We start from the raw sequence: 144,179 nt of genomic DNA, 5'->3' as shown, positions 1-144,179 counted from the left end.
AGGCATGAGGACAGTGTCATTACATGGTAAGTGGTGTCTGCGAAGTTTCTGCTGGAGGTATCAGCCAATCCTCAGCTTTTCACAGGGGAAATAAAAGACAAGACATTGTAAAAAAAACAAAACAAAAAAGCAGTCCAGGAGCACTTTAAAGACTAACAAAATAATTTATTAGGTGATGAGCTTTCATGGGACAGACCCACTTCTTCAGACCACAAAATCCAACTTAGCTTCCCTCATTAAAGCTCCCTTTCCCAGAAGCCTTTGGGTCTTTCTACATAAAATCCTCTGGAGAGTCTATTTGAAGACTCTCTAGAATCAAGAACTCGAGAAAGGAACTAAAATCCTCTCCCTGATGGCCAGGCTGGAAAATCCTGCTGATGCAACTGTGACTATGCAACTGATTTTCTAGTATCTCAGGTGTAAAGGAGCAAGTAGTGGCATCTCTGATCAGTGGAAATGGCGGCACAATGAGAGTTAACTTTCGCCTCTTGGTGCCTCTGCAGAGCCTGATAGGATAAATTCATGTGATTCTCCAGGGAAATGGTGCTGGGAGATAGTCCAGCAAATTTGCTGCCTAGAGATTTAATTGCAGATTGAGCATTTATTACGGCATGTTGCTTTAGTGGTTTAACTTCATTTATTAAATCTCATTTAAGGCTTCAGAGCTGTAATGCCAAGAAATAAAAGTGGTGATTAGTAGCAGTAACTCATTTCCCAGGAGCTAATTACTGGCCAAACATGGTGAACTCCCATGCTGTGATGTTTATCCATCATTTTAATCTCTCTTCTCCAGTAAAGCACAGAATGTACAGCATGGGAAGTTGGTTGAGAAGGGGAGAAAAAAAAAACAATCACCCAGGGACAGCTTATATGTACTATGGGTGGCATTTTCTGGAAACAAACAGCACCACAGGAATGTAATGTGTTGGAGGACACCTAAAGAACAAGTATAACTGCTTGGAAAACATCCTCTGGGAGCCATCAGAACCCAGCTCATGCTTAGCTGCTGAGTAAGCCTGTACCAATGAAGAAAACTATAGAGTCTGGAAACACTGCAAACTCTATCTAGCTAAGGGGAATGGACTTTTACCAGTTTCAGGCTCTATTTATTTATTTGCTAGTAGTAAATTTAACTGGCATTGCCCAGGTCCTTAGCTCAATCAGTTTCTTTTTAATTAAAGGAAAATGTACATGCTTTATTTAAACTATTCTGGTTTTCAAAAATACAGTGTTATTTTTATGTAGTTAATTTTTATTTTAGATTTCTTAGAGTGGATTGTTAAAATTTGTCTGTTTAATGTTTTTAATGGGAATTCCATCACATTTTTTTTACTTCATCCCTATAAATGCTTATCATTTGTGATATTTAACACAAAAGAACTATAGTCACTTTGGTTTCCAGTAACGTTTTCTTCTAGTTTTCAAACCTTAAGCATTGATTTTGCTGCATTAAAAACAGAGCACTATCCCAAATTTCTCCATTTTATCTCTTTTCTGTAAGGTTTATTGGGAAGCAGTCCTAGCCCAGTTCATCCTATTTTTGTTACTCATCTAGGTTCAGTTGGTGTCTTCATTTGCTCAGTTTTGTCAGTTTAGAGGAATGTACTTGACTGGTGATTCTGTCTCTTTTCTGTTTGATTTTATGAAAAAGCAATCCCATTCCAGGCACATCCTATTTTTCTGGCACACACAAACCTTTACATCACTTTAAGTTATGTATACTGTATACTAATGTAGCTGTATACTAAATTTGGTAGCCCAAACTTTAACCATTTAGGAGGAGTTCTTGATCAAACAAACTCTGTATAATACATAGTAGATATAGGTTACTGTGGTTTTGTTTTTCACTGATGTGAAACTCCTAATCATGGCGACATCCTGTTCTGTCACGTCTCAAACCCTCAGGGTATTGTCAGCTGTGTACATTTTTACAACAGAGCAATTATATAAGAAACTACAGCTATAAATAAATGGTTGTGAGCTGAAAGTTTCCACTTTTTCAGGTTCTCTGCAGGCTGAGATATCTCGCCTCAATGAGCTCTTTGTATGTAAACACAGTCCTGGGCCCTGAGTACAGCGTACAATATCTATTTCCTTGGTTAGCCAATTTTTAAGCATACTGAATATACAAGGTTAATTCTTCCAATTTTCAGTGAGAACAGGAAAAGCAGCAGCTCCACACCCAGAAGTTATACAAGCTACAGCATAAGTGAGGGAAGAAATTAAAATGATATTCAGGCATAGGTGATTCAAACAGTGCATGTGCTTTCTATAAAAATAACCAGAAACAAAACAGAAGTGCAAGAGCAGACTTAGCATGACAGCATCAGCAGGTAATGATGCCAGCAGGAGTTACCTCAGCACAAGTGAATAGAGGGAGGTGTCACCAGGCTAATCTTGGGAAGTGGATTGAAACCAGGCATCTGTTATCATGTAGCATGTGCAAACTCTCCCCGCAAAAACAAAAAACACACCCACCTTCTGCACAGTTAAATTGTTAACATCAGGCATTGCCCTGCTTTCTGTACCCAAGCCAAACTCTTGGAGAAGTAGAAGAAGAGAGGTCACTTAATGAAGCACTCATACAAGTCATGTTAAATCATTTATACTATTCTTTGGAATGACGGTGCAACTTATATTTTACCATTATGTTTTACATAATTATTATATTCTTAAATATTCAGCATAGTGTCTGGTAAGCTCTTGCACATACTAAATTTCCATGGACTTTGATGGACTATGAGGTTTGCAAATATCTTGAGCAAGTGCTGTCTATAGGCCAGTCCAGTTGACCAGTATCAGGACTGCTGGTTTCTGTTTCTAGCTCTGCTAAACTCCTATTGAGCCTTCCAACATAAATCAATATGCCTTCTTGTGCCTCAGTTTACTAAGCTATAAAATAGGAACAGCATCTTCCTTACAGAAGTGTTGTCAGAATTAATTGATATTTGCAAACTATTTTAAGATTCTCAAACGTACTATGTAATTGTAAATACACAGGAACAAGTTCAATATAGGATCTCCACATACATCCTTTCTGTTTTATATCTTGATGCTCATGAGTTTCAAATGAGTTCTTAAGGCTGTGTCTGCACTAGGAACTAACTTCGAAGTTAACTTTGAAGTTAGGTACTACTTCGAAATAACCAACAGAGAGTGTACACACATTTTCCCTTTCTTCAAAGTAGGGGGCCCAACTTTGAAGTCCTTACTGCATTCGCAGGAATGAAGTAGTACCCTACTTCAAAGTAGGGTGTATGTAGAAGCTCAACTTTGAAATTGCTTACTTGTTGTACTTCAAAGTAAGCAACTTGAAAGTTATTTTTGTAGCGTAGACACAGCCTAAGAGTTCAAATAACCACTCCATTTCATTTAGGTATTCTACTAGTCTACATGGAAATTAAATTACAGTCTAATATACACTGCATTAAACTGGAATCTGCACTCTGCAGGGGCAGTGATGTGAGAGGAATGAGCAGAATTGTTTCCACCATGGACCCCTGCCCTCCCTCCTTCCTCTTCTCTCCCTCATCCCCTCTCCAACTACAAAGGCACTTAGAAGTATTAATACAAATATCTTCTTTCCTTTGCAGAACTAGATAAGTATAGCACAAAGTTTCTGACAAATATTCATCATAATTATTAAACAAATTCACTAAGTGTTCATGCCCTTTCTGTAGTAATATTCCATAAATACTCTAATAGTTTCCTGGTAGGAATGTTCACAGAAACAGCATATTTCACATTCACAAACTGTTGCAACAGAAATTTTATTCTGAAAGTTACGATCATCTACTCAGGAAACAAAAACATACAATGTAAATTATCAAAACAAAAATATGTCAATTCAAAACAACTCATATCTTGAATACTGAAATACTGCTTGCAAAGAAATTAAAGGCAAAGAAACATTCACCAAAATTACTGGGTAATTTCAAAAACAGAATTTAAAAAAAAAATCCCAAACCAAACAGAAATACTCTGATCTGCTCTCAGACCATGTCAACAATGAAGCAAAATTTGTCAGATAAATTGAAATGTGTAATTTATTTAATGTAGTTTACACTTTACAGTTCTAATTCATATGTGATCCTGCACCAAATCCACAAAAACAGAAAGCTGGCTCAGAAACGAACCCATGAAAATCTTGCCATCGCTTTTCCTCTTACAAAAAAACAAACAAACAAAAATACCCAAACCAAAGCAAAACAAAACCAAAATCGGGAACACAGCGTATGAAAATATCCTTGGTCTCAGACCCCTGGGAGGAGAGGGAACTGGCATGGGGAGCAGCAGTTGTTGGGCCCCCCTGCACTTACTGCGAAGGCAAGAGCTGCTGGGAGGGGGAGTGAGAGTGTTCGCTGAGTGCACTCCACTTCTTCATAGCTCCCACTACCATGGTGAATGTGGGGGGAGGGCAAGGAGAAGGGGAGCCCAACTCCTGTTGCTGCCCTGCACCAGGACCCACTTCCCATTAATCCCTGCGGCTATGTGCCTCAGGGTATGGGGAGCACTTGGAGGAACAGGGCAGAGCGGTGGCAGGAAAGGGCAGGTTTTAGGGTACAGGGATGGCCACACATTCTCTGGGCCACCAGGACTCCCAGGCTGGACTGGGAAAATACTCTGGCCATGGATGGCCTGTGGGCCATTAGTTTGAGATCTCTAATTTAAATCAATCCACTCTAACAAGTTATGTTGCCTATCTCTACTACTCCTATTTGTAACACCGACAGACCCAGGGGGCCAGCACAATGGATTGAACCTGCAATCAGAGGGTCTAAAGCCCTGTGCTCTACCATAGCTGCGTCTACACGTGCATGCTACTTCGAAGTAGCGGCACCAACTTCGAAATAGCGCCCGTCGCGTCTACACGCGTCGGGCGCTATTTCGAAGTTAACTTCGACGTTAGGCGGTGAGACGTCGAAGTCGCTAACCTCATGAGGAGATAGGAATAGCGCCCTACTTCGACGTTCAACGTTGAAGTAGGGACCGTGTAGACGATCCGCGTCCCGCAACGTCGAAATTGCTGGGTCCTCCATGGCGGCCATCAGCTGGGGGGTTGAGAGATGCTCTCTCTCCAGCCCCTGCGGGGCTCTATGGTCACCGTGGGCAGCAGCCCTTAGCCCAGGGCTTCTGGCTGCTGCTGCGGCAGCTGGGGATCTATGCTGCAGGCACAGGGTCTGCAACCAGTTGTCAGCTCTGTGTATCTTGTGTTGTTTAGTGCAACTGTGTCTGGGAGGGGCCCTTTAAGGGAGCGGCTGGCTGTTGAGTCCGCCCTGTGACCCTGTCTGCAGCTGTGCCTGGCATCCCTATTTCGATGTGTGCTACTTTGACGTGTAGACGTTCCCTCGCTGCGCCTATTTCGATGTTGGGCTGAGCAACGTCGAAGTTGAACATCGACGTTGCCGGCCCTGGAGGACGTGTAGACGTTATTCATCGAAATAGACTATTTCGATGTCGCAACATCGAAATAAGCTATTTCGATGTTGGCTGCACGTGTAGACGTAGCCCAAATGAGCTACAGGCCAGCTGGCTCTCAGCCCAGCCAAGGCTGTAGAGCAGAGACTTTATTCACCCTAGCATGAGGTCTCAGTGCCTATGGGTACTACATATTGAAAGGCTGTCTGAGACCCTTGCTCTTCTAACTGCTAGAAATCTTCTAATTTCCAGCCTAAATTTATTCATGGTCAGTTTATACCCACCTGTTCTTGTGCTAACATTGTCCTTTAGTTTAAACAGTAATTCTCCATCCCTGGTGTTTACACTTCTCCACAAGGTATTCAGAGAGAACAGATTCCCCTTCTGCCTTTATTTTGCTAAGCTAAACAAACCAAGCTCTTTAAGTCACCTCTTCCAAGGCAGACTTTCCATTCCCCTGGTCATTCTAACAGTTCTTTTCTAAACCTGTTCCAGTTTTAACCTTTCTTGAACATGTGTGATCAGAATGGTGCAAGTATGCTAACCAGTGCCTTCTACAATGACATTAATACTTCCTTATCTATGCTAGAAATACCTTCCCTGATTCATCCTAAGATTGTAGTTATCATTTACACAACTGCATTACATTGGTGGCTCACAGACATTCTGTAATTGACTAACACACCCAGGACTTACATGCAATTACGTACTTCGAAGTGTTATCATTTCAGGGCTAATGATGGGCATAGTCCCTCCAGAGGAGAATTACAGGAGAAAATTTTATTAGAAACACAAGGATAAATATATTAGTGTAGCGTTATGGGACAAAAAAATCTCAAAGCGTGTCAGTTAGAAGGCACCTTCAAATTACAGTACACTTTCTATTAACCCACTTTCAATCTACCAGAACTCTCAAACAACTGGCATGAGGTGCCATCCCAGCACCTAGGCCTCCTCCTCCAGGGAGCTGCTCCACTCGCAGCTGCCTCCCCATCCCACTCTTCTCTCACCCATTGCTTATAGGGGGAGCAGAATCCAGCTACTGCCAAGGGAACGGTATGAGCCCAGTGGCCCCTGGCAATAGGGTGCCCCTGAGTTAGCTGGGCTAGATGTACTGCTCTTGCTGGTGCAGGGCCCCAGATGTCTCCATGAAAGACCCCAGTCTCACAGCTGCACCGAAGACAGAGGCAGACAGAGACCAGTGTGCTGACCTCAGTTGAAGGGAACAGCCCCAACATTCAGAGTAGGCACAACAGCAGCTGGAGTGGCACGGCAAGGCCCCATGAATGGGATAGGCAGCCCAGTGGTGCAGCTGACAGCAGGAGGAGCTGCTGCAATGGCCGACCCGTGAACATGAGGGATCTGCCAACTCCATGAGGCAGAGACGAAGGAGCCAAACAGGTACTCACAGCCATCTTTAAATCTGCTTTTGTGTCACTCCAGCAGCACAAAGCAGGACTAAAACTTTTCTGAGTGGACAGCTGAGGATTCTATTTTTATATGAGACTCTTTTCAGCAGTTTACTTGTCCCTGCACCCACTTCCCCTAGCTCCAGAAGAGGGGGTTGGAGGGTAGCCAAGCGGAGTTGAAGAGTAGCAGGAGAGTCCCATACAGGCAGGCATGGGGCCATGTAAGAGACCAGGGAAAGACACTGGTTCATCATCTGGCACATTTGAATATCCGGGAAGCTTCTGGTCCCAGGGGTGCCGGATATCAAAGAGTTTACTGTACACTAATGAAAACAGAGCTGAAGATGGGCTTCATGTCACTTGAAAGCTTGTTACTTTCACCAACAGAAGTAGGTCCAACAGAATATATATTACTTCACACACCTTTTCTCCTTAATGAAACACAACTTGCTGGTATTATCATCATCTTGTTCTCTCCATTCCTAATAACAATCTTTTACCACTACCATGTCATTTATTAATATACAGAAATATATTTAATCTCTCTAAAGTGCCACCAATACATTCCACCACTGACAAAATAGTTTGGAAGTTGATCTTCTTCAGAAAATATAGTGCTGCAATTCCACTAGCATTCAAGCCACTTTACAGAGTTCGAAATTTTGTAAAAGGCTCATCAAAATGCTTGTTTGTGTTCAAGTCTGCCATAAGGAATTCCATTGGAGCAGTGGGAGGCAACCTGCAAGCTGTGGTCCGTACACTGCCCATCAAGGTTCTATGTGTGATGTGCAAGATATTTTGTTCGTCATTGCCCACAGGGCTGCCAGATTCTCCTGGTTTTTGTCAACGTAGTTTTTTTCCTACTGGTATTACTAAAGTGACATGCACCTAAAGCAAGGGCACATGAAGTGAGGTGTGTCCTGATTGCACACAGTAGTAAGTGTGACAACTATGCACTCCCTCTACATTCAATCAAAGCACTGCTATAGTTCTATCAGGACATTTCATAAATTCTAGCTATGCAAGTGCAATTAGCAAAACTACCTTATTCTGGGAGATTATCTTGGTTATGACAATGCTACGACCCACTTATTAGCTACGGCACCTGATCACTGCATTGGAATGTTGTCCGGACTTGTTGCTTTCCATTTTTTAACTGATTTACTGGCTTTGCTTTTTTACTCTAGTAATGAGTCTAGTTTTAGCACTAGACCTCCTCCTTTCTTTGTTTCCGGACCCTGAGCTTCCATTCAGTGGTTGAGTGACATACTTCCTGTATGTATTTAATTGTTTGGATGACGTCATTGTTAAATGACACTCATTGTCTTGGACAGGTCAGCTGTGTTTGTTCTTTGTGACATCTATCCAATGAGATTATGCAGTGTCTTCATGTCATTTTGTGCAGTAGTGAGCTGTGCAACTGTTGACTTTTTGTTTATAAAATCTCATTTGTTTTTTCAGGCGCTCTTTTTAAAACTCTCTGCCTCGAGAGTGAAGTGGGCAGAGGGCTAAGAGGGCAGCAGCTGCAAGGGGGAGATGCTGTGGAAGAGACCAAGACAGAGAGAATTCTGGCAAAGTGTCTGAGCTGAGTGAAATTTATCAAAACTTGCAAAGAAACGATAAAGTAGAACCTGGGCATGAAGGCATTTGTTGTTTTAACTTGCTCCTGTGAATGGTAGGTAACTTTAGATGATTGAATGGATGAATGAATGAATGAATACTTCATTTTGTTTGATGAAGCTGTTTTGACTGTATTTAATCAATCAGTCATATACTTCCATACTTTCATGGGTGGTAAATACAAAGGGTGTTTAGGACCATGTGGTTCCACCCAGAGAAAATTAAGGTATCAAAACTTGCCATCAGAGGAGCACACTGGAGAGGGACTAAAAGAGGTTGAAAGTGTAGCATTCCTTATAACTATGACAGACACATGCTGAAAGCAAGAAAGGAGGTCACCTATGTCACGCACTGAATCTTAGCTGTAACATTCATGGAACAAATAATATTCTAAATTACCTAAACACAGACACCATCCAAAATTCAGTCTCTTCCTAAAAGGTTTTAGAGTATATCATCTACCAAGGGATCACAGAATAAATTAACAGCCTCCACTATGGAAGATTCAGTTTGGGGCTTGGATTTTATTGTTAGCAATACTCACCTGGATCCTAGCACTTATCTAATCAAATCTGAGTTAGGACATAACACCCAAGGCAACTGCTGCCAGAGATTTCAAGTCTGCTAGTTTGCCAACAAAGAAAAATGCAGATTTGGCTTAGGTTAGTGTTCCACTATATACACAATTCCAGGAGCTAAGAGAGACAACTAAAAAACAAAGGGTTTGAATTCTAGACCTTTGGAAAGCATTCAAGCCCCATAATCCTCAAAATTACACCTCATTCAATACACCTGTAATTTCCAGGGCTAGGAAAATCAGGAAAAACATGTGAATATGTTTAAAATGGCTCAGACTACAACTCCAGAACTCTAATACTAGGACAACATAGTCTGGAGCTAGAAAACAGGATTCAGAGTGTTAAAAGGTAGCTGGGGTAGGGAATAAGTAGCCCACAGGAAGGACACAGTGTGCCAGAGTTATCCACAGCAGGCCAGCAGACACTTTATTAACCTGTGCGTTCACAGGTACAGACACTTCCAGCTCTCGTTGGCTGCAGTTTGCTATTCCCGGCCAATGGGAGTTGCTGGAAGAGGTGGCTGCTTATTGTCCACCCCTACTTTATATCAAAGGCAGCGATCACCTTTTGCTTAGGGTTTAATAAATGACATATTTGCAATAATTCTTGTAACACAGATTGTGGTGTTTAATTTTTATGAATTTCCATCAAATTTCACATAATCAAGTGACTTATTAATCAGAATGTCAGCTCTCAGAACTCAGAATGTATGTTTTGAAGCTCTCTGACATAGACACACCATGAGAGCATTTCTTTGCCAGCATGGGAACAAGTAATCTGTAAAGAAAGAAATCTTGAAAAGGTCAAATTACACTTGCTTAAAAATATCTCTTTGCCTTTAAAATATTTGAACTATAATTAGAGTGCTGATGCCCTGTTAGAATGGAAAACTAGAGAGAAATAGCATCACAAGGAGAGAGAATGCAGCATTTCTGTACAATAGGTTATTACACACAAACCCAAAGGAAAAGATTGACAGATGAGCAAGCTTCTGCATTCTCACTAACATCAGCACAGTTTCCAAATCTTGGATTATTGCATCAGTAAAAAGTGAGCCCTTACAATTAACATGCTGATGGATTTTTTCCCCTAAACAAGAAAATTAACATGCTACCATTTTAACTGTCTCTGCTGTCTCCCTTTAAATTTTCAATAGGACAGTGCTTTTGGAGCTGCCAGTTCTGTGACCTTGCTGGAAGTTACCAAGCAGCACATCAATTAGTGATTGCAGAATAGAGAAGTAGTGTTGACTGCATTCTGTGCATCCCAAGGGAAGAGCAGCTGTGCTTCAGGGTACAAGCAATGTAAGTCTGGAAGCCTGTTATCCTCTGAGAGTGCTGATATGCAGGTTGGCACTGACTGCAAGATGCAAAAATGCAGCAGAGCTGAAATAAAATGAGAAACATCTTTTGTTTTCTCCCTTCCTCAACTGAAATTTTATAGTTGTTTAGACTTTCATTTTGCACAGTATAAAACTCCAGTTCCATATGAGTACTTCCATACTCATTCTTCCATCCCAACTATGAAATCCCTAATCAGCTCTCCACACAAAAGAAAATTCTCAGTAGAAAATTAGCCTTTGAACATGCTGCTTGCTCTATACAAATCGTATTTCATTGTTTACTGTACTGAGGGAGAAAATTATTCAAGCGAAGGTTAAATGTGAATTTACGAACAGAGATGAAAAAGAATCTATGCTGAATCTCAATAAAAATTTCCTGGATTTTTATTAGAAAAAAGGATGACACACCTCATCAGTCCCACATGGGTGCTATCAAAACAGCAGGCATTTCAAACAAGTAAACATTCTTGCTTGAAAGGGAAAATATACTAAAAAGGAAAGCGGATCTTAAACAAAAAGCAAAAAACAACCAGACAAAAACAACCAAACAAAAAACAGGTTTGACACAGAGTATGCTTGCTCCAACAGTCCTAAAATCTTGAAGCTATATAAACATGCTATTGCTCCTTGCCTGTGAAAATTTTGACTGTTTTAGCAGCCCTTAGTCAGAGAGGTTTTACAAACTCTAATTAAGTAAGCCTCCCAAATCCTCTGTGAGATCAGTGTTATTATTCCCTTTTTATGAACAGAGTGAATTGAGAAACAGAAGAGAAGATGACTTAACCAAGGTGACGCACCAAAAATAAATGATAGACCTGACACTGGAATCTGATAATCTGGTTGCCTGTTTTAATCACCACAGACACTAATACGTGACTTCCCTGAAACTTCCTCAGAAGATATATTTTCCCCATATTGCATGTAATTGTTACTGATTCATCAAAAACAGACCCTTCACATACACAACTATTTCTCATCTTCTCCTCTCTCCGGAAGACTCAGACTCTGCTAATAATAAACAGTCCTGTAGCACCTTAAAGACTAACAAATTTATTTATTAGGTAATGAGCTTTTCTCATCAGAATCTGAGGAAATCGGTCTTATCCACAATAGTTCACTACTTAATAAATAAATTTGTCTTTAAGATGCTACACGACTGTTTGTTAGTTGTGAAGCTACAGATTAACTCTGCCACCCCTCTGAGTCTCTGAAAACCTACTATAGACCTAATTTAAGGAAGCACGAATAACAAAATTCAGAATACTCCATCTCTTGACCTTATTAGGACAGATAGTTACCTGAAGTTGTCTGTTTTGTACATCTTTCTCTTTCTGACACACACACGCATACACACAGAGAGAACAGAAAAAGATAGCAAAAGTAAACAAAAAAAAAGGGGAGGGGAATAGTTGTGTATATGGGTGTGTGTGCCACACAGTCAAAATATAGGGAGGGAAAGGAGCTTTCTGGAGGTCTGCTGACACAGATGACTCATTCTTTTGTATATGATTTTGGAAAGACAAGAGCTCAAAATTATTAGGGCTAAATGCTTCTCTCATAAACTCTGGAGTATGGATTACTTTGATCTGAAAGTAGCGTCTTGAATAATAAAGAACCTAGTCAAGAACTTCAAGTTGTAAATTCATTTGTGTCCCTGCTCAGCATGGTCAAAACAGAACTTGATGCCTGCACTCTGAATCTCTAAAAACAAACCCAGTCTCCACATAAATGTGATTCAGTCAGCCGGTAAGTTTCCACCTTCTCATCCTTTTGTCTCTTTCATTGCTCCCTGGAACAGGCCTATCAACAACTCACCTCTGGCCCTGAGAAAAGATTCAGATAATAAGCTTTGGCTCCTCTGTGGGTTTATGGACATACTTTAATACTCCGCTTGAGTAAAACTGCTCTCAGAAGCATTTCACTGACACTTGCCAAGGTCCACAGAGGAGTTCTTTACATAGATTTCACCCCCCCTCATCAAAACTAAAATGGTATTCTCTTGGGACATGAGCATCTACACCACAGCCGGAAGCATCATTTCAAGCTTAAGTAGATGTACAAGCCTTAGTTTTGATCAAGCTAGTTCACTAAGAATAGTGTAACTGCAGAAGCACAGGCTAGCTACCTAAGGACAATCTGATCTGAAACCCTAGATAAGTACTTCTGGGGGATGCCACTGCTGCTGCTGCTGTGCCTATACTGTTATTTTTAGCATAATGGCTTGATCAAAACTAGTGTGCCTGTGTCCATTTGAGCTGAAATTTACATAGTCAGTTTCAATGTAGATAAACCCATAGAGAAGTGCTATGCATAGATGCTGAGTGAAGCCCTAGAAAAATTATTATGAATGATTTTTATTAACTCTACCCAGGGTACAGCTCAAGGGTCAGCAAAACATTTGGACTTTTATATCAGACTTTGATAGCCACAACATGTGCAGTTATCCCAAAAGAGTGGGAAGCATCTTTGCCCCACTTTTAAGACATTCACTGCTTAAGCCCCAAATTCTACAAATACCTATGAAAATATTTAACTTTTTCAGATGAATAATCCCACTGACTTCAACAGAACTACTCATCTTATTCCAAGTAATCAGCACTCCAAATAAGGGGTGCAAGAATCAGGCACTAGGACTTGGAACCTCAGTGCTTTGTACAGGACACTATCCTACTGTAGAACATTTTAGGGCGATTATCTGGGGAAGTTCCAGGTCTAAAATGCAGCTGCTGTATTTTCATTCCTGAGTGGATAACAGCTCTTTAGGATGTAAATCAGTACATAAATATTTCACGTGGAACTTGGGTTAAAATAAGCTTTCTGCCTGGTTATTGTAATGCTCCAGCATTCTGTCTGCTTGCCTTAATTTGCAGGCAGCTATAATGCTATTTGTGTGACACAGAATTCTGCAAGGCTTCCCCGCAGAAACCTGAGGAATCAATAGGTTTTAAATAAATAATTAGAGGAGCTGAAAACATTTAGGTCATCAAATAGTAAGCGGGACAAATAAAAATCATACCTTTCTCATCATCTGTATTTAATATACTTTTTACATGTATTTGGTAAGTTAAAGCTGCACATCAAGAGATACCAGAGGGCACAGGAGGCGGAACTGACGAGAGTCAGCTATGATTATTATACAAGCAAGAACTTATGACAATGCAGTTGAATTGGAATTATTCTACTGGTTGATAAAAACTTCCTGCACACCTAAGGAGGAAAGGGAATTCTAGCAGCCTGAAAAGCACATAGCAAAAGCAAACAGAGCAAGGCATTAATATGTACACATACATTACATTACATAGATGGCAAAATATGCATAAAAATGCATGCATTATAAAAATTGCATGACAATTACATTTTCTGTTTAGAACTTTGAGGTTTCATATGAAGGTTTGCCTTCAAAATCTGAATAATCTGAATAGATCATAAAAAGAGCTAAAAATTTAAGGACAAATCCTGCAAGATTCAAGGTGGTTTTTTTGTTTGTTTGTTTTTAATGCCATCTCTCCCTGCCATCTCTCAACTTTCTGCTGATGAAAACAGATGTGAGCAAAAGGGCTCTGACTAAAATGCCAACTAGCTCCACTGCACATGTGTCTAGGATTCTACGTTTCAGAGTCACTGATGAACACTTACCTCTTGCTTCCATCAAAAAAGGAGCAAACTGGTACAAACTGAAATGGACATGGAGTGGAGGAAAGGGACATGAGTCTTAAAAATTTTTTAAAAAATAGTGACAATAAAAACTTTTTGTGCCAGAAACAGATTGAAAACAGAAAAAAAATAACATTTAGAGATGAAAAAGCCCACTAATTGTTGATGTTTAATTCAACGCCCGCAGGGAGGAAAGCTGGGTTTATTTTAGAAAACAGCATAAACATTAAAGATGAGCCAAATCATTTAGAAAAACATGGGTGTAGTACAGAGGCTCATGTTAAAGGGGGCATTTTGCTTTCTGCCTGGAAATCTCCTCCTATTCTAGGGCCTCTTTTGAAAAGAGGCCTTATCCTGTTAAGTTATGCCAGAGGTTAGCAATAATGAGACCACCCAAGTTGCTTTCCCTTTGAAATTATGACAGCATTTCAACTCTAAACTTCAAAGTGAAGGAGAAGGGCTATTGGACCACTCCACTGTCTGACCTTGATGAACCTTCAGTATCCTCTGCTCTTCCTTCTTTTCCCTACTCACATCTCTTCTCAGAAAAACAGCCCCTTGAAGATACAATCAGTCCTTTAATAAGGGCAAATAATCCCCAAGTTATTTGCCTACTTGCCATATGCACAATCTTCCTCATATTTACATATGTTATATTCCTGTCCTGTGATACAAAGAATGGACAGATTTTCGGTTTAATTCATTCTCTCTCTTCTCTTGTTAGTTCACTAAACACTGACTATTTTGATTTACACCATTGTTGAGATAAAGTGGTTAACTGCTGACCACAAATGTAAATTATTCAGGGCTCCCATGATTAAAACAGTGAAACCATCTACTTAAAACTGTGCATTACAATTTAATATACTTACAGAGGCCCAAGACATAGCTCATAAACAATCCAAATGCTAATCCATACAATTTAGCTCTTTTCTCGTCATTTACAGGAGAGCAATAAAGTACTTATTTCTCCCATGTCCCACTGAGTAAAGAGCTCAAATGAGCAAAAGAAAATGGTGGATGAGGGTCAGTCACAAGAAGCTTAATGCCATTATTCAGTGAAGGGAACCCTAACTACCTAAAGCAGGGGTCTGCAACCTTTGGCTCCTGAGCCACATGTAGCTCTTTATGGACTTTTTTGTGGCTCCTGAGGCTATAACTGCAAAGTAAAAAATAAAACAAAACAAAAAAACCTCTTGATTATTTTCAATAAATGGTGAACATCTAGAAGTCCAACAATGAACAACTCATATCTAAATAGCAAACAATATGTGAGCTACAAATATTGGATAACTCCCCCTTTAATATGTGCAGTGCACTGTGGAATATATCATCTCTGTGTTTTGATAGTTTTGCTAATAAAGTCTTGTTCACATGCATTGTGGCTCTTGAATTATTGAGGGTTTGTTTTTGTTTTTGTTTTTTTACCAAATTTGAAGAAAATGGCTCTTCTTGCTGTCTTGGTTGCTGACCCCTAACCTAAAAGAAGGACCTACACAACACTGTTGAGGCACCTGAAGCCTCAGGCTTGGCAGATCCACATGACAATACAAAATCTTCTTGCTAATGACCATCCCTGTACTGAGTAGTAGGGAGGCCCTACAACTCCAAACTAACATGCCAAGTTTTCTTCGGATGCCATAGGTAAAGAGAAAACTTTACAAAATTCCCTCAACAAAGACAGAGGAACAGGAAAGGTCAGCTGGTACATCAGGGCCCTGCTTTTCCAAATTTAAACTTAGGAACTTTGAGGCTTTAGAGACTCCAGGTGGCCCATCAGTACAATCTCATTTTTAATTTCAACTGGATTCTCATTGAAGATAAGGAGTTTGACAGTATCTTCAGTTTTCAACACTTTCCACTTTGGAAACACTTAGCTGTTTCTTCTAACTATGCCAATTGTAAGAGCACCCTTGACAGACATGGATGTGGATTAACAGAGAGGATTGCAAAGAGATTGCTTGGCATATCTACCAATGGGGAATAGGTAATATTTGCTACTATCTTCTGAGTGACCTATGGACTTTTCATGACTAGTACTTTTGACTTCGGCAAGGAGAGATTGAAAAGTAGTATCAAGAATCAGTATAATCAGTCTTTGAGAGAATGATGGCTCATAATACATGGCACCTTCATTAAGAGAGTCCTTAGCGATCATTTTTATAGCTGAGTAGGCACCTGCGAGTCATGAGTCTGCCCTTGTAAGAACAATGTGGCACACAATAGGATATCCATATTTTTAAAAAATCTAGTCCCACAATACAAAAGAAGAATCCTCAAGATACACAGACTTGAAAAAAATCAGGCATCTGATAAAACAAATATTCAGCACAACATTTCTCCCCTACTTGCTGAGCACACCACATTTATTTTTGAAAGTGGCAAACAGGTGGTAGAGTGGGATGAAACTAGGTTATAACAAAGACAAGCCTGGCAGCACTAATATAGCTCAGCTGTAGATTCTCCATGCTAATTCCAGATTGCTTTTTGGGGATGGAAAGAAGAGTTTATAATGTCTACATTTTATCTTTTGCACTTATTCAATAGAGCACGCAGGGGGTTACATTTTTGGTGCTGTATAAATAATAACTAAAAAACAAACTAACATGACAATCACCCACACAAGCAAAAATCCTGAGAGAACCAGTGGGTTTAGTACCAAGCCCTGAGGTTCAGACTGTTTGAGCAACTGGGAAATGGAATTCCAGATTTACAGTTTCTCTGCATTGCAAACACCCTGCTGCAAGCATTCAGTCCTTCAGAATCAGGGACAAAGTAGTACACGAGCACTTCATCTGAACACATCATGCCAGAAAAAAATTACATTGATGTAGTTGTGTGGCTCAGGAGTATGAAAAATCCACATTCCGTCACAACACAGCATGCCAACCCAACTTCCAATGTGAATTTTTACTACCTCCACCTAAATTTTATGGGTAGATCAGGCATTAATTTGTCCATATTTAGAAAAGTGAGAATAAGATGGCAATACTCTACGTGATCAAAAGCAAAACACTTCAGACTTTGAGAAGTATCCATTTGCAGGATATTTCATCCAGCAAGACATGTCCATGTGGAAAATATAAGTGGATGGGGATAGAATCCCCAGGATTAGTGGCACTTGTGAGTTTGTCTGATAATTGAGATTTGTTCATAGAAAGGTTCTTTCATTTCTCAGGAACAACTACAACTATGACAGCCACTTCTGTGATGCCCAAGCAGTACACCAGTGGGGCACTAGCATTGTGAACATTAGTAGTGTATAATTCAAGTTTTTCTGCATTTCCTATTGTTTGTTACTACTCTCTCTATGCCCTGTAGGGGAAAAAAAAACCACCTACTTATATGAAGAGAAAGTTTAACTCAACTTTAGTTGCCGAATCCTCACTCTCTCCCACTGACTTCAATGATAGAGTACTTCATTTTATTTTTTCCCTTTTCTTCTCCCTCCTCTTCTCTTTCCTCTTCTTTTAAATATAGTTTTGCAATTGTATTTTCAATCCCTTTGATTTCTGCTGCACTATGGGGTGACTGTTCATCTGATTTTTTTAATATTCTCTCTTCCTGAATGCAGCTTTCATCCACCCTCCACCTACTTTTCTGCCCTCTGACTGCTTATATTACAACCCTTTCTTTTAAATTTTGTGCTTAGAAACTTTTCACCTCCTACTCTTTATGGGTTTTTTCCTATATAAAACCAGGTGACATCTCACTCATGTACCTTCTATATTCTTTTTCTGTCCCCGTTTGCTTTCTTCCTCCCCTATGTTTTTTTAGGCCCAGTCTATACTGTGGTGTAAGGTTGACCTATGAGGTATTAGGTCAAATATATTATATTATTCATTATATTATAATGTGTATGTCCTTACTACTGAGCCCTTTCTGTTGACCTAAAGGGCTTGTAAAATTGACTCCTATACTCCATTTCTATGAGAGGCATAGCACTTGGAGTTGACATTCACATGTTGACATAGGGATAGTGTAGACACAAAGCAGATGTTCCCGAGTGGTCCCCAGTGACTACTCTGAAGAGCACTTTTAACTCCACTGCCTTTCAGCCAGGTAAACAATTCCTCCTGCCTCCCCCTCCTACACCCCATAAGCTTCAGAGTTTTTATTTCCTGTTTGATCTGCTTGGAGAACTCACGAGCAGAACTAACTATGTATGCCAAGTAACAGAGGGGAAGCCGTGCTAGTCTATACACTATCAAAACAAAAAGCAGTCAAGCAGCACTTTAAAGACTAGCAAAATAGTTTATTAGGTGAGCTTTCATGGGACAGACCCACTTCTTCAGACCATAGCCAGACCAGAACAGACTCAATATTTAAGGCACAGAGAACCAAAAACAGTAAGCAAGGAGGACAAATCAGAAAAAGATAATCAAGGTGAGCAAATCAGAGAGTGGAGGGGTGGGGGGGAAGGTCAAGAATTAGACTGAGCCAAGTATGCAGACGAGCCCCTATAGTGACTTGCACCTACAACAATGTAGGCACTGTCAATGATACCCCTATGCTTTCTATTCTTGCAGCTGTAACCTTGTCTGGGGTACATCCTACACACCACCACACAGAAGGTGGAAAAAGAAGACACAGGAGGACATGTTCACTGAGTTTATGCATTCCTCAGACTGACAATACCCAGCTTCGTGAAAGGAGGCTAGCATTTTTGGAGAGCATGCACAATGAGCAAGAGGACACAAGAGCATATAGGGAAAATGATCCTGTGGAGTTGTAAAGAGCTACAGTTATGAGAAATTGACAAAATTTCACAGCACATTTGGACAGTTCTCATGCCAGACTTGGACAGTTCTCATGGCATCCCAGTGTGCCACGGCACACTGGTTGTAAACCGCTGACTTAGATCATAGCAACCCACTTGGTAGATTTACCCACTCTGAATTGATTCCCAACTGACTGATAGCAGTCTGGCATTGCAAGCCTCCAAGAGGGCTATTGCTACTTGCTTCTCAGCCACCAGGGCAGGTCTTGTTCTAGGTTTGCTGCACTTCAGGGCTGGGGAAAGCCCTTGACACACTTCCATAAAAGTTCCATTGTACATGCAAAAGTTCTGCAGCCACTTCTCCTCATCCTATAGCCTCATAACTATGCAGTCCACCAGTCAATGCTTGTTTTGCAGGCCCAAAAGCAGTATTCCCCCATATCAACATATGTTACTGGTGCCAACATCTACAGATTGATTTAGTTCATGGCTTCCAGCATGTCTGTTTGCATGGCATCACATTGTTCCATACGGCGGATCCTGCCTAAACTCTCCAAATACCACAGGATAATGTGTGAAGTATATTGGTGCCTGGAGTACTTGCTTGCCATGCTATGGCACCATCATCGGTAACCCAGGCTTAGGAAATAAAGTATGAAAATGATTGTTTGCCTTTTATTGCAGAGAGGAATGGAAGGAGGGAGGGAGGGAGGCAAGTGCATGATGGGAGGCTGATGACACATACCCATTGTGATGACTTTAATAAAATCAACTAGATTTTGTAGTGTAGACACATTCTGAATGATTTCTTCCTCCAAACCTATCTTGTTCTACTTTTCTATAAATTAAAAGAGCTATAAGTTGGAAAAGTTCCTTGGACAATATTTTCTAGAGTGTTGTTCTTCCAAGCAATTTTTGTTGGTTGTATCATTGAAGAGTTCTTCTGCATCAGACAGTGACAGATTGCATTGGCTACCTCAATCACTGCAGCCCCACTGTAGACATGCCCACCTGAAATTGATTTGCCACTGCCCAATAGCTGTCAGGTGCTGCAAATTTCCACAGAGCAATTCCTACTCGCTTGTGAACTGTCAAAACAGGTCTCATTTTGGTATCACAGAGCTTGTGGGCCGGGGCCAACAAATTGCAAACTTCCATGAAAGTGGCCTTGCATATGCTGAAGTTCTGTAGCCACTGCTGGTCATCCCAAACCTTCAAAACAATGGGTCCCACCAACATGTGCTGGTTTCACTTCTCCAGAACTGGTGCTCCACTGCATGGAATGCATCCAGGTGAGCCAGCAGCTCTGCATTCCTGGTCTCCAGTCCTTCAATATCATCCGAATAATCTGTAACCCTCTCATCCTCCCACTGGCTCTGTCTAATAAAATAATGCACAACACTTCAGGAAGTGGCCATAACACACTGTGCAATGGCTCTAAGCTGATCAGGATCCATGACAGCACTGTGCAGTGCAGCAGCGCACAAGTGGGGTGTTGCACTCTGGGATGATGACATCAGACACTTACAAGCACTTGCTGCACATTTCTCATAACACACTGGGAAAAAAACATAATGCAAAGGGTCTGCAGGCACTGTGAGACAGGTATCCACAATGCATTGCTGGCACAGTCTAACCTAGGCAAGGCAATGGTGACACATTATGTTGACTTTCTGGATGTTTGTGGACACTCATCTTTGACTTCATAAAATCTAATGGTAAAAAGTCAACTTCAATAAATATGACTTTATTTCATAGTGTAGACAGCCTCATCTGGAAGTGTGCTTTCAGCACATTATCTCAATCTCTGGACCAAACTCAATCCTCATACACTATACACCTCCTTAGTAGTTTCAATGGGAATTGCATACAAGAGTCTGAAAGCATAACTTGGAATCTGTGAAGAACTGGGTCACTGGACAAGGAGTCTCATAAAGAGAGTTTGGTATTTTTTATAAAGATGAATATACAGTAAATTCTTTCATATCTGGCATTCTATCAACCGGAGCTCTCAAATAAGTGCATTTTATTACGTTTTCCATGAATACAGTATAGTGAAAGTAAATAAATACAGCAAATACAGTATGAATTGACAGTGTAAAATATTACTGTTGTTGGTAAATAAAGTACTCTGCATACATTTTTGTTTCTTAATATTTAATCTTGTAGATAAACACCAACAAATCCTTAAAATTGATGGATTACATATTATAGTTGATCACTTAGGATTTCCCTGATGTTCTTCATTACAGATAATAGTAATTTAGTCTTCACAATAGTATTTGTAGCTGATGTTATATCATCCACTATATGCTGAGTCTAGGGGCTGCCTCATTGCAGATTTCACTATCTCATTCATTGCCTCCAAACATAAAATCAGTGACAAGCAGCAAATCTCTGTTAACCCTTTTCTAGCCTCTGCCTTTTTGTTATTTCCTAATTCTCATGAAAATAATTTCATATATTGGTCATAAATAGCAGCTGCTGCCCTATCTCTATCTTTTGCTTAATATTGGTAGTTGAATTTCTGCATCAGATATACAGTGTATGGAAGATTTTCTTCTGCATTAGGCTAATCAAAACAACTCACAAGGCTGTTTCACTTACTCACACAAGTAGTCCATTGAATTCAACAAATTCAACATTAGGTCTAATTTTTTCAATGGGACTACTCACGAGTAAGATTTTGGCATAGTTTGATGCATTTTGTTATGCTAGTGAGCTAAGGAAATAAAAGTAGGAGACTCCTAAGTAAATTAGAATGTCACCTGTCTGGAAAAAGACGTATGTATCTATTTTTTCTACTAGACCCTGCTTTGTGTCAGACCCTGCTTTTTTTCCTGTAATTAGTAGGCCCCCCCATAACTTGTCTAATGTAATCCAAACTAATAGAAATGTCGCTTATGTTCATATTAAAAAAAAAACCTTTTGGCACATGTTAAAAAATAAGTGTGTAGAATGCATAAACTATTCATTGGTATATAAATGTAAATACACATACATACAAACAGTAACATATTTCAATATTTTTAATGGGATGGATAAGCCTGAGACCCAGCAACTGATCATGCTGTGCCCCCCTCCTTACAACATTTCACATCCCCCACAAAAGTTCCCTCCCCACTTTGTGCACCCTCTCTGTATAGCACTGTACTGGAACTATTATTATTTGATCATTTCCTAATATATCATTCATCTGCATTTCTGAGTTTTACATCTAAAAAAATTCACATGTATTTATACTTTCAATTTACCTCTTCTGGTTCTTACCATCCCTTTTGTTCTTAAGTTTCTAATATTTACCTCTGCATACACCCCAAATAACAGCAGGTTCCAATCAACTTCTGTTAACTTTTGTAGAAGCGTTTTTTAAATAAAATTACCACTTCTGAAACATTATATTTAAACATGTGCCAAGGATTACTTCAAATCTGATCTGGTCCCTAGATATCTTAATTAATGTAGTTTTTGTTTACGATATCTGTCTCATTTCCTATGACTTCTAAAGTATTCTTTGAGCTTGATGACTCCTAAAAATCATGTAGTGAGATCTCCCTGTGCAGCTGTAACTTCAGACACATACACTTATTCAGAATACATCTGAGGTAAGCATCTGAAATTTCCAGAGACTACTTCTTTGGTCCTCTCCATATATTAGCATCTCAGAAGTGTGTGTTACTCGTAGTTATAATTGGTTTGATTCAAATTACATACTTTTTCCAGTATAACACCTAAAAATAATCTAAAAAAAATGCAGTCCCTTCCTTATGGATCTATCCAAGAGATAGAAAGACAGAACAAGGCACAACTACATACTCAAAAGTTAATTGGATTTTCTCTGCTCTTCCTGTAGAATGTTTACATTTCCACAAACATATTAATTTGGGAAATCCCATTATAATTTTCAATTCAAATCCATATTCAAAACTAAACCCATATGCTCTTATTTCTTCAGAGTAACACCTACCCTTCAGATTTGGTTGTGTTTGTGGCTCAGTATTTCTTCACACAACATACAGGCAACCTATGGAACTCTCAGCCAGAGGATGTTGTAGAGGCCAGTACTTTAACAAGATTCAAAAAAGAGAGAACTAAATTCATGGAGGCCGTCTATCAATGGATATTAGGAAGGACGGATAGGAATAACATCCCCTACCTCTGCTTGTCAGAGGCTGGAAATGGGTGACAGGGATGGATCACTTGATGTTTACCTGTTCTGCACATCCCTTTGGGGCAGCTGGCATTGACCACTGTCAGAAGACGCGATATTAGATTAGATGGACATTTGGTCTGATCCAGTTCAGCTGCTCTTATAAATATTTCAATCTTTATATTTAGAGAAGTTTCAGTTATCTAATGATATCACAGTTCTCATTCCATCTATATTACTGACATCCCATCCTTATATGCAGTCTAATATTATGAGCAGAATTGAGAGCCTATCCTTAGCTATACTATTTATTATGGGTGTGGTCTTGAGCAAAAAAAAAATCACCTTTCTGTCTCAGTTTCCACATCTGTACAATGGCAGTAATAACACCTCACCAGTGTATTGGTAGGATTAATTATCTAAACGATGCTTTGAACATTGAAAGCATTATAGAAGTACTATTATTGGGCAACCAACATTTCCACTGAAGTCCCTGCTTTTTGAGTACACAATAAATGCAGGATCAGACCCTATATGATATTGTTGGGACAAATTGTGCATTTGGCTTTGACTATAGCCACTCATATATGAGAAAAATCTCTATTATAACAATCCACTACCCCAAAAAAGAGTTAAGTTTACACCTTTCAACCTGTATCAAGATGATAATCTCTCATTAATGCCAATACTCCTTGCAGTGTAATTCAAATCCTCACCACTGGAGTGTCTTTACACCCGTAAATGCAACTTTCTTCTTTCTTTCTTCCCACAGAGCCCAAAAGAAAGATGTTAAATGGCTTCTTTCAAAGCTCAGATGTTCTTTCTCTTGTCAAATTTATACCCTTGTACTGTAGCACCAAAGCTCTTGCAATCCCATGTATTCTAAAATAATCCATCAATCCCCTCTCCTCAATGCTTTTGCCCTTGGCAAAGTATTAGCCCAAGGGAGAACAACTCAACAGAAAAATGTGAGATTTTATAAAACATATAACTCAGACTCTAGCTGAAAATCTTTTCCCACCTCTGCAAAAGCTCTGTTTTCTAAAACACATTGACCGTCTCCTGCAGATTTTTTTCTTTGCTACCTTTTTTGCTCCTGTATGCAGTCTTTCCACCCTATTTTTGCTGTTCTTTCTGTTCCATTATCTCTTCTACCATCCTTTTCCTGGTCTCAGTTTCTGCTGCATCTTCATCTGCAATCATCAGTTTCAAATAAAACTACTATCTCTTCACAGCAAATCTTTGGACTAGTACTTGATTTTCTAGCAGCAATTTTCTTTTTTTTTTTCAAAACAGAATTAGAAACAGCAGAACTTGGGATTTTTAAAGCAATAAAGGTCTTTAGCTAGACATTTTTCATCAGTTTGAAAATTTTACCGATTGAGATTTTTTAAAAAATTCATTTTCTTCTAAATCACAAACATTATTCTGTTATCACCAATTTTCAGGGCCATAACTTGAGCAGACTTACAGAAGTATAATTATAAAGCTCTGGTGATGGTTTACATCTCTTTCTGCACAAGACTTACACCCACGGATAACTTTACATACAGTGACTACTGCCACTATTGGCATCATTGGACCAGTCACAATGCATATAAGAACTTAAAAGTTAGTGGTGTCACTTCTCAATGACTGATGTTCCTACCTCTTCAGAAAAATCTTAGGTTCCAAATTATGAATTTACGCTCTTAACTTTAGATACTCATTTGAAAATGTTGTCTAGGGTTTCCTGGGGTTTTAGAAGTAAATCTATAGTAACCTCACTAAAACAAATATCTAAGCTTTTCATCAGACTCCTACAGTAACCCACACTTTCAGTTTTTGCAAAACTTTAAGGACACATCAGTGTTATTTGATTGAGATTGGTCCATATATGAAATGGTCCATGTCTGAAATGGTCATGGTAACCCAATTGTTAATTTTGTACATGAAGTTCTAGAATGGACAGATGACCTAGGTTATGGAAAAGTATGCATGAAAATTAGAGGTTGACTTGAACAAGAGAACACTGGGGTTTGGCTTAGATTCCAGTGAACAAACTGGAGATCAATAAATGCTATGTCTTATAAAGCCCTTTAATGGTCAATATAGCTGGAGGCAACTTGTTCTGGAAATCTGTATATGTACAATTGCTGAAGGATTTATGTGCACGTGTTGTCTCTCGCCTGAATTTACATACATTTCTTACTCAATATTGATTTATCTATTGGATATATATCATAGAAAAACTGCATGTTGTTGGAGCAGAGGGATAGGAATTGTATTCTTCACTCTGCCATTGATTCTGTAACTGTCCAGAAAATATTGTTGGTACAGAGTACATGGTCAACTGTGTGCTAGGGGTGGTGCATAATCATGTGACTTTGTATTGTGTAGGTTGCTGTGGTTACTGTAGGTCTGGTGATTTGTTTTTTTTCCCCTTAAAGCTGCAGCTCCAGTAGTCAAGTGATTAAACATGAATCTCAGCTTTAATTAAAAAAGATTTAAAAAAATTGTGGGGAAAAAGCTGGAAAGTGCTGTTAACTTTTTCATATTTGGCAGCCCTGGGACTGGGAGGTTGCTGGACATTCAAATAGTCTGGATAATAGAGAGGTATACCTACCAATTCATAACACTAAAGAAAAACAATATTAGATATTAAGAAACAAACAAGTGTGCATGCAGAGTACTTTATTTACCAACAACTGTAGTACTGTGCACTGTAGACTTATAGTGTGTTTATTTGTATTTACTCTCAATATACTGTATTTATGGAAAACCTAACTAAAGTTTAATTATGGTTAAAATGCTGGTTATCTGAGAGTTTTGGATGACAGAATGCTGGATGTGAAAGAGTTTACTGAATGACATTTAACTGCTAAGGAACCAGAAACCAAATTAGAAGAACCCAGTGTTTAGTGGTTTTCGTTATTTAATTTTGTGCTTTTTTTACTAGGCTCATAGTTTTTGCTAACATAGCGATAGCGCTGCAGGGGATGAAGTGAAGGGATTTGTAGGCATATAGTAGAAACACACTCCAAGCCGCAATGTTTGCCCAGGATGGCCTGTTACTCACTCTGATTTGCACTCCTTCATGCTCTAGTTGGGGAAAGTGGTGTGGGCTCCTTGGGTCTGAGATGGAGATGAAGAATACCTGCTCCCACTTAGTCCCACATCAGCCTCCCAACACCACATGACCAACCCCATCTCCCCGCCCCAGCCTGAATCTGATGTCCTGTCCCCCAGTCTAATCCCCTTCCCTCCACATCCCTCCTCCTCCAGCCTGACTCCCCCCGACCTGCCCCCCAGCCTGACTCGTCCTCAACCTGCCCCCACCCTCCCTCCCTCCCTCCAGCATGACTCCCCCATAACCCCCCTTTCAGCCTGACTCACTAGACCTGCCCCCCACTCACCAGCTCCTCCCCCCCTCTGCCCCACCGCAGCGCACATCCCCCTCAGCCCCTGGCTGCCACGGAAAGGGCGGAGGGGATTCGACCAAGTCTGATACGAAAGTTGCGCAAGCGTCACAGCATCCACTACACTAGCGGCTGCCGAGCTTGCACCGGAAAAGCGCTCTCAGGTGCGGCCCCAGTGCCGGGAGCATTACGGATAGTCCGTAAGAGACACTGATCTCTCTGTGGAGGTACGCATTGTGCGTAAGGAACTGTCTCAGGTGCGGCCTGGGCCTTTCCTGACCGGCAGCATTACGGAATCTCCGTAGATCGTAAGGGGCAAGAGGCAGGCGAGGTTACGCCGTTCACGCAAGGAACGATGGGTCGCAGGTGAGAAACCCGCTTCGCAGAGCTGGAGGACTTTACGTCAACTTTGTGAGGGCGCTCCTTCCCCTCTGAGGGAGGCGGCTGTTAAGTAGTTTGCGTTGTGGGGGTTGGCACCCCTACGTGGTTGGCGTAAGGCGCTCTCTCAGGTGCAGGGAGGGGGCGGGCTCGCGTTGCTCGGCAGCTCCAGCCTATGGGGGCGCGGGGCGTGGTCACGTGCTGGATCCCCGCTCGCTGCTGCGGAGCCGGAGGAGCTGGACGGGGGGCCGGAGCCGGGACGGGGCCGGGGGCCGCACGGAGAGCGGGGTAAGGGGACATCCGGGGGGGGGGACCTGCATCAGAGACACCCTGGGCGGCGGCCTCCGCCCCTCCCCCTTCGCCGGGCGCTGCGGGCATCGGGCAAGGGCAGGACGCGGCGCGGGCAGGGGGCGGGGTGCTCCAGCCGCGGGGGGGAGGCCCGTGCGGGGGGAGCCGAGGGGCGGGGTGCACGGGCTGTGGTGGTGGGGTGCACAGATGGAGAGGTGCGTGTCAGGTAGTAGAGGGGTGCACGGACCGCGGGGGGCTGTGGCGGGCGGGGTGCACAGATGGGCAGGCGCGTGTGGGGCAGTTGGGGGGCGAGGTGTACGGGCCACGGTTGGTCCCGGAAGCAGTGGGGGCGGGGTGCACGGGCCGCGGGGAGAAGCGCGTGTGGAGGGAGCTGGAGGGCGGGGTGCACCGATGGGGAGGCGCGTGTGGAGCCGTTGGAGGCGTGGCGCACAGATGACGGGGGGCTTTGGGGAGGGGGTACACAGATCAGATGGGCAGGCGCGTGGGGAGCAGTTGGGGGCGAGGTGAACGGGCCTCGGGGGCGCGTGGGGGGCCCTAGCGGGCGGGATGTACGGGTCGTGGGGTGAGGCGCTTGTGGGACAATAGGGGGCGCGGTGCAGGGGCTGCGGGAGGAGGTGTGGGGGGTAATCTGGGGCAGGGCGCATGCGGGGACGCAGGGAGTGTGTAGCGATGGTTGGGAAGAGGCTGGGGGGAGTGGATGTATGGTCTCTGAGGCCCTGGGAGAGCTGCAGGGGCCTGGGTGCACGGACAGCAGCGGGACTTCTGGGCACCAGGGGTGTGTGGAGAAGCTGGAGCCCAGGGATGGAGGGACTACTGGCTACATATGGATCGAGGTTGGAGACTGGAGTGAATGGGACTTGGGAGTGGGTGCAGTATGGGGGTGGGACAGACACTACTGTTGGAGGCAGCCTGTGTGGATTCATGCAGGGGCTTTATTTGGGACTGTGAAGGGGGGGATATTCTGATATGGGGACAGCCACTGGGGGCACCACAGAATCATAGGGCTGGAAGGGACCTCAGGAGGTCATCTAGTCCAGTCCTGTGCTTCTGCTGATGCAGACTGTAAATGGGGGCTGTTGGGACAGGACGTGACTGGCAAAGCGATTCTTTCAGATCAGTTTCTTCTGTCTCTGGTGGTTTCATTTGGGAAATTGTGGGGTGGGGGGGAGGTTCACTGTGTGCCTGAGTTGCAGGTCTGTTTGAGAACACTCTTCCTTAGGGTCCCAGTGCAGATAGTGTCCAGACACAGAAAGCTGCCCTTCTGGTAAATCCTTCTGCCCTGCTTTGTGCATGGGATAGATGCATACTTGATAGCAGGTGTGCACCTGATAGGGGTAGGAATCTTAGCTGTTGTTTTGGCCATCAATCTGAAAGTGTCAACCTCAGTTTGTGCTCAGAGGTCACTGGGCTTGGTCTCCTAGGTATGAGGATGAATTTGTTTAGCTGCAACGCTGCCTCTGTAGAGAATAATAAGAGGATGTTTTAGAGAAGAAGAACTCCTTTATGTTGAAGCTTGGTGTTTTAAAACAGGGAGAAAAGGTTCTGAAATTATCTGTTCTGTTCTTTCCCTCTGTGGCTTGTAGTATTGCCTGCTGCCAGAGAATGGGCTATTGGGCTAGATGAACCTTTGATCTAACCCAGTATGGCTGTTCCTGTATTTTTTTATATATATGTAATCTCGGTTTGCAGACGTAAGGGCTTGTGATCAGAACTTTGCTACTGTGGTGTTCATTGTATTGTTTGCTATTCTTTTTTTTTTTCTTTTTTTAAAAAAGGAAATGTTCACACTTCCCAGTGACTTATGAACACACTGAGCTGTGTCCAGATATTTTTGATTCCTGTGCCAGTTTTGTACCTTTTCTAACAGAGAAAGCTATTTCTTTCCTTTTCCTTTCTGGATTTGCTCTGTACTAGGTATTAATCATTAACCTACTGATTTTGGCAGAGGTGGGGGAACCTCATTAAGAGACAGCTTAGGAAAACATTGAGGGATGCTGACTAGAGCAAAACTTGAGTTTTCATTTTAAAAAGTGTTATCCACTAGCTAATTAATTACACAATATGAAAAGTGCACTATAGATACGAAGAAAAAAATGGTGTTACTCCAAAAAGTGGAATATTTAGATTTAGAAAATCTAAATAGACCATATATGGCTCATGAGACCATGTAACAAAATCTGATTACTTCCATACTTATTTAAAGTTAGTACTGGGATAGAGACCAGGATTTCTAGGTCTCTTGGAAGAAGCGTTTGGTTGAAGCAACACAGATAGCTTAAATGTGACTCATTTGTATTGTGTTAAAACAAGGCATTTTACATCCCCAAATCAATAAAAATATTTGCATAATACAAGAATAATTCCAGTGAAAACCACTGTCATCCAGCATTGACTAGAATGTAATCTGGCACAAATTAAAGAGTGAAAGTGAAACTAATGTAATTGAATTTTTTTAAAAAAATTATTGTCCAGACTGAGAGAAATGTAAAAGCACTAATCAAAACACAAATAGCGACCCACACAGCATTTGTAAAAGTATTGAATGATATAGGATTCTTGTAACATTGCTAAAGTAATGATGGTTAGTGAAGTTACCTTTTTTGAGATGATAGTGGTGATGCTTTAAGAAGGACACAAAGGCAGTGATGAGGGATGCAGGGACATAGTGTCTTTCTACTGAGAAGAGAGTGGAAGGGAGGATGTGAAGATGCTGGCAGTTGTGTGTCTTGGGAAGTGGAGCCTTTAACACTTGGAATTGCTTTTTTGAGGGGTGGAAGGGGAAATATTAGCACCTTTGCACAGATCTTCTTTGGGCGTTAAAATAGCACCTTATGTGGGTGATGCTACAAGCTGATCGCTCAAAAGCAAAGGGCCTTTGCAAGCATTGAAAAGGCTCCAGGCCTTGCCTGTGCAGTCAAAGACTTACTGTAAGTGATGGGACCTTGTGGCTTGTTGCCAATGCAAAGAATAGGAAATACATGACAGCCTGTCTGGGCTGTCTCTAGCTTCCACTGACTTCTTGGTTGTTTTAAGGAAGTTGAACTCACCTCTGAAAGTTCTTGGCAATTTCACGACTAATTCTGTCTGGAACTTTCCATTCTGTTGCTTTTACTACATTCTGGTGTGGTGGAAGTAGAAAAGGGATTGTACTGGTTGTGACTGGCACTGGTAAGAATTTGGTGTGTTCAGTTGTCTGATCCTAGCAGTGTTTGGCGTTCGTAGTGTAGTGTCTGGTACTGTCTTAGCATCCTTGGTAGAATTGTTTTCATTTTCATTACTAGTTTTCTCTCTCTTCTTGGAAAAGAGATTGCCATTACTGTATATGTACCTTTTTATTGGTAATGATCATCATTATTAAAATACTGGCAGTGTGATTCGCTGTAAAAGCAAAATGCAGGAAGCATATTGTCTAAATGCACAATATAAATCCTGTACATAATTATGGGGAGACTTAAAGGAAGGCTCTATTCGGAATGCCTTTGAAAAAATAAAGGGCAGGGAATAGCAGTTTCACTGGTGTGGCTCAGGACAAGTGTGTGAGCTTTGATGAAGGAGTATACTTTTTGGACCCATTTGAAAGAGTGACTTTTGGTCACGCACTGGGGTTTGAAAGTAAATTCTAGGCCAACAGTGCCCAATGGAAATGTAAGGTTCGCCGCAGCAGCTCCCCTCCCCCACCCTCCACTGTGGACAACTTACCAGAACTGCCACCACTGCTGTCGCATTGCAACTGGAGTCCCATGAGCCACACCGAGCTGTACTCTGTAGCTGTTCCTGGGACCACAGCTGGAATTGTGGTGAGTAATAGCCTCTGGTGCCACAGGAGGAGCTGCGGCTACTATGCACTTGTCCCACTAAGTGGTGGGGCGCATGTGCAGAGGGCGCTCCATGTGTGCGGCTCTCAGGAGCTGCATTTCACCACACCATGGTGTCCAGTTTGCCATGTGTCAAACAGAAAGTGTATTGGACACAGCGGTTCCAGGTGTAGGATGCCTTCAACCAATTAAGGATACCTGACTGTTTCACTTCAGAAAAATCCCTCATTCCTAAAATTCTGCAGGGGTCTGCAGAACTGAGATTTTGTGCACGTGCTTTTGACTGAAAGGGGAATCTCTTTTGGAAGTCTTAGGGAAGCTCATTCAGCCATGTGCTGTGCAAGGCTGAAAACCTCATTGCAGAATAATAAAATTAAAGCCACACTTTTTTCCATGTTGCTTTGGTAGCTGCTGAACTTTGAGACTTCGCATATAAATAGAGCTGTTTGAAGAGCACCTCCACAAGTTGAGGGGCAGTGCCCTGGTTGGTTATCAAGTTAAAGGCAAGTGAAAAGTTGCTTGTGAGCATGCACAGCAAGGTTTAGCAGGGTTTAGCTAAGCCATTTCTTCACTGTGGTGGCGTTCTCCCTGTATGTTGTGGTCTGATCATGGGCCCAGCTTGGGACAGGTGGTGTGGGTGGTGCTTCTGGGACAGCTTGTATAAGTAAGATTGTTCGTGAAGCACAATCCTCCTTTGTAACATCAAAAATCACAGAGTGCCTTAGCCTAAAAAGGAGTGAAAGCTAACTGAAAGGATCAAAACTGGCTGTGGTACTCTATTCAATATCTGTTTTCAATAAAAAAAAAAAAAAAAACAAAAAACCTAAAGCTTAACAGCAACGAAGGGTCCTGTGGCACCTTATAGACTAACAGAAACATTTTGAGCATGAGCTTTCGTGAAGACAGACTCACTTCATCAGATGCTGGTCATGGAAATCTGATGAAGCGAGTCTGTGCTCACGAAAGCTCATGCTCAAAACTTTTCTGTTAGTCTATAAGGTGCCACAGGACCCTTCGTTGCTGTTACAGATCCAGACTAACACGGCTACCCCTCCGATAAAGAAAGCTTATGCATTTAAGAGGGATTTATGAAAATATCTGTGGGAGAGGTATAGGGAAACTTATTAAGTGAATTAGCAAACATAACTGTACAACACTTACTAAAAACATATAAAGACTTGAGAAGAGTGTATAGATTACTGGTTTTTGAAAAAGGAAAAGGGAAGGATCCAGGCAGGCATTACCCTTTAACTCCTATTCAGCTTTAAAGAACAGAGCAGATACCGAGGGGGAGATGGACAACTAGCAGTAGCAGATTTATAAATAGACATCTAGAGATAAAGTGGCTCTAGATTGAATTACAGAAATAGATTACAGTTTTGCAAAACTAATTTATGCTAATTACTTAATTGAAATAGTCCCATTGTCTGTACTGGAGGTGTTAAGTCCTACTCATTCACTAAGGAGTTGTAGGCATTTGGTGGCTACTTTGGTGGATTTAATATGTACATTATAAAAAAGTCCTTGATAGTGCTTTTCTAAATTTTTTGGCTTTAAAATTCAAATAAATTTGGAATAAACAGTTTCATGTATTTCAAAGTGACCAATGTACTAGAACATGGGGTACAGCATCAGGTTGGGTGCAGATGTTTAGTGGTGCATTACAGAGTTTGGTCTTGTTTAAGTCTCTAGAAGAGCAAGTAGACACTGCTAATGAAGTCTTCAGATGATTCTGAACTAGGTGGAGTTGAACAGCTATGGGGATAAATACAAAGGAATTTGAGGGAGATTAGAAACATTGGCAGCAAGTAGCTGTTTAGGGGAAGATAATCTGAAGTGAATACATTCATGGGAGGCTGCACATAACCTGCAAGGCAGTAATGCTGAAAGACCAAAAGGGAATACAAGACAATACTGCAAACCCATGATTTAAGCTGAGGGAGGTTAGCAAAACTGGCAAATTTTAGGCTTTGTGTGCAGCAGGAAATAGAGGCAAAAATGCTGTAGAATTACAGTTTTAAACGGCATCAAAAATGCATATATTCCTGTAGGAACCCTTACTATATCTGCACTATGTCAGCATAATTTGTTGCTCATGGTGGTGAATAAATCACACCCTGTGAGCAACTTAAGTAACACTGACATAAGCACCCATGGACAGTGCTATGTCAGCCACAGAACCCTTCTCCCGCCAACATAGTTGCTGCCACTTCTCAACTGTTGCTGCAAATAGTTGCTGCAAATTCCCAAGTGTAGCTGTATCCTCAGAGTCGGCACATTCTATGTACTATCACGAATGCATTTAGCATAAGTAGAAATACAAAGGTGCACATTTAGAAAGGACACCATTCACTTATAACACATGGTCTTGATATTTTTCCTTCACTGTTTGTTATGAAGAGCACCTAATATTAACTGCAAGACTAGAGAGAAATGTTCTTGGTTTTAGCTATGCATTTGATAGTGCTTTATATAGGTGTTTTTTTGAGGCTCTTACTGAGAATGGAGGACAGGAAAACACTAGTAAAAATGGGAAAACGTAAATCCACTAATGCTGATGGGGGGAGAGGAGAGAGTTGAGCAGGCACAGTACCTGAAGCTACATTTAACTTAAAAAAACTGGCAAGAGTTCAAGTTGATGTCTTTTGTTTAAGACAAACCAAATCCACCACAAACACCCTCCCACCCCAGAAAACTGGCACAGAATTTGCTGCATATATGCAACCTGCTCAAGTTAACATAGCTGTTTGTTCCTTGACCTTTGCATTTCCTGACCTTAGTTTGTAGCTGAACTGCTGCAATCATTAGACCCTTGGACGGACACAAAATTTGTCTGTATCCAATCCACAAAAAATGGTCTGCAGATATTGGCATCGCAGGGTGGGTATGTTTGTGGATATAGAATGGGTATCCGCCAATTTACGGGGCTCTACCGATCATCCTGGTACAAATGGGGAGGTGGGGGTGGTCTGTGGCCTCCCCAGCTGCCCCTCCCCCTCTGGACCACCACAGATGGGGCTACTCTGGCACACTGGGAGCATCCCTGCCACGGTGGCCCTGCAGGGATAGAGCAACTCCTTGTCTGTGGCAGGCAGGGGCTGCTCTGATCTGTACCCATTAACTGTAACTGGCAAACCTCATCTGTTTAGGATGAGACTTACTACTTGACCAGTTAAACTTTAACATCACTACCTGCTCCATCAATTCTACTTCCCTGTGTTTACTTTTTTCTTTTTTGCTTTGCAGTGTGTCTGTGCTGAGTTTTCTTGTTAGTAGCCCATCAATGGCAATGGTGGTGGGAGTGAAAATGAAGATATAGGTGTGCTGCTGCTGTTTTTACCATGCATGAAAGAACTATCTGTGTCAGTGCTACCACCAGCCTGAGAGCTCAGTTAGAGATCTGTGTGTATTTGTACACCCAGGGTACAGGCTGTTATTCTGTGCTTGTGCGCTGACTCTTTTTGCCTCTGGCTTTCCTAATCAAAAAGCAGGAATTTTGAGTCCGTTCCCAGGTGTAGGTGTGTATATGCCTAAGTTGGTCTGCCAGACCACTGAGCTACTTGCTGTGATTGATTCCTCAATATAATAAAGCATGGACTAGGGCCGTCTGTATGTTAAGCTTCTAGTTTGATTTTCTGTGGATATGCAAAGTCAGTTTTTGTGGTACAGTTTCTGTAACTGAGGAAATAGGCAGTAAATGTATGTGCAAAACAATGTTATTGAAGAGAGTTAATTCTGGGAATTATAGCTGCTTGTTCATTTAGGGAGATCCTTTGGATAGTCGACAGCTATTCTCTCTGTAGGGGATGATTTAAAACATTTTTTTTAATGTTGTGGTTTGGTGTACTAGTTGTAAAGAGCCTCAAGATGCTGCTTGTGATTGACAGAACAAAATGTAAATTATACGCTGTTTTACTAAACTTAATTTGTCTGTCTTGAGGTTTGTATGCCAGGTTTGTAAGCTCTTCTTACAGTGGCTTTCTCCTCCATGCATCATCTGCACAGGGGAAAAATTCCTCAATGTATACTTAAAAAATCAATAAAAGTGGGGCATTCCTAGGTATTACTGTAAATTTAATCTTCTGACAAATTTTTATTCTGAATTTATTTTAAATTGTTTTAATTGAAATTTTTAAGGATGCTTGAAGTCAGAAAATAATTGGCATTTAGATATTTAAACTTCCTCAAGTGGTTAATACTGAACAGAGTGAGTTAATTTTTTAACTTAAGCTGTTTTGACATCAGAGGAGATGAATACATATACTGAGAAACTGACAGTGTGCTGCAATAGGAAGAGAGATGGACAGGTTGGTCTGAGATGGTCTTGAATTCTCTGTTTTCAGTGATATGATGGCGGGGCAGGGGTTGGGACATTCACTAAGAACAATTTCAGGTTTTTGTTTTGCCTAGTAAACTCTACCCAGTGAGCGCACTGAGCCTTGCTGTGACTTTTTAGCTTACCTGAGGCATTGCTCACTGTAGTTAATTTCCAAGCTGTGCAGTTGATTACACCAATAATGAAGTCAGAGCCACTGGAGTTCTGAGACACTTCATGGGTCACTTCCACTTAAAAAGAGAATTCTGCAGCAGGTTGTAATAAATCCCCAGGTATTTCTAGGTCAAAAAGGTGGTGTGGAAGTTGTGCACCTGTGGAATTTTTATTGCTGTTTACAGGATAGTGTTGTTTTTCTTCATCTTAAAGCAGTCAAATCATTGCAATTTATTTAACCCTTTCAGTAAGCTTTATATACAAGTGAAGGTCTTATGTTTGTCTTGGTGCAGGCCAAGATGTCGTATTCAGCTGCACTTGGTTACCATTGTTGAAGTGTGAAGGAAACAACATTTAAACTGATGCAAATGATTTTTCATTCCCATTTATCAGGACAGTGGATGCTCTGTGTATGGATGGGAAAAAAGTACCCAAGACCACACAAATGAGGAGGCAAAGGGAGGGGTGTGCTTATTTCTATTTAAAAAAAAAAAAAAAGAGAGAGAGAGAGAAAAAATAAAGCTTATGAAAATTGAACAGTAGAAGTCTTTAAGGCCCTGCTCTTTGGCAGTTTCCTGTATTAGGAGTGAACCCAGTTTTTGTTATAGTATGTGGCACTAGGATGTAGGGCTCAACTCTGTAACCTTTACACAAGTTACCCTGACTCACGCAGACATGGAGCAGAACTGGGCTGTGATTGTTTGTGTGTCAGGTGAGAAACTAGTGAGAATATCTGGCTCTTGTATAGCATATTTCATGAGGTGATTTCAAAGCACCAAATAGTCCATGTTGGCATTTAGTTGACCCTTGGACTCCAAATAACACTGATTATCTGGGCTTCAGTGTGAGTTGAAAAAACAAACATGAAGTTAAAACTTAAGGAACTTCAGCAGGTTGATGATCTTCAGCAGGTTGATTTTGAGAATCTAAAATTACTCAGTGTGGTGGTGATAGTGGTGGAAAATGAAATGCAGCCCATCTCCAACTTCATTCCAGCAAGCTGTTGAAGGGAAGTGGAGAGAGCTATGAAGGACATCCTGCACAGCTAGTTTTTTGGCTCTGGTGTGAGGAAGATATGCAATGTTCTCATAGTTGTGTACAGAACTAATATGCTGAATCTGGCTTAGGGGTGTCCATCCTATTTTATTTGCTGAGTATAAAGAAGTGTGAGAAGACCACTTGTTCAGAGGAGCATGTATAGTTAGTTGTTCTCAGTTGCAGATGCCTGCACCTGTTGTTGAACTGATATTCCTTTTGTGTTAGGGAATCTGGCTTTTCCTTTGGCCATGCAACATAGCAGGTTGTGAAGCAAATTTGGTGGTGGTTTTGAAGCCTGGAGCTAGGCTGGCTTTGGAACACCATCAATAAGTGCACTTCCCTCTTTTTAGATGGCACTAGCAGAACTGAAGTAGCTAGCCTGACAAGTATCAGAGAGGTTGCCGTGTTAGTCTGTAGCTTCCAGAACATCAAGAAGTCTTGTGCCACCTTAGAGACTAACAGATATTTTGGAGCATAAGCTTTCGTAGGCAAAGACCCGCTTCATCAGATGCCCATAAAGCTTATGCTCCAAAATATTTGTAAGTCTCTAAGGTGCCACAAGACTTCATGTCGTTCTCGTAGCTAGCTTGGTGGCAACTGTAGATTTTTACATATTTAAATGATAGACCAAAACAAATGTTTGTGATCAGGATTTTGTGCCTTTTAGGTAAATTAAGGATTAACTCAGATGTATAAGGAGGAAAAAACCCTACCGCAAGTGCTAGTTAACCCTTATTTTTCCAGGACCTGGGTGCACTCTGATCCAAAAATCAATATTGGTCGCTGGGGTAGTATTAAACTCCAGAGTTGAGGTCCATTATAGCGTGAGTCATGCCAGCAGCTCCGCTTTCTTAAATTAAAGAAACTACAGCTCAAATACCTCTGTGGTGTGCAGCTGCAGCAAGATGGCAAGCGAAAGCGTGTCTCTCAAATAGGAAGGAAGGTAGTTGTGTGCTCATTTTGGTATAGTACTCTTAAATTTCTGCTGAAACCATTTTGTCGCACAGATTTAATGAATCTGGGCTTAAGTTTTGTGTCTGCTTTCCTCTTCTCCCAGTTTCTTTTCCAAATAGTGGTTCTTAACTGAATGAAAAACAAAAGAAAAACAAACAAAAAATGAACAAAAACACACCCACCCCAAACTCTCTCTCTCTCTCTCTCTCTCTCTCTCTCTCACACACACACACACACACACACACACACACACACACACACACACACACACACACACACACACACACACACACACACACACACACACAAATCCAAGTCTTCCCCCACCCCACTCCCCACACATACGCTTTGTGGGGGTGCTTTTTTCCAGCAGCATGCATCTTTCAGTTGACTTGTACCTTTCGATGCAGCTACTAAAGAAGTAGCTCCTGTGTGATCTCCTGATTGGAGGTGTAGTTAATTGAACTTAAGAATAAGGTGGGAGATTTTTTGGGATGGGATCATCTCAGCAATATCTATCTTTATTTCTGACGTCAGGAAAAAAAAAACATCTGACCTAGTTTCAAAGTACTGCTACCTAGACTAGTAAATGATGAGTGTCAAGTTGCACCACACCTGAGACTTTAAAGCCATGAGCTGAACAATTTGGCTAACTCTGAGAAACACGTTAAGTCACTACCTGAGCAGGAGGGAACACAGTTGTGTAAATTAGTGTAAGGAAGAATCATGACTCCCACACGGAAGGCAAGTCAGAGCCTTCCTGTTGATGGTATATTTTAAATTGAGTTTAGTTTTTAGCTAAAACAGAATTTTGGGAAAGTTTGGTGTTGCTCTTGGTTGCTGCCGAAGTACATTTTGATACCGCTCTATATTAACCATATCCAAAATGTGTGGCAACATCTGAATGTGGCATAAAACTCTTCATTCCCGTTAGAGCTGTTGTCACCTCTTTGAACGCTTTGGAAAACCCCCCTGCAAAGGAATATCTTTGCTTGCAGCAATTTTCACTGAAGCACTTCTTTCTTTACATACCCATTTTATCTGAAATTACCAACAATAATTGTACTTCTGTTTGTTGACAAGAGTTGACGTGGCTACTCTCTGATATTCTTGTCAACTCTGGCCCTCCCCTTGACTGAGATGCCCTCCTATTCTTAAGCCTATATTTAAATCCTCCGCTAGAACCCCTCCACTGATGCATCTGATGAAGTGAGTCTTTGCCCATGAAAGTTTATGCTCCAAAGTATGTTAGTGTATAAGGTGCCCGAGGACTTCTTGTTGTTTTTGAAGATACCGACTTACTTGGCTACCACTCTGGTAATAAGTCTATTTAGTGGCAGAGATTAACTAGCTCCTTCCTTTTATTTTTAAATATAATGATTAATCCTAAATATATTACATCCACATTATGGCATGGTTCTCAGGCTGGAAGATTGCACTGTCTGAAATGAATACCAATTATTTTAAAATTCAATAGTTAGCTTTATTGCTAGCTCAGCAGGTGCACTTCAGCTCAAAGGAGTGAAGATGAAAAACCTAATCCTCCCCCGTTCCCTGCCCAGACTATTGCGAAGTACAGTAGTGAGTATCATGTACAGCACTCATAATTGATTGAATTTTAGGCTGAGTAAAGAGGAGCTCTGCGATTTGGTGCAATCTCTTTCCTTTTTCTGTTTCCTTTTTTTCTCCTGTTGTATTAAGAATGTTTGGAACAATTCCTGGGTTGTGAAGAGATGACTTTGAGTCTGCATGCAACCTCTGCATTAGGAGATTGGAATAGTAATGGGAGAACATGCCAAAACATAAGTCGTGTTTCCTTCTTGGTTTTGACTCTCAAGGCAGATCAGAAATCTGGGAGGCTTTTATGGTAGAAAAGACCTATGTGGAGCTTACTGAAAGAACTGTTTATATAGAAGATGCTATCAGGAGCAATTAAGGTCACTTTCCTCAGTCTCTTTCCCCACAGTGACCTTTTTAAATTCACCATAGGGTTGTAGGAGCCTGCTTTTCCTCACTGCTTCGTATGAAGGAAGAGCAGAAAATCTCTGCAGGCTGCACTCCTGCACTGCATTGCTCCAAGTCTGAAGCATCACGAAAGTGTCAAGGATTTTCCTTGTCAGTGTTTCACTGCAGCACAGTAACACCGCTTGCAGGTTCCTGCTCCTGCACAAAGGCAGAAATCTTGCAGATAAGATCATAAGCGTAGAGAGAAAAGAGGGAGCAGTGTTGTGAGTGGAAAGTGCCCACAGCTCCCTGAGCACTCAAGTGTTGTCTACTCTATGCACTGCTGCATAGCTATGTGGGTTACACAAATAGCATAGCCAAAGTTGTTATACTCTCCACAGCATCTTGCATTCAGTAAGGTCCATGGGGGCTGCTCTGCTGTTGACACCAGCTACTCTTCTTGTCTATGGGAGAGTGCTTGGAAGTTGATTTATCACATCTAAGCAGACATGACAGATTGGCCAGTGGATCAATCACCAAGGCATTGATCTTTGGCGTGGTGTAGACATACTGTGCATATGCATGCTTTGCTCTGTAAAAGACATAAAATGAGCTGTTTCTTCCCTCCCAAGTGCACAGCAGTGTTTCTTCTAATTTTTTCCATCCATGGGTGGAACAAACTGTATTCGTACCAAATGTGCATGGCCAACAGAAACAGATGCTGCCCACTGGGGGGACTGTAAGCACTTAGTTGAGCAGCACCTGAATGTCTCTTGGGTGGCTGCCCAAACATTCAGCTTGTAGGGAGCCCTGGTACATGTTCCAGAAGCTACACAAGGAGAAGCAGAGAGGTGCTAGGTAGGCCAGCAGAAGACATGATATTGTCTAATATGTATTTACATGTCTTCACTTCTTGGGGATATCATAGTAGGGTAGGATAGTGTCTCAGTGAATTAGGATGAGGGAGGGCCTTGTGTGCACAGGGGACAGCCTGGAATAAGTAGGCAGTTTGGGTTATTGGGTTAGTGGACAGGAATTAGTCATTTTTTGTATTACAGGTGCTCTTGCAAATCTCATTCAAAAGAAAGTTGCATTGTGCCAGGCATTCCTCAGATGCATGATGATAGAGTATCCCTGCGCTGAAGGGTTAGTAATCTAAATAGATGTTATTTAGGAGAGGGGCGTAACCAGTGTTTGTATATGGGTATAATGTTCCTTAAATCCTCTTCTCTTATTTTATTGCAGTTGTGCCTCCGAGCCCCACTCATGGAACAAAACTCTGTTGCGCTAAGAGCTCTACAAAAACAGAACAAAAAGATAGCTCCTGCCTTAAAGAATTTACCTCGGCACATGAATTTGCATATGTCCTCTCCTTCCCTTCATTGCTCCTTAAAAAAACAAGGAAATGAAAGAACTGGTCACAGAGGGTTTTCTGAACCAGCTTGATGTAGGAGCTGAAGTTCTGTGTCCATCCTAGGCTGGCATTACTTGGCTGCCACAAAATCAGTCCTGAAATTAAAATGACTGTGGGCACTGAACACCACAAAACTTGGTGCAGCTGGCTGAAGTGCAGCAGCAGAGTAAGGCAGGGGGTGTAGGAGAGGGAGTGGGGAAATGGGAAGAGAAGGCAGAACCTCTAGCTGCCCTCAAAATAGTCTATCCATCCTATCTTAGTAAAAGGTGCCCACTGGTCACCCTCTGCCTTCAATGGTCACCTACCAGCTGTAGTCAGGAGCATTTCCATTGAAAAGCATGATCTTCCCTATCATTCATGGCCTTTCTCCAGGGAGCTGTGTCACACGAGGCTTTGTAAGTTTGGGTACCACAGAAAGTGGATGTCTCCTTACATAGCAGTCCTTTGTTCCAGGGACTACATCTCTGCAGCCCTCCAGTCTGTGTGGGTACAGTTCAGCATGTTGGCTGTGATCTTTTCAGTTTGAGGTTTGGGTACTTTGGAGCGATAGATCTTTGGCTCAGGATGGGGTGGGGGCTTTGGGGTGGTTTCAGTTGGATCCCGCCCTTCTGGGGTTGGGTTGGTTGCTGCCAAGCACTCACCCCATGGTGTTAGCTCCTGTGCTATGGGTCTGGCTGGACGAGGCGCTCTGCACCAGGGGTGTAGCGCCACTCAGATTTGTCCCCACTTCCCTTCTGGGATCAGATTTCTGTGACTGGAGTTGTGAACCAACTCAAGGACCACTCACTCAAAATTTGGCCTACCTGAACTCCTATGGTAATGATGGCTGGGCTAAACGTGAGTGGTGCTGGGATCCCCAGCCCTGTAGGAGGAGGGAGGTGACTCCATGAGACAGGAGCTGCTGTGTGAACCCTTGACAATTCTGGCCACCCAATTTTGGATCCTCACTCAGTGGCTGAGAAACCCTGCTTCAGAGAGAGACAGGTTTCCCTTGTCCTGTGCCAGTCAGGGTGGGTGCGCAGGTTTTGAATGATGAGCTCCTCTGTTACTGTGCTAGTGGAAGGGAAGACTGCTGGCCATATGGGGGTGCTGCTGGGGCTGTCTGTTTGCACTGTATTGTGTCAGAGGGCCTGGGTGCTAGAACTCATGAGCACTCTCTTGAGTTGGTTGCTAGAAATTGGTGTAGCTAGTGACCGGTCCTGTTATGTAACGCTTTATTTGTGCACATGCTGTCAACTGTTGCGAATGCACTTGTGGTCATTTTGGTTTCTTAAAATAAGCAAGGATCAAATGCAAAGAAAATCAGTGAGACCAAACCCCAAAGCAGTGAACTGTCCCTCTCGCAGCATGAAAATGTATGCTGTCAGTAGCTTTACTTCCCTTGAATTACAGTGCGTGGATTCCTAGTCTAAAGCCCTCAGCCTGGGATCACCTTCTAGACATGGTGACAACGTGTAATGGAAGGAACCCAGAACGTGGTGAGGGGACAGCAGTGGCTATTTGGTAATTGCTCCCTTTGGATGGAGAGCACCTTTCGCATTAGAAACAGCAACAAGTAAATGCAGACCCTTCTTGCAATGTGACTAGGGTTGTATTTTTGTCATGGAGTCAGATCCCATGGCCTTTAAGAGCTCTGAGTTCTGACACTGGGCTTCTTGGGTGTTGTTAGGCATCTGTGATGGTAACAGCTGAACTAATTTTGATGAGAACATTGGGAGCTGCCAGAAAAAGTCACACCATCCAGAGGGATGCTCAGAAAATTAACACTAGTGGCTTCAAGCTTTCACCAGGGAATGAAGATCCTGAGTACTGTGACATTAGGGGTGGGGGTGGAGTTCTGGAGCTGACAAGCTGTTTTAACAGGTTCTGTTGCACTATTTGAAGAGCAGGCGGCAATGGCTCTTTCCTGCCCATCTTTCTATGCTGCTGTAGGATGTGACCAGAAGACAATGAAAATGGTTTTAAGTGGTTTGAGGCTATTAAATATTAAATGGCTTTGAGCAGTTTTATTGCAAAAGAGGCTAGTTGGATTAAAATAGTGTCTGCATTGACTTCTGGCACCTTGTTTTGTGCAATAAATTGGAATACGTTGATTTGTCTGGGCTCAGATCATGGACTTTTCTGCAAGCTCCCAGTCCCAACCACAAGGATAGTGCTTGTTCAGTAAGGGGCTGCCTGTCACAGTGCTAGGACACTGCACCTTTTTTCTCCACTATGGTCCCTCAAGGGCCCCCACTTCTGGCTCCCACCTAATCAGCTACTCCCTCCCTTATGTAGAGAGCTCAGTCTCTCATTTTTAACTAGGAAGTTTCCAAGCTGCATGTTTCCCAGTGTGCACCGAGTGTGTGCAGTATATGACTGGAAAAAATAGTTATTTCTTCTGGCAGTCAGCCACTGTTTTCTGTTGGATAGTTGGTGGTTTTGTAGCTCTTTAATTGTAATTTTCTGACTTTGAAAAAAAACAATTAAATCTATTTTAAAATGGACTTTACAGCTCTGCCTGTGGTTTGGAACTTGCCAACAGCAGCCACTGTCTGCCGCAGCAGAGCATAAAATATTGTAGATCCCACTTAGATGGTCATTGCTGTTTTCTCTGAGTTGTTTGAGGGGAGTTCAGGCACAGCTGGGTGACATTATATGGCCTGTCGTATACTGGAGGTCAGCCTTAGATGGTCAGAACTTCTCTTAGACCCTTAAAAATCTAGGGTGATGTGGTGTATTTAGAATAGCGGTTCCCAACCTTTTCCCGGTGTGGACCCATTTTGATAATTCAGGAAGACTGTGTGACCCAAGGCAGTTCAAAACCAGGGGGAAGAGGGAGAAGCAGAGCCGTAGCTAGCTAAAGAATTTAAAATTGTGCCGCCCTTCTTCTTTTTAATATTCATAGTAGTTATTTCATAGAAGAAGGGAAATACACTAATAATATCATTACATTTATTATAGTTTATTATTATAGTTGGTCTGAGTTTTGATGGGGAAAAGCTCCTCATCCCCACACCGCTCCAAGAGGCTGCAGGGGCTGAGGAGGAGTCTCACTCAGGGGTTGGAGGGCAGGGGGCTCACACGCAGGGGTTGGGAGGAGTCACGCTTGGAGGCTGGGGATTTGAGGGGCAGGGGGCGGGAGTCACATCTGGGGTGGTGAGATACAAACAAAAAAATTGAAAAGCAACATCAGCTGCATAGAACAGGAGGAGGAGCAAAAGGGGGTAAGGGAGGAGCATGGGTGAAAATTACTTCCTGCAAGAGTCTATTAAGTGGCTTGCCTGGGATGGCTACAAATATCAAAGGTGGAGAAGCTGTCTTTGTAATGCGTAATTGCTTCTCTGTTGATAAAGGTAGCTGCTGTACGTGGCAGTGTTAAGGAGCTGCAAATGGCACCTTTAAGAGACACATGCAGCTCCGAGCTGCTGGCGACCCCAAACAAATCTAATTGCAACCCATGTTTGGGTCTCAACCCATATGTTGGGAATCCCTGACTTCAAACAAAACAGACATAAGTTGAGTACCATCCCTCACTGCAGCAGTTTTAAGAAAGATCACGTTTGAGGTTTATACTTCTGTATTAGTGTTGTTCTCATTGTATTGGCCTTTGCTTTAGATGGAAGTCTTTACAGTTTTATGGAAGAGTTATTATAAGTCTTACACATGAAAACAGAATTGAAATCATTAGTTCTTTTAGATGCTTTTCAAATAATGAATAGCTTACTTGTCTGATTAGGCATCTGAGCATCATGTGGTAACAAAGATAGTTCTGCTTTGCTGAGCTGCTCTGGAAAAAGATGAAATTGCTGAAAGCTTCCATCTGTTGAGAAGCAGTTTCTTTGACACCTCAACTTTGTACACACTTAGCCGAATCTAAAAACAAAACAAAACTGGCAAAGTATAATAGAAGCAATAATTGCTGCTCCCCAGCCACCCTGGGAAGGGGAGTCCTGGGGCTCTGAATGGTGATGGTGAAAGGGACAGAGTATTGAAGGTGAACTAAAGTGCTTTTAAAATATATGAAACTGTCAAAGACCTTAACTTGCTCATAACATAAAGACTTGATTCTGTGAATAAGAGTACTGGTGTGGTGCTTACCATGGATGACAGTGACCTCCTAAAAGTGATAGGAAGGCTTTTGCTTTGTAAAGCATTTCTTCAGAACAGGAATAGCATATGAAACCCTGGATTCCTGACTGAGTTGCCAAGTACAGGTGTATGAGTAGTTTGCCCTGGGGAACACGGAGATCACATGGCACCATGCTACTCTCTCTACTGCGGCTTTGCAAAACTGCCTGGCTCCCCAGTTCTGCTGCATTTTTGCTGTGCTGGTTTCTCTGCTTCCTGAAATCAGATGTGGAGCATAGCATGGCCTGCTGACAGTGAGGTGTGTAATATTGTTATGTCCTGGGATAGCGCTTTTACACACAGCAGCTTAATATAAAGCTCCTGAATACGTGTTTCAACATCTACCTGATACGTAAGAGTTGCATGAGTAACTGTTCCCTTTGAGGTCTGAAAATAGGATTCACAGGTAGGACTCTGCTACCTGAAGTCCAGTTGTTTGGCTGCTATTTTGACTTCCATAAACCTACAAATAACTGAGCGTTGATTCGTTATGAGAGTTTGTGTGGCTGTCTTGATTATATATTAGAGGTGGCCATGCATAGGTCAGCCTTGTGGCTAGTGCTTATACAAGAGTGAGAATCAATAGAAAAAAATTCTTTTTATGCATTTTTTTAAATTAGTCCAAACTGAACAGAAAAAGCCTGGTAAATGTACTGCAAGATTGGACAGGGGTGGGATCATGCACTGAAAGAGCAGAGGAGGACAAAGTGGAGGCCCTCAAGGGTTAGTCCCTGGTGGACAGCTGCCACTATATTTACTTGTGCCTCTGCATGTATTGGGCACTCGCAACTCTGTGGCTGCAGATCCCTCTTTGCGGCCAATAGGAGCAGTAGGAAGCTGTGGAGATTGAGACACTGCTTCCCGCTGCTCCCAGTGGCCACACAACAGCGATCCACAGCCAGTGAGAACTGCAATCACCCGTCCCTGTGGATGCACAGGTAAATATAAAGGTGGGGACCTGCCAGGGACTAACCCTGGCAGAGTGGATCCAGTATTTGCTCACCCCTGCCTTAGTGTGTGAGATTAGCACTAAGGATTAATTGGCTTTGTTCCCAGTTTTACCTCCGACTCACAATGTAACCTTGTGCAGATTACTTAAATTTTTCCTGTATGTAATATGGGGATTACATTTATCTCTGGGGGCTGAAGTTTAACATTTGTAAAGTTCTCTGAGATCCTCTGATACATATTGATGGCAAGTATCAGAGTAGGAGAAATATCCAGGTCAACTGACACTCTAAAATAAATGGCATCCCCTCATAGAAAAGTGTCTGTCAGTCTTGTGTTGTGTATACCACATTCTTCATTCCAAAGCAGTGCTAATTCACAGTACAGACTCTTCTCCACAGAAGAGATTACTTGTGGTGGTGGTGTGACAGCATGGTAATATGCATTATTTTTGTATGTTGTTCAGAGCTGCAGAATCTGCATGTAGATAAAGCTACATTCAGCCATACGTGTGCTTGTAATAAAATTTCAGAGCTGAGCTGTACATTTCTTCTTGCACTCTAGTGGAAGCTAGTTAATGCTTCAGGTTACAGTCCAAATATAAGTGAATTTCACAGGCAGTGGGTGTTGAGTCCCTCCTGACCCTCCCTCCACCACTCAACCTGGAAAAGACATTCTCCTGCTGCATGGCTATAGGCACTGGGTAGTGCTGCATCCTTATCAGCAGATGGAGAAGTGGTTTCCCGGCTGCTATCATCAGAGTATAATCCCTGTCATTGCGTGGGATGTTTCATTCAATTTACTGTTCATCAGTGTTAAAAAATATTCTGCTCTAGACTGTTGGGCTACAGGGGCAGCCTTGGGCAGGCTGGGAGGAATGCTAATTGCTTCCACAGATGGACTGTTTGTGTCACCTGCCTACTCTGCTAGGAAAGCTTCTCTTGCATCTTTGACCCCGTCCTTGTGGTTTTACGTTTGCCTCTTACCCTAGAGATAGAAACTGCCCTGCAACTGCTCTTGGAAATTAACCAGGGTTTGTGGAATTAATATAACTGTGCAGTGAGTGCTGTCAGGAGAGATGTGCAGCTCTTTTAATGGAGACAGTAATGATGCACCTTTTCCCGCCTGCATCAAGCTCCCCAGTTTTCTCCTACTTGCATTACATTCTGGTGGAGAGATTGCAAGAAGAGGCAATCCAGGCAGTGTGTAAACTTAGTTCTCAACACAGCTCTCTGGGATTACTGCATTTGCCTTAAGCCATATGTTAAAAGTATGGTCTTGGGTGGTTTACAGGCTCTCAGGACATCATACGGCTCAAATTACAGCAGATGTGTCACAGCCCTCCATCTCCTATTTGCAGCCTTTAGAAAGCATAAAACTGTAAAATCTGAGTCTCTGTAAAAAGCATTGTTCTGAATTCACTGGTAGTCTTGGGTGTATTGGCACGTGAAAGCTTGTGTTATCCTGCAGATCCTCTGATTTTAGGGACTGTGTTATCTCAGAACTTCCATGTATGGCCCAAGGTGATCCAGGTGTCGTGATATATTCCAAATGGACTTTTTTGCTCTTGAGACAATAATCCCCCATATTGAAGACCACACTTTATTATAAATGTTAAATATTTTTGTTTTCTCTTTAAAACAGCAAAGCCAGATTTAAAACAGACTAAACCCTGGCCTTGATTAAACTAAATAACATGGATCAATGGAACATCGTCTTAAATCCATTCAGTGTTCATGCTGTTCCTTTTATTTATTGCATTTCACTCAGTGAAGTGAAACTAGTTAGTTTCACTTCCCAGTTCTTATACACTAATACCAGTGCTGTCCTGCTTGCAAATGCTTCAGTGAAAGCTCCAAACTAAAAATTGGCCATTGGCTTATTTTTTAAAGGAAATAATTTAAAAAATTTAAAACATCTGATTTTTTTTGATCTTTTATTTTCTTTAGTGTGTCCTCTCAATGCAAATTTACAGAGCTAAAGCTTTAAAGAATGTGTTCAGTTGAAAGTCCTGCTGCCTATTTTTAGATCTACAGTTTAAGTGCTGAGCTTAATAGATGCCACTGTGGGAAGGGAAAGTCCAGTCCTGATTTGCCATAGTGCTGTAAAAACAAGAAGGAAGGATTCTAGAAAAGCTAGAGTACAGTGACAGCTGGCATCCTTTTGGAGCTCAAAGCAACCTGCAGTGTCCTTTGGTGGGGAGGGAGAGGGATGAGCAGAGGGGAGACACGAGAAACAATAGCAAATGTTGTTCCTAGAGCTTATTGTTTTCTAAACCTCTGCAGATGTATCCTTGCTCATTAGCACTTGAGTTTGTATTTTCGTGATGTGGGCGTTGGCTTGTATAGGCTGCTGAACACATGGTACCAAATTTAAGTCTCCAGCTGGGGTTGACTGAAGTTTCTGATGGAGAGGTAAAATGTTCCATAGCTTGTTGCTAACCCTTAATACGTAAAAGAATGACATCAACCATAAAAATATCTTTTTAATTTAAAAAAAAAAAAAAAAAGGAATTAGTGGTTTCAGGTGTGGCACCTACCCTGAGTTCTCCTGCTCCTGATTTGTGACTTGATGTCACATCTTCTGATTCTTTTTAATAAAGCTTCTCCGTCTTGTTTTGTTGTAGGTGAGCACAGTGTAACCAGGGGAAATGGCTCAAGCTGCTAGACACAGAATGCTGTGAAGCATCCATAGTAAAACCGATTCTGAGTTTTTTTTTTTAATCCGATCTTCAAAAAATCTCAAATTGTTTGTGTTACAACAATAGGTAAAAAACTTGAAATTTGTTTCCTTGTGAAATTGATTGGTGTAATTTTAATTTGTTGCAGAGAATCTTTTTAATGCTGTCTGTGTACCTTGGAAGTGTAACACAGACTGTTCCTCTGATACAGTGAAATGTCTAACAGTTTGCTACTGTACACCTGCACTCCCAGAGATGGGCATAATCTTGCTAATCTATCTAAAAGCATTAGTGAAAAAACGGGGAAAAATGTGTTGTCTTTGGGCAAGGGTGGCCAAAACAGGGATGAGGGCTTCACCTATGAGAAGGGATTAAGGGAATTTACAGTAGTGTCTGCAATGTAGAGAGAATCAAAGCTGGAAAGGTGCTGTCACAAGCAGCTTGAGTTGATATAAAGGCTCAGTGGCAGGTGGATTTTCCACCACTGTCAAAAGACAAGAGGGTATATAATAGAAATTCATAAGGAAAATAACTAGTGGACATAATTTTGTTGAGTGCAAGGTCTATTCAACAGTAGAAAGATTGGCCAAAGAAGATAAGTAGTGAGTGATCAGCAAAAATGAACTAGTAATATGAACCATGGAAGTCTGTATATTTTTTAAAGCAATAAAGTATATATATATTTTTTTTCTCAGCTGCTTTTGTATTCTGTAGAAGTAGCTTTGTTGGATTCATTGTTCTTCCCCCAGGAAGTTCTTCATAGAATTGGTTCAATTTCCAAGTATAACAAGATACACTCTTCCTTGCAACCTCAGCGTATGGTCTCAAAGCTAAGAATTGCCCTCAGTAATAGATCTTGCAAGAAAAACTTAAGTTTGTCTTCTTTTTCCATAACAGTGCTGAGCTAATGGGATGGAGAGGTAATGGCTCTGTTTTGGTTACTACATAGGTGTGTCAGCACAATCAGGTTAGAGCTGTTAAGGTGATGTTGGTCTTCGTTTGTCAATTTTTAATATATTTTTAAAATATTGTCAAGGGCATTCAGAGAACTAAGAGTGCAGGCCCTTTTTTCTGGAACTTATAAACAGCCAAATACACTTTAAAAAAAAAAAGCCCTTAACCATATTTTAACATGTTTCTTAATTAGAAAATTACTTCCCACCAATGTTTATGGACTAATGCAGATTGATTTTTCTTCAACTGTGTTCTTCAGTGCTGGCCATTTGTAGCTTTTTACTGTCAAAGAGGACATCATTACTGCTTTTCATATGAAAACACACATGAAAGCAAATTAAATCAAAAGACTTTTTGTTGTATGTAACGCAAACAGTAGTGTACTGAGACCAAGACTCGCATGGATACAACACAGACGGTGAGTCTATACTTGCATTTCTCTTTCGAAAGAGGCATGCAAATGGTGTACATTTGCATATTTGACACCTCATTTACATATTCTAATTATTTTAATGGGAGGAAGGGTTCTTTCTTTCCAAGATGGAGTTTACTTTCGAAAGAGAAGCGTCTACACTGGCTTTCATCTTTGGAAAGAAGCTCTTTTGAAATTAGAATATGCAAATATGTTGTCAACTGTGCAAATGTATGCCTCATTTGTATTTTTTATTTACCTCATTTTCATACCTCTTTCGAAAGTGGAATGCACGTGCAGACACACCTAGAGAGTGTACTGAGAACAGAACTTAATGAAGGTCAGGGGACACTTCCACTGAAGTGCTTGGACAGAGACAATAGGCTAGACTAGAATGACTGCTGGGCTGGCCCAGCCTTGGCAGTATGTTGCTATAATACGGTCTTGAATGTCCCAGCCATTGTCACAGACTGGCTTGGAGTCCCCAGAGTATTGGAAGAGGTTGTATTTTTAGAAATATATTTTTAGAAAGTGTATATTTTTAGGTGTGTGAATTAATACCCCTTTTTTCTGGAATGGTTTATTTGAACCAACTTTGTCAGCCTATTAGAAGAGGTGTGTTAATTAAACCACAGGTGTACTTCTAATTGGAAAACTTATTGTCCCCCTGTGACTTAATGCTATGTCTTTTGAGAGTAATCACCAAGTTGGGAAGGTGCATCACAGTGTAGAGAGTTAGAAGCGCTCAAAGCTGCCACTAGTTCACTGACAGCTTGGCTGCTTGCTGTCAGTATGAGAGCAATGATCCTGAGCAACTACACGCATTTGCCAATAGGCCATGTTCTACACTTCCATTCTTATGAGACTGTCAGGTGGCCAACTGCAGCACTATGAGGGGAGGACGTTAAAAATTCAAGGTTTCCTCTTACGTTGCAGGGCAGAGATGGTAGTTTAAACAGTGTGTTGTGCTCAGTTCCAGATACGTTAGCTATTGTATTGTGTGACAAGGTGCTGAGCTCTGAACGATCAGGAAGAGAGTCAGAAATCGGATGAGAAGGAGGAATAGGGAAAGGGATGTAGACGCAGTTTACGTAAAGAGATGGAAAATGAAGGCCAGAGGATATAGTAACATATGGAAGAAGGATGGAGGATAATTTTGAAAGAGGAGAATGCAGGGCTCTTCTCATGCATTTATACTCATTTGGCTGACATTTCCAGTCGGCAGTTTGCAATGGGGAGGATCCTCCCATGTTGCTTTCTTGGGCAGCTGCATCTGATAAGCATTTGGACAAATGGAATGGAAAATGCTAGAACTGGAAGGGACCTTGAGAGGTCATCCAGTCCCCTGCATTCATGGCAGGACCAAGCACCATCTTCTAGATCTTTCCCGTTAGATATTTATTTAACCTGCTTTTAAATATCTCCAAAGATGGAGACTCCAAAAACTCCCTCAGCAGTCTGTTACATTGCTTCTTCTTCGAGTGGTCCCCGTGGGTGCTCCACAATATGTGTCGGGCTCGCCTGGCGCCGCAGATCGGAATTCTTCTAGCAGTTTCCATTGGATCGCGCATGCGCTGAAGCGCGCTGCTCCCTTGCGCGTGCCCCCGGCCATGTGCGCGATCCGGTCCCCGCCAGTTCCTTCTCAACCACCATCAGCTGCAGACGGAATCCGCTCCGGCTAAAGCCAGAGACAGATAAGAGAGTTGTTTTTTACGTGTAGTTCGTTTGTTTGTCACTATTATACAAAAAAAAAAAAGAAAAGCGCATATTAGATAGCAGAGAGAAGAGGAACGAAGGAGGAGCGGACAAGAAGGCTGTTAAGCTGTCCGCTGCCCTGAAGGCCGTGAGTGTTATTTTGGGTTAGAAAGCACTGATTAGTGGCTAAGTACCCTATTAACAGTAAAGACTCACCGCGATGGCTTCCTTGGGGTTTAAGAAGTGTGAGTCTTGCCGCGAGGCTATGCCGGCCTCAGATGGGCATAGTGAATGCATTCGCTGCCTGGGAGAGTCTCATGTTACCCAGAAGTGTTCCCACTGCACTAAGCTTACAGCCAGGGCCAGGAAGGACAGAGAAATGAGGCTCAAAATGATCTTGTTTGATAAGGCCCTCCAGCCTGAACCGCCAGAGAAGCCTCACACAGAAGGGTCCTCTGGGTCGCATAAAAGGAAGGCAGCCTCTTTGACCCCCTCTGTGCAGAACAGGAGGAAACTCTCCCTGGCTCGATCCTTGCCGGCGGTCCCAGCGAGCAGGACGAGCGGAACGCAGAGCCCCCAGCTGCGAGGTGATGAAAGCGGCAGCATAGCAGCGCACGTGGCCGAGGCTGAGCCTCCGATTATACAACAGGCGGCACGGAAGGCGCCGCGAGCGCCAGCACAGCAAGCACTGGAATTGGCGCCACTGTTGCATGCGGCACCGGCTCTGACGGCGCAGGGGCACCCGGCATGGAGCCTACAGGCGCCAGAGGAAGCTACCCGTGCGGCACCACTGTTGATGGTGCCGAGCGAGGCGCCGACAACGGGGCCGAGATCCCTGGCACCGGAGGGGGCGGCGCCCACCCTGCAGGGGAGGGGCAAGGCCAGAGCTAAAACCCGGCACCTTAGTCCATCTCCAGGCAGGGCTGCGCTGCCCTTATCACCCAGCCCCCTTCCCGAGATACACACACCGCACCGCCAGGCTGCAACTCCACCGGCTTATTTCGGGCCTCCCTCTCCGTTCCTCCAACCAATTTCACCATGGCTCAGGCCACCTTCACCATTTTTGGGCATGGATCCCCTTGAGTACTATCACAAACCAGCTTCACCATTGTCAGTGTCGTCGCGGAGATCCCGCTCTCCCAGACATCATGGGTACACTCCCCGATCGTGGTCCAGGTCTGCATCACCGGGCCCTTGCCCATGTTGCTATGGTTGTCCTCATCATGTTGGACACAGACACCGCAGGTCTAGATCCAGGGGCAGGTCCTCTCCTACTATTCGTCAATACTCCTGTGTACACTCTCGCTCTGGGACGGGAATGCAGTTGTCCCAGGGGGAATTAGGTCCAGAATCCTGAGACTTCTGTTCACAGCCCACCAGGGAGCAAGTATACCACCGAACTCGGGAGCCAGAGGATTTGGGGGAGGTTTACCCCAGTGGTTCCTCCTCATCCTCCCCAGATGAGGCCATGGCTCCTGGGGATGTCTCCCCTCCAGATGACCTTAAACAATTCCAGGAGCTGTTCAAAAGAGTAGCATTCACGCAGGACATTCAAATAGCAGAGGTGCAGGCGAAGCACCATAAACTCCTGAAAAATTTGAGACCCCCGGCTTCATCTAAAATCGCTATCCCACTGGACGAAGCCATTATGGAGTCAGCCACTAACATATGGCAGACTCCGGCCTCTATTCCGCCTACGAACAAGAGAGCGGATAAGAAGTACTTTGTCCCAGCCAGTGGCATGGAGTTCCTCTTTAGTCACCCACAACCCAATTCTTTGGTGTTCAAATTGTCCCAGCAGAGGTCGAAAACGTCTCAGTACAAATCAGGGGGGTCGGATAAAGATGCTAAGAAACTAGAGCTGTTCGGCAGGAAGTTCTGCTTCTCCTCTACCCTATTATTGAGAATAGCAAATTACGTGGCACATCTATCAAACCATAACTTTGACAATTACTCTAGACTCACTCCTCTCATGGATTCACTCCCAGAGGACAAGAAGCCAGTGTTAAAGGCGATTGTCCAAGAAGGCTACGTGGCATCACGGACGGGAGTCCAGATTGCCCTGGACATGGCGGACACAGCGGCACGTTCAGCAGCAGCAGCAGTGGTAATGCGTAGGGAATCCTGGCTCCAGACATCCAGTATCCCCAGAGACCTACAGGTGAAGATCGTGGATCTTCCCTTTAACAAGCAAAAGCTGTTTGCAGACTCAACCGACTCGGTCCTCCACTCCAGCAAAGACTTGAGGGCCACACTTAAGACCTTGGGTATTTATACTCCCCCATACAAGAAAAAGAAGTTCTATCCTCAGCAAAGATGCTATGCTTACCAACCACATCGCGCTCAGTATCAGCGAGGCTATGACCAAGGGCGTCATCAACAGCAGCAGCAGTACAGGGCCCCCAGACGACGTTCTCAACAAAGCCGTACACCCTTGGGACAAGACCAGAGACAGCAAGTTTGACGGTTATGTAGAGGGCTGCGCTATCAACACCATCGCTCAATGCCATTCTCATCTCATGTTCCATCATCGCCTCAAACAGTTCCACTCCCAATGGCAAAAGATCACCACAGACAAATGGGTGCTAGAAATTATAGCCACGGGTTACACGATCCCCTTGCAGTCACTTCCACTGACGAAACCTCCCACCTGGCCTCATCTCGGGGATGCTGCCCACGAGGCGAGGCTGAAGCAGGAGGTAGATCACCTCATGTTCATAGGGGCGGTGGAAAGAGTGCCGGAACAATTCCAAGAGAAAGGTTTTTACTCATGCTACTTCCTAACAGAGAAGAAAAGAGGAGGCTGGAGGCCGATTTTGGATCTACGGGGCCTCATCCGTTACTTGCGCAAGCAACGCTTTCGGATGATCACAGTTGCCTCCATACTTACGGCACTGGACGATGGAGACTGGTTTGCAGCCCTTGACTTACAAGACACTTACTTTCATATAACAATCCACCCAGCACACAGACGCTTCCTCCGCTTCACGGTCGGCGGGGAACATTTCCAGTACAGGGTTCTTCCGTTCGGCCTATCCTCGGTACCCAGAGTCTTTACCAAAACCCTGGCAGTGGTATCAGCCTACCTGCACAGACAGGGGGTGTTTATTTTTCCATATCTGGACGACTGCCTACTGAAAGGGGCCTCAAAGGCAGAGGTCCTACGCATGATACGCGTCACCGCAAACACGTTTACTTTGCTGGGCCTAGTTATCAACCTCGCAAAGTCAAAGACCAAACCAACGCAAGATATAGAGTTCATAGGGGCACGCATAAACTCTGTCGCAGCAAGAGTATACCTGCCCGACGCCCGCTTCCGCACCATCAGCTCCCTGGTGCAAGTCATGACGTACAGCCCCGCGGTGCCAGTCCTAACGTGCCTGCAACTGTTGGGGCACATGGCGGCAGCGAAGTTTGTGGTACAGAATGCCAGGTTACACATGTGAAGCCTGCAGCATTGGCTGGCGAGTGTTTACAAACAGGCATCCCACACTGTCCACAGGGTAGTGTCGCCCACAACGGAAGTGCGCAGATCCCTAGCGTGGTGGGGAAATCCCAAGAATCTGCTAGTGGGGTTGCTCTTCCACCAACTACAAATTTCTATTTTTCTTACTACCAACGCCTCCCACTTAGGATGGGGAGCGCACATTGGCAGCAAGGTGACGCAAGGGCTATGGTCCCCTGCAGAACAGACACTGCACATAAACATACTGGAGCTCAGAGTGGTGTTCAATGCATGCAGACATTTTTGGAAATACCTACACGGCAAAGTAGTCGGGATCAATACTGACAATACCTCCACTATGTTCTACATCAATCGATGAGGAGGGGCACGATCCTGTGCACTATGCGTGGAAGCAGTCCGATTGTGGAACTGGTGCATCGCCAACAACATAACGTTGAAAGCCTTGTACTTGCCGGGCGCCCACAACGTGAAGGCAGATCAGCTGAGCAGGCGCTTCTCACTCACGCATGAATGGCAGATCTGCTCCGACCTGCTACGGCGCGTATTTCGTACATGGGGGTTTCCCCAAGTCGATTTGTTTACCACCCAGTACAACGAGAAGTGTCCCCAGTACTGCTCCAGAGCAGGAATAGGGCAGGGGTCCCTGGGGGACGCATTCATGATTTCATGGAAGGGCCCTCTACTCTACGCGTTTCCCCCCACAACGCTCATCCACAAGGTTCTGCAGAAAGCCAGAAGGGAGAGAGCTCGCATGATACTTATAGTTCCAACTTGGGACCGACAACAATGGTTTCCCTTGCTTCTGCGCATGTTGGATCGTCCACCACTCCCCCTACCGGTGGCGCTGGACTTACTCACACAGGCTCAGGGGTCCATAGTGCACCCGCACCCTCAGGGACTACACCTACAAGCATGGTTAATCCATGGCTCAGCACCTTAGAAAGCACGTGTACGGAGGGAGTACGACAAATCTTGGAGTGTAGCCGAAGGGCCTCCACCAGGAGGACTTACGAACAGAAATGGACACGCTTTACAGCCTGGTGTTCCGCCAGACTGTTAGCTCCCCTCGACGTTCCCATAACTGTAATACTAGAATACCTATTGGACCTCAAATGAGACAGGCTTTCTCTATCCTCGATAATGGTCCACCTCGCTGCTATATCAGCTTTTCGGCGCATAGAGGAAGGGCCCACCGTATTCACCCACCCTATCGTTACAAGGTTCTTGAAGGGGCTGGTAAACCTGTACCCCCCTCGAAAACTGCTACCGCCGTCATGGAGTTTGGACTTGGTGCTCAGCCTTCTTCAAGGGAATTGCGTTAAAAGACATCTGTAGAGCGGCGACCTGGTCATCCTACGACACCTTCACCAAGCATTACGCCCTGCATCGGGTATTCGAGGAGGATACCCGTCTGTTGACAGTAGTCCTCTTGGGGGCAAGCTGTGCATAAATCGATTACCACCTCCTTACTTGGGTTACTGCTGGGTAGTCACCTATTGTGGAGCACCCATGGGGACCACTCGAAGAGGAAAGAGAAGTTACTCACCTGTAGTAACCATGGTTCTTTGAGATGTGTCTCCGTGGGTGCTCCACCATCCTCCCCGCTTCGGATCTCCGTCTGGTGTTTTTCAGGAGCATCCGAGGCGGTTGGTCAAGGAACTGGCGGGGACCGGATCGCGCACATGGCCGGGGGCGTGCAAGGGAGCGGCGCGCGTTGGCGCATGTGCGATCCAATAGAAACTGCTAGAAGAATTCCGATCTGCGGTGCCGGGCGAGCCCGACACCTATTGTGGAGCACCCACGGGGACACGTCTCGAAGAACCATCGTTACTACAGGTGAGTAACTTCTCTTTAACCGCCCTGACAGTTTAGGAAACTATTCCTAATGTCCAATTTAAACCTTCCTTGTTGGCTGCAATTTAATCCCATTGCTGCTTGTCCTACCCTCAGAGGTCAAGGAGAATAATTTTTCTCCCTCCTCCTTCCGACAGTCTTTTAGGTTGCCAAACAGGAGAACGTGCCAGGCCGTGGGAGGTCAATATTGTCCAGCAGCATTACCAACACTTGCACTACTTGCTGGGGTTTTGGAAGACATTTAGGGTAAATTAGAGCTAAATAACAGCACAGAACACTGAGAATCAGGACTTAGGGGCTGTAAACAAACTTTATGGGACCCGGGGAAATTTGGCCACACCTATGATAAGTGGTTGTCCAGCAAACTAAAATCATGCTGGACAAGAGGGTGCCAGACTACAGAGGTTCAACCTGTGCTTGAAAGCTGTTATGTTCCCTCTCTGTTTTTACTTTTCCAAATGAAACAAGCCTAATTCTTTCAATTGTCCCTCATAGGCCATGTTTTCTAGGCCTTTAATAATTGTTGTTGCTCTCTCTGGACTTTCTCTGATTTCTCCACATGTTGAAATGTAGTGCATATATCAGTATGATTTCATTGGCTGGAGTTTATAGTCAGTGTGGCTTTTTGGCTTGGTTTTAGAGGACCGTTCTAATTGCAGTGGGCTATCAATCTCAGCTGTATTAGGAAGAGCTGTATCCTGCTAGATGGCCATATCATACTCTGGAAATCTTGCAGTGATGTCGGTGATCCTGTTTCAAATGGCAGTCTGTCAAATTCAGGCTAAGAAGATTTCTCTTTTTGAAGGCTTGGCATGTCTACCTAAATATAGGCGTATGTGGGGGAAGAGTCGATACTTTTGTATCAGCACTCTTTACAATTTAAAAAGGGGTCAAGATAACATGGCTTCATAGCTTCTGTTTTGTTTGTGTTGGTTTTTTCAAAGGATTGTTTTGGAAGAACACTGGCCAGGCTTTTCAAAAGTGAGCATGATTTTGGGTGCCTAATTTACCTCCTGAGAAGGGATTCTGGCTCTGAGGAAATTCCTAAAATCTGGCCCCTTTGAGGTTTTGGACATCCAAAATTGCTAGTCTTTTTTTTCTGAAAACGCTGCCTGCTTTTTAGCAGCAATTCTTGGTATACTCTCTTCTTTGATATCCTAGACCCAGTTTGTCTGCTCTTTGGCATCTGGTGTCAGGCACTGCTAAGAGGTAAAGATCACAAAGCAAATTCCCATCAGTGCGGTTGTCTTTAGCAATAACTTAGTAATCATGCACAGGAGCAATATCTTTATGCTCCAGTGCAGTACAGAGACTCTCACTTTGTCAGTAAATTACTCCAGGCTCTTCCTAAATGTCAGAATTGTACAGATGCATCCAGACAACTTAAACAAGGCAGCAGAAGGAAGGGAAAAGCAATAATAATAGTCTGATTCTGAAAATTTGATGCTTAATCAGTGTGTTACAACCTGCATGCAAGCTGTCTGGGCATATATTTCATCCTAGAAAGTGGAATTCAATACTCTCCTCTAACCATTACACACTAGATAGAACTCCATTCATGGTGCCTTATTGGCCAATAAGAGACTGAGATGTGTGCTTCTTTAGCCCTGATTGTAAGACCTGCTGGTGCAGAGAGTGTTTTTCCACTGAGCTGGAATATAACTTCTTGAGTATAGAATGTAGCATATCCTAAATGTATTCTACAGTCGTGGTTCTCAACCAGGGCTGCACATATCCTTGGGGGCGGGCAGAGTCTTCCTGGGGGTGGAGGTACGTCAATTCATCTAAATATTTGCTTAGTTTTTCAGTAGGCTACCAAAAAGCATTAGTGAAGTCAGTGCAAACTAAAATTTCTTACAATGACTTGTTCACACCACTCTGTGCTGTACACTACAATGTAAGTACGATACTTCTACCCTAACTAGGGTTTGTTATAATTATATGGTAAAATGAGGAAGTAAGCAATTTTTCGGTAATAATGATATGGGAGACTTTAGTATTTTTGTTTGATTTTAGTTTTCTATAAGCAATAGTTTTTAAATGAAGTGAAACTTGGGGTGTGCAAAACAAATCAAACTCCTGAAAAAGTAAAGTTGTCTGGAAGGGTTGAGAGTTGCTGCTCCACAGTGTGGAATATGGCTAAATTTCATCAGAATTAAATATATTAGAAAGCACCCATCTCTGACTGTCTCTAGCCATGTTAACAATTGCTAAGAATTGCAGTCTGTGCTTCATGGGGATTCCCATGTGCCAAACCTGTAAATGAGATTTTAGTCAAAAGGGGTTTTCTCTTGATTAACAAATGATCTGTATGGGATTAATAGCACTTCTTGATCGTAACCTGAGCCAACTAAATAACATCACATTCATGTAGTACTTTGCATCCTTGAATGTGCTTTGCATGCATTCAGCTGACCTCCATTAATATGAGCATTTCTTTCTTCCAAGGGGGGAAATAAGCCCTTGAGGCTTTGTCTAGACTAGAGAAGTTCACCATGCTACCCACTGAGCCTGCCAGCAAGATATGCAGGCACCTACATTTATGTTAGAGGCCTGTAGGCAGTAGCCACTTCAGAATAAACTAATAAATATTGGGGGAGGTGCTGAATCCCTGATCCCCCAAGGTCCTCATCCTGGATTTTACCATTCCTAATGCTTGTTGTTCCTCAAATTCAGCTAATCCACCTTCCCAGGAACCCGTTCAGGAGCATGCTGTTCAGTATGTTATATTGTATCGAATCTGGTCTAATTTTAAATGTCTCAAGCATTGGGCATCTCTAACTGGGGCATTGTTCTATAGTCAAAGTCCTCCCTGAGGTGGGCCACGACATTCATGTCTTTAATTCTTTGTGCTGTCCTCAATTCCTCCTCTTCCGTAATGTTCACTTCAGATCACTGGGCTGTTTATCCTGCTCCTGCCTCCTCAGCTGCCATTTAGCCAAGCCCTTACCCTGAGTTTTTTCAATTTTTCTTCAAAGTTTCTATCCAGCTAATTGAAAATGTTTCTTCACTGAGCTTCCTGCAGTTCATGGGTGTCTTCCCTGGGTTCAGGCAGACATGTGTAACGCTGCAGTTATAAGAACACATTGCTCATGTATGGTGCCTACGAGGGCACTTTCTTTCCTTGCTGTGATGGAAGTTTTGGACTCTACGTGTTACCCAAAATGGAAGCGGCTTTTTTACAGTGTCCCACTCCAAACCCATAATATTTTGTGCCCACAAGATTCATCTAAACGTTTTGAAGCTTTGCTCATGTGGGTGAGCAGTATTATTGCCATTGTATAAATAGGGGGATGGGGACTTTAAAGTCCAAGAGTACATATACAGCTGGTCATAGAACCCAGTCCTTCTCGGTCCTAGGCCTTTGCTACAGCTGCCATCACCAATTGGTTCACCATCCCCTCTTAGCTCTCTCCTGAGCATTACTACTTTTTGGATTTCTTCCTCATTTAGATACATCCTCAGATTATTTCCTGGGATGTACCAGTGCATTTTCCTGTAGTGAACAAACTTTGTCTTATTTCTAACTTCACTAAACTCCCTTTGTATTCCTCTTTCCTATGGGGTTGGCAGCTTTCTAATCTCTGAAAACTAGGCTCCCCTTTTCCCCCACCTCTTCTCCTTGAGGCCCTGACCCTGCATGCTCTTCCCTACCTCCCATCACCTGCTACTTTCCCCCTTCCCCTTTTCATCAGATGAGCCTCTTCACCCGGACTCTCTGCCAGTCTCCTTCTGTTCTGCAGATTGGTTGGAAGCTTTAGCCTAATCCAGGGGTTGCTACCTGCCTGGTGATGAAACAGAGGTAGGAGGGGAACTGGCTGAGCCAGGGCTGGTGCATGTTGATGCAACCTGCACAGGGCTGGTACAGGTTGATGCACCTCCTCATCAGTGTTCCCTGTAAGCTGTGTGCTCAGAGAGATTCAAATACTGCCCAGCTGATTAGCAGTGGTTTTATTTCTAGTGGCAGTGCACATTCACATGTGCCTCAGTGCACATATAAATTTATTCCACACATGGATGGAAAAAAATCTGCACTTGGATGGAAAAGTTTAGAGGGAGCATTGCTCTTCATCCCACATGGCAACTGAACTTTTGGTGTCTGGTCAGTACAGGTAATACTTCCACATCCCTGTTTTGAACAGACTTTCTGGTCAGAAACCACACTTGGCAACCCTACCTCCTCCTCTTTATTTCTCATTTTAGTAATGTCATGTGATCTTCATGTCCTCTATGCTTTTCCTCTTCTCCACATCACCCACAGCACTAGACAATAATTTTTCAACCCAAATGCCTGTAAAACTTCCTTATCCTGGTGTACAGAGTCTGCACTTAGCTCTTCTGTCCCTTTGGCAAGTTACATTTGAGTCCAGCATCTGTGCTTGAGTTAAAGGAGTGAGAGGTGTAACCCGTGTCTCCTTCAGGGCCATGCCAGTTACAGTTGTGTGAACAGTTCCGTGATTGATCCCTACATTGTAAAAGCTCCCCCAACCCCTGGTTAGCCTAAAGCATAAACCTTTATTTTCCTGAAGCCAAAAATGGAAGGACTTCCCGGTAGACATGTTACTACTTGCCGTTCTTAGAGTCAGCAGCACATACAGGACTGAGGGCATTCAATGAGAGGACCTGCAAGATTGTTCATGCTCCATGTTTCCAACCAGAAGGTTGCACAAGGTTTAAACAAGCTTTTAATATCCTGGTGTTCCTTAGCAAGATGTTCTTTGATAAAATTACTAATTAAACAGGAGGGAAGCAGCTGCCTCTACTTATATTCAGTAGCCCTGTTGGAACAGAACACACGTAGGTCTAGTGGCAGATGTGTACTAACTATGAATGAGGAATGTAGGAGGCCTCTCTGCACAGTTTTTGCAGAATGTGGTGGCCTGCTACAGGCTCTCTGACAATTGGCCGCCACGGAAATGCTAGCTTCCATTTTAATTTTATCCCTTTGTTTAAAAAATGCACAAAATACTAAGGCAGGGAGACTGACATTCTAGAAAATGAATTTAAGTTGAAGGCTCATTAATGTTGAAACCCATCTGAAAGGCAAAGATGTGCGAAATAACCAGTGCTGATTTGCGATATTGAAAATGCCAACTTCTTTAAATGTCTGCAGGGTCAGCAGGGAGGTAATTTAGAGGGGAAACAGCTGCTTAGATTTCTGTTTCTAAGGTTAAGTGGTGGCTTGAAAAAAATAATAAACTGTGGCTTTGTAATTCACATTTTTTTCACATATGTAAATGTACATTGAAACTGAAAGCAAGGTTTAGCCTTTCTTTACTGGGACCAGAACAGAAGAACAGAGATCACCAAACTATAATCAGAATATTTGCATAGCGTTATTGGTAGCAGAGGGTGTGTGCATGCAGCTGTTTGCAGCTTTCCTGCTGCACTTCATTGACTACTGGTGCCCTTAATATTAGTGGCTGGAGCAGTCAGAGCCTTAAACTGCTCCTAAGCTTTTCAGCTTGTGAGCACGTCAGTTAAATAGCCTTCCCTTCCTGTTCCTTTCAGGGAATCATAACGTGATGCTATTAGATTTTGTGTATAGATTATCAGGTTTATTTTTGTGGCATTTTTCTTTCTTTAAGGGCAATTTTGTGGCTTGCTCTGCGGCCAAAATGTTTAATCTACGTTTATTTAAAGTAGGGTGACCACACTGGCCTCCAGGGAAGTGAAGCTGCTGTTCCATATCAGGGCTCCTCTGCCAGGGAGGCAGCTGCTCCACAATGAGGCACCAGGGATGGGGGCTCTGCAGTTTTGTGATAAGGGGGAGTGGAGGATGGAGCTCCACGACCTCCCAGCAGTGGTGGGCGAGGGAATGAAGTGGTTGCTGTGTGGTGGAGCTCAGCAGTGTTGGGGGCTGCCTCCATGGGGTGCCAGGGAGTGGGGCAGCCGCCCAGCAGAGGAGCTCCCTGGCAGCAGGGGCTTCTGTCTCCAGACTCCGGGTGCCAGGGAACAGGAGCCCCACAAAATACAGGATAATTAGGCCATTTTCTTAGAAAAGTTGGGACACCTGTGAGACCACTTAAATAAGGGATTGTCCCCGGAAAAACAGGATGGATGGTCACCCTGTTTTAAAGGCAGTTGGAGTGATTAAAGTGAGACCTGAAACAATGGTTCCTAACTTGGGGTCCACAGACCCTTGGGGATTCATGAGAGTAATGGGGGGGGGTCTGTGGAAAAAAATAAGAGACAAAAATGATCATAGAAGAGAGAATTGGCTTTAATGGGGGCACGCAAACAGTTTGGGTCTTGATTGGGGATTTGGACTAGTGAAAAGTTTAGGAGCCACTGACCTAGAGCATGGGACAACAGGTAAACTTAATTAAAGCAGTTTTGTTTTGATGCAGATCTACTTGGTCAGTATATTGGCAAATAGATTTGTGGCATCAGTGTAATAGGAAAAAGGCGTGACATGTTTAACTAAACACATCTCAGGAAGTGGTGAATAAGAGGTGGCTGCCTTATGCCTCATGATTGTAATAGATGAGTGTTTCCCAAAGCGAAAATAAGGGTTCCTCAAGAAAATTCCTTTATAGTAGCTGACTCCTGTGCAGCTTCCTGCCCTGCCACTGCTGAAACAGTAGAACTAACTTTAATTGGTTTAACCACCAGCAGGGCAGCAGGAGGGATTGAGCCATTAAACCAACTGAATTTAGTTCCATGATTTCAGCCAAAGTCCATTGGAGCTGGTGGGAATCTATTGACTTCAGTCAGTGGCATTTGGAGCAGACCTGTGTCTGCCAAATAAAGAAAAACATTTCTGGTGTTTTCTCTTCTCCTTCCTGCTCTCTCCCCACCCCTCTTCTCAGGATTTGGGCTGAGTGTTATCATCACCTATCCACCCTTAGTTCTAATGCATCCGATTGAGGGTTGCCCACCTTGCTGTTACTTCTGGCTGTGAGGCTGGTGCAGAAGTAGTTCAGCTGCTTTGCTGCCTTGTTAGTGAAGGGAGAGTGTCATTCCATTCTGTGCTAAATATATGGCTAGTTGTAGTTGTAAATAGCTTGGGTGAGCTGGGTTTGTATTACGTAAGACTTGCCATACCAGGTCATACTACTCTAATGGAAGTGAGGATGGTTCATACCCACAAAAGCCTTGTTCTACTAAGTACTTGGCCCTTGGAATAGCTAGTGACAGTGAGTTCCATGTGTTTAATTTTTACCAGAGGAGTCTGTCGTCCAAGAGCTGAATTTGGGTAGCAACTTTGTCTGTGAAATGGGCTAATTTTTGTGGGTGTTTAGGGGAAGGAGGTTTGATGATAAAAGCACCTGCCATTTCCTCCCTTTGTAAAGGTGTAACCTCTCACACATACTTTCTGCCGTTAGACGTCGACCAGTTTTTGATGGTGAGCAAACTTAAGCTATATATAATATATTTTATTCTTTCCAAGGTGCCATGCTCTGATTTAGCTTGGAGCCTATTGGTGTGGTACCTTTTGATTTAATTTCAAATATTTTTTTATGCAATTACATCACAAGGTGCCATAATAAAGAAAAATATCTTTGAAAATTAACATTTCTTGACCAGAGGAGCCATAGTCAAAGTAATCCAAAACTTTTGGAATTAAATTGAAAAAATTGGGTTTTAGCTAATATCTTTCTGATGTATTTTTGTGTTGCTGCCTTATAAAATTTTGCCTAATGGGTTAATGAAAAGTGTAAAAACTATAAATAAAAGCAGATCTTGCTCCTGTTGTATCATTACATTTATTACAGCTTTCCAGTGCCATTTAGGCATAATATAATGCTACGCAGGACCAATCTTCTGAGAGCTACAGGCTTGTTAGACTAGATCATTTACTGCAGAACAGTTCATTTTGGATGCTAGTGGTTTCATAAATTAATATCTCACTTCCTGGGGCCACAGGCAGATGTGTGTTCTGAAATGACTCTAGGGTTTTTTAGATTTTTCAGAACTTGCCCAGTGACTTTTCTGGGGGATGCCTCAGTTTTTCAGGCCCCAACTTGGGTCTCTAAAGAGCTGGTATTTCATGCTGCATAGAAGAGCAGGGACAGACACTTTGGAATGTTGGAAGACAGAAGTTGCTTTTTTCAATCCTTGGTGAATACATTCACAGTTCGATAATGAGTTGTCTGCTTAAACTGTCAGTGAGGAATGAACTTTTTTGCTAATTATTTATGTAGTGCCTAACTATGCCTTCAAGACCGTAATGAAACAGACTCCTCCCAAAAGTGTTTGCCATCGTCTTCTATCCCATACAGCCCTACAGAGAGCTCTCTTTCATGAGGCTGTAAAGACTTGGAGGAGGCAATGTTGGACACTGAGCTCCTTTTATTGATCGGCTTGTTTCTTCAGCTTCAGCAGCCAGTTTTGCATTCCTGCACCCTGCTTGGTGTGTCTCTAATCTTGTACTCAGGCATTCACCTTTAACCCTGAAGGGATTTTTTTGGTGGTTTCACAGTGAAGCCTCAGTGCTAGCTGTCACTGGTGTGTTGGGCTCAGTATTGAAGGGGTGATTAGATACTGTGGTGCTGCGGGTGGGGAGGAACGGATAAGTATTTTGCTAAGGCTGGTATTCCAAATGCCTTTTGAATGGAGCTGGCACCAATCCATTTCTTGTTCTGAAGACCACAGTCTGTTCAGCTTTCTATCTTCAGGAACCAGAAGGAAGCTAAGATTTTGATAAAGCTAGTAATGCAAACTGATTAGTTTCATTCATTAATCACATACTTTTGAGTAACTTATTGAAATCTTAGTCTTGATTCCTTTGGAATTGCAGAGTCTGTTGCAGGTATAAGGTTTTCCATAACAAATATCACAGTGCTACGATAACTAAATTTCTGTTAGTGTTAATAATAAATGTCTCTTTCTTCAAGTTTGATGTCTCAGCTGTTGCAGATTGCATCTGAAGTTCAGGCTGTTGTGGTTATGTAGCCAAAGCACAGCACTGGAATGTATGACAGGCAAAGCTTTTTTTTGTTTTGTTTTTTTGTATTTGTTTTTTCTCTAAACTCACTGAGTGATTTTTGTGGGTTGTCTGTTTTCAGGCCCCAACTTGAGTCTCCCTAAAGAACCCTTATTTTTCAGAAAGTGCTTGTTGCCCATCAACTGAAAATTAGGGTTCCTTAAAGATGTAGCATGAGGGAGCCTAAAATTGGAGGTACTCAGTCACTTTTGACCATCATCATCATGACGTCTGTGCCTCAGATATCCCTGTTTATAAAGTGAGGCACAGAAATCATGATCCTTAAAGGAGGCTAATGCTAGGGTTGTTTGAGAGACCTAAATCACTCTTTGTAAAGTGCTTTGAAATCCATAGGAGCTACAGCTGGCTGAAAACTCCACAATTTTGAGTTTTCTGTGAAAAATAATTGTCAACTAAAGCCTCTGCCTTGAACATTTTCCAGTTTTTCAGGCAGCTTTATTCAGACTGTAGGCCTCAGCAGACTGAGTTAGACCTATGGTCCATTTAGTCTAATGCCCTGACAGAACCAGGACAAGGACGAGGTACTTCAGAGGAAGTGGAGGAAACATTAGTGGATATAGTTCACGGTTAGGGAAATTTTCTAATCCATATTAAAGAGTAGGGATAAATCTTGAACCAGGAGAATTTACATCTTTTTTTCAACAAAAGGGTTTAGTATTTACGGTTATAACTCGAGATACTCCAGATTACCCCTGCGAGTCTCCAGACTGCCCTGGCTGGAAGAGGCAGTGTGAGTGGAAAACCTGTATTTGTGCATGTCTGGATTCTTGCTTTGCTCGTTACCTGCAAAAGCAGCAGTGACCACTCCTTCATTTCCAAGCTGTTTTCTTTTTGTTTTCTTTTTGGCTTCCTCCTCCTCCTTGTGTATCAAAACATCATTACTTTTTGCTGCCTTGCAGGAGAGGTGGGAAGCATCAGCTGCTTTATGCATCAGGAATGGGCCACCAAATGCAGTCTCTCCTGGCCATAGAGGGAAAATGGAATCATTGCTACTTCTCTAGGAGGCATTCATGCTACCTGTAACACCCAGGTGGCTTAGTAGGCACCAGCCTTGGAGCCTAACATAACTATGAGGAGTATTTAAAATTTACAACTATGTGTAAATGCAGCTTTGGAAGAGAAAGCTTTTTGGTCTTGCCTGGAGGATGGGTATCTTAAACAGGACTTAGCTCTTCTTCCTTTTTTGGGAAAGCTCCTAGAGGTACAATGGTCCAGTGGCTTCAAGTGTTAACCTTGGTTCCATTTTCTATTTCCTGCTCCGCCACAGGCTCCCTGCATGACCTTGGCAAGTCACTTACCCTCTCTTTGGCTCACCACCACTGGACCTAATAGTACTGCCCTATTTCATTGGAGTGTCATTGAGGGCAAACACATTAGATTGAGACACTTGGACATCAGGTAAGGGCCAGGATAGGCACTTGGGGCCAGGTAAGTGGCTAACGTAGTCTGTAGAATGGTTATTTTTTTAATGCATTTGTTTTAAAAGGTCTCCTATAGAATTTGATGTACAATTTTCTTCTATGGAATTCTTTAGGATGTATGGAAACCTACTGAAAGGTTTCTTGTTAAATTCTGATGGACTTGAGAGTAATTTCCTGTAGAAATCCTGTCAGATTTCTATAGAAATCTATTTATTTCGGCCCTGTTAAAATCTGTAATATTCCCATTGGTACAGTATACTTGTGTGGATGGTGGTTTTGGCTTATCCACAGGTCCCTGATTGTTGAGAGAATCTGTGTTGCCAAATTGGAGAAAGTTGCTCGTGGAGTTGGGGTACAGATGCAGAGTGGCTGAACTGTGGCTGCTGTGTGAACCATAGCTTTGACTTCCATTGCACTTGGGATAAAATTTTCAATTGTAAAATTGTTTTAAAGTAGAAAGTGGTACATGTAATCTAGTGAGCATTTGAGGCTAGTTCCTCATCATCAAGAGGGCAAGGTGAGACCCAGAGAGTCAATCAACATGTTGCTTTTTTGATTGAACCTGTGATCACTTGTGATTCACTGTGCATTCCTCCAAGCACTGTGTATGCCCTGCCCTTTCATGTGTGCCATTCTTTTGGGAGTTAAGACTTAACTATCCACACAAAGGAGGGTCAGAACTAGTTTGAAAACTTTGCCATGATGAAACCTCCTGAATTATATTTCTTACCCCATTCCCGTCAGTGTGTTTATGCTTTTAAAACCAGGAGAAACTATTTTGCTGTTTCTCTGTCAATTATTTTGACACTGATCAGTGCTGCGGATCTTGTTTTGATTGGTGTCTTGATGCATCATAAAAAGAGTTGCTGAAAGAGTTCAATTATAATATCAGCAATTCTGCCAAATGTATTGAGCTGTTCTGAAAAGCAACTTGTCGTTCCTGACCCAGATACACAGTTTCCTACTGTGGTAGATGCTGCCAGAAAGACTCTTGGCAGAAAGCCAGAAATAAAATTATATTGCAGAATTATACTCCTTTCTGGATCCAAGCACCATTGTGTGTGATGTGATGAAAAATTACCTGCCTTTTGCATACGGAGCAGAAATTAAAAGTAACTCACAATTAAAACGCCAGTAACAAAGAGGAAGCCGTGCTAGTCTATACACTATCAAAACAAAAAGCAGTCAAGTAGCACTTTAAAGACTAGCAAAATAATAAACCCCAACCCAGTTAGTGGACTCTTCTGCCATAGCCTCTTAGGCTGTAGTTCTGGCTTGTTCAGTCTTGCTGTAACATTGAAGTGGTCCTCACGGACTGTGGACTCTTCAAGCAGCCTGGCCAGAAGCCTGAGCAGCAGCTCAGAGAGAAGTGGGGATTTAGATGACTAAAGAGTTCACTGGACTGTGATACTGTTTCCCCTTGCCCATTAAGAGAGTAACAAGGCTCTAAAAGTATCCAAGGTTCCCTTTTCTAAGGGTCCAATGGAATCTCAGCTGCACTGTTAATTTCAGTCCTTGTGGAGTACACAGACCTGTTGCGTCTGCCTGCTTCCTCCACAGTTAGTGTCTAAAAGCAGCTAATGGGCTGCATGTTGGTATGTCCTAAGCTATGTAAATGAGCAGTAAATCCAGGATGAATGACTGATAGCTGCAGGAATGAACCCTGTTGTAGAGGCAGCATGTTAAGCTTTTCCTTCGCTCATCTCGTGCCCCAGCCAAAACCTCCTTGTGAAGTTTGGGGTGTTAATGGAAAAATGTTTGCCCCCCTGTGGCCATGCTGTTGGGCATGGTGGCTCAGGCACACTGCAGCCATTGCACGATTGGTTACATTAGGTTCAAAACCCCATTTTCTGATGGTTTTTCAACTCTTGAGATGCACTGTGTTTTTAAACAGTGTTAAACACACCTGCTCTTGAGACAGTTTAGAGCATGGTTTCCCAAACTGGGGTGCCCCTGGGAGAGTGTGAAGAAATATCAGGGGCATGAGAGGCAGTCCAGCCTCCCCCATCATTCCCCTCACCTGAAGAAAGATCCAGCCTTTGCTTCCATCTCTCAGCCCCTGCCATTTTACGTGGGTGACCCGGTGCAGCCACTATAAAAAGCAGGCAGCCGGTGAAGTCCCCCGCGGAGCTATCTGCCTCCTGTAAAGGTGAGTATGGATTTGGGGAGCAGGAGGATGGGGTTAGATGGGGGACCGGAGGTGCCTGTCTGGGGTAAGGGGGGATGGGAATGGGGTAAAAGCAAGGGGCTGGTGGTGCCTGGCTTTGTGAGAGGGGAGGAGCTCCGGTGGTTGGCTTGTGGGGCATGGGTGGCTGGCCCCCAGCAGCATGTGGCTTGGGCGCCTTGGGCTGGCAGGTGGGCAGCTGGCCCCCAGCAGTGTGGGGCTCAGGCGGCTGGGGATGGTTGGGGGGTGGCTAGCCCTGTGAGCATGGGGCTTGGGTGGGTGGCTCGGGTGGCTGGTGGGCGAGTGGCTGACCTTAGCAGCACGGGATGGGGTGGGTGGCTCTGGCAGTGCAGGTCTTGGGCTGGCAGGTGGCTGGCATGGGCAGCCCTGGCAGCTGGCATGGGACTCAGGCAGCTGACCAGCTGGGGCTGCACCAGGCACCCGCAAGGGGTCAAGAAAAACTATTTATGCTTATTTTTAATTTTAAATAACATTTTTATATATATATATATATATATATATATATATATATTTTTTTTTTAAATTATGTATTGCATTTTTTGTTAAAAGGCGGGTTGGATGATGGTAATGAAGATGTGGGGGGGCATGAGGGTTTCTCAAACATCTAAAGGTGGGGCATGATGCTGAAAAGTTTGGGAACCACTGGTTTAGAGAGAGCATGAATTATCTCCATTTAGTGCTGGTGTGTAAAAACCCTTCCTGTTGCTATAGTGTCTGGTATCTGAAGGTTAAAAAAATCACATCAATTGTCATCACCTGGCCCTAGGTAGGGAAATATTTATGCCCACTTTACAGGTGGGGAGTGAGAGACAGAGATGGTAAATGACTTTCCTAAGGTCACTCATGGCTCATTAACCTTAAAGGCTTTTCCTAGAAAACTCATTGCCACCTGTGATGGTGTTAGTCCTACGGTAGCCCAGGCATGAGCAGCTGTTGCCATCATGTCCTCTTGACCCTTAGCAATACCAATCATCCTCTCCCAGCTGGTGCTGCTGGGGTCTGGTCCTTGTGTAGATGCTCTGTAGTGAGTTAGTAGCAGAACAAAGCTGCTGGAGTAGAAGGGCGGCAGTCTGTTTTTCTGGATCTCTTCTTGTGGGCTGATAACAAGCACAGCGCTTTATGCTTCATCAAGGGTTGGTGAGGGCTCTAGTCTTAGCTTCTGTTTACTCCCCGCTCTGTGCTTTGTTCTCAGGTAGCACCTGAATTTTTAAAAAACATTCATTTCAGTAGCTTTATTAAACAATCTCTCCTGGGGACTGAGCTTCTGCTTCAAGATTTTCTTTGTGCAGATGCTTTTAAGTAGTATTGCAGGACAATTTAATCATTTGAAAGAACGCTGCAGAACAACTTCAGCTCCACATCCAGATTTGTGTAGTGCTCATCCTGAATAATGTTCATAGAGGTGCTGTCATTCATAATTCCCTAATCTGAGCACACTGCAACCATGTCTTAAGACCTCACTGGCTCACTTCTGGGGAAAGGGGCAGGAGAACTGGATTAGTGATGCCTCTTGCCGGACTTGTTTTGCTTGATCGTGAAACTTGGAGCCTCTCTGAAAAGCTGCATTGTTCTGCCCTTCTGAAGGATAGCACTGAAAGGTGTTGATGCTACGTATCAGGTCCACTGTGCAGCAGAGAGAAATTAGCCCCAGTAACAGCTGTAAACATTTGATTTCAGGCTATTTCAGATTTTCAGAGTACACAGAAAACAGCTCAGTGCATGCGGAATCGCACCCTGAGGTGCGTTTGTTTTCTGAGCTCAAGAAGTGGAATGCAGGCTTGGCCTCTTAATGGTGCTGTCTGCCCAGCAATTGAGTGAAGCACCCAAATTTGCTCAGTCAGCCATTTCCCTCCATCTGCGTTCGCCATGTTGCCATCTATAACCTGCAGCGGTCCTGCAGGAGAGTCCAGGCTGGCACGTTGCTTGTTGTCTGGCAACTCTGGTGATGGGCACATCCTCCACATTCAGATGGTGGCCTTTCCCTTCTGGATTGCCGTCCAAACCAGTCTCCACCCTTTGGCTTTGGGAGTAAGGAAGGCTGAAAAATGCCTAATACAGAACTTTGTGTGGAAGCAGGTCAGGGCTGGAAGGAAAAGCTTGTCCTGGATGGGTCAGTGGGCCTGGAACCATAAATAACATAGGGGAAAAGCTCAAGAGCCCTATCGGAACCACCTAGCACTCCTGAGAGGCTGGGAGACATTGCCTCTGTTCTGTGGGGTGGGATTGGGTGGAGGTGAGACTGAGGCACAGAGCCAGACTCAACCAAGTGCAAACTAGAGGCAGAGCTGTGATGAGACCCACTCAGCTGCTCTGGTGAAAAATGTTTGACATGCTGTTGCTGGGCTGAGCAGTGGAGGAAGACCGCAGCCTGGGGCCTGACTGGCCCAGCTGAAAGGGTTGGATGGAGGGTGCGGTGCCTATGAGTTTGTATTGGCCTGCCTGGAAGAGAGTGAGACTTTTTCTTACCATGTATCTGTCCAGCTCCTGACAGACTTGGTGCCATGATTTTGATTGGGATGTTGGCACACTAGTGACATTCAGATTATAAATTAAAAGTAATTCAGTGCTCACAAATGTGTTCTTTGGATAAAAAGTTACATGCCAGTTTTGTATTTTGCTTCATATTAATTGTGTTAAATGCAAGGAAGTAACCTACTTCGTTCCCTGACAGACTGTATCGTTCTGTAGAAGACCCACTAGACACTGACAGACCAAGGGACATGCTCCATCCATGTCACTATCTGCTTTACTGCCACTGACTCTTTATGCTCTGTGGGTGGCATACCTGAGAACACTTAACTGTCTGCTGCTTAAAAAGCCTCACGTGCATCTGGGACAGTGCTGGTTATGTAACTTTGTAATTGACACACGTAATTTTTCATAACCCAAACTTGACATCTCCAGATGTAGAGTGCCTTTCTTCTCAACCTCTGTAATGTGCCCTTGATTTCAAACGTTAGCTTTAATACAATTTTTAAATACTCTGGAATTCAGAACTGCCTGGTGCAAGAGCGTTTGAATGCCAGTTGCTGCTCGGCTAATGAATCCAGATGGGAAAGTGGTAACATATATGTGGGCATATTAAATAAAGTTGCTTTCTATAGAGACAGCTGCATTTTGTTCAGCATTGATGATTTCCTCCCCCCTCCTTGAAGCCTGCTGCTTTAATCAGTGGCTTGGTTTAATGTGTTCCTTTGAAAAGCAATCAGAATTAGCATGCGGTTTCTTCTCTCTTCAAGTTGTTTCTCTCTTTCTCTCTCTTTGCAGGTGTTGTATTGCAGAAAGCGCCTGGTGGAGCATCTCGCCTGTATGAACTCTTGAGCTGTCAAGGGACTGTGTGGCTTATGAGGAGGTTCTGTCAGGCAAAAACAGTGCCTAGCAAAGATACCGAGGAGGAGGGAAAAGGAGAAGGGGGTGGGGGAGCGGAACTGAGACTCTAGCAAACCATGGTAGGTAATTGTTAATAGCGCTGCATTACAATTAGCCTCCACCCCAGCCCATTATGGAATCTGTTAAAACAAGAGTAGAGGGATTTTCTGACTCTGCTGCGTTAAGATGCCTCCGCATGGTTTAAGCAAAGCAAATGGGCTTTGATTTATTGCTGGGGCTTTTACAATCCCGGAGCCTTGTGAGCCTGCAGCACTTGAATTATTAAACACAAATGAAGGGGTTGCTCATAAATAACATTTTCTAATAAAACTGACATTAGCAAGCTGTTGCAAAGGGCGGGGATGACCTTGAACTGCAGATTACATAACGTTGACACTCCGCACCCACCTCTTCCCCGCAAGATCAGATGTTGGTGCTATATATATATATGTTTAATGTTAAAAATTAAAAGCCTGAGCTCTGTACACACCTATTAATAGCATAGAGATGATACATATGTAACCGGTACCCATCAGGGCATATTTGATGACTAAGTGAGGAGTCACTTCCAATCTGCCTGCTTGTAGTGGTTACAAATTGCAAGTGTCAGGATGCATTGAATTTGCAAAGCTGTGCAAATGTGAAGGGCTTGGAATGGTTAGTTCTTCTAAAATGCATTCAAGGAGCGGAGGAAAACCCACCCAATTAACAAATGCCTGAGAGCCAGCTGTTGTGAGCAGTTTTGGCCTATTGATTTTTTTTTTTTAAAGTCCTCTAAATGTTGCTGCTAGAGAGGGAGGGAGAGAATAGGCACAGCTTTGTATTTAAACTAAAGTTTAAATACTAAACTAAAGAACTGAGGTTGGAGCAGATGATGGCTAATGAAATCCAGACAGACATAAATTCAGACTTCACCCTCTGGTGGGAGCAACGATGTGGGAGAAAAGGGGCCTCAAGGAGTGCCAAACACAGAGTGGAATTCAGTGGAAAGTGTTGGCTCCTATGAATTCTAGACCCAGATTCTCTTGCTTTGTGCTTATTTTGCCATTGCCTGTTAGTGAGGTAACCATGTGTTTCTAATACACAAATTACAAATTTATCAGTCTGCTGCTGCTGCTGGAGTATTTTTTATAATTAGTAGTCACAAGAAGAGCACTTTGGAGAGGAGGTGGCACGCTTTGGGTGGGGGTGACTTAAGAAATCCATCTTACCAATTGACTGCCAAGCAGCAGCTGTCTTTACCTGGAAATCTTGTGTTTTGTAACTGCAAGGAGAGAAACAGCAGAGACCTATGGGAAGGGAATTGTAGTGTACAAGTACTGGAACGGCTCTGGGGGAGCACTCCTTTCCCAGGAATCAGTGTGCTTCTCCCTGAGCCTGAATGTAGCCTGTGGGTCAGGAGAACTAAGAGTGAGTGAGTGTGTTTGGATCCATTACAGGCTCTGAGCTCTGTCATGATCACAAGCTGTGAGATGGGGGAAAGATCCGCCTTTACTGCAGGATAACTGCAGTTTATGGAAGTAAATGTATACCAAGAGCTCGCCAGTCAGCTGCTGGTATGGGTGTCTGGGGAAGGCCCTGCAGTCCACGTACTGAGTGCCTTTGAGTGTGTCTCATTCACAGTTCCCTGACACTGAATCAGATTGGTCTCTGAGCACCAGGGTTGCATGTGGCTGATGGGGAAGTACCTGATAAATGCCTGGCTGCCCGTGCTGGTTCACGAACTGTTCACCTGGGTGGCAAGGCAGCCAGAAGTCTCCCGTCAGGTCACAGGGGTCTGTGTCATCCTGATTGTGCAACTCCATGAGCTCTCCCTCTATTTAGGATTCTTTAACTCTGGTGTTTCTTTCCACTTAAGTATTTGACTCTTTCCCCACAAGCTTAGCCCATCTCCCCCAGCCTCTGTCCCAGCTATTTTTCTTGCTCTTTGCTGAATTCATTCCTGCCTGCTGGGATTTTCCTGGTGATGTGTAGTGCTCCATATCCAGGTGAAATGTCCCAGCCTGGGCAGAATCAGACTGTTAGGGTGAGGGGCTGCCCCTGCACCCAGCCTAGATTGAGAGGAGAGCTGCAGCTCTTGGCATATTGTTCTCTGAGCTTGTCCAAGTCCTGTCTGCAGAGGAGCTTTCCTTAGCCTCGTCCCTGGGGTACCTCTTTTCCTAACTTACATCCCCAAAACCACACCATTTCCTTGCACTTCCTTGATGTGCATGGAGCCCTCAGACTTTAACTTTGAAGCCAGATCAATGGAGCCCTTGGAGGCACTTAGCTACTGGGGTTAGAATTCACTAAATTCCTGGTGTATTTAGAGGTGGAGCAAGGAGCCCATTTCCTTCACAGTTGCTACTTATAGTTTGTATTAAAATGGTGACTTGGGGCCTCAGCCACGCTCAGGGCCTGTCTGTGCTAGGCACTTTGTAGACACATATAGACATAATCTCTGCCTCGAAAAACTTAGAGAGGTGGAGGAGAGACCAGCACAGACTGAAAGTGACTTTCCCAATGTTACAGTGTTACAGCAGGTCAGTGGCAGAGCTAGGAACGGAAACCAGGTTTCCTGCTGCTTCATTTTTTTCCTGCTCACTAGACCTCCCTGGCTCCTTGTACTCCCTCAAAACCATGGCTTCTTCCAAAAGAGAAACTTGGAAAATATTGCAAAGCCAGCACCCCAGAACTCTTACTAACCATTGCAAGTTGGATTAGCTTGTGCAGTGCTGGAAGTGGTATTTATGCCAGCCATTGCTGTTAATGGGCACTTCTTATGCAGATAGGAGGCTGTGTAACCTCTGTCTGCCTGAGCTTACTGTTGCATATTGGGTGAAGATGATGCACGATATGGGGAATAGCGGAAGGGAGTGCAAAGCCTGGTTAGGAAGGTATCATTTGTGGAATAAAGGAGACGAGACATTTCTCCTCGTTGCATTTTTCTATCACTTGATTCAGGTTTTTCTGCCCCTACTTTGGGAGCTCGTACATAGAACTCTGCAATCTACATTCATGATGACTAAGTCACAGGCACAGCACACTTGCATTTTGCTACCAGTTTTTGCCAGTTTGACTTTTTTTCAGTGTTTCACGTGTAATTTGCTGGGTCTCTCTACTTTAGGCAAAGATGAAGTATAACTTCCACCATGATTCTAGACCTTTGTTATCCTAAAACACTACCCATCTATGTTGGTGAGGATGCCCTTCTCTTGGTAAGCCAATAACTCTTCTTTCTTTTTCCCCCCTACTCTTTTCCACCTCTGTAACAGAGATCTATCCGATCTTTTGCTAACGATGACCGCCACGTTATGGTGAAACATTCAACCATTTATCCATCTCCAGAGGAACTGGAAGCTGTCCAGAACATGGTGTCGACAGTTGAATGTGCCCTTAAACATGTCTCGGATTGGATGGATGAAATGAACAAGTCTGTGAAAACTGAGGTAGAGGGGGAAGCAAAAGAGGAAGCTGGAGAGAGTAATGCCAAGTGAGTGCGTTAAGCTTCATAATGAGCTACTGTACTACTATGAATGGATTTCTCTCCTGCTAAAGAAGGGCCATAGTGTGTTTTTTTTTTTTTGGTTTTGCCAGTTTTGACTGTTCAGAGCAGGAAGTAGATGTGTCTGGACTCTTTCTGAGAAGCGAGTCCATTGGGTGAGTGTGAGGAATGTGTAATGAATAGGCACCTGGGCAGGGGGAGTTCTCACCTTTTAAGAAGAATAGTAACAGAGAGAAAGCCGTGCTAGTCTATATACTGTCAAAACAAAAAGCAGTCAAGTAGCACTTTAAAGACTAGCAAAATAATTTATTAGATGAGCTTTTGTGGGACAGACCCACTTCTTCAGACCATAGCCCTACCGGAACAGACTCAATAGTTAAGGCACAGAGAACCAAAAACAGTAATCAAGGTGGACAAATCAGAAAAAAAATTATCAAGCTGAGCAAATCAGAGAGTAGAGGGGCAGATTTTTTCTGATTTGTCCACCTTGATTACTGTTTTTGGTTCTCTGTGCCTTAACTATTGAGTCTGTTCCGGTAGGGCTATGGTCTGAAGAAGTGGGTCTGTCCCACAAAAGCTCACCTAATAAATTATTTTGCTAGTCTTTAAAGTGCTACTTGACTGCTTTTTTCCTTTAAGATGAAGTGTTTTAAACTTGCAGTCAATGAATGTAAGATGCAAACACATTTTCCTGTAGCTCAAAACTCTAAATCCAAACCCACAAACGTGTGGCTTTTGGGGCTGTTTCGGTTTAATAGGCAAAAACGGATTTATAAATGTGTATTGTTTGTTAGACAGGCTCATGGCTCCAAAGGAGCCATTACTGTACATCATGTTAGTCTGTGCTGCATAAAACATCTGGCAGTGCACATCTGTCTGTTCCCTGACATGGCACCAGATTTTGCTCCTCCGAGTTTGTCCAACAGTTTAGGAAACAACTTGCCCCTTTTCAGGTTTCTGTGGATAACGATCTCTAACTTGGGCATTCGGGGCTCTCTGGTGCTGTACAAATAACTGAACTTCACACCAGCTCTGAGCCAGGTAAATATTTTGGCCAGTTTAGAGATGGGGAGTTATCCAAAGCCATACAGCAAATCAGTGGCAGGACCTAGAGGACCTGATATCCAGTCCTGCAATCTTACCAAACCATCCTTCCTCCAGTATAACAACCTTCTTGGGTGAAATTTGACCAGATTTGACTTTAACAAATAGGGAGTAATTGGTAGAGAATTTGAAAGTGGAAGGCAGCTTGGGTGAAAGTGAAAGTGATCATGAAATCATAGAGTTCACAATTCTAAGGAAGGATAGAAGGGAAGACAGCAAAATAGAGATAATGGATTTCAGGAGGGCAGAGCTTGGTAAACTCAGAGCTGGTAGGTAAGGTCCCATGGGAAGCAAAACTGAGGGGGAAAAACAGCTGAGGAGAGTTGGCAGTTTTTCAAAGGGACATTATTAAGGGCCCAAAAGCAAGCTATCCTGCTGCGTAGGAAAGACAGAAAATATGGCAAAAGGCCGCCTTGGCTTAACCAGGAGATCTTGTATGATCTCAAAATAAAAAGGAATAATATAAAAAATGGAAACAAGGGCAAATTACAAAGGATGAATATAGGCAAACAACACAAGAATGCAGGAGTAAGATTAGAAAGGCTAAGGCACAAAATGAGCTCAAACTAGCTACAGGCGTAAAGGGAAACAAGAAGGCTTTTTATAAATACATTAGAAACCAGAGGAAGACCAGGGACAGGGTAGAGCCATTGCTCACTGAGGAGAGAGAAACAGTAACGGGGAACTTGGAAATGACAGAGATGTGTAATGACTTCTTTGTTTCGGTTTTCACTGAGAAGTCTGATGAAGGAATGCCTAACGTAGTGAAGGCTAGTGGGAAAGGGGTAGGGTTAAAAGTTAGAAATAAAAAAAGAACAAGTTAAAATCACTTAGAAGAATAAGATGTGTGCAAGTCACCAGGACCTGATGGAATGCACCCTAGAATACTCAAGGAGCTGATAGAGGAGGTATCTGAGCCTTTAGCTATCATCTTTGGAAAATCATGGGAGACAGGAGAGATTCCAGACAACTGGAAAAGGGCAAATATAGTGCCCATCTATAAAAAGGGAAATAAGAATAACCCAGGAAAGTACAGGCCAGTCAGCTTAACTTCAGTGCCAGCAAAGATAATGGAGCAGGTAATTAAAGAAATCATTTCCGCTGGCTTGGCCACATCCACAGGATGAATGATGGAAGGATTCCAAAAGACATCCTGTATGGTGAGCTAGCCTCTGGCAAAAGACCCCCCGGACGCCCCCAGTTGTGTTACAAAAATGTCTGCAAGAGAGACCTCAGAGAGGTAGACATCGAGCTGGACAACTAGGAAGAACTAGCAGACGACCGCAGCAGATGGAGGCAGGGGTTACACAAGGGCCTTCAGAAGGGCGAGTTGAAGATCAGACAGCTAGCAGAGGAGAAGCGAGCGCACAGAAAGCACAATAAGGACTTGCCAGACACCCACTACATCTGCAAGAGATGCAGCAAGGACTGTCACTCTCGTGTGTGTCTTTATAGTCACAATAGACTCTGTAAATGAAGTCTTCAATTGAAACTTTTAAGGGCGCGATCCATAGTCTATGCAGACTGAAGGATGCCTACTACTACTACTGATAGAGGAGGTATCTGAGCCTTTATCTATCATCTTTGGAAAATCATGGAAGACAGGAGAGATTCCAGAAGACTGGAAAGGGCAAATATAGTGCCCATCTATAAAAAGGGGAATAAGAATAACCCAGGAAAGTACAGGCCAGTCAGCTTAACTTCAGTGCCAGCAAAGATAATGGAGCAGGTAATTAAAGAAATCGTCTGCAAGCACTTGGAAGGTGGTAAGGTAACAGGAAACAGCCAGCATGGGTTTGTAAAGAATAAATCTTGTCAAACTAATCTGATAGCTCTTCCTTTGATAGGATAACGAGTCTTGTGGATAGGGCAGAAGCAGTAGATGTGGTCTACCTAGACTTTAGTAAAGCATTTGATACGGTCTCACATGATAGTCTTATTAAAAAAAAAAACAAAAAACTAGGCAAATACAATTTAAATGAGGCTGCTATAAGGTGGGTGCATAACTGGCTGGATAACCATACTCGGAGAGTAGTTCTTAATGGTTCTCAATCCTGCTGGAAAAGTGTAACAAGTGGGGTACCACAGGTGTCTGCTTTAGGACCGGTTCTGTTCAATATCTTCATCAACGATTTAGATACTGGCATAGAAAGTGTGCTTATTATGTTTGCAGATGATACCAAGTTGGGAGGGGTTGCAACTGCTTTGGAGGATAGGGTCAAAATTCAAAATGATCTGGACAAATTGGAGAAATGGTCTGAGGTAAACAGGATGAAGTTTAATAAGGACAAATGCAAAGTGCTCCACTTGGGAAGGAACAATCAGTTTCACAAATACAGAATGAGGAGAGACTGTCTTGGAATGACTACAGCAGAAAGGGATCTAGGGGGTTATCGTGGACCACAAGCTAAATGAGTGAACAATGTGATGCTGTTGCAAAAAAAGCAAACGAGATTCTGGGATACATTAACAGGTGTTTTGTGAACAAGACACAAGAAGTCGTCATTGCACTGGTTAGGCCTCAGCTGGAGTATTGTGTCCAGTTCTGGGCACCGCAGTTCAAGAAAGATGTGGAGAAATTAGAGAGGGTCCGGAAAAGAGTGACAAGAATGATTAAAGGTCTAGAGAATGTGACTTATGAAGAAAGGCTGAAAGAACTGGGCTTGTTTAGTTTGGAAAAGAGAAGATTGAGGTGGGCGACATGATAGCAGTTTTCAAGTATCTAAAAGGGTGTCATAAGGAGGAGGGAGAAAACTTGTTCTTTTTGGCCTCTGAGGTTAGAACAAGGGGCAATGGACTTAAACTGCAGCAAGGGTGCTTTAGGTTGAACATTAGGAAAAAGTTCCTAACTGTCAGGGTGATCAAACACTGGAATAAATTGCCTAGGGAGGTTGTGGAATCTCCATCGCTGGAGATATTTAAGAACAGGTTAGATAGCTGTCTATCAGCGATGGTTTAGACAGTACTTAGTCCTGCTATTAGGGCAGGGGGCTGGACTCAATGGCCTCTGGAGGTCCCTTCCAGTCCCTAGTATTCTGTGACTCTATGATTCTATGATAACATGGTTTGACAGCTGGTTCCTGGATTTTATTTCTTTCCTTTCTACAAGTGGTGGATTATAATGCAGGTAGCTGGGTGAGTTTTGAACAGCAAGTTCTGATCTGGTTTTAAGATCCATATAGAAAGGTCTGTGTGATCTATGCCTATCAGTTATTTTATCTGAAGTCTCGAGTGGATGGACTCTACTGATTTTTGGAGTCACGGGTAAATATAATGGGCAGTGCCCCTGGGTCAAGTGTTGTTATTCCATGCTAGATAATTTATTTTGATGTACAAATTCTGCTACCTGTTAGTAATCCCATTGAAGTCTAGCAGAACTAATTCTGGGGTAAAGTACTTCTCAGTATGAAGTAAAGGTGGCAGAAATTTGGATCTGAATCATCAAGACAGTCTACTGGAAGTATTACTGTGTTTATCTGGGCTGAAAATTACGTTTACTGTTTCAATGTACAAGAGGCCATGGTTGCCAGTCTGTAAGACTTCCATAATGAACCCGTTGTACGCTGACAAATCCCAAATCTGACACTTCCCTACCTTGCTGGTAGCAACTGTCTTCTGTTATTTCCAGGTCTTAACCAAAGAGGCAGTGTAAGAGTGAGGGAACTGGGAAACAAAGCTCCGTGTTCTCTGCTAGCTGGAAACACTCCAGTTGAGAAAACAGAAATGTTCCCTGCTAGTTGAGTGAGAGCTCCCACGGTCAGCTTAGAAATCCCAACAAATATGGTGAAATGACATCAAATCCCTTGTGCACCCATAGTGCTAGTCCTTGGTCTTGTTTTGCTTGTGATTCTGTCTGTGGACGATTGAAGAGCTTGGGATTTCTGGGAAGAAATCTGCTAGCTCAGGGAGAAGTTTCAGAGAGAAGCAGTTCAAACAGAGACACCCTGTAAGCAGATTGAGCTAACTGTGATGCACTCGCCATTATCCAGGACAGTGCATAATGTTCTAGGCATAGCAAACTCCCCATAAGTGGGCCTGTAGTTTAGTTGCCTGTGTTTTGAGCATCCTTTGTTTTTTGACGTCTCATCTGTTTTTGATTTTCTCAATATTCTTGTTCTTAGCCTCAGCAGCAAGGTGTCGCATTTTGGTGTGAAATGTATGGGGAGAGTAGAAATGCAAAATATTTAAATTTCTTGACTGTTTTTACATATATCAACTGATAAATTGATTTAAGAGAGTGGGATTGTGTGGACTCCAGGGAACTGGAGCAGCAGATTGATAGGCTCCTTCCCCAGAGATGGGTAGTTAAGCTTCGTTGTCTTTTATAGAAGATAATTAATGTCAGTTTGCTGCTGAGCAGTGGACTTTCTTGACTTGACTCTTTAGGGGGGATGCAGTGCACATGGTGTTGGTAATTTCCAAGTGGTGTTGGCCGTGTTTTACTTTTCTTTCTGCAATGGATAAATTAAGCGCAGAATGATTTTGGTGAAACTCTTGATTTGTATTAAATGCTGTTGGTATAATCAGACAGCCTGTCTTCAGTTTCATGATTTTGTGTTCGGGGTATTTTATGATCTTGTTGAGTTCTAAATTTAGAGTGCATTTTTTAAAGTACCCAGGTTCTGTCATAAATCTGTCTACAGATGCTCTGACAAAAAGCAGGCTGAAGAATAGCAGGTGTCAAGTGTCAAATAGAGACATGGAGGGTTTGGGCTATTTCTCTTCCTTCACCCTCTCAGCAGATGGTTTTCATAAAGCAAAAAGTCGAGAACACTTTCTGTAGAATTTTGTATCAAAGCCAGCCATTTGGACAGATCAGTGAATGTAGCCTGCTGCTCTTAAAGGGATGGAGAATTCACATTCACCCCTGTGCCTGCAGAGGGGGAAATGTGGTGATTGGAAGAATTCTCACACACAGCAAAGCAGGACAAAACTGTGGTAGAAACTAGGGCAAAGAATAATACAGACAATACAGGCTGGTGTCTGGGTGAATTTCCTCTTCTATCTGAGACTGGTGCTATTTCTCCTTCACACCACTTGGTTTCAGTCAAACTGGTATGGTAACTAGCTTTTGTGGCTGCCGTGCTACTGCGTGGGTGAAATTTGTACGTGTCAGGATAGTTGGGTTTGCCTGAACATCTTTACAGTAAGGAAATCACAGATGCAGTAGATCTCTTTTCCATAAGTCTGGGCACAGGAATCCAGGGGTTGCCCTGAAACTCACCTGTTAGCCAGGGTTTAATAAACTGACATAACGCTGGCTCAGACGTGTTGGCCAAATTAAGCAGGTTACATTTGTGAAAAGTTTAAACTAAAACAAGCAACCTAATCTTTATTCATTGTAAACGTTTACTGTGCAGTTTGCCTTTTCAGCATGCTGTACAAAACACTACCGAATGAATCCTACCACTGCGGGAGAGAGAGTCAGGTGTTTGCCCTGTGATCTTGCATTAAATGAATGCAGCCCATTGGTTTAGGCTTTGGGAAAACAGTATCCTGCAGAGCCTTGCAGTCCTAAAAATGTTTCTGTGGAACTCTGAAACTCATCAGCAGTAGTATTAGAAATTCCCATGCAGGTTGACAAGGATAAAAAAAAAAAAAAAAAGTCAAACCAAACCCATCACATCCTGTAAAAGTGTAAGTTGGTCATTCAGAAACAGTATTAAAAAGAATTAAGCTTCCCTGCCAGATTACTAGCCAAATGTTACAGCATCTGGTAAGTGAAAGTGCCTTACAACCTTGGCAGTGTGTTCTAAGGACTAGGGCCCTACTATGGGAGTCACGAGACATGAGCTCTATCCCCAGCTTTGCACTGACCCTCCGGTGTGGCCTTCAGGGTGTCACTTCCCGCTTCTTGCTTCCTTCCCAGCCCACACTGTTTCTGCTCTGCCTCAGTAACAGGAGACGGTCTTTGCCCATCCCTTTCATGTATGTGGGGTTGTGCCCAGGTTGGCAGAAGCAAGTGTGCAATAAAGGCTTGGGGTGCACTGCGTGACTGTGAATCTCAGAACGAGCCCAATCAGATCCAATCCCAGAGTGGGATGTTCAAGTTCCACTAACGCAATAGCTGCTTCTCTAGCTGTGGCTGTTTGCAGCTCTTCCCCTTGGGCGAGGAGCAGAGTGATACACCACTAGCTGTTGTAGCAGTGTCTGCAGCAACTCCCAGGACTGCCTGTGTGTGAATGTCAGTAAGTGTGAGTGCTTCTCTTCCGTTTCCTGAGGATTCCTGCTGGCTTGTGCACTCTTGGGCTACTCAATTGCTTGTTGCGTTTTTGTCTGTTGTCAGCACTCAAAGCTGAAATGTCATTTATCTTGCTTTGAAACCTGTGACATTTACTGTGGCTCTAAACCGTTCTCCTGGTTGTCTCTGGAGACTTGCGTCTGATTCCCCAGCCTCTGATTCTTGTAGCTGCCAGTTGTAAGAATTTTTTGAAGGGCTCCTACAAGGAAGAGCGCTTGAAGTGGGATGCCTTCCTAAAGTACCTGATGTCTGCAGCATTCACCAACACAGCAGATGTATTTTGAAGTTTCAACAAAATACACCTTATAAAAAGGAATGGGGCCCGCTGTCGGGCGTGCCAGGGCCCTCCTGTTGGGTCCAAGTCTCTGAAAGCTTCCAAGAGCTGCTCTGAAAACTTATCTCCAGACTCGCTTGTGCTTTCCCTCTCCTGCAGTTTGGCAGCATTTGGAGCTTCGTGACTTAATCCAAACTGTTGATCAGTTCTGCAGCTACAGAAGTGTTCGAAGCATGTTTACATTCGTTTCTATATGTTCCGGGAAGCAGTCTGTGCTTTTCATGATCCTGTCACTGATGCGATGCAGAAATGTTGGATTTATTTCCACCAGTCTCTGTTCCATTGCTACAATAGGGAGATGGGGATTTAACTGTGAAAATGCCACTGTAATTATTCAGACATGTCTCACTTCCAGGGACCAGAGTGGTCGGACCTTATGCGGCGTGATGAGAATTGGTTTGGTGGCCAAGGGCTTGCTGATAAAGGATGACATGGATTTGGAGCTGGTTCTCATGTGCAAAGAAAAACCCACAAAGACCTTGTTGTATTTAGTCAAAGATAATCTCCCAATCCAAATTCAAGTAAGTTAATTTGGGTGGTCCTCATGCTCTGATTAATAGCACTGCCAGACATAGGCAGCTAACAGCTGCACTGGGCAAAAGCTGAAATAATTTTGATACCAGGAAAAAGAAAAAAAAAAGACAGCATCTAGAATCTGTGATACCTTAACCTGCTGGCCAGAAAGGCTTTTCACAAAGCCTTCTTCCCTAGTCCTGGTTCTTGCTATACCTCCCAGCTAACCTTCCTGTTAGGTAATTCATCCATCTGGTTCTCACACCTACCGTGGAACTGAATAGGGTCCTAGATGTCCCTTCTTTTCTTCTGCCCTGTGTGTTTTCATATTTTGAACTTCTCCATTACAGAAGCTTTGTCACTGATCTGTGTTCTCTCTAAATTCCCCTGTGGTTCTGAAATGACGGTAGGTAAGATTAAGAGCTTGTTGTGCTTATTTTTAGTAGAAGTCACAGATGGGCTGTAGGCTCTATGCAGAATTTCACAGGAGCCTACAGCCTGTCTGTAACTTGACTAACAGTTACAGGGTGGGGCACAGCTGGAGGGGAAGGAATGACAGCAAGAACTCCACTGGCCGGCTGGCCCAACTCAGAGTTGTCATAGCTGTAAGAATGGGGTGCGGTGGAGTAGGGGGGAGGAATGACAGCCGTGGCTCCAGCCGTGGCCATAAGAGTGGTCACACTGTGTCAGAACAAAGGTCCTGTCTTCGAATAGTGGGCAATGCCAGGTGTGCCAGTGCCAGGAAAGTGGGTGGGGTTCAGATTCTCATCTCCAGCTGCTGACAACTGAAACTAAAAAAAGTTATGGAGGTTCAGTAAAGTCACAGAATGCCAAATCGCACCCTTAACACAATAGGCCATTCTGAGAGATCAGTGATGAACCCTTGATTTGTACTTGGTTTTGATTTGTACCTTTTTTGTTTTGATGCATAAATAAGCACCCTGTGACCACGTGGCCAGTAGCACCACCTATAAAGTGATCCCAGGACTATAGCTTCCTTTTATACTCCACCCGGGCCTGAATTATTAGTCCAGCCTGAGGTCTGTGGCGTGCACTATTGCCTAGAGGCTGTGTCCCACCAAATACCCCTTGCAGGTAGCTCTTTCTGAACTGGGTGATTGAAACTCGTTCTTTCTTGGTTAGCTTTCTTGTTTCATGTTAGTTTCCTCATATAGCTTGTGCATTTCTATCATTGTCAGGAGCTACACTTCTCATTGTTCATTTGTTTGCAGCCAAGTGCTCAGGTTATATGGAGGCAAAGTCTCACTCTGTAGACCCAGCTGTCTCCTTAGCTGGGGCATCTAGAGTAACGGACAGGGTATGTTGCTTGCCTATAGCAGTTTTTTCTGGAGGGCCTGTGCGCCCTGGTCTTCTCTCCCCGTTTGCAAAGAAGTGGTGATTAGAAAGGGTAACTCTTACACACTCTCTGCACTCCCAGTCTCGTAAGCTAGTCCATGTGAATGGACCCCATCTCCTGGAGTCCTTTGACAGCCAGTGGGACTCCATACAGGTGGTGCCAAGATCTTATCCAGGCGAGTTGGCTGGTAGAAGTGGAGCATTTAATCACCTGCATCTGCTGCTAATTTTGTAGATGGTGGTAGACTGCCAGGGTTTATGCATTTAGAGGTAGTATTGCCCAGGAGTTAGATACCTTAAAAAATGACAATTGCTGGCAACTGGTTCACCCTGACAGTGTCAAAACATGACTAATCACTGTTTACATAATGAATGAGACACTGCTGTGCATTTCTGCTGCCATCATTTAGCATCTTTCTGGTTAGCAGCTATTTTGCATTTTTAAAACTTATTTGCAACTTAGCAACTGTTGACTGAGGGGGGGAACAGTGGTGCTTGGCAGAACCTGTCCATTGTAGCATTGCTAGCTCAGGGCTCATCTGCAAGAGGGACACGTTTCTTTAGGACAGTGGAGGGCACCCTGTGGCCCATCAGGGTTCTACGTATGGCCCACGTCCAGAGTAGCCAGAATCTAGTGGTGTCCATCCGCTTAGGTTTTTTCCTGCTAGTACTACTAACGTGACCCACACCTAAAGCAGGGGCACGTGAAGTGAGGTGCAGGCTGATTGTACACAACATTGCCTTTGCAAGCTGTGTGCTCCCTCTGCATTCAATCGGAGAGCTGCTACAGTTCAGTCGGCACACCCTGCAAATCCTAGATATGCAAGTGCAGGTAGCAAAACCACCCAGCCCCAGGAAGCTGCCTTGCTTATGACAGCCTTGCCAGCCCAGTGAGATGGAGGGCCACTCCAGCCGCTCACTGGTTTCCATCAGTGCTTTAGGAATTGCCGCCTTTACCACCGTTGAGTAGGTTTTTTTGAAATTGTTTCTTGATGCCTTTCAGAAACTTACAGAAGAGAAGTACCATGTGGAGCAATGTGTAAATGAGGCAGCTATTATTATTTGTAACACGAAGGAGCCCACCCTAACACTGAAGGTGATACTTACGTCCCCTCTCATTCGTGAGGAAACAGAGAAGAAGGACGGAGGTATTATAGAAAGTCATTTTTCTGCTTCCCACAAAGTTTTCTCCTGACTGCTTTCTGACCGCGTATTGTATAATGTGTCTCGTCGGTAGCTGGCTCGACTCAATATGGTGCAATGATTGTTCTTTAAACAGTCAGCAACCATTTAATTTTCACATAAATGTATGCAAAATTCCATTTGCCATGCAAAGACAGCATTATTATAGCCTTGACTCAGACACCAATTAGATCTTGTCTGAAAGAAAGCAGAGCTAGTTATTAGTTAATAATTAAGCATTGCCTGCATAGTCCTGTTTTCAAATTAAATCAGTCAAATAGGACTGGTTCATGAAATTATTCCTATTGCATAAAACGTCTCTCTTAATATGCAGTTTCTACAAAGCCGTGTATCTTCCTGGCATACTGATTTTATTAATTATTGAAGTAATGTGAGTTTCTATCCTTAAGGTAAGAACTTCCTAAATAGGATACAGTTGACGTTAAAGCTAAAATACTGCACTTTGCTTCTGAAGTTAATGTTTTACCTACTGTCCTGAATGTAAAAATATATTTGGAAAGCTGTGCTTCCTAATTCCCCCCATCCATTCCTCCCTGTCTGCTGGGGACGTGCAGCTTAGCCACAAGAAACTTTAAGAAGCATCTTAATGTCTGTGAGGCTGGAAGGAAACCAAGAGTAACACACACAATGAATGCAGCCGTGTTTTATTGTAATTCTTGTCAATAATTTCTGCTTCTGCTTCCCAAGCCTATGCCTAGAAACTTTCCACTGGATGATGTCAGACCTTTGACCAACTGGCCACTCTCTGTCATGACAACTGAGGCAGCTGGGCCCATGTGGGCTAGGGAACTCCCTGTTGCTCTTTTCCCATTTCTAGACTTGCCACAAGTCCCTTTGCTTATTTCCCCTTTCCACATGAAATACCACTACACTGAGAAATGTTGGTCAGTTTCTCCTCATTTTTTGGGGTGAGGGCAGGAAAGATTTATTCCCTCCCCCCTGGTAAAATGGCAGTAGGAAGTGCAAGACTCTTGCAATAGAGATGAATAGCAAAGACTCATTAGTTAAACAGTCCCAAAATTCCCAAATCTGAGGTTCTTATGCGAAATTACTATTTTTTTCCTTTAAAACAAAAATCAAATATTTGCAGATTACTGTACATTTTCTTTAACTTCTGGCAAGTGCTGAGTTGAGGTTTGTTTCTATTGCAACAGATACACACTCATGAGACCAAGTGCAAAATGAGGAGAGAAATTTATGGGAAGGTGTGTTTAACATCCCTATCTGCATGTAGGTTTGCACAAGTGCTTTGTCCCATGTGATCCCTTTTAGGAGGGAATGGTGCTGGAATAGAAATCCAGACTTCATTAATTTGGGACTTGTCTGCTAAACTGAATCAGGACGTGAATTTTCATGCTTTCTTGTTTTAATGTATTTGTCATTTTGTTATTGATTTAGGATCTTAAAATATTTTTCAAAACTTTGTTCAAAAACCTCACAATTCATTTTTGAACTATGAAGATAGCCTCTGCCAATTTGTGATAGTACTAATTATCAGAGCTGTTGTTAGAGCCAGGCCTATTGTAAAATTGATGACCTGTAGACTGGTTAACACATCTTTTTCTGAAGCTACGACAGATCAGGAAAGGGATCTTGGAGTTATAGTGGATAGTTCTCTGAAGACATCCACGCAGTGTGCAGCGGCAGTTAGTAAGGTAAATAGGATGTTAGGAATTATTAAAAAAGGGATCGATAATAAGACAAAAGATATCATACTTCCCCTATATAAAACTATGGTACGCCCACATCTTGAGTACTGCGTGCAGATGTGGTCTCCTCACCTCAAAAAAGATATATTGGCATTAGAAAACATAAGAACATAAGAACATAAGAATGGCCATACTGGGTCAGACCAAAGGTCCATCAAGCCCAGCATCCCATCTGCCGACGGTGGCCAATGCCAGGCGCCCCAGAGAAGGAGAACAGAAGACAAGTGATTTATCTCCTGCCATCCATCTCCTGCCCTTGTTATGAAGGCTAGGGCACCATACTTTATCCCTGGCTAATAGCCATTTATGGACCTGACCTGCAAAAATTTATCAAGCTCTTTTTTAAACCCTAATAGAGTCCTGGCCTTCACAGCCGCCTCGGGCAAGGAGTTCCACAGGTTGACTGTGCGCTGTGTGAAGAAAAATTTCCTTTTATTAGTTTTGAACCCACTACCCATCAATTTCATTTGGTGTCCCCTAGTTCTTGTATTATGGGAAAAGGTAAATAATTTTTCTATATTCACTTTCTCCACACCATTCATGATTTTATATACCTCTATCATATCGCCCCTCAATCGCCTCTTTTCCAAACTGAAAAGTCCCAGTCTCTCTAGCCTCTCCCCATATGGGACCCTTTCCAAGCCCCTAATCATCTTAGTCGCCCTTTTCTGAACCTTTTCTAATGCCAATATATCTTTTTTGAGGTGAGGAGACCACATCTGCACGCAGTACTCGAGATGTGGGCGTACCATAGTTTTATATAGGGGAAGTATGATATCTTTTGTCTTATTATCGATCCCTTTTTTAATAATTCCTAACATCCTATTTGCCTTACTAACTGCCGCTGCACACTGCGTGGATGTCTTCAGAGAACTATCCACTATAACTCCAAGATCCCTTTCCTGATCTGTCGTAGCTAAATTTGACCCCATCATGTAGTACGTGTAATTTGGGTTATTTTTTCCAACATGCATTACCTTACACTTACCCACATTAAATTTCATTTGCCATTTTGCTGCCCAATCACTCAGTTTGCTGAGATCTTTTTGTAGTTCTTCACAATCCCTTTTGCTTTTGACTGTCCTGAACAACTTGGTGTCATCTGCAAACTTTGCCACCTCACTGCTTACCTCATTTTCTAGATCATTGATGAACAAGTTGAACAGGATCGGTCCCAGGACTGAGCCCTGGGGAACACCACTAGTTACCCCCCTCCATTGTGAAAATTTACCATTTATTCCCACCCTTTGTTTTCTGTCTTTTAACCAATTCCCGATCCATGAAAGGACCTTTCCTCCTATCCCATGACCACCTAATTTACATAAAAGCCTTTGGTGTGGGACCGTGTCAAAGGCTTTCTGGAAATCTAGGTATATTATGTCCACTGGGTGCCCCTTGTCCGCATGTTTATTAACCCCTTCAAAGAATTCTAATAGATTAGACAGACACGACTTCCCTCTGCAGAAACCATGCTGACTTTTGCCCAACAATTCGTGCTCTTCTATGTGCCTTGCAATTTTACTCTTTACTAGTGTTTCTACTAATTTACCTGGTACTGATGTTAAACTTATCGGTCTATAATTGCCAGGATCTCCTCTAGAGCCTTTTTTAAATATCGGTGTTATATTGGCCGTCTTCCAGTCATTTGGTACCAAAGTGGATTTAAAGGATAGGTTACAAACCACTGTTAATAACTCCGCAATTTCACATTTGAGTTCTTTCAGAACCCTTGGGTGAATGCCATCTGGTCCTGGAGACTTGTTACTATTCAGCTTATTAATTAATTCCAAAACCTCCTCTAATGTCACTTCAATCTGAGTGAGTTCCTCAGATTTGTCGCCTAAAAAGGCTGGCTCAGATTTAGGAACCTCTGTAACATCTTCAGCCGTGAAGACTGAAGCAAAGAAATCATTTAATCGCTCCGCAATGGCACTGTCTTCCTTGATCGCTCCTTTTATATCTTTATCATCCAAGGGCCCCACTGCTTTTTTAGCAGGCTTCCTGCTTCTAATGTATTTAAAAAACATTTTACTATTGTTTTTTGAATTTTTGGCTAGCTGTTCCTCAAACTCTTTTTTGGCTTTTCTTACTACATTATGACAGTTAATTTGGGAGTGTTTATGTTCCTTTCTATTTTCCTCACTAGGATTTGACTTCCACTTTTTAAAAGCTGCCCTTTTCTCTCTCACTGCCTTTTTAACATGGCTGTTTAGCCATGGTGGTTCTTTGTTAGGTCTCTTACTGTGTTTTTTTATTTGGGGTATACATTTAAGTTGGGCCTCTAGTATGGTGTCTTTAAACAGTTTCCATGCAGCTTCCAGGGATTTTAGTTTAATTACTCTACCTTTTAGTTTCTGTTTAACTAGCTTCCTCATTTTAGTGTAATTCCCCTTTTTGAAATTAAATGCCAGAGTGTTTGACCGCTGCGGTGTTCTTCCCAACACAGGAATATTAAAAGTTATTATATTGTGGTCACTATTTCCAAGCGGTCCAGTAACAGTTACCTCTTGGACCAGATCCTGCGTTCCAGTCAAGACTAGATCGAGAATCGACTCTCCCCTTGTGGGTTCCTGTACTAGCTGCTCCAAGAAGCAGTCATTTAAGGCATCAAGAAATTTAATCTCTGAATCCCGTCCTGAGGTGACATGCACCCAATCAATATGGGGATAATTGAAATCTCCTATTATTACTGTGTTTTTTATTTTGATAGCCTCTCTAATCTCCCTTAACAAAGGTTCAGAAAAGGGCGACTAAGATGATTAGGGGCTTGGAACGGGTCCCATATGGGGAGAGGCTAGAGAGACTGGGACTTTTCAGTTTGGAAAAGAGGCGATTGAAGGGCGATATGATAGAGGTATATAAAATCATGAATGGTGTGGAGAAAGTGAATATAGAAAAATTATTTACCTTTTTCCCTAATACAAGAACTAGGGGACACCAAATGAAATTGATGGGTAGTAGGTTCAAAACTAATAAAAGGAAATTTTTCTTCACACAGCACACAGTCAACCTGTGGAACTCCTTGCCCGAGGAGGCTGTGAAGGCCAGGACTCTATTAGGGTTTAAAAAAGAGCTTGATAAATTTTTGCAGGTTAGGTCCATAAATGGCTATTAGCCAGGGATAAAGTATGGTGCCCCTAGCCTTCAGAACAAGGGCAAGAGATGGATGGCAGGAGATAAATCACTTGATCATTGTCTTCTGTTCTCCTTCTCTGGGGCACCTGGCATTGGCCACCGTCGGCAGATGGGATGCTGGGCTGGATGGACCTTTGGTCTGACCCAGTATGGCCATTCTTATGTTCTTAAATCCAGATTCTTTTATAGTTGGTTAAAACTTGTGATAGTCCCCTCCATAAGTTAATCCAACATTTTTCTTCCTGTATTAAGTAACCAGCTAGAGGGAAGATTTGAAATATCTTCAAATGTCTACAACCGCTTCTAGTCACTTGGAATAGTTTGACTTACAAAGTAAATAAAGTTCCAAATCTAATATCAAGAGGAAATTAAATATACTTTAATCTACAGAGAAAATATTTGAACCCTTCTTTTTATGCTTCTGAACAAAGCCAGCCAAATAAGTGTATTTCATATGCCATTTTAAAAACTATTCCTTGCTTTTCTTATTTACTCTTTTCCAATATAAAAGTTTTTCAGGTACTTCCTAATTTTGGTTTTCATCTTGCTGGTAAAATGAGCTTCTCTGTTCTGGCAGCTGCTTTTTTTTTTTCCCTCTTTGTTCCTTAATTGGCAGCTGAGTAGTAGAGTGGTTAACAGGGTGAAGGAAAAGGCTGGGTGAAACTGACCAAGATTTCCAGCAGTATGGTTTGATTACAGCCACTAATCGATCCTCTCTAACCAAATAAGCAAGGTTAGGTACAATGGAATTCTTTCAGTGCTTCCATTTGTTCTGTAGGAATGCCGCATGTACCTTCATGCCCTGGTGTCCGAATGCAGAGAACAAATATTCCTGAGTTTCTCTTTAGTCCCTCTCTCTCTCTCTCCTTTTTACTGAGTAGCATTAATTCTTAAAATATGGGTTTTTCTTATTTGTTTTTGCTGCTCAGTAGTGAAAACAAATACCAGATGAGAGTGTGTGTGTGTGTGTGCATTTCAGTATTCCCTCCAAGCAATTCCCTTGGAGTCATTGTACAAACTCTGCCTTCTCCTTGTTAAATGGAGAGGTCAAATGCTTGGACATGATGCATTCTGCATCAAAATTAAATTTAGGTCCTCAGTAAGTTCAATATCACTTGTGTCCATCCAAGAACTGGATCTCTGTGCATTAGGCTTTCTTAGTACCACCTTGCAAATAGTTGCAGTTACTGAACATGTAAATTTAAAACACCAAGTAAATTCAGCCACCCAAATAAAATGATGCTGAAAACAACCAAGTTCAGTAGCTGAGCAACTGCTTCAGTGTCACTCTGGCACCCAGGATGTTGGCAGGCAGAGAGAATCACTGATAATCTTGGTATCCACAAGTGCCCTTGAGTGATCTGCAGAACAAGTCACAGATTTGCCTTCTCTCCAGGAACCAGCCACACACTCGCTGGAGCAGTTATAAACTAATGATGTGGGCAGGAAGGAGCACAGCAAATGGGAGAGGATTATTGAAGGACTCATTCTGTATGTGTTGCAGGATCTGAATTAATGGCTGTTTTTATTTTTTAACAAACTCCTCAGTTTTGAATGTCCTTGTTAGACCTAAAAAAGGAAAAGAAGAGAATTTTTCATACATGTTTGAAAACTTTGATTGGTCTCACGTTCCTGACTAGCAGAGCATGAAGCGACATGCCATTCTAATGAGGAGGTCAAAAGGGAGTCTGCTGCAAGTTGCTCACCCCTCTTCACTTCCTGTTCTCTCCATCTTAGAATCGTGCACCCAAATGATGACTGCCTGCAACATCAGCAAAAGCTGCCCAGGACACCCAAGGGTTAATGTAACGAATGCACTATTTTCAAAGGTGTCAGTCACTGTGGTCTCTTTAAATAACTTCTAATGAGCATCAGCCTTCCACTGCAAAAGTAGGCTGTGTTTTATGCTGAGTTATAATGAAGTCTGTTGAGTCACCTGAGCAGTAACAGACAATACACCATGTTCATGGTTTTAGAGTTAGTGGTAAAATTTAGTTTGCTTCATCAACAGCTGTAACATTCTCTGGCAAAATGTACAATCTCATTTGAAAAAAATAGGTCTTAGTGTACTTGCAAATTCACCTTAATTTGCTAAAATTGAACGATTTTGCAGTCAGTCAGCCTTTGCTATTTCTAACTTTTTAAGAAGATTCTAATCACTCATTGATGGTAGCTGTTTTAAGCTTTAAGCAGATGTTTATATTGTCCCCAGTGAAGGGTTTTGTTGCAGAAACATTTAAAGATTTACAATACACATTGCAACCGTAAAATAGACAATTTTCTTCTTGTAAATGAAAACACAGAAAATTTGAAAGTAAAAGTCTTAAATTCCAAAGTAATGTGATGCAAAGTGACCTTTTGTGCTTGTAAACAAATACCCACTAATCCCATATAAGACTTTGCCCCTCTTATTGGGAGGACAGGAGTAGAGATGAATCTTTGTATTGTGATTCTGTTGATGAGGGTAACGAGAAACAATGCAAATATCTGCTGCAAAGTTCTTCAGGGTCAGAAAATAAGCTGTAGCACTTCAGTCCTTTGCTGGGAGCAGAGCCAACAGATGCAAACTAAACCCACAAGCTATCAGACAAGATGTCTCTGTTTTTGTTGAGCTTTACACTCTTGTTTTTCATTACCTTTTATCCGTCATGATGTAATGGCTCCAGCTTTGCTAGAGCATTCTCCCTAGGCAGCAGCAATACTGTGCAGTGGAACCTGTGAAAACAAATGCCAGCTGAGACATTAACTGTAGGAGTGTGTGTTGTGTATTTGTGTGTACACGTATGCCTCTGCTCTATGCAGTGGTATAAATTTTTCTTCCACTTCTCGTAAGTAAAATTAAATGTGTTGCTAGATACAAATATTGCTTCCCTGGCATGCATCTGCAAGCTGGTTTGGGTTCTGTATCTGTCAGCCCAACATAATTATATCTGTACAAACCCATATGAGTTCGCTGTTACGAACAATGAAAACCAGTATTTTTCTACAGTACTGTCAATTTCCAAAGGAGCAATAAATTCCTGAGAGCACTGCATTTATTCAAAGGGTTATTTTGAACTAATGGAGTACTTTAATTCCCAGGATTTACTCTTATGCCCCCTAAATGGCATTGAGAAAGGTAAAGTTAGACCCTGATCTTGCAAAGAAATTTAGACATGTAATTTTACTCACGATGTAGTAAAATTGCATAAATAGAGTTAGCAATGGGCTTTGTGGATTTACAGAATCAGGGTACTTATAATTTGTTCCTTTAAAAATGAGAAAAATAATGTCTTATAAATAGAACTAGATGTGATTGCTAGAAGTACTTGTTAGCGTACTGGATTAGAAAAAGGGAGGAAGAAGCGTAAACCTTATCAGAAGAGTTCAGTCTACTTTGTCTGAACTCCTACATTAGTTTGTTTCTGTTTAAAAGATCTTTATGAAAATAAAAATCTTGAAATTAAGTACAGAAGTGTTTAAAACTTTTTTGCTGCTTTTATCTATCACTACAGTCCTAGTGAAATAACTTGTATATCAAAATGTTAAATGCACAGTCACACAAGATCTGTTTTTCTCCAGTTCAGTTACTTTGGGTTAATATTGAAGTGAAATACACTTCTACATTGTTAATTGCTGTGGCTTTAATAAAGATGAACTGGAAGTATCTTCAAGTTTCCAAGGCACCCTATAATTCATTCTTTAAAGTTTCCTGCCTCTGAGGCAAACTTTCTCCCTCAAGAAAAATTTTCCTTTGTGGAGAAGGTTACTGTCAGTATTTCTGTGATGATTTTATAAACCTGTACTCAAACCACAAATGGGAGAGAAGAATAAAAGAAGGAAAAGTGCTACATAGCTATTTTCTACCCTGAAATGTGTTGTACATTTTTAATAAGATCCCAGATTGTCTGTAGCAGTGGCCATCGATTGTGTATAAGGAGTGAATGCCTTTTGCTTCTGTTGCACATGTGCACATTTACTACCTTTTTAATGCCTTGTTTGAATTAAATAACACAGTGCACTTAAATTAATTTTTTCTGGGAGTCTTATTAGCTCATTGAGATGCTGCCACTCTTGATGTACTGTGACAGAAACCCCTTGGTCAAATTGTATCTGTCTCTTTTTATCCCATTTTACCAGTAGATAATGTTGCGATGAAAGATCCTCCGGACTTATTGGACAGGCAGAAATGCCTGGAGGCCTTGGCCTCTCTGCGGCACGCCAAATGGTTTCAGGTTGGCTATTTGTTCTTATCTTATTGTTATTGTAGCCTTATGAGGTTTAAATTAGTGACACTTTTAATTTTAATGCCTTCTTTAATTTCTGTCTAGCCCCTCTAGAGTGCAAGTCTGGAATTCTGAATTCTGAATGCTGTTCTGTAAAAGCAGCAGCACTAGATAGCTAGCCAACTGGTCGATAGTTGTCATGAGGCTACAAAAGCAATTTTAACATTATGCTTTTTACTGTTACGCTTGCCTTTCTCTAAAATGCAGTATTTTGCTTTTATGTAACTTTTTACATTTTGCATGACACTGATTAAATGCTAATTAGTAATCACGTTAAAAGAAGCTGCTCCAGGACTCTGTACATTTAAAAGCAAAAGTGAAGGTTGGATTTCAACAGGTGTATTGGAACCGTTTTGTTTGTTTTAGGCCAGGGCAAATGGACTAAAGTCATGTGTAATTGTTCTACGTATTCTGCGGGATTTGTGCAACAGAGTCCCGACATGGGCACCGCTGAAAGGATGGGTAAGTGTGAAACCAGGCATCGGGGCAGCTAGGTTTGCTGCGCAGAGTTTCAGGAAATGGTGGTGGTATCTTGTAGTGGGAGCTGTGTAATGGGCATGTGAAACTCAGTTCCTGGCACCCCTTTCCCTTGGCACTCCATTAAAAAAATCTTTGGGTTAAAAAATGCCTGTGCGGCTGAGGGAGGGGGATAGAGAGGCAGCTTGGGTCTGTTTCAGTAACTGTGTGGAGTTTGGAAACCATGGCAGTGTCCACCAGGCTGCTGCAGAATCCACCCCTTGCTATAGAAATTTGACACATAACCTCACTGCCAGGGCTGGTCCAGGCAACGTAGGAAGTGTGAGCTTGGTGCAAGCCAGCCAGGGAGTGTTGGTTGGATCCTCCTGCTGGGAAAAGCTGCACACTGCAGAAATCCCTAGGTTAACAGATACCGTAGGGTTTCTGGGAGCAGCGCTCATTCCCATTTGAAATAACAGTTTGTGTTTAACTGTAGCCATGCTATGGTGCCTGTACTAATTCTAATTTAATGTCTTTTAGCCACTAGAGCTTATATGTGAAAAGTCTATAGGTACTTGCAATAGACCTTTGGGCGCTGGGGAGGCCTTAAGACGAGTGATGGAGTGTTTGGCATCTGGAATTCTGCTTCCCGGTAAGGCCCAGGACGCATTCAAATGCACAGAAGTCTGGTCATGTCTCTCTTTGGAAATGTACATGTTTTCCATCCCTGCATTCCATTCCTGTTTATAGTGCCTGTTCTCAGGAGCGGCAAGCAGGAGGCTTAGCCTGGGGATTGTTAGCAAGACATGGAGAAGCTTTGTGGTTAACATCAAAATGTATCGGCCCTGCTATGAAGTGTAAGGGGCCTGTGCTGTGGTGCAGGCAGTGTACAGTGCTTGCTGTAAGTGGAGGGTGCACAGCAGGATGACTTTTGGGGAATGAGAGAGAAGACAATGGGCCAGATGCCCAGTTAGTGCATGTCAGTGTTTGAAGATCAATACACTTACCCTGGTTTTGAAACTCCACTGCAAACTCTTAACTTCTGATGTTACCTGTGCATTGTTGACAACACCAGTTTCAATGGCTCTTCTCCTTTCAGGGTAAAACCTTTGTGTTAGCTTCTTCCTAAAGATGTTTCAGTCCCCACTGAGACAGATGGGGGCTCTGCACACTCGCTGGAGAGTAGAATTTAGCTCTTGAAACTTCCATTTGACTCCAGCAATCTTTTGATTCATGTTTGATGTGTTTGGAACTGTCTGTGTTCCCCTTGTAGGGGGGCCTGGCCTGCATGATCCCTGTGAGCGAGAGCCAACGGATGCCTTGTCCTATATGACAGTGCAGCAAAAAGAAGCCATTACACACAGTGCTCAGGTAGGAAACCACTGCTTCAGGGGCCTACATTTCTGCTGAAGAGCATCAGATTCCCTGCATTTTTTACCCCTTTGCCTTCTTACAGTAGCCTCATGGCAGCTGTTCTCATGACCAGCACTTAAATAAAGGCTTTGAGAACACAGGAGTTCTACCATGAATGAGATTTTCACCTGGGGTGGCCAGTGCTTCATGTAGGTCCCACTTTATGCTCTTGTGGCACATAGGTCTTGTGCTGGTGATCTGAACAGGGGTGAATGGTGCACAGTGTGCCCCAAAACAGCTGCTTCTAATAGCTCTGTAGAGATTTGAGTTCTTCCTTGTAGGAGAGGTGTTGATCCTGTGTCTAGCCTGTCAATTGGAAGTTTAGACACCTGAGCAAAGCAGTGCAGTGATGTCTTGTTTCTGTTCTTCCCTAGCACGCTCTCAGGCTATCGGCCTTTGGTCAGATCTATAAGGTGCTGGAAATGGATCCGCTCCCATCAAATAAATCCTTTCAGAAATACTCCTGGTCAGTTACTGACAAAGAAGGTGAGTACAGACTGTCTCTTGGGGAAATCTCATTGAGAGCACAAACCAGGATATAACCTGGGTGCTAAGCTGGCTCTTTAGAATGCGGGCTGGGAAAAATCAGGGTTATGTGCTGTGCGCGTCAGAAGAATTTCTTTGGGGGTTGGGGGGAACAAAACTATTAAAAGTAAATCTGTCCATACTCTATAGTCACTAAATAGTAGAACATGCAAAAGGCCATGGAAAATGTACCTGCTGTAGTGTAGCATGTGGTTTTCTTCTGATGTATGTCCTCCTTGGGGTGTGGGAAAAAAGTAATGCGTAAGTGTCATATATTAGTGGTGGAAGAGCTTTTAGACAAGCCAAAATGAGCAATGTTAGGTCCTTCGCAGATACATTGCCAAGAATCCCTTTGAGAAAATGGAAAACTAAAATAAAATTGCCCTAAGAACTCTTTAAACATAGCATTGTGACAATTTTTAGCTTGAACGATGTATTAAAAAAATTAAGTAGATTTCCATAGTCTGAACCAGTGATTCTCAACCACGTGTCTTCCAGGGGATACATCAAATCAACTAGATATTTCCCTGCTTTTACAACAGGATACTTAAAGCAAAACTGAAGTCAGTACAAAATAAAATTTCCTATAGTCAGTGACTTGTTTTTACTGCTCTACATACTATGCCCTGAAATTTAAGTGGAATATTTGTATTCTGATTGATTTGTTTTATAATTATATGATAAAAATGAGAGAGTCAGCTATTTTTCAGTATTGGTGTGCTCTGAGATATTTTTGTATTTTTATATCTGATTGTACAAGTTTGTTTTTAAGCAAGGTGAAACTTAGGGTACTCATGACAAATCAGGCTCCTTAAAGGAGTGCCATAGTCTGGAAAGTTTGAGAACCATCAGTTTATGATGAGTATAGTCACAGGAGAGGCAGCTCTGAATTTTAAAATCTGTATTTTTAATTGGTATTTGTTAGGAATAGCTGAAATGGCTAATTCCACCTTTGACCAGTACCCTAAATATTTGACCAGCTGGGCTCTTCTGGAGTGACTATTTTTTGTCTAGTAATCAAACTGTAGAAGGGATCATCTTTTCTTACTTCCTTTTTTGGCACTCGTCAAAAACCCCATGTGATCAAAACCAGCTTTCATTCCAAAAACCTAAATGATACATGAGGTGATTCTGTTTTTTCTCCTAGATCAATCTGTCTCTTACACTCTTAGGCGCTGAAATGAATATTTTCTACCCAGAATTAATATGGGACAGGTCCTTAGTGCAGTAGTATTCAGTTATTCTTTGAGTGCCAGTCTTGGCAGGCCAGAGGGCCCTTTATGTATTGGCTCTTTAGCGAAAGCATGTGGATTCTTTTCCTGGCTGGCAGGGATTAGCAGCCTGTGGCATGCGTGCTTGAAGGTAGCACGTGAGCTGATTTTTTTTTTTTGAATGGCATACACAGTGCTAGTTCAGTTAGGGGCAGTTTATTTTCCTCTCATTATCTGCACATGGTATGATGCTAAAGTCCCTTTATCCATATTTCAGTTCTCCAGAAATCCTGAGTGTCCAAATGAGCACGTCTTCCCAAGGGTGGGGAGAAGGGAGCAGTTGCTGGAGACAGGAGCCGCCTTAATACTGCCTGAGTGCTGGGAGCTGGGAAAAGAGGGACCCGGAGAGCAAGGAGTGACCTCTCCCCTCTTCCCTGCAAGATCCTGTCCCGTCCCTCCCTCTTGTGTCCATCTGGAGACCCTGCTGTAGGGATGGCTCTACTACCAAGCTCCAGCTGAACTGCCTTGCTCCCAGTTTGGCACCTGCTCGCTGGGAGGATGCAGTGTAGCTGCTGAGGGAAGGGACCTCCTGGCTGGGGATCCCAGGGATGAGAGCCCCTGATCACCCAGGAGTCAGATAGCAGGGCAGCCTTTACAGCGGAGCCCCTCATGGGGCACATGACAGAACAGCAGACCCCGCCCCCCCCCCAGCAGGCCCTTGTAGGCCAGATGAAGCTCATGCAGGGCTAACTGAAGAACACTGCAGAGGAGGTTGAGATATTGGGGATTTTTTAGAACAGGCAGTTGGGATGGAGGAGAATGGAACTAGCTACAGGGCTTGCTCCCTGTCAGAAAGTTGCTGAAGTCCATGTTAAAATCTAAAGCATTTTTAAACCCTTTTTTCCATCCCTTTTGGCACTTCCCTTTAACTGGTGATGTGAGCATAATTCATTTAGTCAGATCTGCTGGATGCAGCCTGTTAGACCATGTGCTCAATTGCATGATCATGTCTTGGAGTTGGAGCACTGTCACAGAAATAGTACTTTCTTGACACTTGGTAATGGTGAGGCCAGTCCTAGCCATTCATCTTTCAAGTGAGAACATTGATCCAGTGACTGTCTATTACAGGGACTTTTTTTTCCTATTATGGCAAATGATGGATGTAGAGATACTTATTTTTTTCCTGTCTCAGGACAATTATTGGCTTACTGTATTCTCACAGACCTGTTGTATATTTCACCTAGAGTTAGCTTATCAGTAAAAGCACAATGGAATTGAATTAAGAATATAGGTGTCTTCAGTTTTCTTCCTCCCACTAACATTTGTGTCTGCAATGTTAGCAGCCCTGCAGCTTACTGGGCAGGCATATGTGAGATATAAAATAATGTAAATGAAGTACAGGTTGAACCTCTCTCATCTGGTACCTGTGGGACTGACCTGTACCAGATGAGAGAATTTTCTAGACGACAGGAGGTCAGTATTTTCTAGCTCGTTACCAACACTACTTCTGCTTACTGGGCCCTTTGAAAACATTCAGGGGTAAATTACAGCGAAATAACAGCACAGAACACTGAGAGCCAGGACTGGCTGTAAACAAACTTTATGGGACAATGGGAAACTTGGCCACACCCACAAAAAGTGGTTGTCCATCTAACTACTATCATGCTGGAGCATGGAGTTTGCCAGATGAGAGAGTTCCAAACTAGAGAGGTTCAGCTTGTACAGAACTAAAAAGACAGTGACTTCTGTGGTGCTGAATGTTAAGATTCATTTACTGATCCAAAGCTGTCTCCAGTTACAGAAAATCTTGAAGTTTGCTGAAATACAAAATCAATATTCGATTTTGTTTCTCCTAGCCCTCTGACCTCAGCTCCTTTAGGGAGTGTTAGTTTTGAAAATAAAACTTGAGCTGTTGGACTTGGTTTTCTTGCAGACATTTCCAGATATTTACAATGATAGAACATATATAACAATATCTGTATTAACTTACTGTTGATATTTGAGCTGGTAAGGAAGTGGAGGTTTGAATGTGTGACATGTCTAGCTAACATTGCAAAGTCCGATACCATTGACCTCTGGAGGCAACAGTGCAAACTTAAGAACACCACACATGATATGCTGCTGCCAGCTTTAAGTTGACACTCTCTAGGTAGCAACATACATTCCTAAATACAGACCTTGACAGCCCTGTTCCCTGTAAGTGGAGCAGGAGAGATTCAGGTGCTGCCCAGCTGATTCGCAGAGCACCCACAGCCAGCAATGTGTGTTTCTTTCTGTGTGTGCTCCACTTCTACACCTACATGGAAAGAATTCAAGGGAACACTGCTGAATAGGTTATTGTTCAGAGTAATAGGTCTAATCAGACTGGTGCTGTAGGATTGTTGCCTTGTTTTCTACTCTGTTAAATCCATACTACCCAAGAACTCCTTTTCAGGTACCAGCTCCTTTGCTCTGAAAAGGCCATTTGAAGATGGATTAGGGGATGATAAAGATCCAAATAAAAAGATGAAGCGGAACTTGAGGAAAAGTAAGTGCTGTTTGTGTCTTTCTGGCTTCAAGGTGCCAGTGTTGATTATAGTAGAAGCTGACACACAAGAGACGAAAGATTCTTTGGAATGGGGGCGAGGAGGGGGGAGGGGCGCCCTCTGTCTCACCCTGCTCAGAACATCAAACTTCTCTGCTTAAGGCAGGCATTGAATTTTTTTGTGTACTTTGGACTGACAGGCTCAAGTCGCTGAGAAGGTTACTCTAGCAGGTGATGTGAAAACTTAGGCTGTCCAAAGAGTGCAGGTGTTTTGTTTGTAGTGTCTGGCTGGCAGTTGTCTCCTGCTTGTTCAGACCAAGACCTCTCAACATGTAGTGTAGAATTTATTGGTCATACTCCCCACTGCACACATGAGAGAGGTGCTGATTCTATTGATAAATCATGTGTATGTGCAAACCAGGAGGTTTTTTTTTTTCTTCATTAAGGTGAACACATTGCACCTGGTGTTTGGTTTCATAAGGGATCTGGCTGCATTCTCGGTGCCAAATGACCTATGAAGTCTCATAGCATGTGATGGCAATCAGGAAGAACCTGACTGATTGGTTCTTAGCTCTACAGGGATTGAGTAGCAATGATCATGACTCACTAGGGGAGTGGATGGCTGGATGTTTCATTCATTCATCTTTTATACTGCACTTAACTGCTCAGATAGATGGTGCTTTAGAAATGCAAAGCATTACACTTCTTTCTTCTGTTAACTTTTTTTTTTCCTTCCTGCCCTCTCCCATAAAGTCCTAGACAGTAAAGCAATAGATCTCATGAACGCGCTGATGAGACTGAACCAGCTCAGGCCAGGGCTTCAGTATAAGCTTCTGTCACAGTCTGGTCCAGTCCATGCTCCAGTCTTCACAATGTCTGTAGATGTTGATGGGACGACTTATGAAGCATCAGGACCATCTAAGAAAACGGCCAAGCTCCATGTGGCAGTGAAGGTAAGGCTGAGGCGGAGACCTGAATATGAGTCAAGTTGCCAATTCTAGCCCTAGATCCTGAAACACACAGAAGCTACATCTACACTAGCATTCCTCTTTCAAAAGAGGCATGCAAATGAAGGAAATTGAAAATGCAGATGAGACATAGATTTCCATATCTGGCACCTCATTTGCATATTCTTTCAAAAGAAGAAAAAAAGCAGTGCAGACGCAGTTCTTTTGAAAGTAATCTCCATCTTCGAAAGAACCCTCCTTTTTTGTTTAGGAAGACATGTTCTTTCGAAGATGGGGATTACTTTTAAAAGAGCTGAGTCTACACTGCTTTTCTTTTGAAAGAAGAATGTGCAAATTAGGTTCCAGATATGTAAATTTGCCTCATTTACATTTTTATTTCCTTCATTTGCATGCCTCTTTCCAACGAGGAATGCTAGTGTAGATGTAGTCAGTATGAATATGCTTAAAACTATCAATGGGCAAAACCCCTAAGGAGAGACAGTGCGGACCAAACCCAAGCTATTAATGGCTGTCTTGGGCCTCTTCAAAGTGCTTTTGCACTCAGAGATCCCCTGGGGAACAGGTAAGAGGGGAAAAGTGAACTTAACTGTCCATGCCTTCGGAGGTCAGTGTGTGGAATGATAACTGATAGAGTTTGGGTGGGGTCTGTGTTTTAGCTTTATTTTTTTGTGATTTCCCTTGCTAGTTAGAAACTAGGGCGATGGCTCATCTATCTGTTGTTCTCCTTACCTCTGGCTGCCTATCTGTCTGTATTTGTTGTTGGATTGTGGGCTCCTTGGAGCAATGGCCTTGCCTTTGTGAGTGTTTGGATATCACCTAGCACATCATAGGTGCTACAGTAAGTAAACTGAAGATGCTGAATCACAGCTTGTTACCAAGAGGTGGCCCATCAGTATAAGGCAACCTGAGCACAATTCTCCATTTTTCCCCATTCCAGAGCCTCTGTGAGAGAAAGCTAGAGTTGGTAAACAGTAGGATTTGAATCGGTATCTAGTAAATAAAAATGGGCACCTCAGTCCTTCCCCTGCAAATTTGTACAGATTAGGCTCTGGTGTTCCAGACCTTCCCTGTGTGCATTGCTGAGAAGGAAGGAAAAAGTTGTCTGCATACTGCAAAAACAATGCAAGAATCTGCAGCTGCAGTTGCAAGAACAAACCCATCTGTCACCTGCGCTTCATTTCATGTAGTTTGAGTGAACTTCCTTTTCAAAAGGTTCATCTGGCAACTTCCAGTTTTCTTTTGATTTAGGAATTTGAAAATCTCATTGTCCCTTTTGCTTTCATACTCAAAGCATTCACACGTGTTTGACAGAATGTATCATTCTGGGGGAGATCTAGCTTTGTATGTGTTCTTTCATCCCATCCTTCTCACACCTACATTTTGACCATATAATTTTTTTAATACAATTAAGAATTCTGCCTTAAAAAGCAGGATTTTATCTCTGCCTTCCTCCTGCAGGGCCCTTCTGTGACTGGACCCTCCTTCAGCCCCAGTTTCCCCAAATTTACCCACCCAGCAGGCTATGCTTTGGAGCCACACTTTCAGGCTGGCCCTGCAGAGCCGAACAGTACTGCTCCCTGGCAGCCTAGGCGCTTACGCTTGGAGATAATGGAGCTAAACTGGCATCTTTCAATTGGTAGGATTCACTGTTTAGATACTTAAATGCTCTAAATCTGCGATTGCCTTTGAAAGGCAAGTGAGGGTGTTACACCCTTACCCAAAAATGGGGGCAGGAACGGAGCTGTCTGTGATTGCAGTGCTTTTTCCTACAAACACTGGGGGGCAGAAGGCAGGTCTGGTGAAGCAACCTGTGCTCCAGATCAGAAGGGATTCCTTATGCTGTTTCCAGTTCCATGGTCAGTGTTGGGTACCCATGACCATTTCTGTAAGCTTTACTTTGAGGCCAGAATTCCAGGGGCCCCAGCTTGGCATTTGAATTGATTCACAACTATGTTTTGTGCCAGCTGAACTTTACAGGATAGGAACAGAGAGGAAGCCATGCTAGTCTATACACTATCAAAACAAAAAGCAGTCAAGTAGCACTTTAAAGACTAGCAAAATAGTTTATTAGGTGAGCTTTCGTGGGACAGACCCAGTTCTTCGGACCATAGCCAAACCAGAACAGACTCAATATTTAAGGCACAGAGAACCAACACAGGTTCTCTGTGCCTTAAATATTGAGTCTGTTCTGGTTTGGCTATGGTCCGAAGAAGTGGGTCTGTCCCACGAAAGCTCACCTAATAAACTATTTTGCTAGTCTTTAAAGTGCTACTTGACTGCTTTTTGTTTTTACAGGATAGGGTTTGCATAGGCAAATCAGAGTCAGTCACAGAACTGGCGTTATCGGTATGTATGGTGGGGCGTCTTCCCCATCTCCTCTGGAGATCTCCTGGGGAGAATAGCAGTGATAAAATCAGGTTCCATTGTCGTCACCCACAAAGCAGCTGGTTAAGCCCAGGAGGTCTGAAATACTTCACATTCATGTGCAGATGAAATAGCCAATTAACCATCACAGCTCCATTTGCCTGGATCTCCTTTACTGGTTGACTGCTGTGTACATCTCTGATTAGGCCACCGACAGTATGGAGACCAACTTGCAGCTTTGGCTATGTTTGTTAGCTGATGTTCTTGAAACAACTGCAGATGGGAGACCTTTTCTGTCTAGCCAAGATTTTTATCTTTAGGTTTCACTTTAGCATTTACTCAGTGTTATATTTCAGGTTCCCAAAAAGCAGATACTATATGGGTGGGGGTGACTACAGTTAGGGGTGCTGCAGGGTCTACTTGAGATGGAGATAGTCACTGGAGATGAGGGGACAGTGTTGTTCCCTGTCACAGGGGGGCAGGACCAGCCATCAGCTGCTATCCAGAGCACAAGCCCATGATACAGTGATGGTCATCAGTCAGCACAGGATCCCTTCCCCCAGGCTGAGAGCTGGAGCCTGGATGGTCGGCATCTGGCAGCTTGGACTTGCAAGGGGAATGGACCAATTTGGGAGTCTTCAAGCTTTTCTGCTTTGCAAAAATCCAGGAAGTTCCCTGCTTGAAAACCTCTCTGACAGAAGAAAGCAGGTTCCAGAAAGAGGTTCTGTCCAGGACAATCCAAACATGTAGTTAGTAACCCCTGCATTTGCTGCCACTTTGGAAACTGGAGAGTTAACATCTGGGCTTGATGCTACATGTGTAGCGTCCCATAGTGCAGATGGCCTGGTGTTTCAGTTCCTATGAGGCACTTTGTCCTTGCTTTGCAAACTTGTATGTGCTGAGCTCAGAGGAACTTAAGATGCAGAACAGAATGTCTTGGTCACACTGTCAAGTAGTGTTACACTGTGGATGTGGTCTAACTGGAGTTGTAAATAGCTAACTGCTTTGAATATAGAACCCCATGTTTTATAGGTTGAATTTTAATACCATATTATACAAGGGAGCCTCAGTTTGGAAAATGCTGTTTATGAGCTGCTGGTGCATTTGACACTGGAAACTCTCAATTATATTTTGCTGCTTGGGCAGGCTGGGACCCCTTCTCCCGTTAGTACTCGATTTTTCACTGTAGGTTGAAAAACTAACTCCAAAGTGAGTTACCTCCTGAAGTGTGTGTGGTCTTTTTACTACTGTACAATCAGCCTTGCATTCACTTCCAAATCCCAGACTGGTTTTACATTTCATTTAATGTTGTTTGGTATAGGTATTACAAGCAATGGGCTATCCAACTGGCTTTGATGCAGATATCGAATGCATGAGCTCTGATGAAAAATCAGATACTGAAGGCAAAAATGAGACTGTGTCTTCAAACTCAAGCAATAATACCGGAAATTCTACAATTGACACCTCCTCTACCTTAGAGGTGGGTATTCACTGAAGAACTCACAATGGCAGAGAGCTTTCCATGAGGACAAGAGTCTTGGGTAGTTAAGGCTGTGGACTGGGAATCAAGAGATCTGATTTTAGTGCCCAACTCTGCCACACACTACCAGTGAGGCCATGGGCACATCCCTTCTATCTCTGTGTGCCTCTTTTCCTGAGCTGTACAGCGAGGGGCTTTCTCTTTTTTAATGCCCATATTTAGACTTGTAAGCTCCACAGGATACAGACAGTCTTACTGTGTATCCAGCACACTGAGGCCTCAATTTTGGTACATTTGTAACACAAATAATTAACAGGTGTAAGATTTTTCTATGCTAGAACTCCTCATTGTTTTAGAGCTGATTTTACATTAAAAATACTTATAAAATGACAGAAGTAGCACAAAGAATCGGTATGAATTTAAGTAACGTGAAAGGCATTATCATGCCTTTAAATGTGTGGTTATTTTGAATGGACCAGAAAAATGTTATAGTTTAGAGTTATGCTAACTTAATTTTAGGACTTGTGCCTTAACCAAGCAACTCAAAAGAGCAAATTCTACTTCTGTTTTCCCACTGAGTTAATGGGATATGTAGTGTTTCTGAAAGGATCACATTTCTTAACTTGACCTGCCTTTGCTGAACGTTTCTGGAGTTTGGTCTTAAGTGTAGAAGTCCGGGGTGAAGCAGGAGCCCACATTCTGAGACCCAATGAGCCCAGGCCCAAATATCTATGGTACAGTTTTACACCCCCATGAACTGTGTCCCTTACCCTGGCTAGCTGCAGCCATACCAGCGGTCTTTTTTTTTGCAGTGTAGATGTACTTTTAGGCCCTGTCCTTGTCACCTTCCCTCTCTTTGTTTCTACCACTAATCTTCATAACCCTCCCCAGGAATTCTAGGGATGTGTTTGGTAAGCATGGAAGCAGGAGCTCTGATTTGGATTTTCATTGCTGCAGCTGATATCTTTGTCACGCACTCAGGAAGTTGTTCAGATAAATAGATAAGACTCTTGCCTTATTTTTAGATGTATTGCCTCTTTGAAATGTGAGTGGTTTTTTGCTATAAATATCAATTTAAGTAATCCACCTGCCCTGTGGCTTTGTAGTACACTGAAATGTGAGTTTCTTTATAGCTTAACCCATTTAGATAATGATTTCAAACTTAGATCCAGACAATGTATAATCACTAAGGCTGAGATTTTTATCAGTGATTTTAAATGGAAGTCACAGGATGTGAGCAATAAACTATAAATTGCAGAAGCCTGTGGCATGGGGCTGGAGCCCAATTTCCTCCCAGTGCTCTCAGGGGGAGCCCCCCCCACTACGCATCAGGGTAGGAATAAATGCTCAGTTTTTAGACTGGAGAGGTAACTAGTGATGTTCTCCGGGTGTCTGTAGTGGGACATATTCATAAATTATCTGGGAAAAGGTGTGAATGGCGATGTGGCAAAAATTAAGATAGTTAAAAGCAGACTGTGAAGATCTTCTAAAGAATCTTACGCAACCAGGGACAGGGCATATAAAATGATTCTCTCTAAATTAGCTGTTACCACTTAAGAAAGATCTTTGAGTCATTGTGAATAATTCTCTGAAACATCTGCTCAAGGTGCAGCAGCAGTGAGAAGGAACAGAGTGTTGGGAATCATTAAGAAAGGGATAGTTTCTCCTATTTTCTATCATATTGCCTCTGTATGAATCCAGTGTATGCCCACCTCTTAAATACTGTGTGCAAATGTGACTGCCCCATCTCAAAGTTATATTAGAATTGGAAAAGGTTCAGAAAAGGACAACAGAAATTATTAGGGGTTTGGAATGGTTACCACAGGAGGAGACAGAACTAAAACCGGGGCTTTTCAGCTTGGAAAAGAGAGGACTAAGACGGGATTTGATAGATGTCTATAAAATTATGACTTCATGTTGTGAAGGCCAAGATTATAACATAGTGCAAAAACAAACTAGAGTTTTTCAAAGAAGATATGTCTATTGGTGGCTATTTGCGAGGATGGGCACGGCTGGTTTTCCGTAGCTTCTGTCTGCCAATCCATGAGAGGATCAACCCTCTTATTCTATGACATCTTACTTAGCTGAAGAGCTTGTGGTGAAAAAACATGCCCAAAGGCTTTTTGAAAATCTAAATGCACTATAGCCACAGGATTCTCTTTGTCCACATGCTTGTTGACCCCCTTTGCAATGCTGCGTGTTTATTGCGGGTCTGTCTTTAGAGACCTGGAAAAGGCTGATGTATCAGGAATAACTGGCTGTTGCAGAAACACAAAAGGAAGCGAGTTAATACTGGCCTTTTCCAGGTGGGCAACCAGATGGCTGTTGTAAGGCAGTCCTGCTGTAGATATGTATCTGCCACAAAGAGGTGTTACGATTTCATAATAAATCTTGTATCTCTAGGTAAGAACTCAGGGCCCTATCCTTACGGCAAGTGGCAAAAATCCAGTGATGGAGCTAAATGAAAAAAGAAGAGGTCTTAAATACGAGCTCATCTCTGAGACAGGTGGGAGCCATGATAAGCGCTTTGTAATGGAGGTGAGTGGAGCTGTGCTCTGAAATCTGCACAGGGTTTTGCTAACTGCTTTGGTTCTCTTGGTAGTTTTCTGTTGCTGCTTAATGTTGTTATTCCAGAGCCTTACCATTAGTAATCTTCTACAAGGAGACCCGTAACCTCTTCAGGTTCCTGTGTGTCCCAGTTTGAAAGTGGTTGTGTGGATGGGAGGGAAATGTCCTCCTTGCCTGTGTAGTTCAGCAAAGAGGATAATTTAGTTACAAAAGCCCCTGAAACACATTGCATCCTGGCCATGATGTGGGAAGAGGGCAGAAGGTGCAGAGTAATTCATGGACATTCCTAGTGACACAATATGAGTGCCCTGGTTTGGACCTGATGTAGCCAGCCTAGCCGGGGTTAGGAATGATGTAACAGAGGGAGCCCATTCAGTCTGTGTCCTTTTACTCTGCAGCATTGGGTTCTTGGGCTGACTTACAATCAGCATTGATGGGCTCTGAAGAGAGTACAAGGCAATCAATCTCCTTAGTCAAAGGATAGCCGTCAATCAGACCCTTACAGTGATGGAAGTGTGAAGCTGATTGGCTAGGGCTGGTGCAAGGTTTGGATGAGAGATAAAGCTAAGGTCCTGCCTACCAAAAATTTCTTGGCAACCTTCCCAAATGCCAGAGTATTGATCCCAGCTGAATTCCATCCCAAGTAAATATCTGTGACCTCTTTAAATTCCCCCTTCATGTTCACATTGATATGGGAGTTCTAATATCTGTCCTGCTAAGTAGCTGCATTTCAGTAGTGGTTCAAGTGATAACCTTACCTGTCACACACAGCTGCTGGGTTTAGTTAGTTCTTGATTGTGGAATGCTTTGAACTCACTGAATGAAATACAAGTTCTTCTTCGAGTGTCCCCGTGGGTGCTCCACATTAGTGTCCCCGTGGGTGCTCCACATTAGGTGTCGGGCTCGCCCGGCGCCGCAGATCGGATCTTCCAAGCAGTTTCTGCCGGACCGCGCATGCGCCGGTGCGCGCCGCTCCCCCGCGCGCTCCCGGCCATGTGCGCGATCCGGTCCCCGCCAGTTCCTCTTAACCGCCGTCGGCTGCAGACGGAATCCAACTAGGCTAAGGCCAAGTAGTGTATTCAATGGCTTTATCTGTTTTTTCTTAAAGTTTTTTCAGGCACTTAGGCTACTATAAGCTAGCCGTTTGTTATTTTGTAAAAAAAAAAAAAAAAACAACAACGAACAAGCTAGGAGAGGGACAGCTCAGCCAGTCCCAGTAACAAGCGCCGGAGGCCAGGAGCTAGGGCTATCAGCCCTCCGGCTAAGGCAGACCATCGGACGGGGAAAACGGCACAAAGAAGGTGCTAAGTACCCACTTAAAAACACAAAGACTCACCAACAATGTCCTCTTCAGGCTTTAAAAAAAAAAAAAAAAAAAAAAAAATGCTGCTTCTTGACAAGGCCCTCCAGCCAGAAGTGCCGGAGCGGCCGCAGCAGGAGGGACCCTCCGGGGCCCTTAAAAGGAAAGCTGCCTCCCTCACCCCATCAGCGCAGAAACGGAGGAAAGTATCTCCAGCCCGATCCCTGCCGGCAGCAACAGCGAGCGGGACGGGAGGAGCAAGCAGCCCCCAGCCGCAGCAACAGCTGATCGGCGGCGGCACGGAGAGCCACGTGGAAGCGGCTCAGCCTCCAATACTCAGCCAGCCGCCCCGCACCGCAGGCAGGGCGGCGGCTAAGCAAACGCCGGTACTGGCGGCACCGCAGGCAGCGGCACCGACCCCCGGGGAACCGGCGGTGCAGAGCGCGCAGGCACGCAGCCTGCCGGCACCGGAGGACACCGCACATGCGGCATCGCCCTCGAGCGTGCCGAGCTCGGTGCAGACGGGGCCGGAATCCCCTGTATGCTCCCCAGCCCGATCCCTGCCGGCAGCAACAGCGAGCGGGACGGGAGGAGCGAGCAGCCCCCAGCCGCAGCAACAGCTGATCGGCGGCGGCACGGAGAGCCACGTGGAAGCAGCTCAGCCTCCGATAATCAGCCAGCCGCCCCGCACCGCAGGCAGGGCGGCGGCTAAACAAGCGCTGGTACCAGCGGCACCGCAGGCAGCGGCACCGACCCCTGGGGAACCGGCGGTGCAGAGCGCGCAGGCACGTAGCCTGCCGGCACTGGAGGACACCGCACGTGCGGCACCGCCCTTGAGCGTGCCGAGCTCGGTGCGGACGCCGGAATGCCCTGTATGCCCCCCAGCCCGATCCCTGCCGGCAGCAACAACGAGCGGGACGGGAGGAGCGAGCAGCCCCCAGCCGCAGCAACAGCTGATCGGCGGCGGCACGGAGAGCCACGTGCAAGCGGCTCACCCTTCGATAATCAGCCAGCCGCCCCGCACCGCAGGCAGGGCGGCGGCTAAACAAGCGCCGGTACCACCTACCCCCGGAAAACCGGCGGTGCAGAGCGCGCAGGCACGCAGCCTGCCGGCACCGAAGGACACCGCACATGCGGCACCGACTTCGAGTGTGCCGAGCTCGGTGCGGACGTGGCCGGGATCCCCTGTATGTCAGGGGCGGAGTTACCTCCTCAAGGGAGGGGGAAGACTGCACACAAGAGGAGGCATTGCAGCCCCTCTCCGCACAGGGCTGTGTAGTTGCTTTCTCACAGCCCTCCGCTATGTTGCAGACTCCAACTAGAAGGCAGGGGTCCCCCCCCTCCTTGGCCTACCCAGAGCCCCCTTCTCCATTTCTGCAACCAGCCTCACCCTGGCTGGGACCACCTCCACCCTTCCTGGGATTTGAACCGCTGGACTATTAGGCAAAGTCGCTCTCTCCAGGGTCTCGACGGTCTCCCTCCCCCAGACGCAAAGGGTATGCACCAAGGGAGTGGTCTAGGTCACCTTCCCAAGACCAGTGCTTATACTGCCGTGGTCGCCCCTACCACGCAGGGCATAGACACCATCGGCAATCTACTAGGGAAAGATCCCTACGAACGATCTCGTACCCCCAAGGGCAATTGTGACCGGGGACAGAGACTTAAGCATCTCAGGGGGGACTGGTTATGGAACCCCGAGATTTTTCCTCGCACACCTCTAGTGAGAGGGTGTACCATCATCAGCAGGAACCGGAAGGGTCCAGAAAGACGTACCCCAGCGGTTCCTCGCTTTCCTCCCCGGATGAGGCTACGGCCCCGGGGGGCGTCCATCCTCCGGACGATCTCAAACAGTTCCAAGAGCTGTTTTACGAGGGTGGCCTTCACGCAAGGCTTCCAGACAGCAAAGGTGCAAGAGCAACACCATAAGCTCCTCAAAAATCTGAGACCTCCGGCCTCCTCCAAAATAGCAATACCGCTGATGACGCAATCTTGGAGCCTGCCACTATGATATGGCAGACTCCTGCGACTATTCCGCCTGCCCACAAAAGAGCGAAAAAAAAAAAAAAAAAAAAAAAATACTTCGTGCCCACGAAGGGCATGGAGTTCCTGTTCAGCCACCCACAACCAAATTCTTTGGTGGCGGAGTCGTCGCAACGTGGGGGAATAAACAAACATGCCAAAAAGCTAGAGCTGTTGGGCAGAAAGGTCTACTCCTCCTCCACGCTACTGTTGCCAATGGCAAATTACGCAGCGCATCTAGCGAACCATAATTTCAACAACCACATTAGGTTGACCTCCCTCATGGACTCGCTTCCAGAGGGCACGAAACCAGTGCTCAAGGCCATCATCCGACCATTTTATAACCAGTGGCAAAGGATCACCACAGACACATGGGTGCTGGAGATCATAGCCACGGGGTACGCCATCCCCTCCCAGTTGCTCCCACCGCCATGACCTCCACCCGGGGCCCCACCTCCAGGAGACCTCCCATGTAGCGAGGCTCAAGCAGGAGGTAGACCATCTCATGCTCGTAGGGGCAGTGGAAAGAGTGCCGGAGCAACTGCAAGGGAGAGGGTTCTACTCGAGGTACTTCCTCACGGGGAGGTCCATCTTAGATTTTCGAGGCCTCACCGGTACCTGCGCAAGCAACGTTTTCGGATGATCACAAACGCCTCCATCCTTACGGCACTAGACGATGGAGATTGGTTCGCAGCCCTCGACTTACAAGGTCCTACCGTTTGGGCTCTCCTCAGCCCCCAGAGTCTTCACCAAGACCTTGGCAGTGGTGTCAGCCTACCTGCACAGACAGGGGGTATTTATATTCCAGTATCTGAATGACTGCCTACTCAAAGGGGCCTCAAAGGAGGAGGTACTACGCATAATATGTGTCACAGCAGGCACGTTCTCTTCGCTCGGCCTGCTTATCAATCTGACAAAATCAAAGACAGACCCCACACAAGACATAGAGTTCGTAGGGGCACGCACAAATTCTATTACAGCGAGGGCGTATCTACCAGAGACTCGCTTTCGGGCCATCGGCTCCCTCGCGCAAGGCTTCACCTTCAGCCCTATGGTGCCGGTTCTGACGTGCTTACAGCCGCTGGGCCACATGGCAGCAGCAACGTTTCGTACAACAGAACGCCAGGTTACACATGCGCAGCATGCAGCATTGGCTGGCGAGCGTATACAAACCGGCAGCACACACTGTTCACAGGATGGCGTCGCCCACAACGGAGGTGCGCAAATCCCTGCAATGGTGGGTAAACCCAGAGAACCTGCTAACAAGGGTACCCTTCCACCAACCACACGTATTGGTTTTTCTTACTACAGATGCCCCCCTCATAGGGTGGGGAGCACACATGGGCGAAGAGGTGACGCAAGGGCTGTGGTCCTCTATGGGGCAGTCACTGCACACAAATATACTGGAGCTCAAAGCAGTGTTCAACGCCTGCAGACACTTTCGAGACCAACTGAAAGGCAAGGTAGTCGGGAGCAGTACAGACGATACCTCCACCATGTTTTATATAAATCGGCAAGGAGGAGCTCGGTCCCGTGCCTTATGTGTAGAAGCAGTCCGGTTGTGGAACTGCTGCATCGCCAACAATGTAACCTTGAAAGCCTCGTACTTACCAGGCGCTCGCAATGTGAAGGCAGACCAGCTGAGCAGGCGTTTCGCACTCACGCACGAGTGGCAGATCCGTCCCGATCTGCTGCAACCGATTTTTCCACGCATGGGGTTTTTCCCCAGATAGACCCTGTTTGCTACTCAGCACAACAAGAAGTGCCCACAATTCTGCTCCAGGGCAGGACTGGGACGGGGGTCCCTGAGGGATGCCTTCGCGATCTCATGGAGGGGCCCCCTGCTTTACGCTTTCCCTCCCACAGTGCTCATCCACAAAGTGTTGCAAAAAGCCAGGAGGGAAGGAACCTGAATGATCCCGATAGTCCCAACGTGGGATCGACAGCAATGGTTCCCCCTATTCCTGCGCATGTCGGACCGGCCACTGAGGTCCCCTCCGGTGGCGCGGGATCTGCTCACGCAAGCCCAGGGGTCCATAGTGCATCCGCACCCCCAAAGCCTGCGACTACAAACGTGGTTAATCCATGGCTTAGCTCCCTAGAGAGCACATGCACGGAGGAAGTGCAGCAAGTCCTAGAAAGTAGCAGGAGGACTTCCACCAGGAAGACCTTCAAGCAGAAACGGACTCGCTTTACGGCATGGTGTTCTACCAAACAGCTAGCCCCCTTTCGGTGCCTATGGCTGTGATATTAGAGTATTTACTGGACCTCAAGAGAGGAGGACTCTCGCTATCCTCGTTTCAGGTCCACCTGGCCGCCATTTTGGTGTTCAGACACGAAGAGGAAGGGCACACGGTGTTCGCCCATCCCATGGTTACCAGGTTCTTCAAAGGGCTGGTAAGCCTATACCCCCCTCAGAAACCGCTTCCACCTCTGTGGAACTCGGACCTGGTGCTTAATGCGAAAAGGGGACCACCGTTTGAGCCTTTGGCCACGGTTTCCCTCCGCCTCCTTATGATGAAGACGACCTTTCTTCTCGCAATCACGTCAGCTCGCAGGGTGAGCGAGCTTGAGGCAGTTATGGCAACGCCGCCCTGCGCTGTTTTTCCAAGGAGGCGGTAACCATACGGCTGCATCCAGCCTTTGTTCCTAAAGTTTCTTTCTGAGTTTCATACTAACGAACCTATTGTTTACCCTTGTTTATCCAAAGCCTCATAACTCTAACAAAGAGGTGCGCCTACACCTCCTGGACGTGAGCAGGCGCTAGCTTTCTATATGGACAGGACCAAGTCCTTCCGGAGAGCGGATAGGCTCCTAGTCTCTATCGCTCCCAAATCAAAAGGAGAATGTCTCTCTTCGCAGAGAATCTCTAAGCACATCGTATCTTGCATAAAAATGTGCTACAAACTCAAAAAGACTCCTTTACTGGCCACGCCCAGGGCTCATTCCACTAGGGCGGTGGCAGCATCAACAGTCTTTTTTCAAGGGCGTTGCGCTAAAAGACATTTGCAGAGTGGCGACCTGGTCATCCTGTGACACCTTCGCCAAACATTACGCCCTTCACAGGGTATTCCAAGAGGATACCCGTCTCTTGGCAGCGGTCCTCTCGGGGACAAGCTGCACATAATCCGATTACCCACCTCCTATCTTGGGTTACTGCTGGGTAGTCACCTAATGTGGAGCACCCACGGGGACACTCGAAGAAGAAAGAAAGGTTACTCACCGTAGTAACGGTGGTTCTTCGAGATGTGTCCCCGTGGGTGCTCCACTACCCGCCCATCCTCCCCGCTCCGGATCTCTGTTTAGTGTTTTGCAGGAGCATCCGAGGCGGTTGGTCAAGGAACTGGCGGGGACCGGATCGCGCACATGGCCGGGAGCGCGCGGGGGAGCGGCGCGCACCGGCGCATGCGCGGTCCGGCAGAAACTGCTTGGAAGATCCGATCTGCGGCGCCGGGCGAGCCCGACACCTAATGTGGAGCACCCACGGGGACACTAATGTGGAGCACCCACGGGGACACATCTCGAAGAACCACCGTTACTACGGTGAGTAACCTTTCTTTAGTTTTTCCCATACTAGGCTTCCTTGTTGTTGTTGTTGTTTTTAAAATGCGATTGTGATTCCAGGTGGGATCTGGTTGTAAATATGAGTTGTCGTTTCCACCAGGAAAAGTACTGGATCTAAATTAACCTCTTGGCTTCAGGTAGAAGTAGATGGGCAGAAGTTCAGAGGAGCAGGTCCAAATAAGAAGGTGGCAAAAGCGAGTGCTGCTTTAGCAGCACTTGAGAAACTGTTTTCTGGGCCTAATGCAGCAAACAACAAGAAAAAGAAGATTCTCCCTCAGGTAAGAATTCCTGGTTGCCCTTTCGTCGTTAGCCCCATTACCTATGTCAGCACTGCCCTGGGGTAGTGCTACACAGTGACTGCTGCAGGGGGACCACATGACTTCAGTCTTTTTTTTTTCTGCAGTTCCATTGGAAGTGTTGTCCTTTGTTATTGTTACTCTGTTAGTCATTTGTAAATTGCACTTAGAGGCCTGAGCTGATGTGAACACAAAAGCCAGAAAACAGTCTGTGCCCCAGAGTGCTGACTGTCTTACCTAGAGAAGATGGGGGGGAGGGGGAGGAGTGAGTTTGCACAAGGTCGCACTGCTGGTCAGTCACTTGTAGAACCCGGGTCTCCTGAATTCAGTCCTGTGCAATACCCACTAGACTGCACTACCTGTCTGGTAGTAATAGAGCTCGGCTTAGCGCATCTTGTTTATAGCCTGGTGATGGACACATCCTCTAGGTTCTAGACTAAATTGAGTGTTGAGCCCAAGCTGTTTAAAGAAGTCCCTTTTCAAATGCAGAATTTCATTGGCTGAGAGGAGGATTAGTTCAATAAAAACTGCATTTCAGACTTCTTTGTGCATTAGATTTTAACAATCCAAATAATTAAAATGGTTCCTGAGAGCCACAGTGATCTCTCCATTCTCTAAAATTAACATGGAACACAATGGAAGCTGATTATCAATGTACTCCTTTCAGAGAGCCACACTCAGGAAAAAAAAAGTCCTGACAGATACAGCTTTGATCTGCTTTGTGTAGGTTAACTAGAATTAGGATTTCTTTTCCAGCCTTTGCAAAAGTGTATTTTATGTTCCATCTTGCTACAGCATAAAATATATTCAGAGAAATTGCCAGCCACTTGTATTTAAGTTCTATATCTAAAAACTAGGTTTATCACAATTCTCCTGGGCGCACTGGGACCTCCAGTTTGTGTATCACGGAAGTTCTTCAGTTTCCATTTTTATTTTAAAATCCAATTAATGAAGAATGTTTTTCCACAAATATGCCAGTTAAGATCCAAGAATGGTCTAAGATCCAAGTGCTCTATTGTGTTTACTCAGTTCTCAGCTCTTTGTAATGAGCCATGTCAAGACTTCCTTATTAAAGCTCTCTGGTGAGCTACATGCAGTTGCCAGTTAGCCTGAAGCTGCCAACAGTGATTGTGGAATGATGTGGTTTGATGCACACCTGCAGACTTTCCCTTCTTTATAATTTTTTTAAAAGTGAAAAATCAGAGTTTTAACAGGAAGTTTGGCCAGAACATCCTGTGGCTAGAACAGAGTTGCCGACACAACAGTAGCTATTGTGTGCTTTGAGTAGCAGAAGAAAAAAATTAAGAAAAGGCATTTACTGAGTAGGACAAGCAGATGGAGCCAGAAGGTAATTAAGGCATAAGATAATTATAATTAAGATCTAAAGAGAGAAAATAAATGATTTATTCAGACATGTAAAAGAGGAATAGATTGTAAGGTGGGTAGGAAGGATGTATTCTTAACACTAGAGACACAGCATTTAAAACGGATAGGATCTTAGTAGCTAGGAATGAAAATGGCTTGTTATGTGAAGTGCATAAACAGTTGTTAAAAGGTTAATGGAGAAAAATTGTTTTTAAACTGTCAGGATAGGACAAGAAGAAATGCGCTTAAATTGCAGCAAAGGAGGTTTAGGTTGAACATTAGGAAAAACTTATTGTCAGGTATAGTAAAGCACTGGAATGGATTGCTTTGGGAGACTGTGGAATCTCTATCACTGGGGATTTGTAACAGCAGGTTTAAACAAGCTGTCAGGGATGAGTGCAGGGTACTGGAGTAGATGACCTCTCTTGGTCTTTTCCAGTCATATAAGTCTATGAAAATCAATGCCCATGTGAGAGCATGGGAAAAGATCTATCAGATTGAATGGTTACTTGTACATACTCGCCCGAAGAGAGGGTAACTATGGCTGTGTCTTCACTAGAGCCAGCATTCACACTTGAGAGATCGATGCACTGGAGTTGATTTAGCAGATCTACTGAAGACTCTAAATCGACTTCAGATTGCTCTCCATTGGGATCCAGTGCTCTGTACCAGATGAGAGTAAGGAAAATCGATGGGGGAGTGTCTCCTGTTGAACCACCATGGTTGACTTACTATGGTGGTCTAGACAGAACCTATGTATTTCACATGTAATTCCTATCTAATGAGTTTAACTTCAAGCAACCAAGATTCCTAAAATATGAGAGTCAAAATCAGTGGTCAGACTTTGAAATGTGCCAGTCACCTGACAGCTCCCAAAGTGCTTAACACTTGTGAACATCTAGTAACCCAGTAAATGAGGCCTAAGGGCATGTCTATACCAACAGCTGGTAGCAAGCTTTGGTGTGCGTCTACCCTGCACTAGCTGGCAGCAGACTAACTCTTGCCCATTGTTTGTTTAATCCTTCCAGAAATGTGACTAGATCAGCATATATTAGCTGTTGATATGCATCAGCAGAGTCCACATGGACGCTTCATGTGTGGCAAGCTAGTGTCCAGCTAGCCATGAGCTAAATGTGGTGCAGGCAAGCACCAAGTATAACTTGAGGAGCGTAAAGATAGGGTTTTTTTTTTTAAAAAAAAATTCTTAGCCAGGCTTCCTTATTTCATTTGGGGTGGAATCCTGGCTCTGTTGAAGTTAATAAGGCTGGTATTTGATCATCGCTATGTTACAGGGGAAACACTACAATAAAATGCCAATATTTCTGTCCTCCACCCCAGCTTGACTCCCTCAGCTCTTAGCTCAGCACTTCATGAGGCAGGACACAGCCAGGCTGCACAGCACTTTAAACAGCCAGCATGCTGGAGAGGAGAATGGAGGAGTGAGAAATAAGGTCAACATCCTCCACTTCTCTCCTTGGTACTTCAGCCTCACCAGTGTCAAGGATGTAACAAATCCACCTTTGCAGCAGTCACTCCACATCTCTGCAGCTCCTCCAAGGAGAGCGAGATGGAGATTAGTAGCAGAGTGTGGGTACCTATCAGTGATCAGAGGAACATCGAGACACAGCCATGAGAAAAAGGTCTCATCTCTTCCCCAAACTGCTCTCCAAGTAAGAGCACCGATTACTGTGCTATCTGAATGAAAGATGCCTGTTGGCATAGATGCCAGTCTGCCGTTTGTTCTGTCCAGGGAAGGAGATTCTGTCAATTGAGAGAACTTGTGAGCTTGCCTGTGCCCCAGCTCTGCAGAGCTGCATTTCAGTATGTAATGGATATGAACTATCTTTGACAAGTCTGGTGGGCTGAACGTATCAGTAGTGGGATTTCATACACATCCTTCAGTTGGGTGTGACAGGCTTGCCTGCTGCTTTCATGTTCTGCATTGTGCCTTTTTTTATTCTGCACAGACTAAAGGGGTTGTAAATACAGCTGTGTCTGCGGCCGTCCAGGCTGCTCGAGGCAGAGGACGAGGCGCTTTAACACGAGGGGCATTTGTCGGGGCAGCTGCTGCTACTGGATACATAGCACCAGGTATGTCATGGCACTAATAGTGAAGGGTCCATCAGTCCTGACTGTTGGTGGATGAACTGTGGCTGCTGATGTTCACCTGTCTGTGGGCCAGACTAATCCATGCTAGTTACCTGTTTAGTTGTGTAGTATTTGAGCCACATGGAGAGAATTCATGGGTATTTAAAGGGAAAAGCCAGAGAGTCTGTAGTGCTGGAAACATATCTTCCTTGCCATTTATTGTGCATGGATGATGAGCAGATACCTGTCCAGTTCCAGTGTTTTCCCCAGGGCTTTGCAACTGTGATATTTGCCTTTCTCATAATTCTCTTGCCATGGTAGGATTCCTACCACTCTGTGCTCAGTTGTAACACCTCCTGGATGATGTGCCTCATAGCATTACGATTGGCTTTACCAAGAGTTTCTCATTTGAGATAATTGTTCCTGTAGGCTGATGTAATCATAAATATTAAAAACCAGTAGTTTGTTTTTAATGGACTTGAATGTTGTTTCTAAAGCTGCTTTTCTGTGTGAGGAGTCATTTCTGGGACGAGGTAACCTGCTAGGGGCGTGGTCCTTGCCAGCATGGAATTCTTCCAGAAGTAGGGTTAATTGCCCAGCCCTCATACTTGTTAAGCCTTTATTTCTCTTGGCTTATATACCGCTTTCCTCTTCAGTCTCCCCACCACTCCACCCTCGCCTTCCTCAAAAAAAGCTTTACCAGATGTGGACAAAAATCCCTTGCCAAAAGCGAGTGGTACCGAGTCTTAATGAAATAGCAAGAAGTAATAACCAAGAACAGTGTTGTCAACATTCTTTTATATTCAGCAGCCAAATATATTCTCTAACTTTGCATTCCTCCTATCCGATTGGTTTATTGTTTTTAAGCTCCCATCAGTGCCTACTTTACAGGGCCAGCTGCGGGGGTGGAGGGTGTGGGGGGGGGAGGGCGGCCTCCAATTTAGACATTTGTTAATGTTTTGACATTTGAAGTATCACCATTTGTATTTTATGCACATCTCTCAATAATTAGTGCATTTGCACAGAAAAAGGCTAGAAAAACATTTGCTCTTCTTCGAGTGTCCCCGTGGGTGCTCCACATTAGGTGTCGGGCTCGCCCCAGCGCCGCAGGTCGGATCTTCCTAGCAGTTTCTGCCGGACCGCGCATGCGCCGGTGCGCGCTGCTCTCTTGTGCACTCCTGGCCACGTGCGCAATCCGGTCCCTGCCAGTTCCTCTTTAACCGCCATTGGCTGCAGATGGAATCCGCTCAGGCTATGGCCAGAGTTAGCGTATTTAACGTTTTTAATTGTTTTAAAGTTTCTTCAGTCTTAGATTAAGTTAGTTGGTTGTTGTTTTCAAAAAAAAAAAAAGGAAAGGAAAGGAATTCACAGCTTCCAATCCTAGTAACAAGCGGAGCACCGGAGGCCAGGAGCCTAGGGCCATTAGCCCTCCTGCCGCGGCAGGCTTTATCCGAGAGGGGAACAAGCACAGAGAAGGTGCTAAGTACCCTATTAACAACTCAAAGTCTCACCACAATGTCCTCCTCAGGATTCAAGAAGTGTGAGTCGTGCCGTGAGGCGATGCCAGCGTCTGATGGGCACAGTCAGTGTATAAGGTGCTTGGGGGAATCCCATGTCACTCAGAAATGTTCCTTCTGCGCCAAGTTAACAGCCAGAGCAAGGAAGGACAGGGAAATGCTGCTGTTCGACAAGGCCCTCCAGCCAGACGTGCTGGAGCGGCTGCAGCAGGAGGGACCCTCTGGGGCCCATAAAAGGAAAGTCGCGTCCTTAACCCCATCAGTGCAAAAACGGAGGAAAATCTCCCCAACCCAATCCCTGCCGGCAGCAACAGCGAGCGGGACGGGTGGAGCGCACAGCCCCCAGCCGCAGCTACAGCTGATCGGCGGCGGCGCGGAGACGCACGTGGCGGAGGTTCAGCCTCCGATGCTCAAACAGCTGCCCCGCACCGCGGGCAGGGCGGCGGCCAAGCAAGCGCCGGAACCGGCGGCGCCTCAAACAGCGGCACCGACCCCCCAGGGAACCAGCGGCGCAGAGCGCGCAGGCACGCAACCTGCAGGCACCGGGGGAGACCGCCCGCGCGGCACCGCTGAGGAGCGTGCCAAGCGTGGTGCAGACTACGGGGCCGAGATCCCCGACGCGTCAGGGGGCGGAGCCACCCCCACAGGGGAGGGGAAAGGCAGCACACAAAACACGGCACCGCAGTCCCTCTCCAGACAGGGCTGCAGAGCTGCTTTCTCTGAGCCCTCCGCTCGTGCTGCGGACTCCAACGAGAAGGCAGGGGTCACCCCTAGCCTATCCGGAGCCCCCATCTCCATTTCTACAGCCAGCCTCCCCATGGCTTGGACCACCTTCGCCCTTCTTGGGCTTCGAGCCATTTGAGTACTTTCGCAAATCGGTCTCTCCAGTGTCCCATATCTCCAGAAGATCTCTCTCCCCCAGACGTAGGGGGTATGCACCAAGGGAGTGGTCCAGGTCACCATCCCAGGAGCAGTGCCCGTGTTGCCATGGTCATAAGAACATAAGAATGGCCATACTGGGTCAGACCAAAGGTCCATCCAGCCCAGCATCCCATCTGCCGACGGTGGCCAATGCCAGGTGCCCCAGAGAAGGAGAACAGAAGACAATGATCAAGTGATTTATCTCCTGCCATCCATCTCCTGCCCTTGTTCTGAAGGCCAGGGCACCATACTTTATCCCTGGCTAATAGCCATGTATGGACCTAACCTGCAAAAATTTATCAAGCTCTTTTTTAAACCCTAATAGAGTCCTGGCCTTCACAGCCTCCTCGGGCAAGGAGTTCCACAGATTGACTGTGCGCTGTGTGAAGAAAAATTTCCTTTTATTAGTTTTGAACCTACTACCCATCAATTTCATTTGGTGTCCCCTAGTTCTTGTATTATGGGAAAAGGTAAATAATTTTACTATATTCACTTTCTCCACACCATTCATGATTTTATATACCTCTATCATATCGCCCTTCAATCGCCTCTTTTCCAAACTGAAAAGTCCCAGTCTCTCTAGCCTCTCCCCATATGGGACCTGTTCCAAGCCCCTAATCATCTTAGTCGCCCTTTTCTGAACCTTTTCTAATGCCAATATATCTTTTTTGAGGTGAGGAGACCACATCTGCACACAGTACTCAAGATGTGGGCGTACCATAGTTCTATATAGGGGAAGTATGATATCTTGTCTTATTATCGATCCCTTTTTTAATAATTCCTAACATCCTATTTGCTTTACTAACTGCTGCTGCACACTGCGTGGATGTCTTCAGAGAACTATCCACTATAACTCCAAGATCCCTTTCCTGATCTGTCGTAGCTAAATTTGACCCCATCATGTAGTACGTGTAATTTGGGTTATTTTTTCCAACATGCATTACCTTACACTTACCCACATTATAGGTCGCCCCTATCATGCGGGGCATAGACACCATAGGCATGCTACCAGGGACAGATCCCCACAGACGGTCCCGTATCCCCAAGAGCAATCACGAACGGGGTCAGAGACTCAGATATCTCAGGGGAAGTTGGTTCTGGAACCCCAGGATTTTCCCTCGCAAGTTTCTAGCAAGCGGATGTACCACCGTCAACAGGACCCAGAGGGGTCCAGAGAGGCGTACCCTAGCGGTTCCTCACTGTCCTCCCCGGATGAGGCTATGGCCCCGGGGGACATCCATCCTCCGGACGATCTCAAACAGTTCCAAGAGCTGTTTAAGAGGGTGGCCTTCATGCAAGGCATCCAGACAGCAGAGGTGCAAGAGAAGCACCATAAGCTCCTTAAAAGTCTGAGACCTCCGGCCTCCTCTAAAATAGCCGTACCGCTTGACGAAGCAATCTTGGAGTCCGCCACCACGATATGGCAGACCCCTGCGACTATCCACCTGTCCACAAGAGAGCGGACAAGAAATACTTCGTGCCGGCGAAGGGCATGGAGTTCCTATTCAGCCACCCGCAACCAAATTCTCTGGTGGTAGAATCGTCTCAACAGAGATCAAAAACGTCTCAGTTCAAAACAGGGGGAACAGACAAAGATGCCAAGAAGCTAGAGCTGTTAGGCAGAAAGGTCTACTCCTCCTCCACTCTACTGTTGAGAATGGCAAATTACGCAGCGCATCTAGCGAACCACAATTTCGACAACTACTCTAGGTTAACCTCCCTCATGGACTCACTTCCAGAGGACAAGAAGCTGGTGCTCAAGGCTATCGTGCAAGAAGGCTACGCGGCCTCGAGGACGGGAGTTCAGATCGCCCTGGATGTTGCGGACACAGCAGCATGTTCAACAGCTACAGCAGTGGTAATGCGAAGGGAGTCCTGGCTCCAAACGTCGGGTATACCGAGGGATCTGCAGGCAAAGATCGTCGATCTCCCCTTCGACACGCAGAAGCTGTTTGCTGAATCAACTGACTCGGTCCTTCATTCCAGTAAAGACTCAAGAGCCATTCTTAGGACCTTGGGGATCTACACCCTTCCCTACAGAAAGAAAAAGTACTACCCTCAGCAAAGGCGGTACCAGTATCAGGCACAGCGTCCCCAGTACCACAGGGGTTACGAACACGGGCGACATCAACAGCATCAACAATTTAGAACTCCCAGGCGACATTCCCAACAGAGCCGTGCATCCTCGGGGCAGGGCCAAAGGCCACAAGTTTGACACACAGATCCAGGGCTGCGCCATCACTACCATCGCACAATGTCATCCGAAGCTGTTATTCCACCATCACCTCCGACCATTCTACGACCAGTGGCAAAGGATCACTACAGACAAATGGGTGCTGGAGATCATAGCCATGGGGTACGCCATCCCCTTCCAGTCGCTCCCACCGCCACGACCTCCACCCAGGCCCCCACCAGCAGGATGCCTCCCACAAAGCGAGACTCAAGCAGGAGGTAGACCATCTTATGCTCATAGGGGCAGTGGAAAGAGTGCCGGAGCAACTGCAAGGGAAAGGGTTCTACTCCAGATACTTCCTCACAGAGAAAAAGACAGGAGGCTGGAGGCCGATCTTCGAGGCCTCAACCAGTACCTGCGCAAGCAACGCTTTCGGATGATCACAATCGCCTCCATCCTCACGGCACTGGACGATGGAGATTGGTTCGCAGCCCTCGACTTACAAGACGCGTATTTTCACATAACTATCCATCTGGCTCACCGACGATTCCTCCGGTTCATGGTAGGCAAAGAACATTTTCAATACAAGGTCCTACCGTTCGGCCTCTCCTCGGCCCCCAGAGTCTTCACCAAGACCTTGGCAGTGGTGTCAGCCTACCTGCACAGACAGGGGGTATTTATATTCCCGTATCTGGATGACTGCCTACTCAAAGGGGCCTCGAAGGAGGAGGTACTACGCATGATACGCGTCACAGCAGGCACGCTCTCTTCGCTCGGCCTGGTTATCAATCTGGCAAAATCAAAGATAGACCCCACACAGGACATAGAGTTCATAGGGGCACGCATAAATTCTATTACAGCGAGAGTGTATCTACCAGAGACACGCTTTCGGGCCATCGGCTCCCTCGTGCAAGTCATCACCTTCAGCCCTACGGTGCCAGTTCTGACGTGCTTACAGCTGCTGGGCCACATGGCAGCAGCGACGTTCGTAGTACAGAACGCCAGGTTACACATGCGCAGCATGCAGCACTGGCTGGCGAGCGTATACAAACCGGCAGCACACACCGTTCACAGGGTGGTGTCGCCCACGACAGAGGTGCGCAAATCCCTGCAATGGTGGGTAAACCCCAAGAACATGCTAACAGGGGTACCCTTCCACCAACCACAAGTATCGGTTTTTTCTTACTACAGATGCCTCCCACATAGGGTGGGGAGCACACATGGGCGAAGAGGTGACGCAAGGACTGCGGTCCTCCACGGAACAGTCACTGCACATAAATATATTGGAGCTCAGAGCAGTGTTCAACGCCTGCAGACACTTTCGAGACCATATACAAGGCAAAGTAGTCGGGATCAGTACAGACAATACCTCCACCATGTTTTATATAAATCGGCAAGGAGAAGCTCGGTCCCGTGCCTTATGTGCGGAAGCAGTCCGGTTGTAGAACTGGTGCATTGCCAGCAATATAACCTTGAAAGCCTCGTACTTACCAGGCACTCACAATGTGAAGGCAGACCAGCTGAGCAGGCGTTTCGCACTCATGCACGAGTGGCAGATCCGTCCCGATCTGCTACGACCGATTTTTCACGCATGGGGCTTTCCCCAGATAGACCTGTTTGCCACTCAACACAACAAGAAGTGCCCGCGATTCTGCTCCATGGCAGGACTGGGACGGGGGTCTCTGGGGGACGCATTCGCGATCTCCTGGAGGGGCCCCCTGCTTTACTCTTTTCCTCCCACAGTGCTGATCCACAAAGTCTTGCAGAAAGCCAGGAGGGAAGGAGCCTGAATGATCCTGATAGTCCCAACGTGGGATCGACAGCAATGGTTCCCCCTACTCCTACGCACGTCGGACCGTCCACCGATGCCCCTCCCGGTGGCGCCGGATCTGCTCACGCAAGCCCAGGGGTCCATAGTGCATCCGCACTCCCAAGGCCTGTGACGACAAGCGTGGTTAATCCATGGCTCAGCTCCCTAGAGAGCACATGTACGGAGGAAGTGCAACAAGTCCTAGAAAGTAGCAGGAGGACTTCCACCAGGAAGACCTACAAGCAGAAATGGACTCGCTTCACGGCATGGTGTTCTACCAAACAGTTAGCCCCCCTTTCGGTGCCTATACCTGTAATATTAGAGTATTTACTGGACCTCAAGAGAGGACGACTCTCACTATCCTCGTTAAAGGTCCACCTTGCTGCCATTTCGGCGTTCAGACACGAAGAGGAAGGGCACACAGTGTTCGCCCATCCCATGGTTACCAGGTTCCTCAGAGGGTTGGTAAACCTATACCCCCCTCGGAAACCGCTTCCACCTTTGTGGAACTTGGACCTGGTGCTTAATGCGCTAACGGGACCACCGTTCGAGCCTTTAGCCACAGTTTCCCTCCGCCTCCTTACGATAAAGACGACCTTCCTTCTCGCAATCACGTCAGCTCGCAGGGTGAGCGAGCTTGCAGCAGTTATGGCAACGCCACCCTGCACAGTATTTTCCAAGGAGGCGGTAACCATATGGCTGCATCCAGCCTTTGTTCCTAAAGTTTCTTCTGAGTTTCATATTAACGAACCTATTGTTTTACCCTCGTTTTATCCAAAGCCTCATAACTCTAACAAAGAGGCGTGCCTACATCTCCTGGACGTGAGGAGGGCGCTAGCCTTCTATATAGACAGGACCAAGTCCTTCCGGAAAACGGATAGACTCCTAGTCTCTCTCGCTCCCAAATCGAAAGGAGAAGGTCTCTCTTCGCAGAGAATCTCGAAGCACATCGTATCCTGCATAAAAATGTGCTACGAACTCAAAAAGACTCCTTTACTGGCCACGCCCAGGGCTCACTCCGCTAGGGCGGTGGCGGCATCAACAGCCTTTTTCAAGGGCGTTGCGCTAAAAGACATTTGCAGAGCGGCGACCTGGTCATCCTATGACACCTTCGCCAAACATTACGCCCTTCACTGGGTATTCCAAGAGGATACCCGTCTCTCGACAGCGGTCCTCTCGGGGACAAGCTGCACATGATCCGATTACCCACCTCCTATTTTGGGTTACTGCTGGGTAGTCACCTAATGTGGAGCACCCACGGGGACACTCGAAGAAGAAAGAGAAGTTACTCACCGTAGTAACGGTGGTTCTTCGAGATGTGTCCCCGTGGGTGCTCCACCACCTGCCCATCCTCCCCGCTTCGGATCTCTGTTTAGTGTTTTGCAGGAGCATCTGAGGCGGTTGGTCAAGGAACTGGAGGGGACCAGATCGTGCACGTGGCCAGGAGCGCGCAAGGGAGCGGCGCGCACCGGCGCATGCGCGGTCTGGCAGAAACTGCTTGGAAGATCCGATCTGCGGCGCCGGGCAAGCCCGACACCTAATGTGGAGCACCCACGGGGACACATCTCGAAGAACCACTGTTACTACGGTGAGTAACTTCTCTTTAAATTTTCTCTCTCTTATGGTTCAGGGCCTCAAAAGCCGGAAGTGTTTAGGGCTTCTTTGTACCTCTGAAAGGGCTGCCTACTTACTATCCAGCCATTCAGATATCCTCTGTTGAATGTACTTGGACTTTCTGTAGAAACCAAAAGAACACTGCTATTATCACCAGAATTATGTGCTGCTGATTTGGACCTTTACCCCAGGCCTCCAGGTTTCCCTTTCCCTAAGTGGGGGATTGAGGAAAATGACTATTTTATGCATTAAACCACATTAGTATTTTATGAAGAGTTTGTAAACCTGGGCCTTCCCAACTCTTGCAGTCAACAGCACTGACTGGAATATTTCATCTGAGAGAGACTATTAAAGGAAACAGCAGAGTGAAGCTCCACCTTTCTTTATGCTGAAGCTTGGGGGCAGGGGGTGCAAGATGGCTTGTTTATATTTGCAGCCAGAATCTGAAACAATTACATCCAAGTGCTGCTTATGTATTTTAACTTAAGTGGGCATGGAGTTTGTTTTGCCTGTGTCCCCTGTGGAATAAGTTTGCAACCTTAGAGATGATTCTCCATGTGCTGAGGAGAATAAAGTCCAACACTTGTTCTTTTGTATTGTAGGCTATGGGGCACCTTATGGCTACAGCCCAGCTGCACCAGCCTATGGTACGTATGACCTATTAATTATCTGAACTAGAAATGGCATTGAAACTATCCTGGCCATTCAAAAATAGACTGCCTTAGAGTTTGAAAGAAAATCAGAGCTCACTTTAAAAATGACAATGAGGACATTGAATAGATGCCATAACCTTGTGGTTCTTGTTTTGGTTGGAGTAGCTTTTTGCCTATGCTTTGCCTGACTGTGGAAGGACTGCTTGTTCTAACTGCCTGTTCCTTTTCATATTGAAATTGAGTATTTTTAAATAGTTCTACTTTTTACAGCTGACGTGTGCTCCATTCAAAGATTACCTAAGGGCCAAATCTGACATTCTTGAATATTACACTGTTGCCTCTTGGCTTAACGTTAGTAAAACGAGGGTCCATGAGTTAGACTTGTGGGCATTTCGTCTTATTGCAATCAGTTGTTTGAAATGCCAGCTGCCACAGGCATCTCCTAACCAGGGCAGATACCTTTTGTATAGTTGGAGGTAAATATTGCTGTTTGGGTGAAGCTCAGTTTTTGTAGGTTACATTCCTACTTAGAGATCAGTCTGCAAGGATGCTAAAGCACCATAGCTTGCCACTGCTGCTTTCTGGTAAGAAACCAGTGAAATCTAGAACAGCAATGTAAAGTATTTCATACTGACTGCAGTTAAATGTAGGGCCTCCCTTAGTTCTAGAGTACTTTCTCCTGCCCATGCTCCAGCTTTTTAAAAATACTAGACCAATAAAGCCTATTTATCTGTAACTGGCCTTTTGGTTACTTTGAATGAGTTTTATGTGGCAATGGGGGCAAAACTGTTTGGAGTCAGTGATATGTTCTGACATGCTAGAGTAAAACAAAGCCCTGTGTCTCAGAGCCAGTTCGGCTGTTCTTTGTGCACAGAACCTGTCTTCTGTAACCGGGGAAGATTCTGTAGCTCTCAGATGGCAAACTCACATGAGTAAGCTCCAGCAGCTTTTTTCCCCAAAGGGGAAGCTTACCCCACACCAAACCCATTCCTGTGCTGTATGCTCCCCTTGTTTTGTTTTCCTAATGCTTGCTTCCATATCGAATGAGTAAAATTGGTGGCTAACGTTAACTCCAGCTTGGTAACACCACAAGCGTAGAAATCTGACCTGACCAGAGAAATATTATGGAACAGGGTCACTTGATTTCTACACCTTTGAAAAGAACATTTGCCATCCTAAACAATACATGTTATAACTACAGCTATAGCCTCTTGTGCTGTACCCTGTGGCTCTAGTATTGGGTGTGTCTAGGTGCCTCTGTCACATGGGACTAGCTGCTACCATTGTATGCTTCCATTTGTGGAGCAGGGCAAGCAATTGGCCAGAGAGGAGCCTTAACTCAGCTCAGAAATTCCCTCCGTGATTTAAAGCAGTTCGTTCTTGTATTAGTAGAAATCCTGCCTTCTCAATTGACCATCTGTTTTCACACTGCAGCAGCTGATATTAGTGTTTCCCAAAAAGTATTTTCTGTATTCTTGATGATACGGCATGATGTTACTGATAAGAGGGGACCTTTACCCACTCATGTAACAGGAAATTAACATATTTCATTTGGGAGCGGTCATAAGTGGCTTATTTAAACCATCCATTTTGTAGCTTTCATCCTTGTATGAAACATTTAGTAGTAGGTATTGAATATGACCCAGAGATGATCTAATATGGCTGGTGCTTGCTTGATTATCCCAATCTCCTTATTGGCAGTAGGTTACATATAAGAACATAGGGTGAAGTCTGATCCCCATTGAAGTAAGTGGTAAAACTCTCATTGACTCACTGGGGCTGGGAGTCTTGCCTACCATCCCCTTCTTCTCTTGATTTATTTTTTCCTTCCCCTCCATCATCTTTTCATGACTTCTGTGTTGGAGCCTGAATTGTAATCAGTAAGATATTTAAGTGTGGCATATCGCTGACTTCAAAGTCTTGTGGAATCTGCTGCCCCCATTTTTCGCATAAAGATTTTTTTTGTTTGTTTTAATGTCTTATTGTGATGCGAAGTACTGAGATAATGCTTTTCTGGCTGTAAGGTAAATATGTCTCTTTGCCTTTGTAAGCTGTTGCATGTTGGGAAGTTTCACTTTGATCATCTGGTGCTCTGGAATACCTGCTGTTGCTGCTTTGTGATTTTTAAATGAACATGTAGGTTAAATATTAGAATTTAAATAGGAACCATTTTTTTCAAAAACAGTATTTAAGTATGCAGAAGTTTGTGAGGCCACAAGAACGCTATAATAATCCTGAGATTAGGTAGATATTAATCTTTCCAGATTTGCCACTTCAGTACACTATGAATACATGCAGAAAGTCTCACTGGATTAGAACTTAATTATTGAGTTACCAATGCCTGGTTCTGACAGATCCAAAGGGAGGTTGGTCCAAACTGTATGTGTTGTGCTGTTTCTTTTAAGAGCGTCTGTGTATGCACAGCAGCATTTATTGTCTAAAGTCTTCGCAGTTGTCGCTAGCCAGTGAAATTACCTCAGGGTGTTGAATGAGATAGTGTCCCCACTTTCTTCAAAAGAACATTAATTAACTTTTCAAATCCACTTTTGTGCAGCATAACACAGTACTGAGTACTTCTGGAACATATTGCTCAGGTTAAATTAGTAAACATCAGAATGATTATGAAATCTAATACTTTACATTAAAACTCCTGTTTAAAGGATTACAAAATGTTGAAGTGTTTTGCTTATGGGATTCAGTACCCTCAAAGCACATTGACTGACTCATCTGGAAAGGGTTAATGAGAACATTACTGTAAGTTTTTACTTGACTTTATTGGATCATTGAACTTATTTGGAGTCCTCTCCGTTTCTTCTCTCTGTAGGTATACCCAAGAGAATGGTTCTGTTACCAGTTATGAAATTCCCAACCTATCCTGTTCCCCACTACTCATTCTTTTAGCAAATGGCAGAAGCTAATCCCCATTGATTGAACAACACAGTACAGTACAGAATGTTAGAAGAGAAAAAGCCTTTTTATCCTGTTTTCTTTGAACACATACTTGAGCAAAGTCATTTGTAAAGAAACATCTTTTCCTACTTTTTGATTTTAACAAAATGCAAATTTAGTTCTCTAAAACTTGAAAAAAATGTTCTGTGAAATGTTACCTCATTTTCAAATAACTTATACCAGCCTTCTGTTATAGGGAAGAACTAGAAGCTTAAACCTTACGTTTTAAATGAAGTATCCGATTATGTAAAATTAAATTTGTGAAGGATGTATAGAATATAAAACACTGATCACAAATAAACTGTTTTGTCGTAACACAGAGTACTGCCTGTTTCCTAATGCAGTCACACAGAATCTAAGTTAATGACCTGTATTTGTTGTAGGGCTACTTAAGTCAGAGAATAGTTATTTAAAAACAAACAAACCAGTAATACAATAGAAACCTCAATTAAAATTTAACATTGTAAATATGAAGGTGAATAACACTAGAGAAATATGGGTTTAAGTATTGTTGTAACTTATTATTTTTGATATATCTATATAAGCATCAGTACCTTGAAAGGATTCCCTTAGCGTCTTTAAAATCAAGGAAATTTAACATATCGAAAGGCTCAGTAACATAGATCCTGTCTTTGTTTTCCAAGAAGCTTCTTCATTTGTATACAAAATGCTGAAAAAGAAAACAAAGGGAATTATTAAAACTATATGGTCTCTTTGTATTCCGTTACATTTTGTGAAACCTGTGTTCAAGGGAAATTTCTATGCAAATACTTTTGTTACATAATTACAGGCGTACATAGTTAAGTCTGTATTGCCCAGGAAAAAGACAACCATAAAGTTATGATTAAGTTCTGTAGTGCTCCAAAGATGTTTTTGCAATGCCCCACTCTTCATCCCCAAAAGGATAAATTGCACTTGTTCTTGTGGCCTTCTTCACTCTGTAAGATTCTGCCCACCTGTGATTTTCCATATCGCATTTTTACAGTTATTTTTGTTGTCGGTCTCTAATTTAAAAAAACAAAAAACAAAACAAAAAAAACCCCTCCTTTTTCCCCTTCCAATTATAAGAATCTAAAGCAGCAACAAGGTCCCCATGAAAACTTGCTACTTAATGGTCCCAGTTCTCGTTGAGTGCTGCTGTGAAAAGTGACACGTTTCAGCCATAGGCCAGTATTTATTATTTTATGAGTTGGTGCCCAAAGTAAAGCAAATCTATAATATAAGGAGTGTGTATAGCCCTCAAACTACAGAGCAGGAGACATGCTCTATGCTGTCCCCAGGATATTTTCTGACTTGAATATAAAGCTGCTGTGCTTCGGACTCTAATCTGGAGTAATAAAGCATATTTTATTAAGGTATCACCCCCACAAAACAAGCAGCATTGTTGGTTGAACTTCTCCATTCAGAGGTCAACAGTTCCCTTGCAATAAGTTTGTTATATTTTGTGCTGAGGCCTTTAAATCCTCTGCTCTCCTTCTGACTCTATTCTGGTGGGTTTTTTTGAATGAAATGGTTAAGACTGGGGCTTATCATAACGTGTGTTACTCATAGCAGGGAGAATAATCCTAGAACAGCATGATAAAGGTGAGGTATATAACAAGCTGCTTTTCTTGGAATTAATTACCGCACCTACTCTTAAAACCAAGTATTTGTGTTTAGGAACATGCTTATCTTTCATAAGCATTTGTTTCTGCGGGAGCTCTTTGCTTTCATTTGGTGGTGGTGGTACTTTAATAAAATATGTAGCCTTTATTGGCAGTAGCAGGGAATCTGCCATTAGCATCCCTTGAATTAGCACTGAGAGAGAAATGGCAGGGTTGGGGGTGCCTTGAAATTGAGTACTGTTGATAATCATTCTGCTGGCCTATGGATGAAAGGAAGCCATCACGGAGCAGAAAAAGCATGGCTGATGAGAGCCCATTTTGGGGTAATACAATATTCATTAGAAGATTTCTGCCTTTTTTGGAATTCTTTTCATTCGCAAAAGCTGATGTTAAAATGTGGTCTTTTTATCCATGACTTTGAGACTTCAAAATTGAAACCGTAATTTGTTCTGAAAATATTTACACATTGAAAATTTGTTTGCCCGATAGCTTATTCCTCCCCAACCTGTTAAAACAGTGGGAGCTATGCTATTTTCCAACATGATGGCCGTCATTTCAGATGATTTTTATGAAGTCATTTTTTTATTTTTTGTCATTTGTTGGGAGTTACTAACCACATTGTAAACTTGCCCCGTTGCTGCATATTTTACATTTCTCTGCTTTACTGAAAATGAATGAGCTGTCAGTTCTTTGTTCAAAGAGTGATAACCTTGGAAGTTTAGATGTTTTGATAGTTTTAAAAGTACCCACTTTTGTCCCTTTTACAATGAAAATTCCACTTACAGCTGAAGGAGCAGAGAAATTTACATGGAGCTTTAGCTTCAGCCAGTCCCTTTGAAATTAACATGAAGTTTTTGCTTCTCTGCTCTTTTCTCTACTGTAGGTGGTTTTTTCATTGACAGTCCCTATTGCCAGCCTCTCAGCATCACACCTTTTATTGTTCACTTGGGCCCTCAAGATTTCTTCTCTGACTTCTAGAACCATCAGGTTGTGTGGCTCGAAAATGGCTATTCGTAGGTGTCTTTAAAGCAAGAACAAATGTGAATCTTGGGGGTGGGGTCTGTTTCAAATATGGAACTCTGAGCTTTTCCTTTTCGCAAAGATTTCTCTGAACTCAGATGCTTTTAAATAAAAGCAATACTTACTTCAAGCCACATTCCTTCTTGCGGAAACACAGCAATAGATGTGCATAGGTGTCTCTTGGTTATTTCTTTATGCCAGAAAGAAGAGGCCAAGGTATAACACTTGCACTTCATTAAAAATTGGTGGGGCTCCCAGTTTTTATCAGTTAGTTCCACTTTAGCTTTTACCACTTAATTAAATCAGAATTTTAACTGAACCATGGTGCTCAGCTCTTTAGTATCAAAGTTCACCCAGAAATGGCCACACAGGCTTATAGCGACCATTCTTGAACCCAGAGCTGCTGCATGCCAGAATACATGAAACTGAACTAACGTGTCTCAACCATGCCTCACAATAATATGGTGGAAGGATTAGGTCACTTCACTTCTGAAATGGATATTTTTCTAAAATCCTCGTAAAATAACTGAAGTTCTAGACTCTGGCTAATTTACGAAAAAAATCACTAAGTTCACTTTTTGGTTTTATTTTTCCTTCAAGTGTTTAGGTCAATATTTGAGGTATTGAATCAATTATCAGGATCATTAACTGAAGTGAGATGTCTGTATATGAAAGTCGTTAATTAAATGGTGTTGGAACCTCTGTATATTGCAGGTTGAGTTTTAAGCAGTTTTCAGCAGGTTAATACCATTTTATTCTCATTCTCTCCGGACCTTCGTAGCCATATGCACTTGTATAAAATAGGCTGAACAATGTTATGACTGTAAGCAGAGATCATGGTAAAGAAGGTAAGATTCTTTTTCAGCTTAAAGAATGTTTGTTTACTGTTTATTCAATGCCCATGTAAATGTGATAAATCATATATATGACACGAGTTTGTATTATGCCTTTATTTAATTCCAAAAGCTAACTGTTTAAGGGGAAAAAAATGAACTGGCCTAATTTCCTACCTTGGTTTTTTTTTTTTTTTTTTTTTTTTAAAAAAAACAAAACCCTCTGAAATTATTTAAGATAAACTGATATTGAAAACTATTAGTTTAAGAGAAAAAAGGTATTCCTTAGTCTTGTCAGTAAATCATTCTGCTCCAACCATCTCTTCTTGTGAAGTCTGAAAAGTTGATCTTGTTGATACTCTTCAGAATCAGGCACAGCATTCTTTCTTTTCTAGTGTAAAAACTGAAGCAGTGTATCAAAGTCACAGTGTGTGCTAACCAACATGGTTTGTTCTGAAAGCCATAGCATGGATTTCTATAGGTGCACAGAATAGAAACGTACTGTTGACTACATTATATTGTCTAAGAAGGTAATCGTGTCCCTAAGCTCTTAAAGCTAATCTCTAAAGAAAGGAGGAAGAGCTTTTGTAATATTTAAAATACTTAAGTTAAAATCTACAGAGGCCAAATTAACTCAAAATGGGGTGGGAGGGATGATTAACTGAGCATGAATAAATTGCTTGGTTGTAGTTTTGTAAAAGTAGGAAGTAAGCCAGTGCCATTAATAAATTATTCTGTATTTTAAGCTTACCTTACAAAATATACTCAGATTAAAATGTTTCTATATTGAGGTGTAATTTTTTTAAAAAGTCCTTTGAAAAATTGTTTTTACATACTGTAGCAATGTATTGTCACTGTAGGTTTAAAGACAGAATAATATTAGGCCCCATAGTCACTCTTAATACTCGGAAGTGAAAGGTACAAAAGACCTGCAGTAAGTTTTACCCACAAAAGCTCATGACCGACTAAATTTGTTAATTTCTAAGGAGTTACAGGATTGTTTGTTGTTTGATTTCACCACTGTTATACTGCCATAAAATTGATAAGACCACTGAATAATGTACTGGTAAACCATAGCTCGGAGTGCACTATTTTTTGTCTTAAGCAGGTAAGTTACCACACTGTAAATTAAATGCTTTTGATTTAACTGAGAAGAATCTTATTTCCGAAAATTTAATCTTAGGTATAGATTACCCTTAGTAACTCAGTTCAGTGAAGTTCTCGATTACAATTAATAGTCTGTTACTGGACACATTGCTAACTATAAACGCTTCCATTGTCAACTTGATTTGACAAGTGGCATCTAATTTTGCACCTGAAAAAACCTTAGACTTTATTTTGCAAGCAAATTGCACAGTCTAGTGCTTGAACAGCCCTGCCATTTATCTGTCTTCCTTTCTCATCATATTTCCTGCTACTGTCTGAGATCACTAGTGATGCTCGAGTTTAATATCTGTGATGCAGGACGTTTGAGGAACTTGCTTCCCCAGTCACCAGAGGTTATTTGTGCAGCTGGATTCTTGTAAGGGCCTCGGCTTTGTCTCAAGGGGGGTGATTGTCCATTATCTTATATTAATGTTATTGTACATGCCAAGGAGAGAGAATTGTTTTAAAAGCGGCTGGTGCCTTGTGAGACACAGGTCCAGCCCCTCACTCTGCTAAGCTGCTCATGTCCTATGGCAGATAAATAGTTGTAAAGGACCATTCTCTTGGTGAAGAGAGGAATTTTCATCATCTCTGTGCCAGTTCCAGCTCAGTGTTCTTCCATGCAGTGTTTGGAACAGGATGACCGTATTCCTGGGCACTGGGGCCATTGAGGTGGAGTCCCTCCGGTGCATCTTCAACGAGTGTGTAGCACGCTGCTTCTGCTGCCTGAGTGAGTCCTGTCAGATGGAGAACACCATCCAGCCTGCACAAAAAGGCAATTTAGTGCCAGTGTAGGTGGTTTCTAATTTGCTGTCATGCAGCCAGCAGGAGTTAATTATATGATTCCAGCAAACATCATGGCGTCCATTTAACAGTCTGTCAGTCCTGTTGCCAAGAGTTGCATTGGAGTTAAATACCTTTTTTGCTTTTATGAGATTCAGTGTCAAGGAGCATGTGGGAAGCAATCTCCGTAAATTGTTTTTTTAAAGCAGTAGAATCTCGAAAGCAGGAGACAGTTGCAGGCACTTTCTGGCCTCTCATCTAATGACCTTGAATTCACCTTTTGAAAAACTTGAAGAAAATGGTGAATTTTAAGGGACAATTTTAACATGCAAGCAGTGGGGCTTGTTGCTCCCAACTCAGCCAAACCATCTGTTGCTCCCGTTGCTGGCAGCTACCCAGATCGACTGTCTGCACACTGTGGAGAGGAAAGGGATCCTTTCTCTTGCAGCACTTGACTTCTAGCAGACGGGCAATCTTTAAAGTGACTTACTCATTAAAAAAAATGTTATTCTCTAATTAGGATTTTAATTAGGTAGAGACCTATAATGCACAAAAAACCACTACTGAGTCTCTGGTTTTCCCAACAACCATGGAGTGAAAAATACCTTGACCACAATTCTCGTCTTGGGCAGGACAGAAGAAAAAAGGGGCACCAGCACAAACAGATTTTCACATGGGCCAGAAAGAAACCTTTCCCTATGAGCTGGCTATTCTGTAAGGCCACATTAAGTTCTTGTGCTGACCACTTCCTGAGACTAGATGGACTTCCCATCTGAGCCAGTCTGGCAATTCCTACAAACAAGAACCACCAAGTCCGGCAGCTGTCATTGTACCTTCTCCTCCACAAGTCCCCTGATGTGGAAGGAGGGTTAGCATGGGCTCCTGCTTCTCACTTGCACATCTCCTGGGAACCTATGGAGTGTTTGAAGGCTGGAGGATTCTCTCTCGAACCAAGGTGTTGAACCAGTTCTGCAATAATGCACTAGCCCCATTAGTCTGAAAATTATTGTTTAAGCCAATTAGCCACAAGTGGTTAAGTGTGTTGGGCACTAGGGTTCTAGAATGCCTGTTAGTTAATTTCAGGCAAAATGACACTTCTAATTAGTTTCTTAGAAGAACAGATCCATGTAGGCTCAAAAGCTTGTCTTTCACACTAACTGAAGTTGGTTGAGAAAAAGATGATACGTTCTTCTACTGGTTCTAACTTCAGGCACTGATGGGATATGTCACAGGATTTGAAGTTAATTCTCAGGGGGCAGCAGGAATCTTTGACTTCTCTGTAGCAAAAGTGATCTCGCCTCTCTGGGGAACTGGCTTTTAAGAGTTACCCTTTGCCTCTGTGCACCCATAGCAGCAGGGTGGGATTGTTTCTGTGGCAGCTGCTGCCTTGTACATTACTTGGAATTCTGTGAGATAGCAGCCTGCACTAAGGAAGATTTAATCTGACTCGTTCTGTTGCGGAAGGAAAGCAGACTGCCTTGGCTACGTGATGATGTGCAAGCACATGGTAAGTGTTGGTGTTTCCAGATGGCGAAAGACCTTGTGTATGACATCAGAAGATTGAAAACTGCCTGTCTTTGGGACTCAAATGAAGACTGTTAGGTGTAAAACTATTGCATTAAAAACCTTCAGCTAATGGGTGCAGACAGCTTGCCTGTTAACTGCCCAGCGATTTCATTTTTCTGATCTTTTGGCACATCTAGTTTATGCAAGAGATCTGTTTAATAAAGAAGAAATTTTATTATAGCCATTTCAGAACAATTCTCAGGAGATACTCTTGCTGTCAGCTACACGCAAGTCCATGCCCAAAAAATTGTGCATGTTCTGATCTTAGTTTTGATCTTAGTTTCTTAACAATCACATTTTCGATGGTAATAGTTAAATCTGGTAAGTTAATTGATGATGCATGTTGGCATATGATAAATCTGATCAGGAATGTTCTCTGCCATTGTTCTATTACTTATCTACACCTGTTAATACTTTGTACCTGGGTGTATATCTGCTCAGTGTACAGTTTCATTAATGACCACAAAACCCCTCTTTTCTTCCCATTCACTGGAACAGGAGCACCTCAGCATACAGGTAAGTGGTTCATTTGTAACTCTTTCTTAGCAGAAAGCAAAATGAGGTGAAGGTCAAGAATGTCCATACCTGTGATAAGGAGCTTTTGGCTGAGAGTGGGTGCTGTCTGTTACTGACACTCTACAGCCTGTTGCAAAATGTGGCTGCATCAGCTCTAACAGACCAGCTCATCTTCGTAGAATTTTAAATTCAGTGACTGCGTGAAATACTCAGGTAATAGCTTGGGAGTCTGACTGGATTTGAATGATTAGAGAAAATAAAGCAGGAATCTCCCTGCGAAAAATTTATTTTGGATAGTTTTATCCTGTTGTTGGGTGTCCTGCTCTTTTTACGTCTTTGTACCATATATTGTGAGGCATAGAAAGGGTAATTGAATGGTTATTTAAAACTTAAAATGAGCATTACAGAAAAGATTCTGCAGAAAAACTGGCAAAGTCTGAAGGCCTTTTTCTTGATCATGGAATTCTGAACCACCTGATTATTAATGGCTCAATTATTCACAAGATTTGTAAGAAACAAAGTAAATGAAATATACATCTGCAGATCCACGCATTACATCATCTAGTACCCAACCTAACTGCCTGTCAGTTTGACTGGTAAAGGTGCAATCCTCACTGTAGTGTTGCAAAAGTTAAGAACATTCAGGTGCTTTGTGATTTATGGGCCAGAGTTGCCAGGGCAGGAGGGAAGTGGGGCTAGTGTCTCTGCAAGAAGATGCAGAATCAGCCACTTCTAAAAGGAACTAAGCAACTGTAGCCAGGCTGAAATGAGTCAGGTCTTTTTAAAAAACAGTGTGGCTATGGGACAACATGGCCCTAGTCCCTGCATTTCTTGGATGGTTTGGAGCTCTTACCACTTAAGGGTGCAGCTTCTAGTTGTACCCTTCTCCTCTTCGCAAAAGCACAAGGTTCCAGCATTAGAATGAACTGAGGGCAGAAAAGGTTGGACGGCAGAACTTGGACATACAACCTCCCTTCTGGGTTGAGGCATATTAGCAGGCAGTTAAATGGCCCTGCCATGAATGTTGTAAAAACAGGAACACAGCCTCCATGGCTGGAAATGTGGTATCTTTTTCCAGACTAAGTACTTCCTACTGTGTATAATCCATCAGTGTTTGTCCCCACCTCAACTGAAAACTTAAGCATCCAGGGTAGAGAGGCTAGGGTATGTGACTGCAGCAGCTGAAATGGGTGTTGGAGGCATGCTTTGCAGTTGAGCGTACAGGGACAGAAATGAAAGATTTCATATGTGAGAGTCAATAAGCAGATGAAATTCCCCAGTGCATTCTATGCCGGTACCATGAAGCTCAATTTTGATTACAGAAGATTTAGTTGAAACTGTTAATTCAGATAGTGCTTAAGAGTGGGCCACTTTGTTTGTAGTCTGAACTCTTTCTACAGAATCTGGCTAAAGGGGAGGGGGCATGGTGGTACTGTTGTAACACAGGGCGGTTGCATGGTGAGGCATCCTCCTTCAATATAAATAATAGTGACAAGCACAGTCGTTTCCTCTGATCAGTATTGACTGGAATGTCAAAGTATTCCTGCCCAACTCTCTCCTAAGTCAATAATGAAGTCAGAGATAAACCAATACCATAACTAAGAGAATAAAGCACAAGGTTGATCTTCAGAATTATCATGAATTAGTTAAATAATACAGGAAGATCTCACGGACACTGTGCCTGATTATTTTTTCTCCTTCGTGGCTGACATTTCGATTCTTAAATGCACAAACTTGTGTAAGCATAAGCAATACAGAATTACTCAGGACCACAGTGTCAGCTGTGCAGTGCACATCTACTCCATCTTAAGCAAACAGGCACAATTAGGAGAAACAGAATACTGCAACACTGGATGACAGACTGTACAAAGAGAGCCCACCCTAGCATTATTGATCTAATGGGATTTGCATGCACAAAATTCCATGTTGGAAAACCTGCATTCTCAATCATTAATAATGCAACTTGATAGGTGTGTTCTATAAACCAATCATGAAAACAGAATTTAACATGTTGCTTATTCAACATTTCTTGTTTCCAAGCCAGAGTGAAGACTTTATTGCATGCAATAAAGCAAAATAACATAGGGGGACGTTCTGAGCCAAGCTGCTTTTAAGAAGTGGGATTTCAGGGCGAGTATGAAGACTGACGGTTGCAGCTCTTTCTAGTAATGATTTCCCTGAACAGGCTAGGAAGTGTTTTACATTTGTAAAAGGCAGGAGCAGCAGTACACATGGAGCCACATCCTGGGCAATGTCTTGTGAGGGATTATGACATTAAACATGCAGTGCAGAACAATTACAGAAAAAAACTCTAAGGCATTGTCCAGTGAGATTCTGGGTGGGGGCCAGACATTCTTAAACACCTGACTAGAAAAAAATAGTGGACAACATGAAAGTCCTCAAGAACAAACACTTCAAATAACTGCTAGAAAGGAAAGGGGAAGCTGCCTCAGTGTTTTCTGCTTCTCAAAGTAGTTATAGATTTGTGATCCTATCAATGTTTATTGACCTAAACTGAAGGTAAAAGCCTTGGGCCAACAATCTCCTACTGCATGAAGATGACCAATTCCACCAAACCTATGCAGAGACCACTCTCTGCAACTGCCTAAGGGTCACCTAATTGCCACTTAGCCTGGAATTTTGGAACACTTGTGAACATTCACATTCTAAGTAATTTTCTGACAGTGACAATTGGTGAGATTTTCAAAAGTAATTTAGGAGCTCTGATCCAACCCAGCCAAGTATGTGTGAACCACAGCTCCCTCTCATTCCCTTTTTTCTGTTAACATAGAGCATTTATGGCAGAAGGAGATTTTGGATTTTCAGAAGTGGTCAGTGTTTCAGGTGCTCAGCTTCAGCTATGTTCTCCAAGTTGTCTCAATTTGAGCAATCAAAGTCACTACAGGTTGAACCTCTCTAATCTGGCACCTTGGGACTTGATCAGTGCCAAACAAAAGAATTTGCCAGGTCAATATTGATTAGTACTCACTGGGCTCTTAGACATTTAGGGGTAAAGTGTAGCTAAGTAACAGCACAGAACACTAACAGCCAGGAGGGGTAGCTGTGAACAAACTACAGGACCAGACCACGGGACCTTGGCCGTGTCCATAAGTGGTTGTCTAGCTAAATAAAACCATGTGGAATTAAAGATGTTCAACATGCAGTACCTTTCAGCCTTTGAGGCTGGACTGTCACAAGTTGAAGTGGAAGGATGATTCAGGAGACAGAAACCCAGCTGTAGCGGTTACACTGAGCAGGGTCAGGATTTGGAAGTCAGACCACATGTGGAAGCTCAGTTGTGACTTTAGTCAAAAGTATTATGTCTCCACTTAGAAGGACATGAGAGAAATGGAGGGGATGCTTTAAACTAGCATTTCATGCTTAGCCAGACCTCTCTCCAGTTTAGTTTGGAACCTTTTTGATTTAGCTGCATGTCAGAAGACTCAAACAACTCTGTTTGATTGCTTTTTCTATTCAGGTTCATTTGCTAAACTTACTGCTCTTGTCTTCTGGAGAATTCAGTGCTTAGCAAGGCATAAAAGACAGTTCAAAATAACAAAACCTGTCGCTGACTCAGTTTGACCCTGCTCATGGTCAGAAGTGAACTGGGGGAAGCTCTCTGGAGGTACCGCCACTGTGACCTCCCTCCTGTGGTAGTGACCAGCAAATGAAAGTTAGTACTAGATTATTTTGCCTCTATGCAAGAGCTAGTCTCTGCAGGGAGGTTCCCTTCTCTTCATGTAAGGTATACGTACACATACTGAAGATAGAGAATAATGTTATAAATCACTTACAGTGTACATCTCTTGCAAGACTTCAATAACTTTGTTTTCCTTTGTGGTTCAGGAAAGTAAACAAAAGATCCATTCTCTAACTCTCCTTTTCAGTCATAGAAAGAGCTGACCTTTAGCTGACAGATGCATTTATTCATGTACTGAGGTTAGCATTTATTTTCACCCTAGCATCAATTATAAAGATTTAAGCTTGAGCTATTTAGCCATTGAACACTTTCAGTTACTTACTCCCTAGATAACGCACTGGACAACTCCATCCACCTTTTTTCCCCCAATAGCTTGTTCTAGTGAAAGATACTGAATGAAGTACATGATATCCCTGGGGCTTAATTAGAGAATTCCTTATAAGATTTCTCCTAGTTCATGAAGTTTGTAGCCCGTAAAGGACACTGATGCTGAACCTTGTCCTGTAGATTACAATGTAAATAGGAAGTAACTTGGCAATAACTTCAGTTGTGTATATTGTAAAAAGCGTAAAATGAATACTCCAACTTGTTGTTTAAGTGGGGGGGCAAGAGTTACTGCACCCTGAATTTTAAAATAAGGCCTGTATACTCTTAGTGTCAATAAAGCAGCCTGCAAAGCAAATAGAATGCTCTTTGTATGTTAAGTTGCCTCATTACCTGTGATGCTGTATCTACATTCTGGTTTCTCTATGTTGTGCTTTGTGTGCCAGCTGCTGTTGTGAACTGTAGAGTGTGCTGACATTTGCACTGTAATCTTGGTTCACCTGCCATTGAATGTTATCTGGCTCTGCTGCATTCTCGATATGTAAAGCCCTCACATGTTTCATTTGCTCCCAACAAAATACAATAAAAATCTCTCTGCAAACAGGACCCATGTTGCTGAGACTGATTAGTGCGTCCAACCGACTCTGTTAATAAACCTTTGTGAACTGCAGTGCAGGTTTAATTTCCTGTGGGGAAACTAGTTTTGCTTTTTAGAACATGACTCGTGGGAGACAAACAAGGAAGAGGCCAGCCAGTCTCCTTTCAACAGTCAGGCCCTTGTCTGGGCAGACAGGTGTGAGGCAGCTTTTCAGAGGCTGCTGGCAGCTTCCTTGCCTTTGGGGTGGGAGTACTTGCACAATACAGAATGTGTGGATTGTAATGCCTTTGCAA

The 144,179-nt window shown here is 43.7% G+C and overlaps 1 protein-coding gene across 9 annotated transcripts; it reads left to right on the top strand.

The window, feature by feature from the left end:
• The first annotated feature begins 26,529 nt into the window (after positions 1-26,529).
• Positions 26,530-143,888, top strand: STRBP (spermatid perinuclear RNA binding protein). 9 transcript variants are annotated; one of them, XM_075015721.1, is made up of 20 exons: positions 48,373-48,455; positions 66,967-67,097; positions 72,573-72,754; positions 75,929-76,146; positions 84,193-84,358; positions 86,710-86,854; positions 95,873-95,967; positions 96,385-96,480; positions 97,015-97,126; positions 97,748-97,845; positions 98,262-98,373; positions 102,058-102,150; positions 102,901-103,100; positions 106,801-106,959; positions 109,363-109,497; positions 116,548-116,688; positions 120,039-120,162; positions 128,797-128,841; positions 135,202-135,268; positions 139,298-143,888. In XM_075015721.1, the coding sequence occupies exons 3-19, from the start codon at positions 72,752-72,754 to the stop codon at positions 135,222-135,224; spliced, it is 1,965 nt and encodes a 654-aa protein (XP_074871822.1). In that variant the 5' UTR covers positions 48,373-48,455; positions 66,967-67,097; positions 72,573-72,751; the 3' UTR covers positions 135,225-135,268; positions 139,298-143,888. The 9 variants fall into 9 exon arrangements, with proteins under 9 accessions (XP_074871820.1, XP_074871818.1, XP_074871824.1 ...); XM_075015722.1 differs by lacking the exons at positions 135,202-135,268; positions 139,298-143,888 and adding exons at positions 75,781-75,871; positions 131,672-133,285 and having other exon boundaries at positions 76,002-76,146; XM_075015717.1 differs by lacking the exons at positions 48,373-48,455; positions 135,202-135,268; positions 139,298-143,888 and adding exons at positions 26,896-26,955; positions 131,672-133,285.
• The last annotated feature ends 291 nt before the right edge of the window (positions 143,889-144,179 follow it).

This window comes from Carettochelys insculpta, chromosome 21 (assembly GCF_033958435.1).
Source record: "Carettochelys insculpta isolate YL-2023 chromosome 21, ASM3395843v1, whole genome shotgun sequence".
In the NCBI taxonomy this organism is placed as follows: domain Eukaryota; kingdom Metazoa; phylum Chordata; order Testudines; family Carettochelyidae; genus Carettochelys; species Carettochelys insculpta.
Note: the sequence above shows the minus strand (reverse complement) of the source record. Positions and strands in the feature narration are given on the sequence as shown.

Excerpts from the sequence above, each read along its gene's own strand:
- STRBP (XM_075015725.1), top strand. Across the intron at positions 84,359-86,709 it reads ATCTCCCAATCCAAATTCAA|AAACTTACAGAAGAGAAGTA; the intron begins GTAAGTTAATTT and ends GATGCCTTTCAG. Across the intron at positions 106,960-109,362 it reads ACACCTCCTCTACCTTAGAG|GTAAGAACTCAGGGCCCTAT; the intron begins GTGGGTATTCAC and ends TTGTATCTCTAG.